The 144,179-nt window shown below is 37.6% G+C and overlaps 4 protein-coding genes across 12 annotated transcripts; 2 read left to right on the forward strand and 2 right to left on the reverse strand.

The window, feature by feature from the left end:
- The first annotated feature begins 5,578 nt into the window (after positions 1-5,578).
- On the forward strand, positions 5,579-61,373 carry LOC139118513 (E3 ubiquitin-protein ligase TRIP12-like). 6 transcript variants are annotated; one of them, XM_070681839.1, is made up of 42 exons: positions 5,579-5,716; positions 8,366-8,540; positions 15,031-15,132; positions 17,718-18,616; positions 18,912-19,005; positions 21,048-21,190; positions 24,088-24,177; positions 26,473-26,568; positions 28,649-28,833; positions 29,442-29,537; positions 29,847-29,939; positions 30,599-30,760; positions 31,406-31,528; positions 32,198-32,309; positions 32,678-32,742; positions 33,058-33,107; positions 33,528-33,684; positions 34,444-34,600; positions 35,351-35,472; positions 35,862-35,968; positions 38,970-39,088; positions 39,627-39,789; positions 43,391-43,608; positions 45,113-45,313; positions 45,828-45,937; positions 46,473-46,664; positions 47,564-47,764; positions 48,548-48,688; positions 49,360-49,703; positions 49,949-50,094; positions 50,991-51,142; positions 52,198-52,340; positions 52,677-52,830; positions 53,210-53,308; positions 53,434-53,548; positions 54,040-54,194; positions 55,014-55,178; positions 55,660-55,824; positions 56,421-56,534; positions 57,078-57,172; positions 57,732-57,835; positions 58,254-61,373. In XM_070681839.1, exons 2-42 carry the CDS (start codon positions 8,416-8,418, stop codon positions 58,448-58,450), a joined length of 6,471 nt encoding a protein of 2,156 aa, XP_070537940.1. In that variant the 5' UTR covers positions 5,579-5,716; positions 8,366-8,415; the 3' UTR covers positions 58,451-61,373. The 6 variants fall into 6 exon arrangements, with proteins under 6 accessions (XP_070537940.1, XP_070537944.1, XP_070537939.1 ...); XM_070681843.1 differs by having other exon boundaries at positions 17,721-18,616; positions 49,444-49,703; XM_070681838.1 differs by lacking the exon at positions 5,579-5,716 and adding an exon at positions 5,805-5,944.
- Positions 61,374-63,328: 1,955 nt separating this feature from the next.
- LOC139118515 (octanoyl-[acyl-carrier-protein]:protein N-octanoyltransferase LIPT2, mitochondrial-like) lies at positions 63,329-69,203 on the reverse strand. The gene is made up of 3 exons (XM_070681845.1): positions 69,116-69,203; positions 66,191-66,672; positions 63,329-63,722 (listed from the first exon to the last, which is right to left on the reverse strand). Exons 2-3 carry the CDS (start codon positions 66,657-66,659, stop codon positions 63,487-63,489), a joined length of 705 nt encoding a protein of 234 aa, XP_070537946.1. The 5' UTR covers positions 66,660-66,672; positions 69,116-69,203; the 3' UTR covers positions 63,329-63,486.
- A 2,611-nt stretch (positions 69,204-71,814) lies between these two features.
- Positions 71,815-107,901, reverse strand: LOC139118516 (transcriptional coactivator YAP1-A-like). 4 transcript variants are annotated; one of them, XM_070681846.1, is made up of 5 exons: positions 106,971-107,901; positions 91,390-91,670; positions 88,800-89,017; positions 81,314-81,560; positions 71,815-77,967 (listed from the first exon to the last, which is right to left on the reverse strand). In XM_070681846.1, the coding sequence occupies exons 1-5, from the start codon at positions 107,420-107,422 to the stop codon at positions 77,732-77,734; spliced, it is 1,434 nt and encodes a 477-aa protein (XP_070537947.1). In that variant the 5' UTR covers positions 107,423-107,901; the 3' UTR covers positions 71,815-77,731. The 4 variants fall into 4 exon arrangements, with proteins under 4 accessions (XP_070537947.1, XP_070537949.1, XP_070537948.1 ...); XM_070681848.1 differs by having other exon boundaries at positions 91,450-91,670; positions 106,971-107,860; XM_070681847.1 differs by having other exon boundaries at positions 81,314-81,557; positions 106,971-107,663.
- Positions 107,902-136,498: 28,597 nt separating this feature from the next.
- LOC139118233 (C-signal-like) lies at positions 136,499-143,724 on the forward strand. Its single transcript, XM_070681512.1, has 4 exons — positions 136,499-137,509; positions 140,906-141,096; positions 141,843-141,992; positions 142,848-143,724. The coding sequence occupies exons 1-4, from the start codon at positions 137,506-137,508 to the stop codon at positions 143,070-143,072; spliced, it is 570 nt and encodes a 189-aa protein (XP_070537613.1). The 5' UTR covers positions 136,499-137,505; the 3' UTR covers positions 143,073-143,724.
- Positions 143,725-144,179: the final 455 nt, after the last annotated feature.

Here is a 144,179-nt window from a genome sequence, read left to right on the forward strand (position 1 = left end):
ACACATCCATTTGTTACCACCCTAATCTAATCAAATACATTGATATCAATAATCGAGAGTACATAAATACATGGGTTTACCTATTTTTGTATTGGAAAAAAGCTATTCATACTTTCCTCATAGACTCCCATGTATAGTGGATGAATATTTTCAGTGAAATTCCATAATCAGATTTCTTGTACACATAATATACACCTTTAACCATCATATTCTAATCAAGTACAATTATGTTAATTATTGAACGTCTGTATATGCACAAGTATACCAAGTTTTTCATTGGAAAAAAAATTATTCACAATTTTATCATTGACTCCCATGTATAGTGGATGAACATTTTTGGTGAAATTCTAAGGTCAAACTTTTTGTCTACATGCCAGTTGTAACAACCCTATTTCATTTAAGTACATTTATGTAAATTATCAAATATCTATAAATGCATAGATATAGTTTTGCATTGAGAAAGTATTACATAGATTCCTCATACATGTATGAGAAAATATATTGCGATCCACCAGTAATTTCTGTCCAACCCCTTTGAGGGGTAATTTCAAAATTATAACAAGTCAGAATAGGAAATCTGAGCATTAACACCTTTTGAGTTTGTAAGGAAGGTCATTTGAAAAAATCTAAACTCTTTTTTGGGGGATTCTATCGCTCCATACCCCTGAGGTGTTTGTGTGTGCAGCTAATTTACTCAAGCATGGGGGGGGGGGGGTCATGAAATTTTTGTCATCTTGAAAGGGGGGTCATAAATTTTTGGTACAATGGGTAGGGGGGTTTCACTTATTTTGACTGATGCGCAGGAAGAATTTGCCGGCCCACCCCCGGCCATAATAACTGAACGCTCCATTATATTCAACAGAATTCAGAGTTGTCTTGTAAACTCGACTCGAACACCTCCTGAATCACTTTGTGTTTGAAAAGTATATCCTCTCTAAAATATCCCCTTTTCTAGCATTTCACCGTGACACTGTCTGTTGACCTAATACACGGTACTCTTCTGCTTGACTTGGCATATTTTGCTTTCTGCTATTACTCAATCATCTGGCATATGCCGCACAATGTTGCATACATCAAATATACGTAAAAAAACTTATCTCTGACTGTTCAGATAGTGATGCTCCTGTAAGGGGTGAATATTTGATATCCTGGGAGGGGGACTTGGAAGATTTCGGGGGAAAAGATTCCGAAAGGTCGCCTTTGATAAAAATCCAGCCTATAACGATGTGCCTAATCATGAATTATCAACAAACGTGTTTGTTGTACATAAAGTGGTTCCCGCACTGACTCCAATATTGAATGTTTCTAGACTACTTTCCCTTTCAATTTCTAACAAAATTAAGCACAGAATTTGCAACGTAAGGTGGCAAGGATTGGACAAGGGTGCAAGAAATCGCCATAATAGATGTAGTCATTAATGTCTTAATAATATCCTTACTTTATGATGTGTTTTGTCTTTCAAAGCATATTATAGGATACAACTGCGTTCCTAAACGAATAGCCATACCTTGAATTTGAACCAATGTATCACATCAACTTTTAAAACCTTAGAAATCCCAAGCACTTCTGTAGCATATACATAATGCAGAAGCTGCATTTTGATTTCTTTGTCATTAATTCGTGTTTCTTTGCAGTGAAAAAATGAAAAACTTTCCTATTGGGATATCACTTGACTCTGTCGACAAGGTAATATTGCAGTGTAATTTCATGTCTTAATGTATTTTGAGACGAAAATTCCGTTAAAAAACATTCAAAACGGCCATCAAACAAGCCCGTTTTAATATGTAATACATGTATTTAACATTTTCTGTATCAGAGAGGGTACCCATCCTGATCACCCCTACTAATGGATTAAATGTGTCATTTCGGTATTCAACTATTTCTATGCATTTATAGTCTTTCAAATCCTTGGTCGGTTTGTGGCAAATGCTTGTAGCCAACTAACCAGAACACACAGTAATATTGGTTTTCTTACAGATTGAGACCTCGATGACTTCTTTAATTTCCATCAGTAATTTGGCTGCAGCCTCATGCTTCTATTTTCTTTCCAACTTTCCAGCATTCTGAAGCAGACGCTGTTTGTCTGTAGTTCCATGTTAACTTTTCCATGTGTCTTGCTTTGTAACACAAAGAACATGGCATTTCAGTGCGCGTATGCGCGCGAAAAAAAATATTCCTCTGAGAGGGGAAGTGGGGGAAAAAAGATGCTAGAATTCTCACAGTTGAAAAAATAAGTTCAGGTGAAGCAGGGAGAAAAATGTAATGCTCCAGAGTCAATCTACAAAGCCCCAAATGGTCCACCCTATAGTCACTCCATCGTCAATATTGGTTTTATGAATCTTGACCAGTCCAGGCCCATAACCTTCGGGGAGGGGGCATGCACCTGCCCCCAGAATATTCAACACTGTCAATGTGTAAATGTGTGTAAATTACTAAATTCCTAGCTAAGCTCGGTTCTGCACCACCCCACCCCGGCAGTTCTACGGCCCAGCTGTCTGACGAAAACGTGTGAGGACATAGGATGGCTTCTCTGCAGGGGCTACGGTGTAAATATCTATGGTGTGCTCTTCCGTGTGTCATGATAGTTTACACAATTCATATTTTTATATATTAGACCTGCACATGATTGAAGGATTGGCGTGCTAACGAAAAAAAACAGGAAAACTTGCGAAGAACATTACTCTTGTGTTGAAGCGCAGGCAATGATATTAATTCTTGCACAATTACACAGTTACTAATAATGAAATGTGGCACAGGAAGCCCGTAGCGATATCGAGAATTATGTTAACGATGTTGATGATGATGATGATGATGATGATGATGATGATGATGATGACGACGACGACTGACAAATATTGATGATGATCCGTTATCATGCATGCATGGCTGAGGTAACTCCATTTGTTGAACAATACCCTTATCATAATATCACCGAAGTATTGAACTTTGAGCGATGTTGGAAAAAAAGTTCCCACCACTGCTTTAGGCTCGTTTTTGTTGAAATTCAATATGAAAAGCTATTTGCTGTCTATGTCTGAAATACATACGGGAATATAATAATCACATTCAATAAAAATTCCGCCAACGCCCCGAAAAAGGGAAACATGCAAGAGACCTCTCCCTTGTCATGACTTGCTGCGGTGTGCTGTATCATGATATTCATAATATCGTGTAAAAGGAATGCTTGTAAATAAAACTTTTGACAACGTAGGTTTTAAACAATGGCAGTGTACTTTTTAATCAGCAGAAAACGGGTACTCCATTGATGTAATCTTACAAAGAACGTGTTTTGGTGTATGTGTGTAAAATGTATACACAATCTTTATACGGTGTAAAAGTTAAAAAATTGGAACCAAAGATCAGAAAAGAAAATAACATTAAAGACAGACGACGTGAAAATTTATATAAGTCAAAGCGTAAACAAGAGTTTTACAGTAATTTATCCAGCAAATTCTCAGGATAGGGCTAGAACAACAAAGAAGAAACAGAAGTGGGGGTCTGAAAATAGCAAACACCTTTTGTTAGAACGTTCTGCAATATCGTGTCGTTGACTCATAAATATGGTGATCGGACTACGCATACCCTTGAAATGTGATCACACTATTTAAGAATACCAAATTAATTGAACATGTACAGCTGAAAATAATTTGTTCAGTGTACAAATAAAAAAAGAACTATCGAATATCAACGAATATAACGTCTTATTTTTATCACAGAAAGCTATTTTTATATGGCAAGAACTATATGTAAACAGAACAATTTCGTTTAATACTTATACATAAATGCATGAACTTCAAATTATGTAGTCCTAATCTCTCTCTCTCTCTCTCACACACACACACACACACACACACACACACACACACATTATATATATATTATATATATAATATATATATATATATATATATATATATACATGAACACAAATTACTTCAAAGTACTTCTTTAGCCATAATGCTCCCTGTAATATATATATATATATATATATATATATATATATATATATATATATATATATATATATTCCCTGTAATATATATATATATATATATATATATATATATATATATATATATATATATATACATACATACATACATACATACATACATATACATACATACATACATACACATAAATAAGACATGTAGAGCAGGGCCAGCATGTCGAAATCGTGAGATGCGCATTCATCATCACTTCAGGATACTCTACAAGTTCCTCTTTGTTATTCACATCTTATACACAAACTTTCTATACAGCTGCCACATGTATGTACAATGCCAACGACTTGACATCAATAGAGCAGAAACTGGTCACCTCCTCTTGGCCGATACACAAGCGTTTGAGGGCGCTCTAAAACTCACAACGGCCTGGAATATCCAATCCAGGCTGACGTCCATGGATTTCTGACATCATGTTGTAACATGTTCATTTGAACCGATGAACTTCATTAGCAACTTATTTTTGCTTAGAAGATGCACAGTGCAGACAAAAAGTGCTTGTTTACGATCTGTTTATCGGAATTATTCTCCTACAACAATTAATCTAGCTAATTGCTAACATTTTCCTTTATATAGGCCTATATATATATATATATATATATATATATATATATATATATATATATATATATATATATATATATATATATATACACGTATATATATATATATGAGTATTAGCTTTGTTGATGTATCAAAGATTCGAAATCGAAAATCAGACAAACTTTGTTTTGAATAGGCTTACTGCATTTTATAAACGTTTTTAGAGAAATAGGATTACATACCGGGGGACAACTCTGAATTGGCATGCATCTTTTCACGAAGAAGGGAGCTGCCACATCAGAAATATCATTTTACAAAACTCTTAATCTTGAAGAAAATTCCAAGCTTCTTTAAGAAGAACCATCTCTATGTCCCAGGACAAAAATGTGATGTACCACAGAAAGCCAGTTTATGACTTACGCTTAAGCACATTCGCATGGTTTGAATTTTTCTTGCGTTATTAAAAAGCGAAAGAAATTATTCAGCAAATAAAATTGTTGGTTATTTGTGCTTTTTTTTCAGATTTATTTGGTTTCTTTGCCCATGTTGCAAGTGTTATAGTTCCCTGTTTGCCTTTTCACCAGTTCTCTCCGTCTTGCTCCAGCATCAGTGTCTTTGCCACTTTGCATTTTTTTGCTGTTTTTTAATAGTCCAACTTTGCTCAGTATTTTCAATAATTGACCATCATTTGTCATTATGCATTTGTCTGATTTCATTTTTGCTTTTCGTGTCAAAATTTGAATTGTTTTGATATGTACTTTTCTGTACACGAGTTTAATTTTAGTAATAAACGTTCATTGAAAAATCAAGAAATCTTCTTCTTCCTCTCTCTCTCTCTCTCTCTCTCTCTCTCTCTCTCTCTCTCTCTCTCCTTATTATTTCATAATACAACATTGATTGCAAAGGGAATGGGATATAAATATTTGTTTAGTATTGTTTTCCTCCTAGCATGCCTAGGAAAGGTTGGTTAGATGCAAACAAAAAGTATACAGAACACAGCCCGTTCGAGGCGCTCAGCTCACATGTCTACTGTTGCTGGCCATCTGATACCGTGCATGCGATATACGTACATACATGTTGACCGGCTACAGTTTACGAAACGGCCATCTCGCGGAATGATATATAGTGTAAAATTGGGAAAAAAGAAGCAGCGTATTTTTAAAACCCGGGTGAGTATGTATGCATAACATAGTCGCATCGCCTTCCATCTGCCAGTCTGAAAATTGGAAAACTACTGGACGTAATTTTCACCCATTTCTGTGAATTTTCGTGCGAAAGGATACACTTCAGCTGTGTGCTGAATGCAGTGCAGCGGTTATTTGGCAAGAGGTACGATTTGGTATGATGCTCTAAAAGTCCTGAAAATTTCGACACTCCTACGAAAGATACACTTTAGCGTAAGTTTATCGAGTGTATAATTCTTAATCATCAGATTGATGTAGAAAGAAATGTTACAGGCGACAGAAAAGATGGAAATTCGTCGTTTCTTGTGGTACCCACTCGTGTCTGCTGGAACACGTATTTTGACGAACTCTCTTTTGTCTGCCCTGTCGTTTAGTCTGAAAATTACATGCAAGAAGTTCAGTTTTCATTCTGAGGGTCATAGAATGTTCGAGAATTCATCGTGTTTAGTCTTCTTGAGACATATTTGAAGGACAAACGCAGGAGTTTTCAAAATTTTCATTTTTGTGCAACTTCTTGGATGTGATTGTTGAGGTTATACAAAATTCAAGATGGCGGCTTCCACGACCGTCTACTCGGCCGCTGCTCTTGCCTCCATAACATTTTGTGAACGCCATTTATGCATATATTAAGGCTAAATTAATAGCGTTACAATACTTAGAATTATTAAACTGGATGGAATGGGTGTTTATGGAATATTTTGACATTCCTAATCGCGAATAGGATTTCTAATTAAACCATTGCAGAGATGTTAGTTCCCGTCGTCGATGATCGAGGATGTGACGTACAAATGTTTACATCCGCGAGCCGACAGCTGATCGCAATCATTGACAGGTTCACTGCCATTTATTTTCGAGAAAATCGTCAACATTGAAAGATCATGGTGAACTTGAGAATCTAGGGGCGGCTATGCGACCCAGAAAGATTTATATTGTTGATTCGTTTGTAAACACTGGAACACTCACAGTTGCATTTTATGAATAATTTATTTTGGTCAGTTGTAGAGAAATTCAGCCGTTGGCAAACGTAACAACTCAGATCTTTCCATTCTACTACTACTGCATATAATCAAAATACCAAAAGATTATTAATCTAAGCGTTATGATGTAGAGGCTGCATTCTTTTGCTCACATGCATATTCATGTAGCCTTTCACAGGAGCAAACATTTGGGTGTATTTATGATGTTACACAATACTTGTTATGTATTACTTTATTAAGATACATGATGTGTACACATTTATTCTGTGCTTTGTGCTTGATGTGTTTTCTTTTCTAGAAGAAAAAAAATATTGTTTATATCACTCAACATTTTACCTAAATAACAGAACGATGCAGGTAACCACAAAATACACTGATATTGTCTTTAAGTTTTGACCTATTGATTTTATCTCCCATAGCCATTTGTATTTTGTTGCACAACCTGGTGTTTTCGTGCTTTCAGGGATATAGAGATTCCTTCTACTGTTAGTGGTGTAGTATGAAATTCCCAAACTAGGAGACTCACAGTGATAGCAATGTTAATGTCACAAAATGGAAATCATATATTGTAACTGTGATATGAATGTAATCAGGGCTTTCAAGTAAGGTAGTTGCTGGCACAACAAATGGAGTCAGGTACATGTATCTCGACATTGGTTTTCTGTTTGATAAGATGTGTATCGGCACTGATAAGAATCAATGGTCATAAGTAAGTCAGAAATATTGTGTAAGGTTGCTTTGACCTTTTCACCTGACATATGTGTATACAGGTCGGCCTCATCATTGTAAAGAATGGGACCATGCTATATCATGAGTAGAGGTCACAGGTGTCAGTTTCAAAAAAGATTGAATAGGCCATTGATGTTATTTTAGTCTTAATCATATAGGGTGTTTGAGTTATGAATGCCAGTGTGATGACCTGATTATCTGTTTACAAACAACAGCAAAAAAAGTAATCCACATTTACCTACCTGAACTGGTGTGGTTGATATAAAAAGTAACGCTGCCGTTTTCTATCAGTGATATGAGCCATATTTTTGCCGATGTCTGTGAGGCAAATAAGTTGAGTCAGTAAAGATAAAAACATTTTCTTCCTTATGGTCAACATACATTGTGTTGTAGCCAATGCATAATTGTACAAACAATTATTGTGACCACAGGATCTACAATTGCCATGTGCCCTCCCTCACACAAGTAAAGCATACACTTTAAATCACACAGAGCTTCTAGAAATTTCTCTACGTCACAGATGAAGCTCAACCACACATAATACGAACATTAGTCTCATACTAGAGAAGCCCTGTGCTTTTATGATCGCTAAACATAGTTTAAAAGGCATCACGTGAAATGTGTTGATTTCACATATGGCACAAGATCGTCTTTCACGCCGGCTACAACAGTCTCAAAAATATGTATTGTGCTGACATAGCTGATTATTTTCAAAACATCTTTTCAATGAAAAAAGGTGGTTCTCTTCCATTTAATTGGTCGTGTGGTATATGTATCAGTGGACAGCAAAATGGTGTCATAGTTGTAAAATCATGTACTAAAATTCCACTATAGTACTTGCCTCATCTCATGCTATTACTGGTCTCATCAGCATATCGTAAAAGGATGTGTCATGTCAGTGATTGTATTTCCTTCTTTTTTTTGTCAGGATTGAAGCTGAAGTGGGCATGTACTCGTGTAAGACTGTCGTGACTTATTATGGCCGATCAAAGCCCTAACTTACAACAAGAAGGGGGGTCACAGCAGCGACGATCTACACGCGGAGCAACCAAACTCAAACCTACTAATAGTGACAGTTATCCTTTGAAGACTTACAGGAAAAGGTATGTGTAAAATATGAATATTAATGTTATAGTCTGTATAAAAGATTGTCATAAATTTGTTTTAGGAAGTTAAAATTATTTGTGATCATCGAATGCTGCTCTGCACGACATGAGTCTTTTTTGCTAACTTTGATCAATTTGTTTTCACATGAAGGTGGACAGTTTGGAACATGTGTCAGAGCAGTTTATAATCCTGCCAAAACACAGTCCTGTACAGGTATTTTTATCAAAGGAGCAAGACTTTCTATTTACAAAGATGGTGATTCTCTGCCTAGAACTATAGTATTGATAGATCTTAATAATTTTGACTGCTAACAAAATTCTTGCACATTCTCAGTCATGCAGCAGAAATGCAAATTGCTATCTGGAGGACAATAAACAAAAATAGCTGAAGGAGAAATTCTACCAGTTACATCTTTAGTTATATTGCTGAGTTTGGGAAATAAGTTCTTTTTAGTCCTTTAAAATTTACAATGACAAAAATAATTTACAAATATGTAAGCTCCACTTTTAATAAATTTGCCAATTTTACAGGTCATAAATTCAACATGCATTACTATTCTGAAAATTTAGATGTTCAGTTTTGAAACATCAAGATGTTGTTAGCACAACAGATGTGCAATACCTGTAGTATTGAACTTGATTAAAAAAAGGATTAAAGATATTAATTGTGAGGGAGGGCCCATCTCATCATGGATAAATACTGTATGAAAATGGAGTGAGAAGTAATGATGCCAAGTTTAATGCTATGCTTTCCAGATATATACTACAGTGTTGGAAGCAGTCATGTTAGTGCAAAATATTGCCCCTTTGAAGTCTTACAAAGGTCTACTTAAAATTCTCACTTCATAAAATTTTGAAAGACTGATTGATTGGCTATAAGGACACAGAATTTTGTTTGAAGGAACAGATTCACACCACAAGGAAAGGAAACTGTTACATAATTTCCCACTTTCTCCCCCCCCCCCCCCCCCCCCCATGTCTCAACAAACCATGGTTATAGGCACTTTAAGGTTCTTTCTCACCATGGATTTGAAGACTCTTGCTCTATTTTTTAGACAACACTTGTAATCCCTTCCTTCTTCAGATATTCAAAAGCATACTTCCTGGATACAGTGTGTCCTTTGAGTCCATAGAAAGCTTCCATATCAAATAAATTTGAATTCGCCAGACAGGAAAAAGATCAGAGAAATTGATTAGTGACTGCTGAGAAACCTCAGCTCAAACTTGACATCTGATGAGAGTACAAGAGTTTTTCAGTGCCAACAGTGGCTTGGTTGTAGGAAAAAACCTGTTAAAGACAGTGCTTAGTATAATTCTGAAAAAGGAATGTTTGTTTAATTCGTCATGGTACCCATCTTGATAGTGACTGCATAATTAATGTTCTATCACATCACTTTATAATTTGTCACCAAAGCAATGTGTTTGTTCCTGTTATACATGAAAGATTATTAAAATTTGCACCGTTTCACATGAACATTTCCTCTATCATCAAACAGGTGAGGGATGATTTGTAGCTGGAGACAGCTCATCAAAGAATGATTGTAAAATTATGTCATTTCCTTGTTTTTAAGTACAGATTTTAGCACATGCAGGACTCCAGGACCTTCTTTGTTTACAGTAATTGACAAAAATAACATAGATGTTCAGACCTAGCAACTGTTTGTAAGCAATATGTTATTCATATACCATATATTAATCATCATTGAGATAGTGAGGACATTGCCAGACTCTATGCAGTTGTTGTGTCTCACTGTACAGCCCGATTCGGGCTGTGCCAAGCAGTTCAAATTCAATAGAGAATGACAGAATTGTGATAGATAACAACTCTATATTGCTGCAGTATGTTGGTTGATATGAGCGTTCACAACATTCATTTATTTATTTGTAACAATCACATTTCACATAATCACAACAGAGAGATTCTGCAGAAATAACTTTCCAATTATCATAAGTGGAATTTTCAAAGAAATTTTATCATCGTACAAACACCTCAATAAACTTGTGTAGCCCCTGTGCCTAACAAATTAGTAGACAGACAATTTAAATTGTGCAAAAGAATAATCATGCATAGGCAATGATTGGATAGCTATCCACAATGTAGTAGCATTTGACCAGCCATCAATGAATACAGTATGGACTGATACTGTGACCTGCAAGCACTTGAACTGTCTGTTGAGTATAGACTGTATAGTATGATGGCTACCCACAATGTATTTGACCTGCCAACAATGAATACAGTATGGACTGATACTGTGATCTGCAAGTGAACTGTCTGTTGAATATAGACTGTCTATGATGACTATCCACAATGTATTGACCGACAATGAATACAGTATAGACTGATACTGTGAGTGTGATCTACAAGTGTGCTGTCTGTTGAGTATAGACTGTCTATGATGGCTATCTACAATGTATTTGACCAACAATAAATACACCATAGACAGATACTGATCTGCAAGTGTGCTGTCAGTTGTGCAAAGACTGCCTATGACTTGAAGTGAATTTGACCAGCCAACAATGAATACAGTGTAGACTGATACTATGGTTCTCAAGTGTGTCTGTTGAACATAGACGGTCTATGATTTTTGAGTGACATTTCTTGCTTGTCAAGGCTTTCTCTCCTAATGGTCAACATAATAATAAGCCATTGAAGTGACACCAGATACCAGGAAGTTTCACTCACTGCATTCATAGCAACATGTATACAGTCACTTATTAATTTTATCACATCTGTAATTTTGAGTGCATGTCTTGAATACAAATTGATACTGATGCAAGCAAATACCTATGAGTGCTAACAATTATAAATTGATAAACTGTCAACGGTCGATAATAACTGAAGTGAGGCTTTAGCACCAAAATGTTTTTCATGTTTTATACAAATGTGAATTACAAGGGTTTCATTGAATGATATTGTTGAACATCACTTGTAACCTTATCAGTTTAAGCTGGTAGTATATCACATCTGTCAAACTGATATGTGTAGGTCAACATTAGACATGACTATGCTGCGGAGGCACTAAATTGTACATAGAAAGTACTCTCTGCTATTTGTATAAACATGTATGGCATTTGAAGGTATTGGGATCAGCTGGCGTATGTCATCTCTGTATTCATATTGTTTGTATGCCATGAATATCTGCCATGAGAGATAAACATTGCTATCACACATGTATGCGTCTTTTAGTTCTTTAGCATTCCATATGTATCATTGGGGCTGATTGGATCGCAGTGAAGTTTATATAAATAATGTTGTCAAGGATGAATGTAAGTGGTGCGGTGACACTTGAAATAGAAAGTTGTAAGCTGAAGGTTCAAGGTCATTCAATCTCACAATTATGTCAGAAAGTGAGACTGATTGCCGTTCAGAGAGTTTTCCTTGTGTCTGTTTCAAGATTGGCATAATCGTTATGCTAATAGGCATCACAGAGGAAAGTCTGTTACTGTATCTCTCAGATGCAGGTCATCGTGTGTTTAGAGCTTGTATTACATGTAGTGTTCCAAAATTTTGATGTGATGGTTTCTGTATAAAGCACTGGTAATATATAAAGAGCCATGTGGCTAATGTCGTTTGTTATAAAACCTAAATGTTTATCATTGAATCTAGATACAGTTTGGTGACAGTGGGTCATACTACACCCTTGCAAAGCATCATCATATCATTTCCAAAACAAATGCAAAAGGTTTCATAACATGTCTTTTGTAACCAAAGTGTGTATCATTAAATCTACATACAGTTTTGTCACAATTTGTTACACATCCTCGCGAAACATCATCTTATCGTGTTCAAATCAAATACAGAAGATGGTTCCTTATCCAAGGACAAAGCATCAAATTATCATATGACCAGGTACAAGTTATGTTTATCATAAATCATTTTTCCTTCAACGGCAAATATACATGTGCATTTGTCAGTGAAACAAAAAGGAAGCATTTGAAATGCCCATTGCTATTGACTACAACTTAATATTACCAGAAATAGCAGATATGTACAGAATACATAATTAGCAAATTAAATTGAGGTCAGTAGCTATTTTTTCCAGGTTATTTACACTGGAAATAGACTTCAGACAATTTTTTATTCAATGATGGATAACCTTTGCCCCATTGAAAGCTATTGCGAAATACTGTTTTACTATCCCTAACGATAAACAAACATCAGTTGATGGGTTTGATATTTTTTAGACTTTACTAAAGAAAAGTTACCAGTCAATAGCTCAAAATTGAAACTGTACTCTAATAATTTGGAGTACCGGTAATAGGGGGTCATAGAGGACGATCTGTTCAACAACTTTGTTCTCATGAGATGAAAGATAAATTGATTTTACAGAGGTCTGGAATTCTTTGCATTTTCTTCATATGTCATGACACTAATAAATACACAGTGAAATTGTTTCCTTTGACTATTCTGTGTAGTTGCAGTCTGTTAGTAATGACTCCACTACATTATCACTGTACTTTCTGGCTGGTTTCTTGTGAACCAGATCTTTCTTTTCATTTTTGTTGTCAGCTAGCTCTGTGTGTGTTAGTTTGAATGCTGGAAAGCATGAAGAAAAAGAATCCTTGATTTCATTTCTCACACTTTATCACTGTTTACATAAGAAGTGGAAATTATTGAAAGTAGAATCAATGTAACAACGTTGGAAGTCACAGAAAACAGCCAAACATTCGGAATGTAACGCATTCTATATTGCAGTTTGTCTTCTGTGATACCAAGCTTTAAGCTTATTTATGGCTGTTGAGCAACTGTGTATTTGTCATTTTCTTTACTCCTGGATGACCTTACATTCTGGGGCATCTGTATGAATCCACCAGTTTGAACTTTTACTGATCTCTGTTTGTTACTAGTGGCTATCTTTACGAAATGTCCTTCTGAATGACCCTTGTAACTTGCTTTCAATGGAAAAAAGTTCTATTTTATTTCAATAAAATGTTAAACAGTGAGTACAGCATAACAATGATACCAATACCACCAAAGATACATAAAAAGGGAGGTCATTCACTGTAAACATCCTGAAATTGCCCAACTGTTAAAGCAGTTCCACTTCTCTGAACTCTATGCTGAAATGATCCTGTTATTTATTTCAATAAAAAATTTGCATTTTGCCCCCATCAAAATGTTGAACTTTGAATATTCATACCACCAAAACTAATAGAATGTAAGGTCTTGTACTTTAGGGTCATGAAAATGACCCGTTCAGAATTGAAATGGTCTTGATGTTATGGATATAAAGGTCACAGCCTTTGCCCTTTGTAGAATTCATCTGCATAGGTTAAAAGAGGCTTCCCATGAAGAATACGTGAACAAGTAATACCAACAGCACACTGCATAGCAAGAAAGTACATGACAATATGCCCCTGCTTTCAGTCAAGAAGTAAAATCCAATTTATCGTAAACCTTTTCCAGTTCATGAAATGGATACTCTCAATAAATGCCTTACTATAAGTATTAGTAGTTTAGTCAGACAATGATCTCAAAGTATAAGTCCATGTCTGCCCAACTGGTAAGCTATATAGCTGTTTCAAAAGACAACAACTGCGTAGCTGGGCATTTATCATTCAGAAATGCCACCCACTGGCTGCGACTAGGGTTTGGAATAGGGTTAGGGTTAATGTCCATGTGGATGATTTCCAAGAGCTAACTGTCCTGGAACCATTTAACCTTATGTTCTTGGTTTTGAAATTTGAGAAGAAATGGTAAATTTGCTGAAGAGGAAAACAGACTGTGACGCCATGCTGACACAAAGCGTTCCTCAGATCTTAACTTATAGTACTTCATTGTCAATTCATGTAGGATTTTGCCAGTTTTCACCCAATCCAGCTTGAGCTTAACCTGTCTCAAAATGTTCATTAGTGGTCAGGGTTCTCCACTAGGGGATTTTAAGGGGTGGCCACCCCTCTGTTTTTGGAACAATCTGTGAATATGCTGATAATACAAAAGAATACATTTTCACAACAAAAGAATATGCTAATTATGAGTGGTTATGAAAATTGGTCGCCCCGTTTTCCCAAGCTGTGGAGAACACTGGTGGTCAAGACTGATGCATGACCCTTGTACCTCAGCTTGAATTCTTCCTTTCGCAAATCTACATCCTATCCAAATTCAAATTTCAAGAGCAAAGTGCTTGATACTATTGTTGGCTTGTCAGAGCTCAAATAGACTTTACAGATATACCCTACCACCCAACCATCCACTTTATACATGTAGACATCAAAGTTTCATTCATTTTCGAAATGCAAATACCTTCAGGTCTCTAGCAAGCTTTTTTGCACACCTTGTTACTACAATTGCCAATGACATTGTACATGCAAACTTTATAAATAAGTCATATAACCTTTCATAAAAGTGGACATGCTCTCTCATGTGTTGTTGAAGCAGATTGGTTCATACTGTGTCTTCATACGATATCCATGTAATTTGTGTAGAAGTAATGGGCTAGTCAGGTAAGGAAAATCACCGATTATTCTCTTTCTTTTTCTTCTCAAGGTCTCGCTCTAATCAGTCTTCAGTATCAGAGAAAACCGATCAACAGTCAACCAGCACTGATAGCAAGGCCAGAAAAATACAGAAACAAGACAAAGCAGAAAGGTAAAGTTACGTTGTCTACATGTTTTTGTCTGATTCAGGATGTTTTTGTTGGGGATTGTATTATAAGAGAGGCTATTGAATGTTTTACTTGTTTCTTTTTGTTCGAATGTTGGTGGATCATATCTTCAAAACTAAAAAGCCATTGCAAAGGGTTAGTGATGAAATAATGAAAAACATACAAAGTGTGAATCTTATGCCAGTATTCACACTGATGAAATTTTAAAAGTTGTCATGGTGCTATGATCCATTTATGATTATCTGGCAGATCATCACATAGTTATTATGTGTTGAGTGGTACATCATCAGTCGTCAAATTAGTTTTGAGTAGGGTTAGAATACAAATATTCTTCATATTCTTCAAGTTATTCTTAAAATTCAGTAAGTTCATTTTGAATGCAAAACCGCATATAATGTAAGGTAGCCTGCTCGCCATTGTGGTTAATGCCATAATGGTAAATGCTAGTTAAATTACGTTATTGCAGAGATGTGCAGACAAAGGACCAGAATTTTGCGTAAATACCAAAGTGCATCATGAAATCCCCATCAAATAAGAAGAAAATTTGAAAAATAGACATTCGGGAAAATGAAGGACCTGGGTACACATGAGTGTACACAGCCCTTTCACTGCTTTAATTGATTTTGCAAAGGTTAAACTACATCAATTTATTCAGAACAGTGTTCAGTAGATGTCCGCTGGGTGATTCATATTTTCAATGGCCTTGGGGCAACATGTGAGAAGCACGTACATGTTGTTCTGTGACTGCATTTCAGCTGCAATGTGTGTACTTGGATGCATTATGAGTGCTACCAAATGGAAGAACGATGATTGTGTATTTTCAATACTTGTTCAGTGGGCAAGTAATGCTGACAATGTAAAGCCATGGCAGTAGAATTTTTCTCATGAACATCAATAAGACATTCCAGAAAAAAATTTTCTGTCAGTGTGTTCCACAAGGTGACTTTCTCATGAACATCTGTTCTTTTGTGTCATGATTCATGACTCAATGGCATGAATGTATAACTTTTATTTCAAGCAGTATTGTGGTGTAGGCTTCTAATATAAAGGGAACTAGGAGATTTTCAAAAGTAAGTGTTACAATTTAAATGTGGGAAGGAATATTTTGTCTCTGTATACAGTACAGAGGGCACAAAGTAACCATACAATTACTGCGTTCAAGCCTCCAAAAGTTACCTCTTAAATCTAGGCCCATCTCAAAAAGATCCCAACTTGTATATATTAAATTGTTAACACTAGCATATGAACCGTGTGCTGTGTGACTTGTGTATGTACACAAGTCAATGGTTTATACCGAAGCATTCGAAATAGGAACCAATACAAATTTTTCATGTCTCAAATGTTGTAATGTAAATGACTTTGGAATTTCAAGCACCTGTTGCCAAAACAATTCTGTTATGGATCTCACTTGAAGTGTTCCATTCATAGACAAGGCAGAAAAAAATCGCTGTTTGAATTTATCAAGTTATTTAAATAAGTGTATTATTGAAAATAATTCATGCTGCTCAGCACCTTAGCAAAATGTTTGTGTAGATAAGTTGATGAGGTACGTACTGGCCTTATAGCTGCCAAAAGTCTCTGTATCTTGTATGTCTCAAATTATTTCACCAGCATTTACTTGAGGGCAGTAGACTGAGTTGAATGAACAAATAAGGGTTTTGTCTTTTTCGTTGCAAGTAGGTACATAGAAATAGTGATGTATACATGTAGGAATAGTTTTATAATGTCCATCAAATGAGAAATTCAACCGCTAAAATTGCGGAATAAACAACCATGGCGTTTGGTTTACTTCTTACCAGTACTATACTTTTAAAAATAGCAACTCTTTTGTTCATCATCAAGTCATCTGAAAGCATACAGCTGTTCATTTGATTAATATGATTACTTTTCATCTGGTGTGACATTTTCCATAATTGTATGTTATTGAAATATGGAACTTTGGCCATGTCCTTATTAAAATTAACCAGAAATACAACATGTACTTTGGCATGGATATTTAAGATTTCAAAGCCTGAGTGGGCAATTACTTTTCTGACGTAGGAGAAACCAAGAAATAAATTTCACTGTGTTATTAGCAGCTACCTGTGCCTGAACAGAACACGCATCCAGATCGGTGTCCTTTAACTTTCAAAATTTTGTATCTCACTGAGATATTTCAGGGCTTCTAAATTTCGATTAGTTAACCCAATACAAATGCTGGTAATTTTAGTTTCTATGGTCAAGAGAACACTGGTTAGATACAATAGTGGTGTATTAAGTAGGCTTAGAGGGCATGCTGACCCAGATACTGAAATAGGTCAATACCGTTTCCAGCAGCCACTAAACACTCTATTTTTGTACTTTATTCTGCTTTTACTGAACATGTAGTGTAAATATTAGTATGAGTATGACTGTAAGAAGTAATTTGCCCCACCAGAGTAAACCTCTCTAAAATTGGTTCAGAGCAAACCAAGTTTTCCCTTTCTATATCTGTTCTGTAGATCATTGATGTAGCATGTATGCAAATATTTTGATCTGTCTGGCACAACAACTCTGCAAAAGATAACCATGTTCTGTATTTTAACACCAGCAGGACAAGCCAAGGTTCTTCAAAATCTCAGAAGCGAAAACCGCCATCAACATCTTCAACGAAGCAGCCTGAGTGCAAATTACAGAGACTCGAAGCAAGGGCCACCACAGCTCAAGAGTCCAATACCGCCAACAGTGACAACAAGTCAGCTGTAAAGAAAAAGAGAGGAAGGCCCAGGAAAGCCAGCAACGCCAGCCAGTCCTCTCAACCCAGCAAGCCCTTATCAAGGGCTACTCTAAAAGCACTGACACAGGATACTGGTGGTGAATCCAAGAGGAATAGAAGTCGGAGTCTAGGCAGCAACTCTTCTAAAGGATCTTCTGTGTGCACACAGGACAAGACTCCTGCCAGGCAGAGAAAGAGAAGTGCCAGCAGTGCATCGACAGCATCCCTTCAAAGTGCCCCGCTACTGAGAAGGAGCAGTCGAAACTCACTCAGATCAAGTGTGGATTCTCTCAGCAGTGTGGAGCAGCAGGGACAGTCCCAAGCAGCCACATCCAGTAATACAAATCAGCAGAACAAACGAACAAAGAAACAAAGTGCTCGGAGTTCTGTGAGTGACAGAAACAAACTGGAGGCGTCAGGATCAAGTTCATCCAACAAACAAAAGCGTAAAACAGGTCGACCACCTGCGCCATCAAGAGCAGGCGCGTCTGAATCAAATTCTAACAAAAGCAAAGGACAGAAGAAACAGTCTTCTAAAGCTAGAGGAAGACCTCCAAAAACTGTGGACTCTAGTGGCCAAACTGCTAACAACTTGTCTGGCAAAAGTAGTACCTGGACACACGCAAAAACGGGGAACAGCACATCAACGGATCCCTCTGAGCAACAGACTCCAGCTGCCTCTACCTCAAGAGGGGAAAGGAGATCTTTGAGAGGGAGACAAGCAACTGCCAGAGGTACGAACAAGTGTAGTTACAGATATCGCTATTTTCACTAACTTTTTCTCAGAGGTAGCTGTTTTGTATGCTGTCACATGTACGTGATTGGTATATTCTACCTTGTCAATATCAAGCTATTTTTATTATGCCAGTCTTCCATGTAAATGTCATGCTTATTTTATTATCTATAGTAACTTAAAAGAACAGTTTCAGTATTCATACAAATAATATTTATAATTGATCTGTAAGGAGAGTTCTGTTAAACAAAGATGTATGTAATCATTTGTGATTTTAAACTCTTTTGCAATTTCAGGAAGAACTAACAGGGGTGAAAGTCCTTCGCCGGAGCTTGGCGGCTTACGGCGAAGTCTACGCCAATTAACAACGGGATCCTGTGCTAGCAGCAGGTATTGTAATCCTTATTTCAGCCAGGTTCATTCATCACTATCAGGTCAAGTTGGTTAACTAGTGAAGCATAACGACCCTCAGATGATGTATTTCAAAAAGATCTTAGCAGTTGAAGACTCCATATAAATATACATTATCATGCATTTCTGTCTCTTTTGATATACATAGACAGAGTGAGTTTCACCAACTAGAGCCCAATAATGTTGGTGTGTGTTGTAGTGATGTATGTCAACATGATTGTCTAGGTACCATAAATTTTATGTTTAGTTTGAATGCCTTTTTGAAAAGAGTGAAAAACTGTGACTCATCGCTTGAAATTGACTGATTGATTGTCTGTCTGTCTGATGAGACATTCAATAAAAAAGTACTATCCTAATGCCATTTTCATGTCTTGTGTCATGGTGTTAACCAAAGAATCAGAATATTGCTGTCACGATGTAAATTGAGTTCTGAAATCCTCATAGTCAACTATATTGCCAACTGTCTTGCAATGCAAAGATATTTTTATGCCCAAAGTAGTAACAATGGCCTCAATGATGTTATCTTTCAGTTGTTAATCATTTTATGATTTATGTCAATGTACATACAGATACAGCTCTTGGTACCAAAACAATGCGTAAACGTCACCAAAATTACATAACTACTCATTGTATTATGTAATATCCTCAAATATCACAAAGAGATGGCAGTCTGCGATGTCGGTAACATTTGTGGAGGCTATGAAAAAGCAATTATATATTTCTCTGCTATGGCCAATGGTTGGTATTGTTAATCCCGGTTCAAATGGGTCTATGTCAGTATGTTTGGTCCAACTATACCAAAATGAGGCAATATATATGTATGAATTTGTTTATATATGCACCATCATGATACCATCACAAAATATGCAATTTTACTGTCGTATGCCAAATTTTTTGTTTACAGTCACCTGAATATTTATAGTTGTGTCTTGAATAGTACAACTTTACAGCATTAAGCCTATTTTCGCAATTATGTGAAACTTGAAATGATGCCCATACAGCGTTGTGCACTTTCTAGCCAGTAGCAAAATAGGAATCCTAGCTATGCCAATGTTCAATTTTAAAACTATTTCTTCAATCAGTCGTCAGTAAATATATGAATAGATTATCAGATAATATTTTCTAACTTCGAAGTCAGAGTCTAATAGTAGAAGGGGCAGATTATGGCATAGACTCACATCCCCTCACTGGCTGTGCACTATGGCTCATCAGTCACCTGTGTTGCCAGGTCAGCAAAGTGGTGTATTCAGTGTAAGCTACAGTAGTTTGCTAAGCTGTGCTACACCAGCTGCAATGAGCAGCCATTAAGGAGCTGGTTTTGGCAAGCCTAAAATATTGCTTTATCAGATGATAATTTAATATTAGATGAAACTGACAAGATCGTCTGACTTCCAATCCAGAGTGTAATATTATAACAGAGAGATGATTCGGATGCGTAACATGTTGCTTCATAAGAGAATATTAGAAAAAGTCGATAATATTGTCACACATGTAAGTTCAGGTCTAAATTTAGAAGGGGCAGGTTGTTGCTGGCCTGAAGTGCTAATTAATTGGATAAGATCTGACAAAATTGATAACACAGTCCAACCTCTGATTTAGAAGTGTAATGTTATAAATTGTTCTGATAAATGCCTGACATGCTGAAAATTGATAATATTGTCTAACTTCTTAGGTAGACTCAAATATCAAAAGGGATGGTGGTGACAGGTGGCTACTACCAAATAAAATCAGTAATATCATCAGTGTTAAAGTGCATGGATCTGATGCTCATGGCACACTCTGCCTCCAAAAACTCAGATGAAATTATCCGAAAATAAAGATAATGTCAATGACCTACCTTAACAGTTTGGAACAAATTTGTCAGCTATCTGAAGCCAGTAGGTGCCACTATGTTGGCCATGTCTTTAAATTTGGCAGTCATATTTTGCTAATCTGGGGACATATGTCCCTGTTATATTATATGTTATAGTATAAATTTTGATTTTGTAACTAAAGCAGTGATGTATATATCTCACTTGCAGTAGTCGGCGGGGCTCAGGACCAGGCAAGAGGACAATAGCTGGGACTCGCCGACCAGAAGGTGCCATGTCTAGCAATGATAATAATCAAGATGGTGCCAATGCTAACAACGGCAACACAGAAGACAATGTAGCCGGTGCAGCAGGTAGGAAACCTTTGATCACATTTTGACCTCTGACACTGATAACTGGCATTTGCCCTTTTCTGTAGAGTATGCAGTGCCCCGGATATGAATATTCACCACTGAAAGTGAATCATCATGATTGAATTGTATACTTAAACAATACTTACTCTTTTACTTATAAAATGAATACTACTTCATTATACTTCCAGGACCAAGTGATACTTTTCTTGTCAATTATTAATTTAACTCCTTTGAAATCCACGCTAAATACTCATGACCACCTCCCTGTCGATGTCAATCTGTTGTAATTCTCCTGAGTGTGAAAGAATGTAGGTCACACTTCACCTATGTTGTAGCCTTTTTTACTCAGAGAAAATGTGGGTCAGGGTTCACCGATATAGTAATCCTTTTCACCCAGAAAACATGCTGTTGACAAAGTCAGTGATATATTTGAATCATACACAGGTAATTGGGCCTGTATGGCTTCAACCAAAACTAGTGTATTAACAAACATTGTTACAATAGAACTTGAATATTTATGGCACAGCATTTATTGTCAGTCAAGGTGGCATTGATTATAACACAGTGTATTTTGTTTAATTATCACTGTTTTACAAAGATTTAGTTAATTTTGATGAATTTGTTAAGCCAAGATTAAAATATTGATTGGGTTCACCTGTTAGCATGAAAAGCAGTAGTAAGTTGGATGAGAAAGAAGTGCAAATTTATGCAAATTACTCAATTTCCTGGCTTCTTTTTAATATGTCCAGTGTTCAACATTTCAAAAAATTTATCTCCACTCTAGTTGGGTCAAATTTTTTGAAATTTTCAAATTATTTTGTGAAATACTGTATAACAAAACAACAATTTTGTTTGTCAATAAAGTTGTTACATTTTGAGTAAGAGTCATTTCAAATTTGCTTATCATGATTTTAATCTTATTTGAATATCAACCTTTCAACCTTTGCCATTTAAAAAATGAGAATAGATAATGTAAAACAAAATTGTCATTTTCTTCTACATATACTCATTTCAAGGATCAGTGTTCTCCCCAGGCCATTTTAGCGTAGCGGTCCCGCTACGCTTTCGCCTCTCCCCGCTACGCTTTAATTCTCCCCGCTACGCTTTGAAATATTCCCGCCATCCTTTAGTTCACACGCTAGCGCTCTGCGTAGCTATCAGCTGTGCATGCATTGTCTACACATTAGCGCTCACAGCAACTTTCAATCTGGTGAAAGAGTGGAAGGTGTGAAGTATGGTATGCGTCCGATAACTTGTCCGTAAGTGTTGAGAGGAACGTTAAAACAATAGAAGAATCGGCTGGGTTGTTCACAAGATTTCATTCTACAACAACTATTACGACAACAAAGACCTTCAGTCGGTATACATCGAGGACAAGTATTCACAGAGTTAGGCGGTGTAGCACTAGCGGGGCCTTTGATCACATTCCCATGCTTCGATCAACGAAATGGACCGCAAAAGAAACAAAAGAAGCAGTTGACTAGTGAGGTTGATTATGATTTTACAACGATGATCTTTTTTTTGTCCGAGTACGATCACGATCGCGATCGAGTTCACATTGCATAAATTCCAATATGGCGGCGGCCATGTTGGCCGACGTGTTTATAACGTGTTGACATTGATTGATCCTGGCGTCGCGTGTGGTTCCACTCTGACACGTTCTCTGAAAGATTTTACACCTGATTTTCGAGTGATTCTAGTCGTACTTAGTTCATGTCTTGTGATCATCTTTGTGGTATTTTTAAAATCAAGAATCGAACGACGATGTTCAGTGGCAGTGGTAGTTATGCGGGGGGGGGGGGGGGGGGGGGGGGGGTCGGCTGGCTGGTTGAAATTGATCCCCATGATGAAACATATTCGCGGTGTTTGTCGTTCAAAAATGATATAAAACTCAATTACATTTTAATTGTGTAAAGCTTAAACTTATGAATTTTCCTCTTTGTTGGCAATTTTTGACAATTTTACTAGCAATATATGTATTAATGAAACTCCAACCAGACGAACCATTTCTTGCTTTCAATCTGAAATTGCTGTTACTGTTTGAATCTTCTATTTTAATTGCAATTGTACTATACTGTGCAGTGTGATGATTTATTTAAGTGTAATAAAGAGTTTCCATGATGTTCAAATTGCATACTTGTGTGTTACCATTGCATTTTGTTGTGAGTGTACATGAATGCCTGGGTGCATGTGCAAGCTTATATCCATATGCAAATATAAATTAATGATATGCAAATGATTATGCAAATTAGCCGCTACGCTTTTGCTTGATCCTGGGGAGAACACTGAGGATATATTGAATTTTATAAAGTAGAATGAAGGTTTAACTTAAATCAATTTTAATCATGAAAACTAAAACTGTGGTTTTCTACCGAAATATGTACCCCTTTCATCCTCGGAATAAATTATTGCTACCATACTCAATTTTTAGATTCTCTGCTTTTAGAAAATAAATAGTATGATTGGGTTTTCATGTCATCTTTGATTAGAAATACATGTATTGCTTTGAAAAAAAGGGTGTCATATGGAACGCTACATGAAATAAATTTTTCATAGCAATAGTGAAGGGTTTTAGTATACACAGTGTTCAGGCTTGTTAGGTTTTCATGGTGAACTGATATTTCCTGCTCATTGTAATTCAGTCCATGCATCATAGGTCAGCATGTGCCATTATTTGAATCTTTCCGTACTTCCTCTTCAAAACTTATCCTGTTAATGTACAGTTAATGATACCAGTAGTCTCAGCTCAAAGAGAACGAACTATCTCCTCCTGTGTGATCAAATTTTCAATCCAAATTTCTCTGTCCATAGGGCGTTGTTGTTTCAAAGAATTGACAATCTTCTTCATAGTTCACCAATGATACACTAATGAGGCTTATCTCTTTGTTGCGTTACAGCCTCAGGTGGAACTGTGTCTGGCGGGGCCTCTGCCATGGCTGGCTTGGGTGATACAGACTCTGATGAATCTGAGATGGGAAGATTACAAGGTAAAGCTGCACCATTGATTCATCCTCAGGATGTTAGCTTTTGGAAGTGTGTGTCTTCTCACAAAGATTGTGCTAAAATTGGAATGTATGTAAAAAAGTTCCACTGGAGAAAAGATTTATTCCATGTCATTTGAAGTAAATTAGTTAATCTGTTGAAAGTTACTGCTGTCAGTAAAGCACTTTTCAGCTTTGGAATGTAAAAGTTTATTAGTCCCCACGGACACCGTCCGGGGGGACTTATAGGTTTGGTCATGTCCGTGCGTGCGTGCGTGCGTGCGTGCGTGCGTCCGTCCGTCCGTGCGTCCGTCCGTTCACGCAGATATCTCTGAGATGCCTGGAGCGATTTCATTCAAACTTGGTACAAGGATTACTTCATATGTCATACAGATGCACGTCAATTTGTTTTGTGATACGATCCAATATGGCCGCCAGGCGGCCATTTTATTACGATTTTTTCATGTACAGAGCCATAACTCAGGCATGTTCCAACCGATTTTATTCAAAGTTGGTACAAGGACATTGACCAATGTCATAGATATGCACGTCAATTTGTTTTGTGATACGATCCAATATGGCCGCCAGGCGGCCATTTTATTCTGATTTTTCATGTACAGAGCCATAACTCAGGCATGTTTCGACCGATTTTATTCAGAGTTGGTACAAGGACATTGACCAATGTCATAGATATGCACATCAATTTGTTTTGTGATACGATCCAATATGGCCGCCAGGCGGCCATTTTATTACGATTTTTTCATGTACAGAGCCATTACTCAGGCATGTTTTGACCGATTTTATTCAAAGTTGGTACAAGGACATTGACCAATGTCATAGATATGCACGTCAATTTGTTTTGTGATACGATCCAATATGGCCGTCAGGCGGCCATTTTATTAAGATTTTTTCATGTACAGAGCTATTACTCAGGCACGTTTCAACCGATTTTATTCAAAGTTGGTACAAGCTTATTGACAAATGTCATAGCTGTGCACGGCAATTTGTTTTGTGATACGATCCAAAATGGCCATTGTGCGGCCATTTTATTACGATTTTTTCATGTACAGAGCCATAACTCAGGCATATCTCAACTGATTTTATTCAAAGTTGGTACAAGGACATTGACCTATGTCATACATATGCACGTCAATCTGTTTTGTGATACGATCCAATATGGCCGCCAGGCGGCCATTTTATTACGATTTTTCATGTACAGAGCCATTTCTCAGGCATATCCGCATGTTTCGACCAATTTTATTCAACGTTGGTACAAGGACATCGACCAATGTCATAGCTATGCACATCAGTTTGTTTTGTGATGCGATCCAATATGGCCACTGTGCGACCATTTTGTTACAATTTTTTTCATGTCCTGAGCCATAACTCAGACAGGTCTCAAGCGAATTCATTCAAAAGTATTTTTTATCACAGACCTAATGAAGAGGACTCTATCCTCTCTGAGGACCTGTAATCAAAATACCCATTAACCCTTTTCCTGCCAGACAGTAATAACTGTACCACTTCCCCATCAGCCAAGTCAGTAAAAAGCAGTATTGAGCCAAAAAATGACGTATTTTCACCCACTTGGCTTGGTATGTTATGGCATCTTTTGTCCAAAAAAAATCAACTTTACAGTATTATGTTTTCAACAGCCTTCAAATGTACAGTATTATGTTAAAATACATCATATGGAATATGTTGTGTTTCATTAATTTTAACCATCTTGACCTGGTGGTGAAATATGGACTTGGCAGGAAAAGGGTTAACAAGTGGGGACTGTGTCATCAACGATGACTTGTTCTGAATCACTCATGTGTTAGATTGTAGTATTTTGGTATAATAGGTCCAAGGTAAACCAATAGTAGTGGGTCATATGGATAAACACGACTCACCTTGACACAAAACAATTGATTTCCTCATTCTACACAATGAGGTCAGAACTATGCATAACTTGCTGATTTCCTATTGATGTATATCATTGTTTGACCTTTGACCTCACGAGGAGGTAACAGGAAGGTGATTGACCGAGACAATGTGATGATTGGTGGGAGATTATCAGATGAGATATAGTGGATCATAGGTACAAAATTGCCCCATTTGGGTTGCTTACATGTTTTGACCACAGTATAATACCAACATGACGTCCAAGTTTCGTCTTTCTGTAAAGGTCCTTGAACATCGTCACATATAATAGAATTGAACAAAGTTGTTAGGAAGTAAGAGGTCAAAGTCAAACAAATTTCTAATGAAAGGTCAAACTGGACAAAATACTAAGATAACCACATTTGTTCATTTCAGCTCTGCTTGAAGCAAGAGGCCTGCCTCCGCACCTGTTTGGTGCACTTGGTCCCAGAATGCATCAGCTACTGAACAGAAGCATGAGTAGTGGAACAAGTAAGTAGGATATTCCTAATGAGATATCTTGAAGCAAAAATATGTGAAGGAAAAAAGCAGTTGACACAGCACTTAGAAATAAATTCATTGATGTTTTCGTTCCACTGCAAAGATTTGTTTTGATTGATCTATTTCTCTGTATCTGACAAATCTTGAGAAAAAGATGTCTTCTTTATTGCTTAGCTATTATAGACTATAGTCTATAGAAGCTATTGGGATGGGTATCCGTCCGGCGTCCGTCGTCAGTCTGTATGTATGTATGTATGTATGTATGTATGTATGTATGTATGTCCGTTTGTGAGGCGTCCGTCCACTCAAATATCTTGAGAACCGCAGTACTTACTGATTTGATATTTGTTGTGTAGATGAAAAATATGATTTTGAGAAACTTTTTTTTTTAATTTTTTGATATTGTTGAAAATAGGCAAATTAATGCCAAAAAAGGTGTTTGTGGTAAAAAATCTTCTTCTTCATAACCGCTGGTCAGACAGCTTTGTTATTTGGTATACAGGTCCCTAGGGATAACCCAACTTAGATTTGTTCAAATTGTGATGAAATATGCAAATGTGTATTTTTAAGGAATTTTTTTGTCATTTTTGGTCAAAGTTTGACTTACATTGTATGTAATTCTTGTACTGTATAAACCCTATCAATTCACCCAGAAAAAATAATTAATATGATTTAAATAATTGCATAATTAGGAAATCATCAAAGCCAAAATAATTTTAGTGTGGAATTATCAGAAAGTTCAACTTTTTTTGACAGTTCATAGTGAATTGAGGATTAAAACATGTAAAGGCAACTTTCCTGAATCCCAACTTTGACATATTCTGAACCACCACTTATGTTATCTAAAAGAAATTGCTCATAATAGTTTGTCATGATAGGGTGGTCAAATAAATAGAGATAGAGAAAGTTCTAATTTCCATTTATGGTTGACTTGGTAAGGATAAATAAGATTACTTTTTGAGGAAAAAAATAGAGTGGTCAATTAAAAGAGTGGTCAAAGTGATAGGGTTTTATGGTAAAGCTGGGCTGTAAGATTCCTCATGTGCTATTTATAGCAATTATGCAATCTGTGTAAACAGTGCAATGAAAGTGTAACATGATTCCTTATAATGCTTTTGATGACCTTGAACTTCTTAAGTTACAAACATTTGTCTCTTCAGTGTGCTTTCTCTGAGTACGTACAGTCTCAACTTATTCAACAGAACTTACTTACAATGTTAATTTGAAAGTTAAAATGTGCTTGGTTAATAGGATGAAAATACTGATATTAAAAGATAACCAGATCAAGATTCTTTATAACCTAACAGATATGCTGTTTTTTTATGACGTAAATTTCGATTTAAGCAAGTCTTGTTTACTTTAATTAGAATGTAATTAACTCTCGTTTATTTGCTATTATAGTCTGATGAAATATGCAAATCTGTATTTTTACGGAATTTTTTTCCATTTTTGGTCAGGCCATCCTGAAATGAGCTATCAAAGATATCCACCTTCTTCATCAATACATGTGTCACAAAAGGTTATTCTCTACATAACACAGCAGAGCTCTGTCAACTGTTGAGTCGCTTGTTTTTTCAAAACCGCTGGTCAGACAGCTTAAATATTTGGTTTACATGTCCCTAGGATGACCTCAGTGAGATAATTTCATACAGTCAGGAAATACTTAATTTTGTATCCATGTCTATAGTAGCTTCAGGGACTTTGGCCCTATGTTTGCTTAACTGGTCATCATGTCAAGCAGTGGCAGCAATAAAAGATGAGTTGTTTGTGCATGACAGTTTAACAGGAAGTGAAATTAGAATCAAACATTTATAAAATAATGTTATGCATCACAGTAATTTATTTCCAGTGGATTAGATAAAAAGCAGCAAAAAAAAGCAAAGTAAAAAAGAACGAGAAAAACACAATAGTATTAATTTGAAGTAACTGGCATTGAATACCAAATGTAGTACAGGTGCTGGTTTCTGTATCGTACTAGTCACATAGAGAGTCGACAATTTTCATTTGCAGTTACATGTACTCTCATGTCTCAAGAAGTGTATCTGTTAATTGTGTCTTGATTTTCTCACAGGTACAAAAGCCCAGCAGCTTCTCACTGGTTTACAGTCATCAGATGAGAGTCAGCAATTGCAGGCAGCCATTGAAATGTGTCAGCTGCTGGTGATGGGCAATGAAGAAACCCTGGGAGGATTTCCTGTCAAACAAGCAGTTCCAGCTCTGATTACGCTCTTACAGATGGAAGATAATTTTGACATGGTATGCTCTTTTTATATTCTATATACAAACCAAATGCCATCAATACCAATGTAGTAGATGAATGATTACTAACATAGACAAACACAGCAAAAAGACATTTTATTTTTCACCTTTCCAATATACAACATATGAAGTGTATAATATGACTACTGTGTAATGCTGTGTAATGCCCAGTAGCATACCATCTCTTGAAAGAGCTTGATTGTGGCAAGAATACATTACACCCAGGGTCTGGACTGTGTAGTGATCGCTAATGAGATGTCCCTGTGATGACGTTTGTAAGACAGGAACGTTGTGTTTATATAAGAGATGAGACCCCCACTTCATATAAATGTTGGAATCCCTTTCAATAAAACAAAGTCAAGGAAGCAAGATAGGGAGTTATCATGATCTGGGAAATGTTTTATCAACTAGAAAATATATTTAATCCCCCCCCCCCACCTCATCCATCCCCCCCAAATTTCTTTATATGGGAAATTGGATTGAAAAGAGCCAAAACTTCAAAACTTGATCCTTTGAAGAAATTATCTTTATTTTGTATACTGGTCATGTCAAGGTCTTCCAAACTTTCATACCAGATTGTAAAGTCTATGTTATGTTTTTCATAGATGAACCATGCATGCAGAGCTCTTACATACATGATGGAAGCACTCCCTAGGTCGTCTGCTGTAGTGGTAGAAGCTGTACCAGTCTTCCTAGAAAAGGTAAGCTCACAAACTGTTTCTCACTGCTTTCCAAATGTATGATGTAGCTTACAAAGACATCAACTGATGCCTGCAATGGCAGTGTAGAATGGCAACATATCTGTTTCCTAAAGCAGATCTTTGCCAAAGTTTGGTATACATCGGAAAAGTTCAGCTGATAATTTTGCATTGATATTGTCTAGTGGAATCCAAACAAGTAAGAACAGATTTACTTAAAGCCCAGTTCTTAGAATATTTAGTACACACACTGGTCTCTTGAGCAATCATGTTTCATTTGGGTGACAAGTCTTCTTTCTTATCATATTCTAGTTACAAGTTATCCAGTGCATGGATGTAGCAGAGCAGTCATTGACAGCCTTGGAAATGTTGTCTCGAAGACACAGCAAATCCATCTTACAAGCTGTGAGTATTGTTTGTATGATCACCCCTGTCGTTGATAAAATTGTATTTCTTAGTCTTCTATTGCTGTCCGTGTATCCTTGTTAACATACTGCATTTTGCCTTCGTTCTTTGATTCAACTTGTCACTTTAGTATGAAAACTAACTGCATAGTAATATTTCAGAAGTGCAATAGTTGCTCATAAAAAAAGAGTAAAAATATTGTTTGTAACACCAACTTACAGTGCAGGGTTGTTGTGAAGGCAACATATCCACAGCACTTTACAAGGAGTAAGTTATAAAGTGTGAAAAAACCAAACACATTTGTTTTCATGTGAGGAAATTGGTTGCAAAAATTCACATTTAGTGAATTCTGTTACACTGTAATTGTACCCATGGTGTAGCAAGTAATCTGTACAATACACAAACAGTGAAGTTACATCGAAGATGAACTTGGAAATAATCCTTACTATTGCACTTACCCTGTCAAATGATATTACCTACTTCATCCCAAGTGAACAATAAAAAAACCAGGATATTTGATTCGTTAGTTATATTTACTCTTGAAATTTATGTTCAATGTGAGTATTGATTATGCATTTGCAGTCTTTCCTCTGCAAAGCTCTGATACCTTCCATAATGTATGTTCAAATGCCAATTGTTGTATGTATTTCTTTGCTCAGGGAGGAGTGTCAGCATGTCTGCTGTATCTGGACTTCTTTTCCATCACAGCACAGAGGGCTGCTGTGACTGTAGCGGCAAATTGCTGTCAAAATATCAGTGTTGACGAGTTTCACTATGTGTCTGATTCTCTTCCTCTTCTGAGTGGGCGGCTCCAACATCAGGTTTGTAATGTGCATCACTCATACTCAGCAAAGATAAGCCCTTAACATACGATACCTTAAACTCTATGAATCCATGCATTCAGGTTCCACCGACTTTGTGAACAAACATGTGTGAAAGCTTTTAAATTACGAAGTCTTCCCACAATTAATACAATTTCATGAATTTATTGTACTGAAACTTCATGACTTTTGTAGCTGTTAAAATGATTTTGTGTTCATGGCACTTGTTTATCTGCGTGTGATACTTTCATCTTTTCCCAAACTGTAAATCTACTACAATACAATCTAAATGTCAGCAATTACAAAATGTGATCTCTGTAATCTCCTTCTTGTTTGTCTGTATACCTAGTGCTTTCTTGTCAGATGTCAATGTGATATGATATCAGTTCTCATATAGGTTGAAGCTCTGTCTAGATTTTTAGAACGCAAAACAGCAGATGTTTCTCATCACAGTATTTGACTTGTCCAACATAAAGTCTTAGCACTCAAGATGTAAAAATCCACTGGCTTGATTAGGTGACATCATGCTTGCTGCCATGCATATTCTTGTATTTATTAAATGTTTGACTGAAGAACCCCTGTGACTTTTCCCTATCCCACACACAAGCCATCCCAACAGTTGACAAAGTTTTTGTGTATTTTCAGGATAAGAAGTCAGTGGAAAGTTGTTGTCTGTGCTTTGCCAGGCTAGTTGATAACTACCAGAGTGATGCAAAGTTATTGCAAGATATCGCATCTCATGGAGTTTTGACAAACCTCCAACAACTGGTGAGTGCTGTAGACTAGCATCAAGTGTACAATATTGGAGAGCTTGATCATTCACCAAACCTTCCCTACAGATCAGAAGACAAGGTCGAAAAGCTGCTCCATACTAAACTGTACCATAATAGTGTTGACAAATTTAATCAGTTGCCAAACACAAGAATACAGTTACTCTGTCGTCAAAGAGTGTGTAGTTTATTGATATTTCAAGCTATTAAAATTTCACAGTATACATTATATCATGCTATGAGATAATTACAATGTGTTCACTGAACAAAAGCCTTTATTTGCATGAATGTTTGAGGGACTAGCATAAAAGAAATTTATTCCATAACCAGAAAAACCAACTGTCCAAATATCAAAGGAGAGAGAACAAATATCAAAGGGCAAAGAAGAGTGTAATGTCAAATCTTACCTGTGTAGTTTTGGTGATAAAAGTGTCAGTTAGTGGCTGAGATCTCCTGTTGATTTTACCCAAGGTATGTCAGACTCCACACCCTTTTTACCAGCGGTTATATTCATATCAGGAGAGAACAATAAATGTGAGTGGTTTCCAGATCGCGTAAATACAGGGGTATGTACCCTGATAGCACTTGTTGATGTCACATGCTGACCAGGTTTCTGATATAATGAATATCAGTAGTAAACTTTATGTGTCTGTTCTTGGTCTTTTAGCTTGTTGTGTCACCTCCAGTGATCAGTACTGGTACATTCATCATGGTGATCCGTATGCTTTCATTGATGTGCTCCAACTGTCCAGATCTGGCAGTCCAACTTCTCAAACAAAGTGAGTAATGCTTAGCACCAATACAGCCACTGTGTGACCAGATCACCATGATTGACAAGTGCAGCCTCACTTCTTCCCAAAGCAGAAACATGTTTCCAAGAATCAGTCCTTGCTCAATAAATTGATAGGTGCAGTAAGCTACAAGCAGAAAAATTGCACAAATAGGACCATAGAAGTTGCCGTGTTCTTGATACAACCATTTCAGCAAGTTGTTTTGAGATTCACTGTCATACAATACACAGATCTGCATTTCTTTAAAGCTGTATCTCTGAAAGCACATCATTTGTTGTGTGGAGAATGTCAAGAAAATCGAACTGTTTGCATCCGTAATGTGTGAACCTTCTATTAAATCTCTTTTATCATCACAGATATTGCTGAAACAGTTGGTTATTTGTTGATGGGTGCTCAAGACCAAGCCAGCCAAGAGATAGAGGTATGTGGTCTGCAAAGAGTCTACTGTGAAGAAATACCAACCACTTTGAAATTCAAAAATCTGACTATTAGCATGTTTGTGCTTTGTGCATCTTTTAGTCATGCTTATAAAAATCTTATAAAATGCATTTGTTGGTATGATATGTCAAAGGCTAGGGTGGTTACGTGTTACAATAAACCTTGTCTTACAGAAAGTGGCAGGGTAGATGGTAAAGTTTCTTTCGAAAAAAGTGAGTTTTGCCCTCTATGGTCTGGCAAGTGTTTGAAAAATGAGATCTGTCCGTAATAATAACACTCCAATTCTTTACTTTTACAGCTTGTTCCAAGAACTCCCCAGGAACTGTATGAAATTACTTCTCTGATTGGGTAAGTTCACATTAAGGTAGCATAGAATGCCACTTAAAATTATCTCCATTACATTTCAATATTCATATGCTTCTTTGGCCATCAGGTATCCCACGTCGCAAACTTCTTATTGATTTTGTCTGAGGAACTCTTGCGATTTAGATTGTGGCTTTAGATCAAATTCACCTAAAAGATGCCAACATCAGCCACAAAAACAGCTGCTAAAGTGATACTGCTTTGTCAACAATAACTCTCTGAGTGTAAAGAAATATTTTTGTATTGAAGCAAAGATACTAAACCACCATACAAATTTATGAAAGTCCATGATGTTGGTTTTAAAGAACCATACATGCACAATTATTGTAGAATTCCAGAATACAAATTTTTATCATCGATAAGACAAATGGTTTGTAAACTTTATTGTTTATGATTTACCATCAGTGAGCTGATGCCCAAACTGCCCAGTGCTGGTCTGTTTGCCGTGGATTCTATGCTGCGTAAAGGCACTGTACAGAATACAGATGCTGCCACCTGGCAGTGGAGAGATGACAGGGGACTGTGGCATCCCTACACCAGGATTGATAACAGAATCATTGAAGTAAGCACCAAGGTTTTGTAATAGTTTGCATAGAATCTTTCCAACAACATTGTTGATACAGACTGGATACTTGAAGGGAGGAAGCAGACCAGATGGTATAAGATAGCATGTGAGAGTGTGTTGTTTCCTGGTCAGTTAGGGTCATGCTTTTACATCAATCTGTCAGGATTGATACCACTGTTCTCCATGCTTCTGTTTCTCTCTTGGAAATTGAATTTATGTACCTCCACAGTAAAGTAATTATAAAATCAGTTTTCAATATATGATGGCATATTTCAAAGAACTTACCCTTTGATTACCACAGTGTATTAAAATTTCTGTACCGAGCATTATGTGAACAAGTACAAGAGCTTTACTCAAAGCATATAGTAATGGTGAATTTATGCAAGTTAAATGTTCATAGGGTGTAATGTCTTCTCAAAACACGTTCTGTGTAGGCCCACTAATCCTATTACAGTTATCCTACATGTGTGTGATTGAACAGTACTCAGTAGATTTTTCCACATACCAATGTTTTATACAAGCTGATACAATTATTCTAAAATATGGATATTTAACAAGTATATACTTTTTCTATGCATAGGTTTGGTATCACAGCTATTTCACTTTTCCTAAAAATAATCAAGCAATTGTCAAGACAGAATCAAATTGATAATAACTTAATTGATCAAACAAAAGATGATAAGTTGATATTTATGCTAGACAAGATATCGACTGGCATTAACTGAATTTCTTCTGTGTATTATTCTGAATTATCAGGCAGCACACAATGCAGGTGAAGATGAAGTGTGTTTATCAACTATGGGACGTGCTTACACCCTGGACTTCAATGCCATGCAGCAGATCAATGAAGACACAGGGACTGCCAGGGCAGTACAGAGAAGAGCTAATCCAATTGGTGTCACAGCCACTTCAGGTAAAGAAGTCTGAAAATTGTGTAAATATGTAAATTACCATGTTTTCATCTACAGATCAGTGATACGTGTATTTGTGGCCAAAACAGTAATGTAAGGGCAGAAAGAAGGGAGATCACCTTGTCCATCCATTACTTTAGAAATTGTATGCTGACAAGCCCTTTGCCATAACACCACCTCTACCATACAAATTTGAGATAAACCAGTAAAATCTCACCTTTTGATTTCCAGGTTAAAAAATATTTGGAAAATGGCTTTTGATATTCACATTTCAAAGTAATGGGAGCAAAGGAGTTGAGGCAAAATGTCCCTGTTTTTTGTGACCTAACGAATAATAGATGAGTCCTGGTTGATATTTTAACAGTATGTTGCATAACAACCTTGTACTGACACTAGTCCTCCGCCAGTGTAGAATGATTTCATAAAACCACAGTTGCAAGGTCACTGTAATTGAATTCAACTTAAAAAAAAAGAGATAATACAAAAACCTGGAAAAAAGAATTATCGTTATAACCTATTAGCTTCATTTGTTGTTAGAAAATCATAATATTAGAATGATAACTCAGAAAAAATTTTATACATTCTTGTCAAAATACAGAAATATATGGAATTAAGCAACATTTGACACAATGATATCACTTCCTCAGCTAGCCAAGGCTTGACACAGTCTCTGTCTAAACACTAGTACGTGATTGTGATGTGATGTTTTCGGCTGCCGTCTATAATTGTTTGCAATATATTTCCATCAACAGGTTCCAATGCAGCTTTGGAGAAAGAGGATGCTCGTGCCATGCTACTTAAGGACGATGTAGACCTGGCTTCATCATTTATCAAAACATTATTTGCTGTCCTGTATGAAGTCTACAGCTCATCTGTAAGTATTATTCTGTTTGAAAGAAGGACCCTGAACAAATTCTTTTCCTGTCTGTCAAAAATTTCTAATAAGCCTTATTAATCAGCCTCACTCTGCAGAATTTCAATTGTTGATGTCTGTTCTCATATCAAAGCCAAATATTTGCATTGCTCACATTGACTTTACGTATTTAACAGAATTAATAAATATTCTCTATCTGGCATTTTTCTCTTCTGCGAATTCTGCTTATTTCAGAATAGTTTACCACAAACATATACCTAGTATCAGAACATACCTAGACATTACCATATTTTCCTTGAAAACTGTAATATGAGGATGATATATTCATAGTTGGTTGTTAATGTCAGTGTATGATTGTATTTGACCATTGTTTTTTGATATCTTGACAGGCTGGCCCAGCAGTAAGACACAAGTGCCTCAGAGCAATTCTGAGGATGATCTATTTCTCAAGTCCAGATTTACTGAAAAAGGTCTTGAAAAGTCATGATGTTTCCAGGTAAGAGGACACACTGCTTAGTAGCTAGCCACGGTATGAACTCAAAAAAAGAAGTAAAGGGATATCCAAAGCAAGATATGACAACACACTCATCTGCTAACTAATTGTATATAATATTATATATGTCGTCTTCTCTGAGAAAGACCACTTTGTTAAATTTCACCGCAAAACGGGAGTGTTTAATACTTCATTTCACCAATATATTAAAGCAAATTGTAGTGGATATCTTGATGACCTTGCATGACTCTAATATTACATAAGGTTGTCTTTCCAATTATGAATGTATATAGATTGTAGTCTTGTGATCTCTGACCGTTAGTTCTAGTCATGATAGAAATAAGTGATTGTTGTAGAGTAAACAATTGTCTGTATTGGGTAACATTTCTTATATATAAATTTCGTATCACACATCATCAGGCCTTGTGATTAGATAATAATTCCCTAGCTTAACCTCTCACAAAATTTTTACTTTATTCAACGTCGTAAATTTATCCATTTTGTTTGCTCACGTGTTCACACACGTGAGCATATGGTTTAGCCATGTCTGTGTGTGTGTGTGTGTGTGTGTGTGTGTGTGTGTGTGTCTGTGTGTGTGTCCGTGTGTGTGTCCGTGTGTCTGTATCCCCATTATCTCAAAAACGGCTGAACGTATTTCAGTCAAATTTGGTAGACATCTTCAGAATTAAAATGGCTAGAACTGAAAAGGTTTTGGTGGGCGTGGCTTGCATACTTTTTGTTAATTTGCATAATTAATGATTTTAGAGAAAACAGATATACATTAAAACAACTGCACACAATTTGATGAGATTTGCTACAAATGTTGATCACACCTGTATATATCAGCAGTGGGAACCATTAAGGGGTGACGTGAAAGATAGTTGCTAATTTGCATATTTAATGAACTTTCCTAATTAGGGATATATATCTGATTTGACACGATCAAAATTGACCAAACTTGCCACATGTATTGAAGATACTATGATACAATATTATTGAAAGTCATTTAGCATTTTCTCTTCAGGTAATTCCTAATTTGCATATTTAATGAACTTTCCTAATTAGGGATATATATCTGATTTGACATGATCGAAATTGACCAAACTTTCTACATGTATTGAAGATACTATGATACAATATTATTGAAAGTCATTTAGCATTTTCTCTTCAGACAATTCCTAATTTGCATATTTAATGAACTTTGCTAATTAGGGATATATATCTATATTGACTTGATGAAACTTGCTATGTACATTAAAGACAGTCATTAAGCATTTTCTCTTCAGCCAATTCCTTGACTTGACCAAAGTTGACAAAACTTGCTACATGTATTGGAGATATTATAATACAACATTATTGAAAATCATAAAGCATTTTACTTCAGTTAATTCCTAATTTACATATTTGATGAACTTTGCTAATTAGGGATGTATATCTGAATTGACTGGACCAAAATTTATGAAACTTGCTATATACATTAAAGACACTATGATACAACATTATTGAAAGTCATTTAACACTTTTACTTCAGCCAATTCAGAATTTGCATATTTAATGAATTTTCATAATTTGGGATATTTATCTATATTGACTTGATGAAACTTGCTATGTACATTAAAGACAGTCATTAAGCATTTTCTCTTCAGCCAATTCCTAATTTGCATATTTAATGAACTTTCCTAATTAGGGATATATATCTGAATCGACTTGACCAAAGTTGACAAAACTTGCTACTTTTATTGCATATACCATGATACAACATTATTGAAAATCATTAAGCATTTTTACTTAAGCCAATTCCTAATTTACATATTTAATGAACTTTGCTTATTAGGGATATATACTGGGATTTACTTGATCAAAGTTGGCAAAACATGCTATGTACATTGATGATTATACCAGGCTAAAACAATATCAAAAGTCATTTCACATTTTCATGTCAGCTCATTTATTATTTAGCATTTTCTCTTCAGGTAATTCCCAATTTGCATATTTAATGAACTTTCCTAATTAGGGATATATATCTGATTTGACATGATCGAAATTGACCAAACTTGCTACATGTATTGAAGCCACTATGATACAATATTTTTGAAAGTCATTAAGCATTTTTACTTCAGCGAATTCCGAATTTGCATATTTGATGAACTTTCCCAAGTAGGGATATATATTTGAATTAACTTGATTGTAGTTGTTGAAACTTGAAAATCATTAAGCATTTTTACTTAAGCCAATTCCTAATTTACATATTTAATGAACTTTGCTTATTAGGGATATATACTGGGATTTACTTGATCAAAGTTGGCAAAACATGCTATGTACATTGATGATTATACCAGGTTAAAACAATATCAAAAGTCATTTCACATTTTCATGTCAGCTCATTTATAATTTGCATGTCTAATGAGCTTTCACAGCTCGGCATATATGGCTTGAAGGACTTTGCCAATGGTAATTACACTTGCTATATAAAGTGGAGATACAATGACAGCAGTCAAAGAACTTTAATATTTTTATTTCAGCTTATTACATATTTGTATACTTCATGACCTAATCGGCAGTGATTATTGTTCATTATGTTGATCATAATACTTTCAATGAAGTTGTAAACATGTGGCAAAGGTTCAATTTTACACAACTGCAATATATAATGAAACACGTGAGCATTTTCAGTTCATATCTGGTTGTTAATCTCTGTGGAGCTTGCAACAGCTTCAAAATAAGAACAAATTCAGTTCAATTGTGCGTGTAATTATGATATTTGAAACTAAACGTCCATATTCTTACTGTTGATAGGATGTGTAAAAGGAAGACAAGAAAATTTTTGTAACTTGTAGAAGAGTCATATCTGCAAGATATAAAAGTTTCAGCATACTTTCCATTCGCTTTGGTCATTGCAAACTAATCTGTTAGAAGAATTTAGGGATTAAAATTTGGACAGTTTTAGTGCAAATGTTTGCATAAAGTTATGGAAACTTATCCATGTTCCTTTGTTTTGTTGCAGTCATATAGCTTCCATGATGTCATCTCAAGACTTGAAGGTAGTTGTTGGTGCAATACAGATGGCTGAAATCCTTATGCAGAAACTGCCTGATATCTTTCATGTCTACTTCAGGAGAGAAGGTAATTGAACACAATTAGATCACTATTCAGGTCCTCCCACTTCTGTCATTTCAGCTGTCAGTGCTTTTACTGGTGATGCTGACATCATCCAGTGAATTCGTTATTTGGTTTGTGTTACTGAGCTTCATAGAAACATGATCAAAAGTAGGGAAGGCCAATTATGACAACTGTATGGTGTAACCTCGGTATTCCCCATAAGTCCCATACTCTATTCTGCTTTGTCTGCTGTCTATATCAATATATCCTCTTGGCCAATATTACATGCCACTAACTCTAAAATTTCCCCTCAATTTTAACATGTGTATTGACAAAAGGCTGGTTCAAAGAAATTTCCACTAATTGTGAAAGTGGGTAGACATCATGAGAGTTACATAGTACAGTGGTGCAGATGTGTGAGAGGCAGCATGACACATTAGTAACAGTGTGTTTGCCAAGATTTTTGAACATTGGCAACGTCTGTTGTATTCTGATACAGTAAAAGGTACATTCTGACCATAACAAAAAATGCTGACTGATCATTTCTCTGTTGTATTTGCAGGTGTTATGCATCAAGTGAAAAATCTGGCAGAATCTGATTGGGATCAGCCTTCCCCACAGAAAGACACTGATGTAGCTAAGACATCTGATGAATTCAGTACCAGTAAAGATCTATTGTCTCCTACTCTGGATGACTCCATAGAACAAGATCCTCTCGGCCAAGGGTGAGTTTTGTTGCATCTCATTTGCCAGAATATCATATCCGGACATGAATTAGAATGGATCAAGGCCAAATGTGTTCACAATGACTGTCCGACAGGGAATGTTCAGGGCTCCCCCTAAGCCACCAAAATCTTTAGCCAAGTCATTAGCCAAATCAAAAATCTCTTAGCCATTTTGAGCAACTTTTAGTCAGTTCATGATCTCAAGTGTGGCAACAGCTTTTTCAGCATTCAGGAGTTCCTAATTTACAAATCAAGATGTTTTGTATGATGTTCATGATAGTTTTTACATTAAATAAATATTTGTTCAGTTTTTATTGCATTAATAATCTATGCTTTGATATTTCAGGGATAGAAATAATTTTTCATTTCTGGTGGTAAACTTTTACCACAAGAAATACAATTAGATAGCAATTCAATTCTAAAAAATCTGGTAGCAATTTGAAGTGTATATTACAAAAGCTACAGAATACTTCTGCGGCATGATAGCTTGTCATAAGCTACAGGCATCTCATGTGGCAAATTTATGCAGTCTTCAATAATCAAAATGTTTGAGCCACACAAATAAATAATTTAGGTGCAGAAGAAAGCATTTAGTAGCATACTGGCAGACTGTAGATATGATTTGCCCCAGTGTTACTAGTATGTCATAGTTGTGATCAAGCAGGCTGAATAGCATCTTGAGTATAAGTATTTTTCTTGAGACAAAAAGGGTTGGGCCAAACACAACTCTTGTAAAACAAGACACAATCATATATGTTCATTTAAGGTGGTTGGAAAGGCTAGAGCGTCAGTTATAAATTTCAACAAAACTATTAAAATATAAAAGTAGTCAACATTCTCTGTGGAATAAAAAAACTAGACATTGGGCACAAAGGCATTGCAGAGTTATAGCCTGTTAAAACTTCTGAAAAACTGACCAAATAAGAAGAAAGTTGGGGAGTCCTTAGTGTATTAACTATGGTAGAAGTCCCCTAGCTTTTAATAAAATGTTTGAAAAGGAAAGTCATTATTTGCTGTTTTTCAGGAAAGTTTGACAAGGCGGTGCTGGCATTCAGAGTGAGTGACTGCTATCGTAAATGCATTTTTAGATTCTTTGAGTGTCAAAGAGGTGTAAAAAGTGAGATTAACCAAAAACAACTGCTCTATGACTTCAAAAGAGGGGTGCAAATATGGCTTGTTTTCAACATTTTGACAGAATAACAGTTTCCTACATAATTGTATACCAATTTAATCCAACTTTGAAATGAGATATGGACATGGAATTTTTACAGCCTATTAACAAGGTTACAGATAAGATTTGTACGGCACAATTTTCCTGTATTTGAAGTACTTTTTGAAAAATCACATTTTGAAATTTGAAAGAATTTTTAATAATTTTTTGATATATAAACCCATGTAAAATCATAAAAACAAATTTATTTACAAATCCTGCCGTACAAATCTTACAATAAATAGTGTCAACATATTTATAACTAATTTGGTAATATTAATACTATCCAATTATTATTAAATTCAAATATGTAAAAAAAATATGAAAAATTAAATTTTAATATTTACTGGTGTCATATTTCAAAATCATGGCTGCAAATATACAATTTTATATTCTTTGGAGAAAATATTAACTAAGGGAGATATCCTGAAAATTTGAACTAAATATCTTGATTCTAACACTTGAAACTTGACATTAACTCTGAGAAAAGAATTGGTGCAAAAATAGCCTTTCCAACCACCTTAAATTACTCAATGTTTGAGAGTATTCATTGTTTTAATGATTATGATAACATTTTAGCTCAGATATATTTTCATTTCATATTTTGATATGATCGAGAAATGTTTGATGTTCACTTCTACATCATTAAACTGGAGGTATCTGCAAAAAATATTAAAATAATTCAGAATCACATAATTTCTTGTATAAGTTATAGCAGTTTGAAATAGGCCGAATGGACAATTGTAATAGTTCTACTTTTGAATTGTTGCTTTGATGTTAACATGCAAAATTGCAATTCACAAACTTTATGATATGAAAATGGATATGCTTACTGCAATTACTGTTGACAATTTCCCTTTGCCATGACTCTTAATAAAATTTAATTTAAAACTGACAGTCAAGCTCAATGCCATTTCAGGCAACAGAAATTACCTTTCAGCTATTGGACCACCCTAGGTGGTTTCTTGTGAACCATAATTGTGTACTTAGGGGTCTTCATGCTACACATCACATGATGAGATGACCTAGACTTGACCTTTCAGAAAACCTCGGTTTTTCTCCTTTTCCTTTGTATTATGACTCCGTTTGTGAAAGTTTCCTTTGAAATTATGGTTTTTACTATCAAACTGAGTAGTTGCAGGCCAAATGTTGATTCAAGCTAAGTAGGTAAAACATTTGATAGACTCCAGGACGGATGGGGCTCACAGTACAGTGGCAAAGCAAGCCCAAAGCAAAGCCTCTGTGTACTGTACGGTAGTATCGAACAGCAACAATGTTTGCTTCACGTACCAGGGAATTTGTAACTTTGTAGAAAGGAGAGTACAGTATTTCAATACATTGCAACTTTGTAGGAAGGAGGGTAAACTGTTTCAACATCTTACAACTTTTGATTGTTTGCTGTAATTTCTGTTGAGGGGCACTGTCTAGAAAATCAATCGCCACTACATTCGCCAAACTGGAATTTTTGTAGCCATTTTTAATTTTTTGTAGCATTTGGTTAATTGGCGATCGGGTAGCGGGAGCCCTGAATGTTGAGAATCTGTGTTACTGCTACAAAAGCACAAATCTTGATAATTGTAACACAGCCCAGGATTCATAATCATCAAAATTAGATTATCTAGGAACAACTCAAACATGGACATGTCTTACACTGACAGTAAATTCATGATCTAGATCTTAATACTCATTTACTTCAGCTAAAATTCACTGACTTTCAAGGGGTTCCTTATATTTCTGACTAATAATTAGGTTGCACAAGCTCAGAGGAAGTCCACTATATAATACTAACCAAAACCAAATGCTATATTTAACCCTACCTCAAGTTTTCGTCTGTAAAGGACTAAATTTTCCATTGAAAACTACAGGGTTATACTAATATTCAGTGGGCAAGGGTTTATCTTTGCATTGAAAGTAGGAACAGCTGTACAAAAATCTCATTTATGCTCTGTCTTCAGTTTAGAATTACTGTGGATGGTTTGTCTTCACACAAGCCAGAATGCACCCTTAGGACAGATATTTGGACTCTAAACTTTTATAATACTTTTTTGGTGTAACACGTGTGGGGCTCATTATGAAGCTGAAGGAGTAAATTAAGTGTTCACAGGTTTACATTGTGAATATCAAAAAATTTATAGTTTTCCCCAAAGAGTTAACAAGAGATGACAGACACTTTGAATTTCAAGAATCAGTAAATATTGGGTAATTTGATTCTCCAGTACCAAATTTTGCACAGTAACCTATGAGTTTATTCTTGATTTCAAAGGGAACGATTTGAAGTGTATTTACAGAAAATTTTAGTCCCAAGTTTAAATCTTTAAATTTCAAGGTGCATACTACCATAAGCAAGCCAACAATAATTTGAGTTGATGTGTATAATTGCTTTCAATGTAGTCGACTGAGTGATGTTCTCAAGAGGAAAAGACCCCCAAAGAGAACCAGTGCAAGGAAGAGTAAATACTCTGCACCAGATGAACTGGCTACCCCAACTGGTGCCTATGATAGTCCAGACCCCTATGGGAAAACTTCACCACCTTTAGGATCAGCAAGATCCTTTGCTGTGTCTGCTACTGGGAGATCAACACCAACAATGAAAGGCAGAGCTGCTCCAGGTATGAGTCAAATGTAGACACTGCATCCCAGCATTATTGTACTTATTAGTCCCCACGGACACCGTCCGGGAGGACTTATAGGTTTGGTCATGTCCGTGCATCAGTGCGTCCGTCCGTGCGTCCGTCCGTTCACGCAGATATCTCAGAGATGCCTGGAGCGATTTCATTCAAACTTGGTACAAGGATTACTTCATATGTCATACAGATGCACATCGATTTGTTTCATGATACGATCCAATATGGCTGCCAGGCGGCCGTTTTATTACGATTTTTTCATGTACAGAGCAATAACTCAGGCATGTTTAAACTGATTTTATTCAAAGTTGGTACAAGGACATTGACCAATGTCATAGATATGCACTTTAATTTTTTTGGTGATACTATCCAATATGGCTGCCGTGCGGCCATTTTGTTACAATTTTTTCATGTACAGAGCCATGACTCAGATATATCTCAACCGATTTTATTCAAACTTGGTACAAGGACATTGACCTAAGTCATACATATGCATGTCAATTTGTTTTTGATATGATCCAATATGGCCGCCAGGCGGCCATTTTATTACAATTTTTTCATGTACAGAGCCATTACTCAGGCATGTTTCAACAGATTTTATTCAAAGTTGGTACAAGGACATTGACCAATGTCATAGCTTTGCACATCAATTTGTTTTGTGATACGATCCAATATGGTTGCTGTGCGGCCATTTTGTTACGATTTTTTCATGTACAGAGCCATAACTCAGGCATATCTCAACCAATTTTATTCAAACTTGGTACAAGGACATTGACCTATGTCATACACATGCACATTGATTTGTTTTGTAATACGATCCAATATGGCCGCCGTGTGGCCATTTTATTATGTTTTTTCATGTCCAGAACCATAACTCAGACATGTACCAAGCGAATTTATTCAAAAGTATTTTTATCACAGACCTAATGAAGAGGACTCTATCCTCTCTGAGGACCTGTAATCAAAGTACCCATTAACAAGTGGGGACTGTGTCATCAACGATGACTTGTTATTATTATTATACATGTTGTCATTACATGTATTTCATATTTACAGTAAGAGTGCATTATTGTGCTTTGCAGTGCAGCTGAAGGCATGAACTTCCTGAATATATTGCCTTCTTGACATTCAGATGATTTTGACATTTTATTCATATCATTTATGATAGCTTATCAACTGGAATATGCAAGCTGGATACTTAACATAGATTTTTCCTGTGGTTAAATAATTCCACTGTGATGGTATAGATATGTACAAGTAGTTATTTCAATGAACAGAGTGATAAAGACTTGGAATTTGACATCATTGTCTACTTATTGGTATTGTTCAACATGATAGCCTTCACTATCCCATTGTGTTTACAATCAGTACTCTAACCAACTCAGCTTTTCACAGTAAAATCAAACCCCCACAAGGCTTTATACACCCTATGGGCTGTCCAAGTCTTTGGCTTGTCAGACTAAATCCTAGTATATTTTTCTATACACAGCTAAGGCTACTGGGGCATCTCCAAAGGCTTCTTTCCTAGCCAGCCTAAACCCTTCAAGATGGGGACGTGGAAGTACAAACAGCGGTGCGGGTGTACTGGATAAGACACCCAAGGAGACACCGCTACCTAGCACGGCAAGTATGGCCAACCAAGCCATAGCTAATAGTAAGGAGAAGGTCAAAGCTTGGATCAAAGAACAAGGTAAGAATGTTTCCCTGCTTAATTTCACATGTGAATAACATACTGTATTTGAAACATCCAAGTTTATTGCCCGGAGTACAAACAAATAACCATAGATTAAAAAGAAGTAGTATTGTTTGATATTCATTACCAGTTTCTCTTGCAGTGAATTAGTAAAATTTTGAGCTGAACAACACAACAGGCTTATTCCTCTATTATACATTTCAAATTATCAGGGGTACAGTTACAATAATGTACATATGTACAACGCCTTAAAGTAGTAAGCCAAAATATTAGAGGATAAAAGGTCTCCATCATTTCACTTCATACCATTTACATGTTGATTTGCCAATACTGAAAACACACAGACATTTAGGATTGATTTTATTCTGGACAATGGAACATTAACTTAAGGAGTTATTGTTCACAGCCTCATGAAAGAAATAAAGGCATGTTTTAGAATAGACAATCATTGTTTTCAAGTTTCCATTGTAAGATTCTCACTCAGTGTTCATTTATTTTTTCCATCTTACAGCTAAGAACTTTGTGGCGCAGTATTTTGGTGCAGAACAAAGAGGCGACAGCCACCCAGCATTGAATATTTTACATCGTCTTTGCTCTGCAACTGAGAAACTAGCCCTTGATGTGAGTAAATGGAAAGCAGTATGTTGTTCTTATGCAAACCGTACAACTATTCCTTATTGACAATGCATGCAGTTCCTCCGTAAAGAACATGGCAATTCCACAAAAGATTACTCATTCTAACATTTATCACTCATGAAAAAAGTGCCTCAATTGCAGCAATTGCATATTCTTTGTTGTTGCATAGTGGTCCATCTCCTAAATGGTAATTTTTCTATCTCTGAAATGCCAATACAATTTGTACCACAGATCGTAAAATCTTAAGAAATACCAAGAGAATGAATTGATATTCATGTTGTGAAAACTTGTCACATATTTAAACAGGCTGAATAAATTATCAAAATATTCTTACAAATAGTTCTATGGGATCACTATGTAAATGATACCAATACTGTCTGTTTCACAAGTTTTCAGATAGCTATTGCCATGAATATGTTGACAAATCTGGTATTATTATGTTCATTAAAATCAAGTACATGACTTTTAAGTCTGACCAATAGTGCTTTTCACCAATCAGCAATGGTCTATTTGTCAACAGGAGGACCATGGTATCGAAGCTTTACAAGAAATCAGTACCATCATGGCAGAGTCTGATGTCTCACCATTTGAACTTTTGCACAGTGGAATGATTAAAAAGTTGTTGGAGTATCTGACCAAACAGAATGACTCCAATGTCATGTCCAGAGATGTCAGACTCAAGAGGTTCCTTCATGTCTTTCTTAATTGTCCGGTAAGAAAAATTGGATTTGCTTCATTACTTGATACTAACTTTAACATCCTGATTAGGAAAATATCCCTGGGGACAAGCTCTGATTTTTGCTTTAAAATTGCTGCATTGGAAAACAGTGTGAAAAGTCAATACTGGGCAATCATCAACTACGTCACATGGTATTGAACACCAATGGGTATACAGACAAGTCTCTCCTTGTTTGAAGATTTTAACAGTACCATGGAAAACCATTTTTTGCCGATACTTACTTATGCCATTCTTTCTCAGTTAAAGTGAAATTAATTAACGCAAGAAAGGAATTATTGTTGAGGAAGTATTAGTGAAATTGCAGCTTCCTCTCTCGTTTGGTCTTCATGACAAAAAAATCTTTTCATGTGTTTTCTGTCATCAGCAATCTATCTGTGTCTCTTTTGAAAGGTAAAATAGGTGGTTGAATGTTGATTTGACATCCTACTCCTTGCTTCTGAATTGTTTTCAAGTACTGATATTTCACTTTTGCCGCCTCTGAAATCACTCCTGCTTTTAGAATGTTGTACTGCAATTTAAAAGCTACAAGTACTAGTTTCATGTAGCTGAAGGTACTTGCATTGTGACCGCATTACAGAAACCAAGCACTTCAATCACCTGAAAGACTCAACAAGTTACAGTCATCCTGACGACTGTTGCTCATAAATCTTATCACTAAATACTTTACCACAGCTGTGTGTAGTTGTTCTTGTCTTACACTATTGCCGTTAGATCAGAGAAATTGCATCTTAATCCGGAAGGTATTCCCATTCTAAGAAGGGATGGGTTTGAAATTCTCCCAGAAGAGGACTTTCACATTTGGGTTGCATAGTTTATTTAGAACATGTAAGAAACCATCATCAAAATACATGTTCACTGCTTTTTAATTTCAGGCCCCAGATAACACCGCCACGTTCAAGTCACTTGACCTTACTACACCTCCACCATTCCAACAACTTGTGCAGAAACTGCAAGGATGTGTCAGTCACCTGGAACAGTTCCCTGTTAAGGTTCATGACCTTCCAGGTGGTGGCGGCACCCCTGGTACTAGGGGCTCACAAGCAATGAGATTCTTCAATACACATCAGCTGAAGGTTAGTGACAGTATTACAGAATAGACTTAAACCCATTCACTGTAATTCCAAAGGTGTTGGTCCCTCTGCCGTATTGACGATAATTATGATGTACCAATGTCTGGCAGCGAAATTGATATATAACCTTTTAATGACCGTGGTGTGGCCCAACCTTTTTTCAACGATGAGTGTTGTCCTGTATGATGGGAAGGGTTACACTCCTTCCATCAATAGCGCTGATCGCAAATGACGTCATGTTTTTCTCTCATTAATATACATAAATAAATATTTGTCCGCATTTTCCGCATAAACGACGAGAATAAAACCTGCTAGTGTTACAATGGCAACTAAAAGTCACACTTATTAGTATGAATTTATGGCTCAGACTACAAGCTGCAACAACAGCCGTGCATGCAACAACAAAATTTGTCCGAATTTCAGGCAGCGTTGTCCGAAAGTCGCGCGCGTGCAGCTATATTTAGTAACAAACCTGAAATCGCGATCAACGCTGTAGGCATGGGCAAACATGGACAATACAGATCTTTTTTACGACCCACCTTGTTACAACCAAAACTAGAAATGAATATGTAGAAAATAGCCATTACAATAAACGTTCATGTCAGTACATCTCTTTGTGCTTGTTCACTGAACAAAACAGTTGTCAACTCTGTTGTTCAATAACATGATTTGACCAACACATGTGTACATGTTAATGACATTGTAATGGGTTATGCCCTAACAAGCAAAAGACAAGTGACTTGTTATGAAGTGCCTTTTACATAACACAGTAATATTTCCCTGCAGTGTCAGTTACAAAGACACCCTGAGTGTACCAATTTACGTCAATGGAAAGGTGGACCTGTGAAGATAGACCCACTGGCCTTGGTGCAAGCAATTGAAAGGTATCTTGTCATCCGTGGATATGGAAGAGTCAGACAGAGTCATGTGAGTACTGAGGCAACTTCAGTATCCTAATTGTTAATCAGTCTGTTTGTTGGTCCTAGGAATTAGACATGAAACATGTTTGATAGTGACTGTGAAATTGATGATGATTTTTGATCATGTTTATAATAAAGTAGCACAAATCAAAATGTTTGCTTCAGATGTAGCACTGTTCTATAGCTTTAGAGATGCAATTTGAAGACAAGTAATGAGAAGTCTGTATAAACTAAATCTTCTTTTGTGAAAACACTTTCTAATGTAGCTCTCATTAAAATGTAAGGTTATATGGTTTATTTTGAGTGCAAAATGGGACATTTTAGTATTGAATGTGATGTAGTGGAAAGAAATTACTGACCTGACATGTCCAACTTTGTAATGCCAGAAATAGATCAGAAACATTTCAACGTAAACCTCATATCTGTGAGTAGCTTTGGTTTTTATCGTGGAACTTCAAAGAATAGAAAAGCAAAGCAGTGTTGGGTTGAACAGCGAGACAAGAATTTAGTCCTCCTATGCAGTATACATGAGGTTTTTGACGTTGGGAAAGGAATGTGTGATCTGTGTCATCTATGTCATCGTTCTGATGATAGATGACTGCTGTTATGAAAATGAAGAAAGATTCCCGGTGTTGAGATTATAATCTCATGCATTACAGTGTAGTCATTTATTTGCAGGATGATGATGACGACAACAGTGACAGTGACAGTGATGACGATTTTGATCATATTTACGATAAAGTACTGTGGATCAATTCACAGGATGATGATGATGACAACAGTGATGACGATGGCTCTGATGATGACATCGATGAGAGCCTAGCTGCAGCATTTTCAGGGACGGGGCTGAACATCAGACATCGTCTGCAATTCTTGATAGGAGACAGAATCTTGCCTTACAACTGGACAGTGTACCAGGCCATCAAACAGTATGGCATCCAGACAGAGGAGGATAGAGATACAGACGATGAGAATAACCCTCTGGGAAGAGCCAGCATATGGAAGAAAACGCATACAATATGGTAAGTCACATCAGTCTACCATCAAGACCGTGTCAGTCAACAACTTGATGCAAATTGAAGCCCTGTAATGTGTCAGCAATTTACAAAGTGAAAACTCACAATGCTGTTATGACGTTTGGAACTACACAAGTGAAAATCTTGCTGTTTGGGATGTTAAATCTTGTGGGATATGATTTCAAAAGAATACGAATACTTGATGCCTTGGCACAACTCAAAATCTGTGTTAAACTTCCTATTGTTTTCAGGTACAGACCTGTTCCAGAGGATGACAAAAAAGATGGTGTCCCAAGCTCAGATGGCGTTGTCTCTTCTGATAAGGCTAAGAAGACAAAAGATACATCACTGACGAAGAGTTCACAAAAATCCAAGAAAACAGAGGAAATTTGTACTGGTGAGTTTTCCTTAGAGATAACATATGGAAGTGCTAACATTGCCTGCTTTTTGGCTCTATTAAAAAAACTGTTGACATTCTTATTCAACCCATAACTTTTGCCAGACTTCTGATTATTCGTTGAGATTTGTAACAAATATGGTTGGCCTCATCATTATTTTCACTGTAAAGTGCCATTCTGCAAATAGCTTATGTACAGTTTTCATCATTGTTTCTGAATAACGTTTCGTATAGCATTACATGTGAGTGGATGTGGACTATGTTTTTCAAAGTGGAATGATATAAATCAGAGACAGTTATTGATGATAATGGTGTTTTCTACAATAAAACGATAACTTCAGTTAGAAACGTGAGAAAAATAATCCAACACCCCTATTGACTGAAATGGAATGTCTCACATGAGTTAGGGAATTTCTGTCTGGCTTGTGTGAGACAGAAATTCCTAACTCAAGTGAGATATTCCATCTCAGTCTATTGGAGTGTGGGATTTTATTAAATTAATCCATATCTATATGAAGGGTACGCCAATCCAGATCCATCAGAAAATCTTGAATGAGTTCCAAAACTTTATGTAACAGTGTATATCAGCTACGTATGGTGAGAGTTGTACCCTGAACTTGATTTTTTGGTAGAGACTATAAAATGTGTTACTGAATGTTTAATCTTATCTTGCTGCAAGATGAGTAGTGGTTGTGTGCATTTGACCAGAATTTCAACATGTTTCAAGAAGTATAACAACTTTTCAAATCAAACAAAATACAAGAAAAAATCTGAAAAACTGCTTTGTCACATAGGACATTCTTGGGACATTTTACACACATGTCATGGTGATAAAAATATTTTTGTCAATCCATGCATGAAGCCCTATAACATGGTAGTTGTCCCTTTTTTTTCAGATTCTTCCAAAGTGTCGCCATTGCAAGCCTTAGATGAGTATCTGCAGGCTAGTTTGCCTTCCACATTTGAAACAAAGGATCCATCTCTGTGTGTCATTACGCTACTTAGGGTGCTACATGGAATAAATAGAAATTGGCACTGTTTTTACGAGGTAAACCTATCCTTCCCAATTCTTAAATTATACCAATTGTCACCATTATAATTCTTGTCATTTCTCTGTCATTTTAAGAAAGTTTCTTGACAGTGAACTCAGTCGCCATTTGAATATTCTGTCTGCAGCAGAACAGTAGCACAACCATCATAAAATATTATAAGTTACCCCCACATTGCCATGTTCACAACGTACAATCTGGAGAGTCATTCAAATCTATGTAATTCAGTTGCATGATATTTATGAAGCAACAAGCAGCCACCCCTTTACTGACTTACTCAAACCCAGATAAGCTTTATGGCAACATACCCCTATATGCACAAAGTGTCTGCAGCTGACCGAAATGTAAAAGTGTCTGCAGCTGACCGAAATGTAAAACGATATCGCTAAACAAGTTAACAAAGTCGCTCGCTAATTACCAAGTGAGTTCACTATATGGCCAGCAATACAGCTGGGTAATTGCTAATTAGGTGTCCCATTTCCAGTCACCTCCGCAGTAGAATTTTTTCCACAGTCATTACTTGAAGAAAATTTTCCATCATTCGAACACAGAGCTGTACTCAGTCATACACATCTTGTTTATTGTTAGTATTTTCAGTCTTGGAAAATAGAGTTTTGATTTCCGTCACATTGATATGCAGTCCTTTGACTTTAGTGGAATTTGTTGTAACATAAATACTCATTCCGTATCAAAGTTCTGTCGTACAATGTCATCGGTACCTACTGTCAAGATGCAAGATTGCTGCGTCTTGTAGTGTATGACATGTAGATAGATATGCATTATATTCATTGAGGTACAAACTGTGTGTCAAAATTAAGCAGTAATCAGACTTCCTGGTGTATGAGTAATAAATAAACAAGTTGAACAGTCAATGCTTTACAGTAACAAGTTGTTAATCAAGCACTCCTCTATTGTGAAAATTATGGGGATAAAGTTTCAGAAATGATCTCATTTACTTTGGAGATCTAATATTGCAGTGTGCTAGTGTTGGAAAGCTTGTATCATCTGATAAAAAACTTAGGTACTATGAATGTTTGACTTTGTTCCTTTGCAGGGTGCCCAGCCGCATAATATATTATCTACCCATGAATTTACAAATAGTAAGCTTACAGCCAAGGCCAACAGGCAACTTCAGGATCCACTAGTCATTATGACTGGCAATCTGCCATCCTGGTTAGGGGATATAGCAAAACACTGGTAAGTCAGTTAGTATTGGTGCAAAAAAAACTCTGACAAGGCTTTAGGTGGGTCTGGTATGGTTGTAACAGCACTCCCTTGCTCATTTTCTCCATATGTCAAAATTTTAAGTTGCAAAGACTTGAACTACCAGTAAAATTTTTGTATACCAAACACAACATAATGAGCACTGTATCTTTCTAGTTACTTCTGATAAGATACCATTCAGTTTTATGTCCATACTGACCTGTGTTACATGTAATCTCTTGTGGTTTTTTCAGTCTATTGCTTTAAATTCACAAATTGAATTTCAAATTCCTCTCCATTCTAACTTCTGTTATTATCCTTGCTTTGCAGTCCATTCCTTTTACCTTTTGACGCACGTCAGCTGCTGTTCTATGTCACTGCCTTTGATAGAGACCGTGCTATGCAGAGATTACAGGACAACAATCCAGATTTGAACTCCTCAGACAATACAGAACGGGTAGCTCCAAGACTGGACAGAAGAAAGGTCAGTTTTCAACTGAACACTACAGAGAAAGACACTTTCAATTGTTCTGTTATTTTCATTCTTGGGTCATTTACAGTTTCCTATTCTTGGTCGGTATGTTTGTTAAAATACCCAGTTCTATGGACGTCTATGCAGTGCCTTTTGTGCAATATATGCACTATAATCGGATGAATTTCAGTGCATACAAGAACCGTAATAACTTTAAACCTGGTGCGGACTTAATCCAAAAATCTAGCAACATATTTATGTAACGATTGTAATTTCAACACCGTAGTTTAACTTGATCCCAGGCCTTTTCGACCTGGGGTTTAATGTACGATGTATTGAAATTGACAAAAACACACTTCAACTGTAACTGTGTTCCTTGTTCATGTTACAGCGTACAGTGTCAAGAGATGATATCTTGAAACAAGCAGAGACTGTTATGGAAGAACTTGCCAGCTCTAAGGCCATCTTAGAAATACAATATGAAAATGAGGTAAGCTTGGAACTATGAATGATACCTATCTATTTGAATTTAGGTGAGCAAAATTCATGTGCACAAGTTGTACCTGGAGATTTGCAGTGTAAAACAAACAGGTGTATCATTGTTTGGTGTTTCAGGTTGGAACAGGTCTCGGTCCAACTCTTGAATTCTATGCCTTAGTGTCACAGGAGATCCAGAGAGCAGACTTAGACATCTGGAGAGGTGAAGCCGTCCCTCTGCCTGACCCTAAAGGTAGTTAAGTCCTCTTCTTATAGCTTTCCTCTTGTCAAATCTAGAGCAGAAATGTCATTAAACTAATTGATAATGTTGACAAAGAACACTTTTGTCATTCAGAACTTCACATCTTAGAATATTTGCTCATACAGATCGTGTGTATTTCTGGCTACCCATTTAAACTCTTTCATTTTCCTCCACAAATAAGCACTGACTGTTAAAAAAGCATACTTTATTTATGTAATCGGAAGTTTTCCTAAGAAGATTCATACATCTCAATGTAATGAAATTTTCTGTCAGTTCAATGCACAGGGAGTTTTCATGTAAAAGTGGTTGCATGCCAGAATAATCACCATGATAGATATAGATATAAGTGATTTTTTTGACTCAATTTCTCTCATAAGATACAACCATATGACATACAAGCACCATTTCTATCTCTATAGAATGTAACTTCCTAATTTATGTTAGATCACATAACATCTGTTTTCATCATATTTTCTACCTAGGCAACCAGGAGGGAGTACTTTATATCCACTCACAAACTGGCCTGTTTGTTTCACCATTGGCTAAAAATTGTAAACCGGGTACCATTGCAAAAGTCAAGAACAAGTTTAAATTTATCGGAAAATTTGTTGCCAAAGCTCTCATGGACTCTAGAATGGTAAGTGAACTTTTGTGAATAGGTTAAACCAGGAATTTGAAAGCCGACAGTACAAGCAAAGCCACATGCACAAACGGGCATAGAAATATGTGTATTTCCGTACGCATTTGAACATGTGGGTTTGTTTGTTCCATCATCACATAATCTTTTGGCATACAGAGTCTGAAGAACATGTGTCCTTTTTATGCCAGAGTAGAACCATTTATCAGTACAGTCATAGTTTACTGTTTGTGTATGAGTCATCAAATTAATTATCCTACTAATGTTGGAGAAAACATTGATTACTTTATCCAAAATATACCTTCAAATATTTAGACTTTATGAAACCTTTGAACGTGAAATGGTATAGTCACTTATTTCTGAAATTCAAACTCAGGATATTTGAAATAAATTTAATGTTTTATCACTAATCAATAGTACCAGTTTATATCTGTCAGGCAAATACAATGTGGTTTCAGTGCTGTTACTTGGTCATGTACACTGTTCAGTCTGGCAACATCTCATGCATAGGTTGGCTTACCATGTAACCTGTTGGATTAGTTTCAGTCATACTGAATTTCAGTGGCAATTGTTTGTACTGGCTGTGTTCAGTTGCCTACATGTTGACATTCCATGTTACCAGTCGATCTGTTTCAGTTGTAATGCATTGTAGCAGTTGTAATACATTTTAGTGACAATTGGTGGTATTGGCTATGTTCAGTTGGCAATATCTTGCCCACACATTGACATTCCCCATCGCCAGTCAATCTATTTCAGTTGTAATGCATTGTAGTGACAATTGTTGGCAGTGTGTTCAATTTGTGACATTGTTACCCACAGGTTGACATTCCATGGAGCCTGCCTTTCTACAAGTGGATGATAGGTGAAGAGTCCACCCTCAGTGCCTTGGATTTACAATACGTAGACCCTGTCATTGCAAATTCATATAACCAGTTACAGGATATTCTAAGACAGAAGAAAAGGCTTGAACAAGACCAATCACATGTAAGTTCATGCATCCATGATATTGTGTTTCAATATATAGGCATTTAAACAGAAGGTCACACTATGAATATATGGAAATGGTATGTTTCAGCTATATCTAGAATCATACTCTCAGTATGGCTTCATCTTTCTGAACAGTGATTCATTCAGTATATCTATTTCATAAACATCTATAGTACTCTCAAACCTATCTATATTAGAAAGATCTGTAAAGTAAAATATATTACAGAAAACTGTGCACACCAGATCATAGCTTTGACAAATCATGCATGTACATCGCTAATGTTATGAAATACCCCAATTTTTGAAACAGACCTTTCATTTATCGTAAAGTTTATAAATTTACTGTAGCAAGGCAGGTCAAAGCAATGTGGAAGTATTTTGTCTTCATTCTGCAAATGTTTCATCAATCTTGTAATGTTGATGACATACAAACTTGATAGTTGTTGATGCACTCACTAATTATACTCTGTCGTTACAGACTCCGGCCAGCCTCCAGTTAGCTCTGGACAGCCTGACAATGGATGGCTGTACTGTGGAGGATTTGGGACTAGACTTTGTCTTGCCGGGCCATCCAGATGTGGAACTCAAGAAGGGCGGCAAAGATGTGCCAGTCACAATACACAATCTTGAAGAGTACTTGGAGGTAATGTCTTCCAGTGTGTGATAAATTGTTTCACTATGTTCTTTACTTGTTAGCTATGAAGTACAATGGTCCTGAGGAAGCTGTTTAGACAGAGTCTACTTCTATCCTTCAAACTACTTCTATAAAACTTTCTTGATGTATTTTGCTGTCATGAATGACAAGTAGAAAAGAAAGATTAAAAGAACAACTTTTTTAATTATGCTTCATTCTCCACTTTCTGGATTACAGTAGCACAAGCTACCTCAAAATATGTTGTATTCCAAGTGTGGGAAGACTGTTCATATTTCTCTTCTTCATGTTATAAATCTGATGTGTCATCACACACTGATATGCTACTGTGTACTGATGTAACCAAATCGTGGCTGTTGTCAATTTTAGAGAAAAATAAAGTTCATTGTTGTTGTTGTTTAAGCTTTGGGTGATATTTGTAATACATGCTTGCAAGTGCTCAAAAAGACCTTATCTTTATGGTTGTGGTTCCCATTGATACCACTTTGAATTAACAATGCCAGGATTTGTCTGTGAAGTTGGTTATCTGTCCCTTCGATAAAATGAAAGGTGTCTGTTTCTCATTTACTGTGTTGATGTCGTTGCAGGCTATTGTTAACTGGACTTTGGTTGAGGGTGCATCAAGACAGTGTGAGGCATTCCGAGAAGGGTTTGAGTCTGTGTTTCCAATCTCAAGTCTCAAGTGTTTTTATGCTGAAGAGGTGAGTATTGATAAGGAACAGGATTATGGTGTGGTATTTGATGTAATAAATGTTTTGAAATAATATGATATGACATGATATCATATCAATTATGATGTTTTCATCCAGAGGGTCTCCCTAGCTTTTTCAGACAGCCATGTTGCTATCCAAACCCTCAACTGTACTAGCTTTGAAAAGTGGTCATAATTAATTACCTTTAGTCGCTGTCTTTTACAGCTGTCTGTGTATGTTTAAAATCTCAAACTTGCCAGCATGTCTGTATCACGTGTTATAGGGATTGTGGTTTGCAATTTAACCATGATGGGCATCTTGATGGAGCTGCAAAACTTCTGGTATATGTTTTGCCCAATACTTTATGAATTCACGATGACCAAATCATCAAAAATGTATTTTCTGTACCGTTTAAGGAGATGACATATTCAAAGAAAGCTTGTTTAGCTGTTTACATCGTTGTGTTCATTACTCAAGTAAGATTACCAGGGCTATTCCAATGATTAGGGGTTCAGTAATGAACAAAATATTTCCATTTGCATCTCAAAATAGATGGATCAGCTGTTGTGTGGTAACCGCAGTGAACCATGGGATATGAAGACTCTTATGGAATGTTGCCGACCAGACCATGGTTACAACCATGACAGGTAAGGGACAACAATGGCAGTTTCTATGAGGATTTGTAGCGTTATTCTCTAGTACGAGATAAACTTCTACCTTTGAAACCAATTTACAAGTCCGTTACAGAAATAATATCCAGGACAGCTGGAGCAAATAAAAATATTGAATTTGGACAGCAATCTCAAAGGTGTTCTTTCAATGCAGTAGTGAAAATAGAAAAGATGATCATGTACGGTCTCTACAGCCAACATGGTGGTTGTATTTCGCAATCAATTTGCACTGTCTGTCCCATTTCAACCTTCAGATGTTTCCTGTTATGTTATTATACACTTTTAGTCATAAATGCAAATTTGCTGACAGCATTGTCAACAAATTGTTGACAAATGTAAACATCAAATAATTCATATTTGTAGCCTATTTGTCAATTGGCAAAGCCTGTGAAGTATGTTTATTACAAGTCTCACAGTTACATCTTTTATAGTGTACTTTGTAAACAAATTTAATATTCGTTATGAAATCTAATGCATTATCAATGTCAGTGATATTCTTCTCACTCTGCACGTCTTTCCTGTCCTTTTCTTCCAGCCGTGTTGTAAAATACTTGTTTGAGATCCTGACTTCATACACGGCAGATCAACAAAGGCAGTTCCTACAGTTTGTGACAGGCAGTCCAAGGCTTCCTGTTGGAGGTAAGTCAGCTCCATGTTCTCCTCATGATGACAAAAGTTTTTAATCAAAGATTCTTCACGCATTTTGAGAAGTCATCCCATAATTTCAAAGTTTTAAGATTAAAATTAATGGTTACAAGTTACATGGCTCTAATTGTTTTTTGGAAGCTGATTTTACAAATTGAGAAATCACATAAGAGAAATTGACTTTTTTTGTGTTATGTACATGCTTTGATCAGTTGTATTTGATAACTTTGATATTTGATATATATGTGTGGATTTCATCACATGCAATATAGATACATTGTACATTGCAGGTACAAAGTGACTAGTTTTTATATAAATATACATTCAATATATAAAAATATTGTAGCCTTCGTATAAATTTCTGGTTTGGTACTGACAAACCTGCATATATCTTTTCTTTCTCTGTTTGAAGGTTACCGAGCTTTAAGTCCACCCCTAACAATTGTGAGAAAGACATTTGAATCGTCAGAAAACCCGGACAATTTCCTACCATCAGTGATGACTTGTGTGAACTACCTGAAACTACCAGAGTATTCCAGCAAGGACATAATGCGGAAAAAGCTGGAAATTGCGGCAATGGAAGGACAGCAGTCATTTCACCTGTCGTAGTGAACGGAGAAAACGACAAACGGTCACCATAAGGACACTCCACATTTGTGCCACAACAACTGGTGTCTGCAAATTTCCTAGGTGGTGTCGACTTAGCTTGTGCAATTTTCTGTGTATGATATAAACCACCAGAGCATCCGTGACTCGTGGAGAATTTATGCAGCTTTGAATAAGGCGGGTTCAAGCTGGCAAGCGCTCTGATGGAATACTAAATACTTTCCTGTTGACTTGAATTCAAAGTGGATTCAACAGAATATATTTAAAAGTTTTATTTTTGTCAATTGACTTGCTATGTGTTATTTCCAAAGGGTGACATCATACCGGACGTCAGATCACATTTACTGTTACTGCAGATCTATCACCCTGGTTCATTAGTGTGGTTCTGCTGCTATCGACCAGAAGTACTCAGGGGGCTCTGACGCAATTTCTTCAGAAAGCCCTGTCACCAGAAACCACTGACAACGAGATATAGATCATCAGTGACCAGTTGAGAGAGATATAATTTGCTGATAGGCTTTTCCATGGAGAAGTTGAAGATCATCTGAAGACCGATAGATGTACAATGACCATGTAGGATACTTTGTACAGAAAAAGAAAAAATAGCTATTTTGGTGTCCCAAATCATCTTATAAGTCGTGTACTTGATGTCTGTATCATTAAAAATCTGAGAACCCATTGTAATATCTCTGAAATATTGTTAAAAACATAATTGTTTTCTTTTGGATAATTCACTGTATAATTCCTTTGATATTAACAATCATCATGTGCGAATTTCTTGATCATATTTTTGGAATTATATTGCTGTATGTTGGATAATTTCTTCAACTGATTTTCAACTGACATGTGTTTAAGGGGATTTGGAGTGGATGATGACAAATAACCACCCCAAGCCAACTAATGATCTCAACAGAATGTGTTATAGTGCCTCCGTGTTTTCACCAGCATCACAAAAAATATTTTTAAAGCTAAAGATATATTTGTTATCCAGTGTTCAGTCTGTATGAAAAATTGTGTTCCATTAATAGCAAAGAGAAACAAAAAATATTGAAAATTTGTCATAAAATGATTCAAATGTACGAAAGGTACTGCAAATATCAAATTGATATTACTTAGAGATATTAAAAGGGCTGAGAGATTTGTCACATGTACAAACCTTGCAGGGGCTATTTAGCTGACAAACATTGACAGTATTTCCCCCAGTTGCCCCAAGATTGCTGCATTTCAGGGGTCACTGTCCCATAGGAAACCATTGAGATTTCTTTTCGCAACAAGTAAAAAGGCTGTATAATAACTGGCTTTTGCAAAGTGGAATTATACAACAAGAACATTGCCTGGCCATATTACAATATTGGAGCTCTGCACAACTTTATTATTATGGAAGTCATGCCAGACTCTATTACAACTGTGGTGATGGTTTAAGTAATACAACTACTTTAGGGCTGTATGACAAAAAAAATGGTGCTGGGATTGTGTTACAGCTTGGATTATGTAAGGCTTTACTACAACTTGAGTTACAACTCAGGACAGAATTACAATTAGGGTTATCATGGGCTGTATATGACAAAAAGTGTGGTGCTGGGCTTGGTTACAGCTGGATTTATGTTTGGTTACATCAAATCTTGCCAGGATGTATTACAACCGAGGGCAGTGTTACAACCAGGGCTAGGCTGGTGCTGCAGGGATTTTTACAACTATGGTTATACCAGCTTGTATTTTAAATGGTGGCATGTTGGGCACTGTTACAAATGAGGTTTTACAAGAGAGGTTTTTGCTGGGCTATATCACCATGGGGTTACACCACACCATACTACAGCGGGGGTTGCACCAAGCTGTGTATGATAACTAAGGGTATACAGGGCTTATTTCAAGTTGTTATGTGAGTATTACAACTGGGATTATACTGTGTTACTGTGGGGTTGTGCAGGGCTGTATTTAACATTATTATCATGGGCCGCATGTTTCTAGTCATGAATTCAATCTTTATTAAATCTGTCCAGTCAAGAAGTTTAATAGCAAGAAAGAAGCAAGCTATCCTGCATGGTAACAGAAAGTGAAACATGTGGAATCATTTGTGTGTGAGCAAAAATGCAGCAAGATTGTTTTGCACACATTTATTTGTTAGTAGGGCCTGTGCATGTGACATGTAATAGACTCTGATCAAACAGAATAAGATCCATGAGGGGTTCGATATCTTTTACTCAGACGATTGAAAAGATGTCCAGGTCAGTTTTTGCCCTGACTTGCAAAAAGGAAAAGAGATGACAGTTGTGATGCCCCTGGGCAATGGTTAAAACAAAGAGATGAAAATATTGCTCAACTGAGCACAAAAATGCTTTCCACAACATTGGTAGAATTATTTTGATACCAGGACAAGTCCTTTGCATTTCATACTAGAGAATTAGTCAGCTTATAGACCCTAGAGAAGGGTCTATGGTCTGCTGTATTGCTTACTGATTAGAATGTAGTACTCATACACACTAAACATGGCAAAGAAAGTGTGTACATGAACAGATTGAATGCAGCCTTTTATTTGAGATGATCAGCTTTGATCCAGTGACACTAATTAAACCCTGTTACCTTCCAACATTGATATTCCTTAATGTAACGAGGGACGACCTTACAAGATACCCAAGGTCACCAAGATATTATTTTGCACTATCTTTATGCAGCTTTTCCTTAGCGTGACCAATTGTGTTTGTAACACTTCTGACAAATACACTTTTTGTTGCATTTTCAGTTAATTCTAAAGTTGGCCTGATGGACAATTTTCCAATACACAGATTGTTTGATTAAGGTTCTTTGTTACTGGAGTTTGTGCAGAGAAAGAAAAGCATTATGGTTAATTTTTGTCTTCATTAGTTTGCCTTGTGGATGTAACTTATACAGTGGTTAAAGCTGAATAGAAATGAAAAATTTTGTTCAAGACAGAGTGTAGTGTTCTTATTTACTTGATTACTTGCCCTTTTGATACAAATTGTGGTCATTTGTGTGTCAAATGAAAAGTCCTAATTGCGAAAGTATGCACCTCAAACCCTTTGAGAGCCAAAGTCAATTTTTGTTGCCTTTATAGAATGTAACACCAACAACTTTTTTCAATTCTAGACAATTTTTTTTCAGATTTTTCCCAAACTTTTGATCAAAAACTGTAGCCAATGAAAGTCACGGCCATTTGGTCCAAAACTATAAAAAAAATACAGTAAATTCATCAAAATTGGTAAATTGTTACACTTAAATTTTGGTGGGAAAAATTACAGCACTCAAAAGGTTAAACTGTTGCTCAGCGAATCCTTCAACCATTCTTGTAAGGAATCAATCATAAAAATCAAGGGTCACTGCACAACCTAACATTTATCAATATTTGAAATTCAAAATGGCCACCATCCGGCGCTATCCTTGGGTTAACTCTTTGGGGGAAATTAAATTTTCGATTTTCGAAAAACTAAGATGGTGAAAATGTTTCTATTTCCAAGAGCGTCAAATGAGCCCCATGAGTGGTAGATCAGAAAAGAACTGTAAGAATTTGAGAGTCCAAATATCTGTCTCTGAGGTGCATTCTACCTTAAGTGGGCTGCATTGTAAGTCACAAGGAAATCACCAATAATTGATATCTACAGAATGAACTACAGCAATTAAATTGTTTCGTATGATGAATTTGGATCACACTGTATCAGAAAATTTGTGCTCTGTTTCATAGAGAACCATACAAGAATTTACAATGATGGCAAAGAGACACAAGTTGATTGTACTTCAATAATGGCTTTAATGTTCTTGTACTATTGCTTAACATACAATGAATCCATCAGAAGTGACTGTTTTCACAACTCTTTCAATTTTCTTATGTCATCAGTGTTCATTCCAAAATATCTCAAACAGTTTTACTTGATTTTCCAATTCGATTATCACAAATATTTCCTGAAAATGATTACTGACACTGTGAGACTTAACGTTCCTTGGTCTTCCCGAGTTTTCAGAACTTCCCTAGACTTCGTTCAAGTCGGTGAATTTTTAAAAACTAAAATCATTTATAATAGTTTCTCTTGTGTCTCCCCTATTTCGTACAAATCTATTCGGAATTTGTAGTGCAGGTTTTCTGAGCGATTGAATGCGTTACCTTTGAGTCTGCGCAGTATAGTGAGTGAGTTTTTGCCGGATTCCGGGTGAAACTCCCTGTATAGCGTTCACCCGACTCATCGCGTCCACTCCACTCACACGCGCGTTTCACATGAAAGCAAAATACAAATCATTGCGTTCACTTCACTCAAACATTCACAAATCACAGACTTGAACCAAGTCTAGAACTTCCCTGAAGGAGAGAACAATTTAAATCTTTCCAGTGCGCCCTCAACGACTAAACAGTAGTTTTCTTTCTCTCTATTTGCAGAGGGACCTCAGATAGCAACCCTTTCATATTTACATAATACTGGACAGTCCACTTTCAATTTTTTCCCTCTCTTTGGCATAATCCCTCAACCGAAATTATTCTTAGTCAGCTATTTCAAACACACAGACATGAAGTAAAAACCCTGAGTGATTCTGAGGATGAAGTAAAGAAGGTTGTTTGCTAGCCAGACTACTAAGTTACATAATAATGCTTCTGATTGGCAGAATTCCTGAACATATGCTTTGATATTACATATTATGTCATACCAGTTTATTGATGGTGCAAATACAGCAATCTGATTGGTCGAGACGCGAAAAGAACCATGGTATATTCACAATATACCATGGCTGGCACACGCGCGAACTCTCGGCAAGAGCATAAGTCCTTTTTTGACGTTTCATGTCAGAATTTCAATATACTGTTATGATATAATAGCACGAGATCACACTCAGCGACAGTATACCACTGGATTTTGACGAATTCACTTCATATATGCACTCACTATCGCTCGTGCATATATGTCATGAACTGGTCAAAATCTTGTGGTATACCATTGCTGGGTGTGCTTTATTGCTTAAATATTTCTTGTAACTGATTACCTCAAGTTGTAAATGTTGAGATAATAATATTTTCATCACATATTTTCCTCATATCATCATCCCTCTATACAATCATCTTTTTTCTTAACCTTGCAATCAAACTGCGCTTCAAAAGCCTCTATAAATTTCCCTAAAGCATCATTGATATTGATTTCTCTGTCAAGTTCATTGGTGAGAGATGTGACTCCTTTGTCCTTGATGCCACATGGTACGATGTGGTCGAACCACGTCAGGTCAGTGTTGCAGTTCAATGCCAGGCCATGGGACGTGATGTAGCGGCTGCAGTGAATACCTGAATAAAGAATAAAAAATACCTTGTTTTAAATTCTCTTTTATCATGTAATTTAAACAACTGAAAACATTAAATATTTAAACATTGTTGTTTATTATTCACAACAACTCTGACTTTTTCTTGTGCAGATCTCGTTTAGTTAATGCTGTACAGAGATGAGAAAATCAAATAGTTATCCCAAGACCAATTCAAGTTGCGTTTACTAGTCCTGCTGTCCAGTGTAGTCCTGCAGTCTAGTTTGCCAGTCCTACAGTCTAGTTTGCTTGTCTAGTTTGCTAGTCTAGTTTGCTTGTCTTCAGTCTTAGTTTGCTAGTTCTACTGTTGAGTTTACTGATCCCACATATAATCTTTATCATACCTGTTTGTAAGATCAGTAGAATGGCAGATTCACTGATCTGGGCAAAGACTTAGGCGACTTTTCTCCTTGGACTACTTGATTTGCTTTACTTTTCAATACTCTTTTTCAAAATTTAAAATATTTGAGTAACCCTTTGAACCTGGCTCTGTCTGCATGATGTCATAGGGTACCAGGGGGGTCAGGGTGCAAAGGGTTAAAAGGATCCAACAACTATCTCAACCTAAAAATAGTTACCCCTTCAGTATTGTCATTTAAGAGAGATTTTCCACATGTGAGAAACCACTCGCTGATTTAACAGAATGAGTCATACAGTTCATTAGAAGTTGTATTTTGATATCTCCGGATTGAATTTGTTAAAGCATCTTAATCCTGTTTCCTATGTATCCAGGCGTAACCAGAGACAACAAGATAATACTTGTGGATGGCCAGATGCTGATCAGAGTGACGTGTCCCTCAACAGCAAACTTTCACCGCCCGCAATGAATAACAGAATTCGGTCCATCAGTTATCTCTTATCTCTATGCCCATGGCGTCATCAGTGATAAATCATACTTACACTACGTGACAGTTCTGATGTCCTATCTACTTACTATAAATAATGAAGGGAAATGATATAGCATAAACTAGGGCGACATTACATTGCCGTCGTTGAGGGCGCTGTTGAAAAATAACTCCCAGCATCAGGGCATCACTTCTTTCTCATGAATTCAGTTCTTTGTTTTCTGTAAACCAGGGACACCCACTGAGTGTTTCTTTTTATACTGATGACTGTTGTAAGTCTCTTTATCATTTCATGTTGACTTCATAGAGTGACTTCTTAATCACTGTAACTCACTGAAAGACAGGGGTGTAGAGCTGAAGAATTTGATCCTTATGTTACCATGTGATGCTTGGTCTTATTACTAAAACGACAGTGTCTCATATCAGGAAGGCTCTCTTAGTCATGTTTTTATTCACTGACTGTCATATTTAAAGGGCTGATGACTTCAGCCTGCTTTGTGAGTCAGTGTACTTCACCCAATAAAAATGAATGCTGTGAAGTGTGAACAACAGCAGTTTTATTTGGAATACAGACATGATATATGTACTGGTAAACTGGACGAACACATGGTGCATGCATTGGTATTAGTATTGCTGGTGTAAACTTCCAGAGAGGCCAAAGAACTTAAAGGAGGGACAACAACCTGCAACTTTAACTAATATTTGTTATCTTGGTTCTGTAAAATAAGTACGTTTTCTTATTTGTCTCTTGACGTGTCTTGAAATATAAAGTATCAGCCATACCAACTCATGGTATTATGTAGAATTCTAGTCCAGTTGTAGCAATAACATTGGGCTTTACATATATACAGGTGATGTTGGCAAGTTGTACACTACACACTACCCATTTTGACATGATTTTCAGGGTAGAAGAAAAAAGCATAAAGAGGACAAAAAACCTAGAAAATGCATCATTGGAGCTACAAATGTAAAAACATAACAATTATAGTACAACTTAGGCAACACAACTGTTGTGTTGCCCTAATAGTTAAGAACAGTAGGAGAGACCAATGAATAAAATCAACCTTAGGGACCATGGATAATTAAAATACATGCACACTAAACCCAATTTTTGTGTTTAGGGAGAGGGGTTGGCTGTATTTTGACTGCCATGCACAAAATCACACTACATGTTTGTATATAGCAACATCTCTCTGTACATTTTATGCATCGCAAAATACCACTATATTTTTTTGGGTGTACCAGGCCAGTGTGGCACCGGCGCTACACCAGCACTCTTTTGACATATATGTGGTTCAGTGCATGTATAAATAACGACACAGTCATTTCGGACATACTGTTTCAATTCATGGTTGTGTTATTGTTGAGTTGGTGCTGAACAAAGATTGATTTTAGAGGGAGAGGTGGAAGTGTATGCGTGATTTTATAGCAACGTACCAGTAATTACCGAGTGCAGGTATGCTGATACAGAATGAGGCTTGGTATGATTTTCGCACTTCAAAACTTTCATTTAGAGGAAGGAGGAGGGGGTTGAGGTGGAATGCAATTAGTTGCGTATACAGTGTACATGATTTAATTATCCACGGCCCCTTACATTCGGAATGCTCACCTATAGCGGCAATTTTCTTTTTGTGAACCCAGACTCCGGTGTCCGGCATGGTCTGTGCCTCAATGCCATAGGCATTGCATGTCCTGATCACACACTTTTCCAATTGACACACATACCACCTGACACTCTTCTTAAAATCTGCCAAGTTTAGTATCGGATAAGCAACCAGCTGACCTGGTCCATGGAATGTGATCAAACCACCTCGGTCTGTCCGCTGAAAATCAGCACCTAATGTCTTCAAACTTTCTTCGTCCTTTTCTGTGTATCCTTTCGTTCGTATTCCGATGGTGTAAACTGGAGTGTGCTCACAGATTAACAAAGTGTTCATGGGTTTCTCAGTTGACTCAGTTTTAGATTTCTGGGCCAGAAAGTCCTTGTGCTTGCGCACTTCTTGTTGTTGTACTTTCACAGCATCGCTGAATTTAATCCGTCCCAAATTCCGTACAAGAACTTCCCTCATAGGCTGCATGGTTCTCCTGGAACTTTAAAAAAATTTTAACACAATAAACATCAATACTTTCACCATGAGTTGTTAATTAAACAATTGAAACCACCTTGTGGAGTATTTTTTCCCAACAATTTTTAATATTGTCAGTTAAAATAAATGTTATAACTTGCACATCACTCAAGAAATATACGTAGAGTGAAAGACCAGGGATGTTTGTTTATTACACTTTAATTATTGTCTGTTGTCATACTATCGTGACTTGCAGTAACATATTTTGGTTATGCAAATTAAACCATTCACATTTAAATCATACTCTATCCGTAGATAAAACATTACCAGATCTATGCATTTTTGCTTCCGTAGAAAGTTGCACTTTTTTCATGAGGAATTTCGTTGATTTTTTTCAGAAATCATAATTGGAGTGAGAAATAAGTGCATTATACAAAAGTGAATAAATCAGCCTATCGCTAACATAGATTTATGAATGTAGCAAAAATTACAATTCTGCCCAAATGTTTCCATTAATATCTTTGTACCCATAGAAAGAGAGCTTTATAAAGTACAGCAAAGCTGATAGACTGTATCAAGTCCCTGGTGTGCCTTATTTTACAATGTAGATGTAGTGAGTGCCATAGAGAGAGTTTGAATTGAATGCTGTTATGAAAACCTGAGATCTGAAGGTTGTGCCTTGTAATAGCCCTAAATGTCGCACTGCTGTAAAGCAAAATTTAAATTTAAAACAGCAAAAGTAGCTGTCAACAGTCAAGGCCAAGAGTATACACTGAAGTAATTTGTTTTGCATCCCACTGAAATCAGTTTGAAAGGTGTAGAGAGCCCCACTGATGCTACAGACAGTCTATGTCAATACAAACTAACAACATAAATACAGAAATGGTGCTGATGTTGTCATTCAATTTCCAAGAAGATAAACATTTTAAATCCTGATGATGCAAGATTTGCATCTCTGGAGTGAAATACATAGCCCCATATGTGAATGTCAGGAGTGCTCGGCTATTGGCAATGCTGCATCCCTACCAGTAGAATGGTAGAGTAGCCAATAATATAGCCCAGCACTCTCAACATAACCACTGGACTGTTTATCACATGAAATAAACCAAATGCTTCCTGACTTGCAAACATATAAACTAATTATTAAAATTTTGAAAAATTCTGACTTGTTTGTTTTCATTTTCTTGGAGATACTAGGGGAGAGAAGTGTTGTTTTATACATCCATCTCTCTCTCTCTCTCTCTCTCTCTCTCTCTCTCTCTCTCTCTCTCTCTCTCTCTCTCTCTCTCAATGCTAGTCTCTATCGAAATACCTGTCTGAACTACAAGTAAGTCTAAACACAATTTCAATAGGGATGCAACCTTGGCACAGGTTTTTAAACATTGCTGCACTATTTTACAATTACCGGTACTTTACAATATTACTTTTTTCAAAATAGCCAGGTACAGGTGGATTTATAAAATACAAAGGATGAATCAGAAAATGCATGGACTGTGGACGTGTGTTCAAAACCTGTGCTGCACAAGTTCTGGCCTTGATTTAAATTCAATATTTCACAGCTGACTGATTGCAGAACACTTTGTAGGAAATTCAGAAAGGCGGATATGCAGTTGGTTAGACAGCCTTGGTGATCATATTTCTACTATGTCCGCCACAATCTATCATTTTACAGTTACACAGCTTTCATTAATCACAGTCTACCACCACCGGTCCACCTACTGCAGTCATGGAGGTTAAAAAAAGATTACCTCCACAACCGTCCCTCTAGACAGTGCATCCACGCTGCAGCAAACTGTTGAAAACGTAAACAGAGCTAAGGGACCGATCACTTTCTTCAGCCTGGGGGTGGATTCATTGAGGTGTCACCCTGTTTTTGACTTTGGTGATTGGGGTCACCATGTTTTTGAAATACTCAATAGAGGGGGGTCAGTGTGTTTTTGATTAACAAAACAGGCTAACACTTGCTAAATTACATCGTACCAGCCACGAATTGCATCATTCTGTTGCATTTTGCACTGATTGCACGTAGGTGTAGGTCTGTAAACTGATTGAAGAGCAAGGAGAGGTTTCCGTAGTGTATGTGTGCAAATTCACGATAGAAAGTTGTACTAGGGGCCTTGTATTGATGTCAGGAACGCATACTAGCAAAGGCCTGTACGCAAGACTGGCCTAAAAGTATACTTTGTAGCAATCTGAAGCTCTATCACATCCACGATTTGTTGGGAGATGGGGGACAGAATGGAACCGAGGGATGGGAGTAGGGCCAACGCCGCCTACGGCTATCAACAAACCGCACTGATGACGGTAAATCCCACTACATAGCACACAGAGCAAGTTGTGCAGTGAATCAAATGAGATAACGACATACTCTACAAGATGGAACATGACACGAAATCATCTTTGTATGGTCAGATCAGAACAAGTAATAGAGTAGCTGGGTTCATATATCATTTTGGCGTTTACATTACCTTTGGGCACAGCTAGCACCAAGGAAGCCATTCCATCAGCTGATTCATAATGACATGGGTCACATGACATGGGTCACGCCGAACCGGTCACGTTCCAGTAAATTGGTCGTTGGTGGCGCATCAGCAGCTGTCACAGCACAGTGATGACATTGTGCGGCCTACAGTCTGTGGCAATCTCCGGGTCCCAGGCCATCGCGTAGCGACTGATATAATAGTAATTTGAGTTAATAATTTTATTTTAATTCCCTTAATCGTGCTTTTATTTGACTTCCAGGCAAAATTTACTTTTTATGCACAGCTGTCCATTAGATATTATATTTTTGAAAAGTTAATTTTCTTTAATACATTGTCCTATTTTGAGCCTCATTAAAAGATGATCGCCATAATCTATTTGTCATCATCACAGACAACAGAAAGCATGTTCCTAACATCGGTTTTAGCCTGACACCTGTATGCAAATACTCAGGTATGTTAATGCATGGGCATAGGCTTACTTACATGTAAAATCAGTTTAAACATACTTTTTAATCAGACCTGGTCAGAAAATTGTGAAAATTGCCAAAAATATGTTTCGCATTTGATTAAGTTGAAATTTATCATAATATATTACCTAAGTCGGGTCACGTGACCAAAATCTCTTCTTTTCCCGCCAAAATTGTATATTGCAAATAACTGAACATTCCAACCGCTAAACATCAAAATATTTAAAATATTATTACCAATTAATGTAAAATGGGATAGAAACTTGTGTTAAAACTACTGGCAGATGCAAAATTATTGAATTTTGAATAACATTTCTTCACAAAAATCAACAAATACAATATTTTTGACGTTTTACATGAATGTTTTGAATGTCAGAAAGAAGTATAGATAGAGTTTCATGAGTGCCATGTATTTTTGAAAGAATATGATAGATGTTGTTTCCAAAAGTGCAGAGAAAATCAAAAAAATTTAACGGGTTACGGTTGGAATATTAAAATTAATAAAGACGTAAATTTTGGCGGGAAAATATCAGATTTGGTCACGTGACTCAACTCGTCAAGATTTAGGCAGACATTTTTTTAAAGAATTTAATAATTTCAATAATTAGGCCAAATATCAATCTAATCTGGTGGTTTTTAAAGATAATTGATCATTTTCTTACTTTTTGGCTTGATGGGTACAAACACCCATGCATTAACTTACTTGAGAATGCACAAGGCGACAATTCGACACGACCAGAACACGGTGCCTTTATAGGCACGCATAGATATGCACGTCCGTCATCAACAGACAGTTTAGAATAATATATTTTTCCTGTTTTCTGTTGATATTGTGTTTCTAGTAAAACTGTCTTGGTTTTCGAAAAGATAAAAAGGTGAGCTTGAGGCCACGTTAAAAAGAGTTACAGAAACTGCAGATGTAAATATTATCATCTATAAGCATATTTGGGGATGGACCTTTAGAAATGTCTTTGAAGAGGATGGTGACGACATAATTCACAAAAACTCCGAGTTTATGGTAATGAAATTGTTAACACTGTTTCAGTCCTACTACTTTTGACGAAAAACAATGACTGAGGAATGAAGAAGAGTGTGGAAGCTCTTCATCCTTTGAAAATAAGTCGGGTCTTCGACTTTGAAAAAGGTTTTGATATCCTCAACCTCGCGATCACAGTCCATTCAGTTTTATGTGCATCCTTTATAGCTTAAGTAATCGGGGGATGTATATGCCTACGTATGTATTGTGTCTTTACGACAAACTCGCAAAAGGTCGAAGAAACCTGCAAAGACTGCTTTATTACAAGGACTTATTTATCATTTATATTGCCAATCTGAACTGAGCTAGAAGATATACTGTGGTTATTTTTTTGTGAAATTTGGCACCATTTCAAGTACGTGGCTTCGCACCATTCAACGGTTTAAAGACAACGAAGGAGTTGTTAAAACGATGCTAAGTTTGGCCGGTTTCGGTGTTGTAAGACTTTCAGCGACAGCTTGCGCAGTCGCATGGGGTACTGGACCTTATCCAACCATTGTGATTTGTTCAGTCGGGAAGTCGTGCTCATGGAGCTAAACGTGATTAACGTATACAAAAAAAATCGACATATTCCAGACGATAGCATGGACTCATACACCAAGAGGTCGACCGAGGAAATTCCGAGCGACTGACCTGGTTTGTGCTGTCAGAAAACTGAGCATATTATGAGCGACCGTTTTTTAGATGTGAACAATTTTCAACTTCTTTATTAACGTTATCGCGTTAACCTGTTGTATGGAAAATTAGCAAACTTCCTTTTTTTCCATGGAAAACGACGTTGGGGCTCCAATATTACCGTTGTACGCACTATCCCTTGGCCAAGAAACAAATCGTGTAATTTTAATACCTTTCAAGTTGCTGTCATGCATTATTCAACTATAACCGATCAGCAAGCCCGTCAGAAGAATCGACACGAATCTGATCCTGAAGCCAAGCAGAGCTCAACACATGCAGTTGCTTCGTCGATGAAGCCCTACCCTAGGCCCTGCCTCCCCAGCCTGTCATGCAATATATTCTGGTCGTACCATACTCTGTGATAAGTTCAAGGTCATCGGGCGCGCGCGATGCGACCACGTCATCTTCATGGCCTGAGCTGATATATGACGCGATGACGCAAGTCATCAGCGATGATTTGAGATGGCCTAATAATATCAAGAAATGATGACACAGACACAGCCAGCTTACACGAGAATGCTGTTTCATTTTATTTACAAACCTTGTTTCTTGCGGAGAAACTCCACGACATTACATTGACTGTCGACATCAAATCAGAAACATACGTGAACCAGAATTTAAAAAAAAAACATAACAGAAACAACATAAAAAATTTTAAAACAGAAATATATATAAAGTCCACTGAACTATTCCAACTAAAAACAATAAAAAATGTCCATGCTTAGTTTTATTATTATTAATTATTATTATTACAATTGAGTCAAATAGAGTAAAAAGTATTTAAATGTCTTTGGCAACTTGCTGTCAGAGATTAGAAATCTACAAAGGCTAATACAAGGGTATATTTAGCTTTGGTAATATATTATAGGTCCATTGCAAAAAAAACCCAGACATCTCTGATGACAGAAAGAATAAAACTTCCATGCATAAACAAATCAAATGCTGCAAATCATGAAACGTGATGTATTGAACTGTGACGGGGGAACACACAGCGGTTAATATCTTCTCATTGTTGTTGGGGTCATTGGTGAAAGGGCCCTACCCTATGTACATAGTGGACCACTGACAAGAAACTCTAGTTGCCAAACCAAAGACTTGAAATACCTTTTCCCATTTTTTGTTACAAACCAGGAAATTGGTGGGCTGGGTGGGGGGTGATGAAAAAGTGTTTACAGATTCAGATCAAATCTCTGATTCAAAAATACAAAAAAAATGATGGAATGAAGCTAAAATTGGTTAGTTAGAAGTTTTATTACAAAAGCTGTAAAAGGGATGAAAAAACATCTGTAAACATAACTGACAGTGTAATTGCAATAGATGGCAAGGTATTTAAACAGAGGCTGTAACTTTTGACAGCTTTTCTCATTACTGCTGTTTTGTGTGGCAAATACGTCTTCTTATTTTTCTCCCTAACGTATGGTCAAAACAAAGTATTAGATTTGCTGTAATGTTATTGCTGACAAAAGAATTCTGTTTGTGACTAAAATTCAGCCATCAATAATAACTGGGCATTACACACATACAGACGCCATTGACAAATCGACAAGGCATTTTGACGCATCGGGAGTAGAATAAGAAACTGTATTTGACAGGCAGAACAAAGTAATAGAAAATAAATCAAAAGTTATTGCTAATGGAGACTAATAATAGAAACTGAACCTGATCATAGCTTTACACTGTAGTTGGTCACATTGGCTGATAACTTACTGTATTGCAGTTGATTACAGATGCTACTCTCATTTTCAACCGTTGACAACAATTTACTTGAACAAATTATCAACTATCCATCACTTCCAGGGCAGCAATAATTTAAATTACACATTAATTTATGACCTTTTTCCCCCTCTATCTGAATTAATGAGCCCTTGTTTCATTTGTAAATTCAATTTTCCCACTGCTCCCTGGCAACTCTTGCTGCTGTACATCAACTCCTTGTATTTCTGATCTCACAAGGTTATTTTTCTTTTGTAAATACTTACATGAGTGAGAGAGAGGCATGCGTGTGCACAATTTGTGGACTTCAACTCGGGTGGAACCCTTCACCCATTGTTCATTTACATATCAAAGAGTGGCAAGGAAACACTGCACACCTGCTAAAGAAAGAAATTCTAGTTGCTATGGCAACAAGACTTGAAGAAAGAGGTGGACAACACGGCAGTCAGTACTTATACGCCATAATTAAAATTCTCAGAATAGAGTTTTCCAGCATCTCTATGGCAGGCAGGCTAACAAACTACTCCCAACAAAATTGAACATCAACACTAAGATTATCATTACAAAAAAATTTTCTCTCTTTTGTGTAATTTTCGAAATTGAATGCCACACGAAAGTTAGCGACACATTTGTGGTAACAAGAGCCATTTCAAACAGACTTCTTTGCGACAACCGATTTTCAACAAGTCTTTGCAAAGTCCATTTCATTTCTTGTTGTTTCTGCTCTCTGTCAAATTTTGAGACGAGTAATCCCGAGCCATATGACTTTTCAACAATTATAGTGATAAACCATCCACTACAGAGGGACCCGATAAGTTGATTATAAAATATGCATGTGAAATCTTTCATCCTGTTTCCAAATCAAGTCCATTCTGACCAGTTGGACAGCTTGCATTTCACAGAGACCATTCTGCTTCAACTCAAAACCTCTTTCAACAGAACTAAAACTTCTGGTCTATATAGGACAATGATAGTCTCTCTGCTCAGCTTGGTATCCACACACAATTCTATACAAACTATTTACAACACATTTTGATAATTTACAAGTTTGTGCACGCAGGTCTTCCAAGCTCTCTGCTTCATTACACACTTGTGCTGCCCTAGCAACAGTGGGAGCTACCCTAGCAACCAACAACTTTTTTTCCATGGAGTGACTCAAATTTATTCTTGAGAACATTTCCATTTGATTTAGGCGTTTACGACAAATGCAGTGTTGGTATGTCAAAGTCAGTCATGGAGGCGTAATCCATTCTTTAATCTACTCAAAATGTTCATCCTTTCATGGGACCAATCTGTTTCCTCTATCATTAGACCTTTAACATCCTACCAAAGGGCAAACTAACTGTCTTTCCATCTGAAAAAGCTATTTCAAATAACATGCACAGATGGAAAGCATAGGACCACTAGAAAATTTGAGACATCACCTTCAAAATTTGGCCAACCTAACTTGCACCAACTAGCGACACCAGGAGAAATTTTGTAATTTACAAATTAGTGGCCATGTGTCAAGTTTTTTTCAGCATCAAGTCATCCTTCACAAGAACTTGAACATAATGCAGTCTTCTCTCCTTAAGAAGCACTTTCAGCTGATGAAGGTCACAACAGCTGTTCTCTACGATAAAGAACTAGGGGTTCTTGCATACCGATATAGCAGTCATATTGTTTTATAAGCCCTGCGGGTGCACGGAGCTGACCCCAAGAGGTCAGACCGGAGCGGTCTTTTTTCCTCCTTGGCTGTCTGTACTTGCTTAATACACCCAGACACATCAAAGAACTGGAAAAGGTCCAACTCCATGGAAAAGAACCAATATGTTTTTTCCTTGTGACGTCAAAACCACGGCGGCTACTTTTCAGGAGAGGGAAAAACCTTGGATTTTTGAGTGGCCGTAGAGCATTTGCCCGAGATAGCTATAATAACAGTGAGATAGGTTAGCTAGCCTGCCTGCCAACTGAGCTGATACCAGCGCAGATCAAATATCACCAGCGCTGTTAGCTGAGAACACTGACCTTCCTACCACAGACCAACTCGGAGATTTAATTTGACTCATCCAATTATAGATTAACAGTCCGCCCACAGATCTGCCCTCTGTTAACTGTTCAAGTACACAAGGCAGAACTGTAGGTGACCGGTCACAATACTGATGAAGTCCCTTTTCCCCTCCGATTTTCGATTCTTTTTACATTTTAAAAAAAGAAAACAGAACTACTAAATACAGACACACGGCAAGTGGCAAAATTTGATAAGTTAATTCAGTTAATTGCACACATTCACAGCTATAAGGTGGCTCTGTAGCCATTATCTTGGCTCATAACAATGAAAAACACCAAATGGCAGATTGGGAAGTTTGTTGTCAATAATCTCCTGAAAAATATAAATTGAAGGCTGTGAATATGGTAATTGGTTTTATAACTCTGGGAGAAAGGATTAAAAAGAGAAAAAATAACATAGTTTGGGTCAAAACCAGTGAAATTTTACTGGACAAACTGAACTAATGTGTTAGTTCTCCTATGAATAACTTTGTGCTTTTTCAAATTACCACGGATTTTACAACATTTCATCCTTCATTTGATGTGTTTTGGCAGGTCACATCCGTGCTGCTTATTAAAGCAATATCTTAGAGATTGTCCCCTGCATTTGAAGTGCATTAAACTAGTTTGTAGCAGTTTGCACTGAACTTTACTGCCATTAGGTTTAACACTATCAATTTTCTTTCACCCAAACTCAATTACGTGAAATCTTACAGTCCCAGAACTTAAAAATTTTTGTCCATATATGTACTTTTGTCTCATTGGCTATTCTGTCAAAATATGACTGTCCATTCACAAAACTGAAAGTATTTTTTGCAATCCATTAACCTGTGACCTTTACAACATATTCACTGTACAAAAAATCTACTGATATAACGTTTGTAATCGGTCTAGCATGCCCCGTTGATACATCGCTGTACGGTTGCCCTAATTGGACTGCGAAACTGGATTTACATACATTTTACAAAAATAGTCATCTGGTTTTGCTGCGAGCAAGTCCAAGTTCAACTTGGCACTCTGCCTTGTCTACACTGTTGACCTGGAAGGCACGCTGTCCTCTCTTCAAAGTGGACTAAAAATTACATGAAATGCTATAATACTATCATAAACTTCACAGGAGAATGTCAATAGGTTAATTCTCTAAACTGTGAATAATTTCTTGGGGACGGGGAAAACAGGAATTTGGGGGCAGGAGGGAACATTACAAATTGAGTATTGACATTAAAGTACTATTTTTTCAGAAGTTGTTTTCAATATTTTCTGGCAGTGGAGAAAATAAATTTAAGGCACAATATGGATTGATTTGCATATCATATGGGGGTTAGGGGGTTTTCTCCACTTTTATCATGCGACTAGGGAGACCGTGAATGGGAATGTTTGGTCCTTCGTACAACAATCATTAATATTGCTTTGTATTTGGCTAAAATTCAAAAAAACATCAGTGAAGAATATTTGTATCTACAGTCACATTAATACATTATACAGTGTGACATATTGCATCTTTTTTAACTAAAAATACTTTTCAGTTCATCTGACCAGCTCTCTCGCCCTTCGATGGTGACATCAAAACTATTCCATGATTCAGATTCTATCATTCAGATTGCGTGCACTTCATGTATTGATGTTGTGAATGACCACAATCTGAATCCAAGGCCTTTCTTTCATTGTGTGGAATTTGCATAATCCATAAATGCTATGACAGGGATGATTAATTTGCATGCTACAAAATACAATACAGCTATAGCACGGTAACTTGATCGTCCTAGGAAAAAGTGGCAGAATCAATTAGTGTAAAGATCAAATTTCCCGACAGATCGATCAAACCAAGCAAATCATGATCACCATTTACAGTGGGATCATTTTCTTTTTTCTCATTTCATTTGAAAAGTGATTTTTTGCATAGTTTAATGAATCAGCTTTGCATATCATTATATCTAGTGTCCGTAAAAAACGCCTCTTTGCAGGTCCTGGGCAGAACCCAGATACAGGGTTGGAATTTCCGGCTAATTTACGCTGACGGCAGAGACAGCTGGACAGATAAAGTAAGGCAGATGCGACGCCCTATCCCATAATTCATGTGACCCCCTCTGACCTTGTCCAGGCCTGACAACAGACCACTATGAAATATTCTGACTACAAAATAAAAAAAATGTTCGTACATTAGCTGAAAAGAAAGGAAAAAATTCTGTTAAACACTGTGATAATAATATTCATTGAGAGGTAAAACTGTGATCTGGAGTAAATTTTGGAAGACACAAACATCACTTGTGTGATCGGCCATGTTTGCTTTACAGCACTGATTCTGAAGGGGGTTGGCAAAATTTGCTCTGTTACGTCTTGTGTCCAATAATGTTGAGTCATTTTCGGACAAGGAAATTTGGAGAAATACAAAAAACTTGCAGTGGATATTAACTAATGTTGCTGTACTCTGAACAAACATGATTTCTCAGGGAAAGAAAATTCTTCAAAAAAAAGGAAAATCCACATCAAAAGTTGCAGAGCAAAAAAAATAACAATTCGAATCTGACAGTTAAAACTGCCCCCGTTTTCAAGATACAGATTTGCCAACCCTCTCTAATCATGGCGGTGGTGGGATTCTTTTCTTAATGCGTTGAAAATCTGTCGGCAAATTTTTTTTTAAAAATAAAAAGAATTTCAATGCTTTCTTTTGAAGCTTTCCTTCTACAGCCACGTGAGGAAGCTGTCGATTTTGTGTGGTGAAAGGACTGCCTCCACATCATTCAGGATGTCAGAGCTCAGCGCCTCGTGCAGACTTGGCACCAAGTCTTCACTCTCTGCAGTCGTCGTGTCCAGATTACTGAGGTCCACATTACCGCTGGGCATCGATTCTAAGTATTCACTCATCGGCGCATCATGACCATGACTGCCACTTCCTGTGCTCACTTCTGTCTTCCTCTCTGAAGCGAAAAAAAAAGAAAGAAAGAAAATGTAAGGTCATAAATTTTATTCTCATTGTTTCATTTACTACTAGCAATCTAGAAACTATAAAAGTCGGCTTTTACAGTAACCTAGGTACTGCTTGCTTACTCTTTCCTTGTAATTACCACAGCAATTATTGAAAGTGTGACTGCAAGTACTGAGCAAATTAATTTTGTTTGGAAATTATTCTCTGCTGCTGATGGGAGCAGATGATCTTGAGGGTAATCAGTCGAATCATGATTGGCAACTGTTGACTGCCTCCCTGCTGGGACCATGACAACCAGAGGACCTTTGAATGGGCTGTGACCTATATACGACACTGGGTTAATAAACTCACCCAAGGATGCACTTTGGACTCTGGTTGCAAGATGTTAATGATCAATGAGGTCCCTCTCGACAAACTGTTTGCACAGAGTAAAAGTTCTCCTTGTGTTTCAACACGGCTGAAATTCATAGCACTGTGGAAATTAAGACATGGCCTTCAATGTGAATGCCATGACAAAACTGTAACACTCATTTCTAACTCCAATGAGATGATGAAAATTATTTCAACAGCTTTAAACTAGAAATATCCAAATTCACTCAAAATTACTTGACTACGGTAGACAGAAGACAGCTCTGTAATGAGCACGGACTTGTATGACCCTGATGTGTCAGTATAGGTGTCAAAACCTGTCAGATTTGGCAGTCTGCGGCCCACTTTGACATACACACTACAACCGAACAGTCTGCGATATCACTGTCAACTGTGTAACAGCTGTCAGCCATTCACTAAGTCAATTTTTTTTAAGCACGCATCACTTGACTCTCTGAATGGTTTCTGGAGTGACAGCACTGCGGTGGCAGAGAAATAAACGCACTGAAGAGCACATGGCTGGATAAACCACTTATTATTGACCCATTGGAGTCTCTACATTGGCCAATGAAAATCAAAGAACCGACATAACAATTTGTAAGGCAGAGAATTATGTAAACAAAAAGCAATGAAATTAAAATTAAAATTATAAACAGTAATTATCAACCTGTGATGAATACATACGGCATTAAAAATTAATAGACACTTCAGGACATCCAATTTAGGTCAAAATTCCAGTTTTGTTAGGTTCTTAAAAAGACAGCCTGGTTTACAGAAGTACACAATTCTGTTAATACAAGTGCCTACATTCGCTTACAGACTTGTACATGAGAATTAATTGTACATGAGAATTAAAAGTATGATGTATTTAAAACTATAGCTCTTCTGTGTGCTCCATCAAGATACTATCTGAATAATCGCTTATGATTGATAATATTCAAATGTCAACATACACATGACCCATCCTCTGTTACTTTATTCCTGACTGAAATCTGTAGTGATCAGCTCACTTGAAATTGGGACTGATCTTTTTAATAAGTCATTGAATGTACTTTTACACCAAATTTATTGTCCCAAGCCACAGCAGTTTTCACACTACAGTGATCTTCTGGTAATGATTACAGGTAATGTGAATTAGGCCGGTGGTTTATGACAATGACCAAAATTTGGGATGCGCAGTAAGTGGATTTTCAAAATTGGTGAGTATCAAGTGCCAGAAATGATCAAGTTAAAAAAAATATTTGTTTTTGAGTTAAAATTACTGAAGGCTTCCTCCAACAACAAAAATTATCCCAAAAGAACCTGACATTCCTCCAACTAGAATGGACAGTCAGTATTCACAACTTTCACAAATTTCTTTTGGTATAAAAATATTTCCACTTGCATCCATGTTTTATATACAGTCACAAAGGACAGTGCAACTGCTATCCTGAAGAAACTGAAATGAAACTGATATGAGGGTCATCTCCTCAGCAGCTAAACCAGATTACAAAGTTGGAATGGACAGATGAAGGCATGGATTTAAAGCCTGGAGTACTGCCCACACATAGATTGGAACAGCTGAAGGCCTCTGCTCAACTACTTGGAACAATGGTGTGAAACATCCCTGAATTATCTGTCACTGAGTTTTGGAATCAAGACTGAAATTAGAGATAGCTGACGGGAAGCTGCTAGTGTTTGTGGTTTAGAACCCTGCGTGAAATTGATGCTACCAATCAGTTTCGGAGATGTCATGACGAGATGGAAAGATGCCACTGTTCAACTGTGCAACAAATAAACCATACAAGGAAAGGCAACCGGTAATTGTACATCTTGCACGTTTCAAGTAAATTTGATACTCTGCAGAGACAATGCAGTTTAACAGCGGTGTCAAAACACTCTATTTTTGTGATAAGCTGTGAGTGTGTATCTGTGTGTGTGTGTGTAAATTTCAGGGATCCAGGGTTTGGAAAAAGAACATGGCACTGGTTGGACAGTGATACAGTTATTGTTCGGAAAGCATGATTCCACAGCTGTTCATGTGAAATGCAGTCAATGCCCTCTCTTTTTTGATGAGATTCACAAATTTTATTATGATTGTAGTGACATCAAGCAAGATTTTTTCTGTCAGCATAAAATTTTCCTGAAACCAATAATCTCAACATTTGAAGGTACAAGATTTACAGTGTGGTCTTGCGACAGGTAATCCCAATATCCCACTTTATGTGTGATGCTACAACTCGGCCACCCCTGTTTCACAGTTCATAGGTCCAACATTGCTATAGAGAACAATGGAGCAATACCAAGATATTGTGGTGAAAAGGTTAGAACTCAAATAGCTGTAAATTTTCATGCAGTCTCCATTATTTCTACTACGTTTCTGAACAACACTTTCTTCTGCAACTGCTAAAATCATGTCAATATGTCTCGTGTTCACCTTGTCACCACAGACTGCATGTGTGTAGTATCCTATGTTATTGTTGACGATGAATTTTAGTGCCGACTGTAATTCACTTGTCAATAATAACAGAGCAAATCATACACCATGTGTAGTCTTTGCAATGCAAATACTTAGTATTTCAATAATGGGAACAGACGAAGGAAATATACTTGTTTTATAATAGCAAACATTCTGAAAATATTGTGAAAAGTTACAGTTATCATGATCCCATCAAAGAGGTGCTGATAAACAACAATCAGTCATCAGAAAAACGTGAGAAATTTCCTGTGAGAGAACTGAGACAATAATACAACTGTGCTGGATTTTAACAAAACTTCCGCTTCAACACTTTCCATTGAAGTCAACGCTGTGATCACGTCACTGTGTAATGACCTCCAAGCAGGAAAAAGAACTTGTACATGTCATTGATATGTAGTTCAAAAATGTATTTAACGCTACTGTACTTTATCACAGGAAATAGCTCCTTGGCTGCAAACACTGCAGAAGATGCTACTTCCCTGTTTTAATTGAGAAAAATAAAATAACCCACCTCCATCGCTGGTGTCCATCTCATCCACGTTACTTAACATATCATCGGGCGTTCTTGGTAGGCTGTAATTAGAACTCATACCCAGGCCGCTGTCCGCGCTTTCGTCTCTACTGTGATAGGTTCCTCCGCCGCTGAGGAACGGATCCACGCCGGTCGTGGAGACTGACGTTACTTCGCTGCTCTGTTGTGATTGGTTCGTGTTGATAGGATTGCCGTCGTCTCCAATCTCTTTACGGAGTTGTACCTCCTGAAACAAAGGCAGATGGACTTAGCAACTGCAGATGGACTTGGCGACCAAATCAAAACACCACAACCTTGATAATCAATTTAAACCCTGATATCCAATAATCCAGTTAATCCAACTCTTTCTGATAATCAGAGTTTTATCTGATGAAACAATTAATCTGGCTTTCATTAGATTGAAAGGGCCACCCCTGATGAATACCCCCTTCAATTTTTCTCAACCCAAGCATCTTTTTTTGTGTCAACTTTCCTTTCCAACCAGGGCAGTATCTGTATGTTTATACTGATGGCAAAACCGCACGTAATATATGGTCAATTTGGAAACAGTTTGGCCATAGGATAACAAAAACATGATTAATTTGCAAAGGAAGCATTCACTGAAGACACATGGCACAGCTGGAAACCTAAACGATGTCACAGAGGATTCAGATATCTTACTGTTCAAATTGCAAGCACATGCAGATGAAAAGAACCATACCACATTTAGAAATAGGCTGATATATTCCATATTGACTACGACGTTTTATATGCTTGCTTACTTCGATTCTAAACTCTCTGACCCCAACTTTTTCCTTCTGGAGGTCCCAATTTGCTGTAGAAAACAATGTGGTTGTCACAAAATTTGAATGTGAAAGGGGTCAAAAGCAACAATCTGTTTGAAGGACTCTCGCCTAATATGAGCGACTGAGCTTGTATGAACTCTTTAATTAAAGACAATGTGAGTTCTAAATGCAATAATTGATATTCCATCAGCTTAAAGTGTACTACAACGGTGCCTGTGCAAGTCATAATCACAGGTAATATTGCTGAAATGTGGTTCTGAACTTCAGCCACTTTCTAACTCTAACCAATTTATAGAAAAAAAAAATTCTAATTGTTTTGTAGCACTGTGCATGTGTCAGTAAGCATAACCTAAGAGCAACGTTTTTCACATTCTGAAAGTGTCTTCATTAGATGAACTTGACCTTTAATTTCAAATTCACCAATGTACATAATTTCACTGTATGTATATTGTACAAGGGTTACACAGACCAAACACACATCTTCATTACATTGAACTAAAACTGTCTAAAAGGTACATTTTATTTTCAATTTTTGCTAACAAAAACCAGCTTATCCTCTGTATTGACATCTACATGGACACTACTGAGACACATTATAAGCCTAGGATAAACCGTTCTGACGAGAGATAACATTAACTGTTAAACCATTACTACATGATATCTCAATGAAAATGACACTGTTTTAAGAGTACAGTTGAGCAAAATGTAAAGATTTCAAGACTGCATGTCCTGACCCACACAAGCCTCTGTGAATTTACACCCATTGCAGGTCAAAGTTCACACGTAGAAAGGCACGCCCAACACAAAGCCATCAAACCAGTAATCCCCGGAATTAAATGGTCTTCATGTACGACAAGGAATGCCATTATCATGGAATAACCTTACAAAACTTTTAATCTCTGTGGGACCTATCACATAACCTTCAGAATCAAGAAGACTCCATTATCTGTATAAGCGTGCAATTTACTTGCAAGGTTCATTGTTCAAAATGCTTCGAGATCAGTGTTAGAAGCCATTTCCCTTCACAGAGATGATACTGCAAGAACTCAACGCTGGCAATAACACCAATATCCCTAAAGATAACCCCTTACACTTCCTGTATCACATGGCAATAATTACATTATACCTAAATGACCTTGATCTCCTCTATCATGAACTTCACTGACTTCTGTTCCATACCTATTTATTTCATCAGCTGGGAGGCACTGTTCTGCATTCAAGAACCCCTGCGGTATGATAACCCTGTCGCCTTTTACACCACGATTTAAAATTAGCCCAGATATAAACATCTTATGATGCCATGCAAAGCTCTGTGGACGTAATGGCTTAAATAAGTCTCCATGATTCAGTGCAAACCTATAAAGTTTCCTCATGAGGTTGCCGAGTTCATGTCCTGCACAATCACTTTTCTCAAAGTTCACGGGGTTCAATGATGGCTATACTGTAACCTCAGTCCAGTATCGACTCATATATTTCACCCGTGTGTCTGTTTGTTTGTGTGTCATCTTGCTTACCTCCCAAGATGGCCATATCGTCTTACTTACTGATGTTCTTTGTCTGGTGGACTATGGGTAATATTTAGAATACGAAGACATTCAAAATTCTTCGTTCTTTTTGTTTCATTTCAGAAACGGAGTTTCAACTTCATACACTATTAAAATATTCTGTTTCAAAAATGATAAGCTTGTCTGGACAGTCATGACTTTGTAAATTGTACAACACTGTACTGTGAAAGTTTCATAGTACACGTATAACACACAACTGCTGTAAAACATAGAAATATTCAATCGTCTAATGATACTGTAAACCACAAAATAAATTGTAATTTTAATTATCTTCTACCGTTGTGTTGAATTGTACGAAAACTTAGTTTAAATCTTGTATTCTTTACCATTTGAGCTCTCCATTGGCACTCTTCAAAAAATCAATGCCAAAACTGCATCAATCTTGACAAGAATTTGTTGTTGTTGTTGTTGTGTTATTTCCTATGTTGAACCTTTGCACTTACATCACTGTGTGTTGGTCCCATGATGCCATTCAAAGTAATCGGCATGCACGGCAGCATTAAGGTAAATGGGGAAATAGGTAATCAGTTTATCCCTGGGGGAATCTCTGTGTTATGGAAAAAAGCATGATCTAGTGCTGTCTTTGCAAAGGGTGTATGATATTAGGTAAATGATTTGAAAATTGCTGGTTTTCCTAAACCCAACCTACTTGATGTACGAAAAGGAAAGCCCACTGCATTTTTAATACTTGGAACAAAACAATGCAAAGGGAACCCAGGAACAATTACCTGGTTCGTAGACCGTAACATAACCCCGTGGCAACAGAGACTTACCCTTAACCAGCTATGAATATTAATAAGTATGGACCCTGAACATAAATACAACAGCTAGTAAACAGACTTTTGCCATTAACACTGAGCAAAAACCCCCAATACTCTACAATAATTTAAATGTACAACTCAAATCTATGCACTGCTCTGGTCTAGATGCTACCCTGTCATTTTGCAACATTTTTGGGTTCTACTAGGCAGAAAACAACTGACTAGACTCTGGACTTACACAGCTTGGATAATGAGCAGAAAAACTTTGCAATAACACAATGCAAAACTATCAACATAAAACACAAAAGCCTACACTTCCTGCTCAACCATGGACGTTGGCAACCAGCAGACTTCCTGTAAAGCGCTGACTTTTCCAGGAACACTTAGTCATTGCTACAATTACTCAACCTTGCTTTAAAACAAACAAAAGTCTGCCGTGATGAAAACACTCCGTCTCAGATTTTCTCATCAAGACTTGAATATCCTATCAGGCCATCAAAGGAGGAAAGGTTAATGCCTAATTTCCTATTTTCTCAACCTCCTCAGAGTCAGCTATGTATATTGGTGTATGAAGCCATGCAATGGTGGGTTGACTCATGATCCATTTTTAATACTGGCCTTTCACGATTTCATTTGCTCCAAAAAAAGCACCAGCTGACAGGCGATGACATCATTTGCAAGAAATACTGCACTGTCAGTTGTGTGTGTGATACAGACATTTCTCAGTGTCTGTCATCTTCATCAAACAGTCACCAGATTCACAAATGCACATTAACAAACGTCCCATTTTTTCCACAAACACGAACACAAAAACTTGTCTTTGTTTTTCAAACAAGTCAATAAAAAATATTGTCTTTTTCATGTTGCACCCGACATTCAACTGCAACTCTCATCAGGTAACTTGAAGTGATTCCAAACTAAGTCTGCGTCCGTCGAATAACAAACTCCAGGAAATAATAATGGTCTCATCATTGCTGTGAACAATTTCTCTGTTTGTTTAGGTCAAGAAATATTCTGCGGTCGATATTACCAGACACCAACTAACAAAGCAGCAGACAGCGGCAGACTTCTGCCAGGAAAACAGTTTAAAAATAGTAACATGCCAGATACTCCATCCAGCAGCAATCCCATCTTTGTACAACTGTGGATTGGACTTAGGCCTGGCTGATATTTCAACAGCTGCAAGATGTCTTGACAGGACAATATCCATCTCATCTTTCATGACTTTCCAACCAAGGCACAGATTTTAGATTTGGTTTTATGGATAACAGTAATGGATATAAAAACAAATTAACTACGGCTCACACACCAGGGAAGAGCTGCTGAGGTTTACAAAGTAAGCTGTTTCACTACCCTAAGACCAAAACAGCTCACGGTCCCTCCTTAAAAGGAAAACCATACTGCTGGCATGATGACAGTTAAAACATTCGATTTGGATCAATACATTTGTTTACTGTGCTATGTGTATATTTAAAAAAATAAAATCTCTGGCCCATTTCCTCTAGCCCGCTGACACCGCACAAATTTTCTTACACACTGAGGGGTACATCTCTGCAGTCTGGTAGAACCAACCCTGGACTAGTGTCAGCTACCTAGATCAATATGATGCACGCTCGGCTCAGATGTTTTTCAGTTTTTGCACAGACATGCTGAAAAAGCATTTGACTGTATTGTTGGGGGCTGGCCAAAAGTTATTACAGTAGACTGTGGGGTGGAGGCCGAAGGGTTTAAGTGGTGGGTACAGACAGCCAGACAGAAGACATGAGAAAAAAAGTTTTAAGTGGCTGTTTTTGTAGACAGTCAGTCCCAAGGAGATATGATTAACAGTTGTTTGGTGGGGCTCAGTTAATGTTGGAGGGAGACCTTTTAAGACCTCTGGCACATGTTTTTATCTGCATGACACAGACAGCCCCGGGGAGATACGGTTGATGACAATAGCGAGGGCTTAGAAAGCAAGCTAAGTCATCAATAACCAAGGATACAATAAGTAACTCACAGCGGGCAGTAGAAAGGATCGCAAAGGATTCCACCGTGTTTATAGTTATTGGGCCTTCGGGGTCACTGGACAAGAAAACAACAACAACAAACACAGCAAAAAGGAAAATTTGTCCATGAAAATTTCATTTCCAGAGAACTTACCATAAGACTGAACTTTTCAAGCTATATTTGGCGTAGATTTTTAAAAAAATCAATTTTTTTCTGGTACACAGATGGCCTTGGAAGTGGCTTCGGGAAAACCTAACCAGCAGACTCCATGTAATCAGTATTGCCGGAGATCCACTGCTCAGGAAAGTTGACCTCTGAGATATTATCTGGTACCAACCAACTCATATTTTGCCTTTTAAAGAAGCTTAATAAGATAGCCTCTGACAGTTAAGGCATTAAGACATCTGTAGTCAAGTGTCTTGCCAAGTCATTCTGTGCTGTATAAACTCTACAGTTTCAAACAATTGGCTAGAATCTTGCCTTTACGCATCTCATAACACAGCTCAATGGTCTAAATTTTCATTATGACAGAGCGGAACAGCGTCTGTTCCAATAGGGCATGCTGTAACATCAATATTACAATTTCTAGTAAAGCACACTATGGATTATATCTTCCCAGCTACTTATACCATTTTTGGATTGTCATTCTTAAAATTCAATTTACTGTGTATCATATGTTGAGACGAATATCTTAGTTATCTCATCACAATATGTATGCATGGCCATATTATTTTATCTTCATCACGTTGTTTTTACCTTTTTCAAACTATTTCCAGATGATGAATTCAATTAGTTTCAAGGTTAAACTGTCAATATTTTACACAAACTATCCATGATCTTGAGAAAGTTGGTTTGAAATGCAGGGACCATGTCTCCTTTTTCCTCATAGACTTTGGTATGACCCTACGTTCCCGATTGATATTCTAGAACTGGGAAAACAGGGGTGAAAAGGGGTTTTCTACGGATGATATGCTTGCAATTAAGACACAATAACCTTTCTGTTGGATCATTTGTTAAATTTTGGGGCAACACAAAATTACACTAACCACGCCTGACAACAGTGTGTGTTTAGTTTTCTGGGCTTTCCACTCACTCCATCCTCTGAGCTGGCTCTGTATATAATTATACCAAAGAAACCCAACTTTTGTATCTACCTGGCAACCAAGCTCATAACTATCAACAAAGAATCATATTGTTGTCGCAAAAAGTGAATGATTGCATTGGACCTGGGAGAGTGTACTCACTGAAAACAACTAGGGTGATAAATGTACAACATCACACTAACACAGCCAAACCCACTCATTTCCCACCCAGGTGCTCAAAACAGGTTTCATTTTTTTTACTTCTATTCCAAGTCACACCTGACTTATCAACAATTAACTGATGTGTTTTTCTCTTTCTCCGAACATAAAAGATTCAGCTCCCCCCACCTCCCACGTCTGAATTGTGACGTTGATGTGCTGGCATGCACTAATAACTATTACTGTTGGGAGGCCTTTCCCAACCCCTTCCCTCCCTACACGCATTACAAACCCTCACCTCACAAGACAACAACTTAACAACTCGTTCCCAAACGACTATCAATTACCGCGACAAATTATCACTTAAAAAAAATTTTCATTTTCGCATACGATTTGTCCTTTCAAAGTCATTTCAACTTAATAACGTGTTAAGGGGAAAAAAATTGGTTATCAAGCAGACAAATACGACTTTAATTTTGGCTGGACATCAGCTTTTAATGATTCAATATAACAGAGTTGATGGGATTTACTCTGAGGTCATCTAACCTTCATTACGTTCACCTGCCATTCAAATCATTCAAGACTAGGCTTTTTTTACAACTTTACCGGTTTTATTTTACTACATGTATGCAAGTGTCACTTCAAACAGCCTTATTGATTTAAGACACAAATGTACGCCCCACACTCCTATTTCTGTTCCATTTTGTTGTTTTGTTTTCTCTTTGCTGAACTATCTGACAGTGTCTGTCTGCCAGTATCTACCTGACTGTCTCTATATCTCCTTTCAACAAGCCTATTCACGTCTTGTTCTACGTCCCTGTAAGTATATTTCACTTCTTAACTCACAGCATGTGTTCCTTTCATTAGTTTGTGAACTGAAAATGTTGCACAAAAATTCTAACATTTTCTCTGAACGCAGAAAAAAAATTGCCAAAATAACTGCTTGTTGTCAAAAATATCAGAAACAAGATGAATAAATTTGCCGGGAAAAGTCTGAGCAGGAATTATTTCAAGGAATATGGACCTCTTTGGTAGCTGTGCAAATCTGGTGATAATCTGTGGTGACCCACCAGCGTCTGAGTGAATATCTGTTTGTCTGGGCATAGCCCTGACCTGATCAGCCTCACCTGTTGCTGTATTTCAAGCTGCCTCCGCCGCAACTGTTCCCGTTCCAGCTGTAATTTTTGAAGTCGTAATTTTTGTTGTAGCTGCTGAGGCGACAGCGGTCCCTGCTGCTGGGCCAGCAATGCCTGGGCCTGGGCCTGGACCTGTGCTTGCTGCTGTTGCGGTGTCTGTCCCCTGGATTGTGCCGAGAGAGCCACGTTCTGATTGGCTGTTCTCATGGCTAGGCAGAAGACGATACAGAGAGAAAAGAAAGAGCGAGAGGGAGAGAGACAGAGTTAGCCAGCTGTTTGTGAACACTATGCACTTGATGTGAAGACCAAGTGTAAAATCTCAAGCAGACAGAACTTTGAACTTAAAGTCTTGCCTCTAGGATCACATTTGTCTTCTACAAAAGCATAAATTACCCCCAATAGCACTGACCATGTTCATAGGTCACACTGCTTGCACCTCTTTCGCGAGATTATCCACGATTGGTCGATTTTTTTACCTCATCAAACCATTCTGTGATTTCGTTTAACAGGTGCATACATTCTGCAACCAATAATATTACATCAAGCCCTAACACTTATTGTCAATACAGCAAAATATGCATTTTGTGCGGTACAAAACATCCCTACCAATACCTGTCTTCATTTCTGTAGCTTACATTAAGATACCTTGATATGCAATTTTCATCATTTTCATTACGGCATCATTAGTAAACACATACCACTTTCATACATATTGCATGGGACATTTCTGAAAATTTTGCAAAAACTGTTGGATGAATATTTACTTTTGCACATCAACAACACAGTTTGATATTAATCGTTTAAAGTTATTAGAATTTCACTCTGTGCATAACTCCTATGAATATGCTTGATGCCAAATTCACCATTCCCATAAATGAATGTCTGTTTTGTGCCTGTCGTTATCATTGCAATAATCTTAACTTTCTAGCGCATGATTGAGATTCATAATACTTTCAATAATTTGGTTGATTGTCCAATGTCACGGACTTCCTCAAGTGTTTACCGACTCGACTGTCGGTAAAACACGTACAAACACCAACGCTACGATCTTTTCCCTCGCATGAACTGATCGATTCATTGAACCACTCTAAAAGAGTGATTAATTTTATGATTTGAGCGATACAACCAATCTTGCGTGGCAATTTTCCTTTCCAGCTGAGTAATGAGTTTCACGGTAATTACAAAATACCCCGCTCCATGCTTGCAGATCACAAATATTACTGCTAGCTATTAATGTTTGCAACATTTGACAATGAAAGCCCTTTATTTTAACGTGACCTTTGCAAAAAAAACATATTTGGAGGTTTAGTCTTTACTTTGTAATTTGACTAGCCGAGTTGGCATATACCTTTGATTAATGGTGCCTGCCTAATAAAGTTTACTCGTTGTTTCCAATGGAGCAATTTAGGAATGTGATGATTTTGGTGTAAAATGCAAAATAATTGTTCACACAAACCGTGTACAGCTAATTGTCTCTCGAAAAATATGAAAGTACATGTACTGCCATAGTGACCTACACTGCAGTTACTCGGTACGAAGAAAAACACAAAACTGCGCAAGATTGGAGTTAACAAAGCATGAAATTGTCCTTGTTGTGCTTTGAGGTTCGTAATTGAAGAAAGTTCAATATGCTTTTTATCTGCAGGCAACAAATTAAATTCTGAACTACATCATACCAAATTGTACCTTTACTTTGTTACTCCCAATACCAAACACTTTACAGATTCTTGTTTTTGTAATCTAAGTTTAACCTGTTTTTACTTGGAGTAAAAGGACACGTTTCAAAAAAGTTGGATAGCCTGACCAAATCCTGTTGAAACATTGGCTAAATTTCAATCTAGTTAGACTTGTGAATTTTTACAGCTCTGGTCGTGGTCAGAGAAACACCGTTGCTGCATGGATACACACAAATCTTGCATCTTGGGATGCAAAACTAAACAGCGCTGTCGCACTTTCTGGGATGAAAACAATTGCATTAATTGTTCTTCTGCGGTGACAAAGTACACAAATGACCATGATCACACTGAAGATCAGACACACGAAGCAAATGACTTGAACAAAAGTGTTACAACCGTCACCTAGAGTTGGTTTTATCAAAACTGTGACTTCAAACACAAGTGAGAAATACAATCAGGGACACGACGTTTTTGGAAGATTATGCATGATAGGCAAAAGTGGAAAGGGCACAGAGAGGAAAGCAGAAGAAACAAACTCAAGAACCGTGCAAATATAAAGATAGATTGACCGCCACAAGCCAATTTTGCAAAAAGATGTTTCCTGAGTTGCATTGTTGTGTTGCATGATGGGTACAAACAGAAAATTTGAAAATCTTAAAAGGGTGCTTTGGAGATTTATGATTACTTGTGGGTAATTAAAAAAGATGTTTTTTAATGCAACGTAGATATTATAGAAAATTCCTGTAAAGTGGAATTTCCTAGCAAAAGGGTAACTGAGTTACTCATGGAATGATGCATTGTGGGTGTCAATTGTTTAGGAGACACGGAATTCAAGATGGGCCATGTTTTTGACATGAGGTGCACAGATGAAAGATAAAATCACTGTTTGATTTGTACTTTCTTACCAATCCTAGGATCAAGCCAGCTGGTTGATCTGTCAATATGGTTTATGAAGTAACTTTCACCTTCGGGTGTAGCGGCTTGTTCCCAGCCATGAGGCAGAGGCCCAAGATCTTGTCCCGATGCCTGCACCTGCTGCTGCTGCTGTTGTTGCTGTTGCTGCTGCTGCTGTTGTTGTTGTTGTTGCTGCTGTTGTATAATGGCGTGGGCCTGCGTGAGCTGTGCAAGCTGTGCCGGCGTCAGGCTCTTCCTTGGATCATTCCATGTTGTGGACTGGTCGACGTGGCTGGAGTAGAAAACAATAAAAGTGCATATTAGGGAGAAGAAAGTCTAAAACAGCTTTTGCTCAGTGGCCATTCAAGATTTCTGTGCAGGAAAAACACACTTGCACCATTGTTTAACATGAGAACTTGCTATACATAGACATGGATAGGGTCCAAGCAAAGACAGGATAGTTCTGAGGTCCTTCAAACTTCAGCTCAGGGTCAAGGGGTTAGAGGTCAACAAGTCATCTCTGAAGACCCATTGTTTGGGTGGTTACCGATGTCATCTTTACAAAGTGCAGGGAAACAAACAAGACATGCACACACACTCTTCTCAGAGCTAAAATGTCTACAGACAAACACTGTTCTTTTAATGCTGCTTTACTGTTGTACTGAAAAAAGCTTATAACAGTGGAAAATTGTGAAGGGGAAAGTCTAAATCCCCCTTTTGTCACTGACATCTAATTGTCATGTATATGGTACAGCATAATCATCAAAACCTATGGACTCCACTAAAACATGGCCATGGCAGTTGGTACAATTTATTTTTTCTTCCGGGATGTAGGTTTATACCTGAAATCTTTACACTGCTTCTGAAACAGTTGCCAACAGCAAACAAAATGTAACCTCACCGGTCTCTGCAAAGCTCAGAAGAATTTCAAATTACTATACTTATACTCAGCTTCACTACATAAAGATCGCTGGCACCAGTACCAACAAGCTATTTCAACAACCATACTGTGAGACGCACTCTACGAAAACGATGGTACCCTCATTATATTCCATTCTTTGTTTCTTCACACTACTTTTTTTTCAACAAGCCAATCAAGAAATAAAACACATGATGTTGACTCAAGCACAAGCAAGTATGATGAATGGGTGACCATACCATCATGAACACAAAACGTGACAAATATAAGAACAACACATTAGCACCACATCATTTGGTATTATATAATTGTCAGGTTATAACCGCGGAACTCCATACAAAACAGTCAATCAGCAATTACTAGGCGCTATTGAGTTTCTTTGAAATATCCTGTATCAATAAATTCAATGGGTTGCCAATGATTTATTCAAAATCATACAATATATCAAATTGTCTACACAACAGCAAAGATGCAGGTACGAGCTTGCTGGTACAAACTCTATTTGGACTTATACTCTATTCATGTACAAATCTTTGGTGTCGCATAAGACAAGTAGGCTCTGCTGATGTCAATATTTGGTTGGCTTAAACACACTGGTAGCCTGGAAGGCAGTGAGCCAACAGCTCCATGCAAGCAGCCTTTATCTGTAAAAGTGTGTGTTAACACACTTGTACCTGTGTGTATAGGCACGGTGCAATGCCTATCAAACTTCAAAGTATATAATCCATTTGGACACCAAATGTTTGCATTTTGCTTCAAATTATTTTCTTCATACAAAAACTCAAAAGCATTAAAAAGTCGTTTTAGACCGCAGAAGTCAGAGCATTTTTGATTTTTTTACGAGAAAACATCCATGTTCATACTGTTCATGGGTTTGAAAGTTAAAGCAAATTTGCAACACCATTGATTGTACTGCAAGTGTGTTCAAAATTAGGCATATGTTCTTTCACAAAATTCAAACCAGTAATTTAGCACTGAAACCCTTGGGTGAAAAAGCGGATGAAATATCTCATGTTGTTTTTAGCAATTAATGGTTTTCTGGAAGTCAGAGTCAGAGGGCTCTGTCTACAACTCTGACAAGACAGATGATAGGTCACTAACACACCAGTGTACCTCCACAAAGTTGAACAGCTGAATGCAAAAGAAGACGTTTCCTGTGTATACAAACATTTTAATATCTTTATCAGTGCAGCCCAAGTGGTCAATTAATTAAACAGCTTATTCAGCCAAAGGCTGCTTGCACATGCTGCTAATATTTATACAAATGATTAGCACGTGGTTGTCAAAGCAAACCCTAGTCTCACTTTTATTTTCACAAAAAACAGTTATAGTATAGACATTATTTTCACTGTGTGTTGCTGTACATGTACCTAATTTCAATGCATTGTAGTGGACAACACCCCTCTTCCATTCTTCTAGAAGCCACCCAAAATGATCTTTGACCAAACATGAATCAGAGTGTCACACTATCAGTGTTAGGCCATTCTGAAGTATCAATGAAACTCCCTACTTGGCCAAAGACCCTGTGTACAGTGTGGTGCACAATACTAGGAGTTCACACAGTATAAGAACAAATTGTCCCTGCCCACCGGAAAACAAAGAGCCATGTTTCTGCATGTCAGCATAAAATGACAGTGTGTTATTTTTCTTCAAAATGACTTATTAAGACCAGCCTGGCACAACAACAATATTCAGTAAACTTTAGAAACACTTGGCTCTGAAGGTTATACTGAGACAAACATCCTGACTATTGTATCTCATAAAGTGCATGAAATACTAATGCACCTATAAGTATGGCCGTCTTAACAAATGCTTGGCTACTATTCAGAGTTGGAAAATTTGATTTTGATGTCAAGAACAACGGACACACAGACAAAAACAAAGTCAATAGGAAGAGAACCTTTGATTCCAAATGTCTTGTTAAATAGTATGTTCACTCCTGCACATGGTTAGGCGCATTTGCTTCTGCCTCAAAGCTTTGGACCCCTCCATCACCAATAGTTTTTGCCAAAACCCATTGTTAATAATGGTGAAAGTGGAGGGAACGGGGGTATGCAAGTTTGATCCTTTCATCAATTGAAATAGTACATCTCTCTTGCTTTCAACAGCTTAGATATTCCCTATTCCTGTGTAATTGTAAAGATTTAGGTTTCTATATACAGTGGGCATATGGATTAGAAGACAAAACCAACCACTGGTACCTGTCCGGTTTGCATGTACCTCAGAACAATGCCTCCCCTTCAAGAAAGCAGCCCATCATCCATCCATGAAATAACAACAAACTTCAATTTCATCTTGTCCTTGTCTGCTTTCAGGGCCAGGGTTTGTGTGCTTTCTGCTGTGACCTGGTACCCATTAAGACTTTATTGGGGAGTTCCACTCCATCGAACACACTTTGTAAACAAACCCTTCCAGCACTGATAAGTTCAGCTGGGAGCGAGTCAAGGTCATAGCTCAACCAAATCAAACACCTTTTTTTATGCTGTATCAATTACTGTTTAAGCCCATCATCCATTATCACTCACTTTGTCACATGGCGCAAAACAACAGCAAGTCTCTTCTGAAGAGAACATGAACCATTTTGATGGAGAAAGGCATGCTGGGAAGCCAGTCTTTGACAGAATTCATTTTCAAACAGCACACTCTACAGTCAAAACCACTAGTATTATGGTATGATGCAGCACAAATTTTCAAAAGAAACACTGGTTTTCAACATTTCACCATTTTTTTTGTCAGCCATATTCCAGTTTTTGCAAGTTCAGTTAGAAAACTGAAACAAAAGCGTTTTGTTTTTTACACAAATCAACAACCATTAGTTTTCTGTCTTAGACCTCCATACTCTGTGAATAGCAAACACTCTGAACTGCAAATACACATACTAAAATGTTCTCCTATTTCACACTCTATGAAAGCCCATGTTTGCCTATCGAAAACATTTATTTTTCTTCATTTTAGACGGATACGGTTCAAAGTCTGTCTGTGTACACACTCAATGGAACAATGATAGTTTCTTTTGGGGGAAATGATCACCCAAACACTCCTGCCAAGCTATTCTTAAACTGTGTGACATTGGCCTACATGACCCGTCACTTCCATTGAATGCCTATACATCGCTTTTGAGTTCTCACACCCCAGTGTCAATGGCTAGCACCTAAAACTGGTCTATAAATAGCCACTGGGTTTCCATTGACCCATATCGAAACACTGTGAACTTCCAACTTGTGTAGGGTTTCCTAGCACTCCAGGAAAAGATTCTAATGTCACGGACACAAGTTGCTTCTGTAGTAGCGGCAGCAAAAGATTGGATTGCACTGTATCTCACTTCAATGCTAACCTGGGGGTGGAGTTTCTTTATGCAGACGCCATGAAAGAGTCCAAAATACATAGAATGTTTATTCAGCATATGATTGATAGAATAGTTACATATATTGGCAGAAAATGGCGGATTACATCTCATTTACTGTAAATTTTATATCTGTGCTTTACTGTTGAACTGCAACCTGAGAAATGTTAAGCACACTACACCCCCCCCCCCACCAATTTTTCCCTCAAGTATCCCACAATGCAATTCACCCACACAATTGAAAGAGACTGGAAATATTGTAGTTTGGTTGGTAAGACCACAGGCTTAGTAACGGTAGAGAAAGCCCTGTACCTCCTCCACAGATATTAACCTTTTGCCTGTATCACTTTAATGGGGCGGTGCTCATAAAGCACTGTCAGGCTGAATTATGTCACACACAGGTCACCTGTCAGTTCTGCTTGAAAGAAGACCAGGGCAGGTATGAATAGGCCACACTCTGACGGTATCAACTCTCAAATTCGACCGAGTCAAGTCGCAGATGACTGACTTTTAGATCCAAGACGTTTGTCTGTCACTACTTCATGCTTTGCTGACACTGCAGGAGACAAACATCTAGCTTTGTAAATCACGGTCCGCACACGTGACGTCTTTAGTGCCTTTTTTACCCTCCTCTCCACAAAGACTTGTTGACTCTAGACACCTCAGTCAGGGTAAGTGACAGTAGAGTCTAGACAGACATGTCTCCTGGCACTAAAATAATACATGAAGTGAGAGAGAACAAAACATATTGGTGTGAGGAAAGGACACAATCTTGCCTCACTTAACAGATTTTCTATCTTTTCTCATTCAACTTCAGGTGGATTTTATGAAACACACTGGTCCTCTAACTTGTTCTATTCTTCGCAATGTTCAAAAGATGATGTTTCTCTTTGACACAAACTCTTAAAACATATCAACAAGCCTGTGCACCCCTACTCACAAAATGAATAAACTATAAATTTTCCAATGATATGGAAGCATACATTTGTAACATGATTACCAATATGAATATGAATCAGCGAGAAATTTTATGCAACTTAATTCTCTTTCCTAAAATTTGTACCTGAATTTGTTTTCAATACTTATTTTGCATTTGTGTGATACACAGGACCGAGCCAATGAAAGTTTACAATAAATTACAATTTGTAAATTGTTGATCTCTTCATCAACACAACTTTGTCCCTTCAGACCCTTAAGTTTGAACGCAATGAAAGTGTATCAAAGCCATGGTTCCTTTCGAAGAATACAAAAGATATATGGTTCTGTTGTACTTGCACCGTGTTCTACTAGACACCAGTGGACAATATTCAGAAAATATCAGTTGTTTACAGTGACGGCAACTTCAAAAGTACATCGGCTCTCTTAAATTATAGTTACTGTGCCGACTCACTTCATAAACTTTATTGAAAAGGTTTATTTTTGGAAAATTAAGACACTCTGTTTTCATTCCTACGGTGGGATCAAAGCGTATGAGATGTTTACTTGTTAAATGTATGATCACACTCTAGCTGCTTCCATGAAGGTCACTTTTCATGTAGCTATCATCCAAGTGTCAATTTTATGAAAAATCAGCTCATAAATATGATTGCTAGCTATTCAACCGCATCTAAAACTCTCTCTCTCAAACTCTCTCTCTCTCAAACTCTCTCTTTCTCTCTCAAACTCTCTCTCTCAGCTTACTTTTCCTACTTTAGCGTGTTCTTGAGAGCAGATTGTAGCAGCAATGGGTAGCAACAAAATGGTTTACTCCCCGACTCGTTGGTGTCAAACTTTCAAAGCCTCCCTACCTTATCTAATCAAAAGCTTGTACTGTCATTGTTGGTTCTCCAAATACAATGTCATCTTAGCGAGATAGCCATGTTTTTAGTGAAGCTATGACACATGACACACACAAAAGTATATATACATCCAAATAAATGTACCCATATACACACACTCATACAATATATATATATATATATATATATATATATATATATATATATATATATATATACATATGTCCATGCATGCTTGCTTATATACATAAATACATATACAAGCACTCACACACACACATATACATACACCATACATATATACATACATACACATACATACATACATACATACATACATACATACATACATACACATACAAAATGTTTGACACTTGGCAACTGGTTCAGCACACAAAATATACATATAAATGAATATAAAAGCACCTAAATGTACAGATGAAAGAAGAAAAAATCAAATAATAGTATACATAAAAGAGGATGCAATCGTAAAGGAAAACAGTTGCAAAATGGGGGCTGAACTAACAATATGGAATTACGACGCTTCCGTTATTTACAAATTCTTTCTCCATTTTAAAAGTATTACTTCCTCGCTGACATCCTATTGCTGGTTTCATTTCTGCTCATCTTGTTCCTACAGCGTAAATCAGCCGCTGGCAGTGGTCAAGGACAGCTACTGCAGATTGGCCTTAAAATTTACAGCATATGGGGGCATCAATTTCTCACTTAAGTTGGCCGATGATTTGCAACCCCCAGAGGGCTTGCACATCTGCCATTTCATAAACCTACAGAAAACCATCCACAGATGATGGTTTTGACAGCTTGCCAGGCATTGTTCAGGCCTTTAACGACTTTCCATCACACATTCCCAGCAGGTTCTACATCCAAACAAGATGGAATCAGGTGATAATATCAGTTTCAAACGGACAGTTAATTTGAACAGTACAGCAACAAAATAAAAAGATGAACCAGCCATCTGATGACCTAAAGACTGATGTTTGGACTGTGACAAATGAGGTGAGACAGGATTAAGTTAAACAACGACAAAACAATGTCAACAGTGTTCATTCCAACGGGATGACGGAAGCGGAACTACCACTACAACTTCTTCAATCCTCTTGTTTCATTTCAAGCCATCAAATCACAGCTACCTCATGTGAAACAGAGAAGAAACAGTTGCTACTGAACAGAAGTTTAGAGAACTTCACATTTTAAATATCACGTTCCAGAAACCCACGTTATCTGTACTTCCCAGTTTACACAGTTTTGAAGATGTACATCATGGTAGGTTTGTGTTCGTAACTTCTCCTCCACGCCTGGTTGTACACATGAAGCCAAAGTGAAAATGGCACGAAGTGTCTTTCTTTTAACACCTGTTGTTTTCATCCCACACATTTATCACCTTGTTGTTCAACAACTAATTCCAAAGCTGGCAAGCCAAACCTATGACAACTACCACCCAATACCACAGCCACTATCATTTACATATATTTTTTCACATTTGCATACTTAATTATACATATTCATCAGATAGCTATTCATATGCAAATTATGCTCATTAATATTTAACCACAAACCTGCATATATGAATCACTTAAGGATACTTACATTGAAGTACATTTGCTCCCAAGGGAAAGCAACCAGTTCACAGATGTGGAATTGCATTTGGTTGTGAGCGAGACAACATTCTATGGGCTTGACCTTAGATTTGGTTGTGTCTCCAAAGAGGTCTACCTGATTTCATTTTAGTCGATTCCGTACGTTGAATAAAGACGTTTCGAGCTTGATATTCAAAAATTGAATTTTTAAATCTTGGATGTGTCTAAGGAAAAAAACAGATGTGTGGCCCTTGGTGAGAAGAATAAACAATTACTGAAAATTTTTGTCCGCAAATTTTGTTAGTCTGTAATTTATAAACCAAGAAATCCTGCATATTTGAAGAACCCACTGGTCACTGGGACTGGAGGGAAAGTTGAAGCGGCCTGAGATGTACATAAAAGGTACTCTTTGTGCGTACGAAGCACACTTTTTTCTGCATTGTCATAGACTCATACAATACAACACCATTAAATGTTACAGGCTGACCCACTTTGATATTTATAATTCCTGTGTACCACGACCCACCTTGTTTACACTCTTTGACCGAATAAAATGGCAGGTACCAGATTTTCACATGACTCAGCTTCACGATGCAAAACACCAAAACAGTCGGGAATGAAAATCACCAAACTTACATGTCACAGTGTTCACTTTTATGCTGACAAAAATTGTCTTACACATGACATACTAAGAAACTAGACTTTCCTCTCAAATCGCAATGAAATGGCCACAGTAAGCTTTGCAACAGGTTTGGTGTATGGATGTGGATGGACTTTGTCTGACCACGAAATATTGCCAAAAGTAGTCTATCCCTCACCATAGTGACTACTAATGTGTGGGAAAATAACATCGTCCATGACTGGTCTTTATTTCAGATGTTACAAATGTTTACATTCAGTATGTCTGCAGAGTCTCACCAGAAATTTCTGTCACTTGGCAGGGCGGCATATTTTTTTCCGCTTGAAAAGGGGGTGACAATTGGAAGACTAATTGTTTACTGGTGAGATTTACATGTTTAAAGTATACATGTACTTGAGCTGATTATAGAACTAATTAGCATATTACAACAATTGTTTACTCTGTCAGCAGTTACATACACAACACTGTCGTTGCAAAGCCTGGAGACAGAACGCAGACCAACGATCCATACATCTAATTTTTGTTGAATCTCTGCGTCCTGAAATTATTTTCAAGCCACAATATCTTTAACAACAGCTGAGACATTACATCACCAAATTACCATATTTGGGGCAGAGTACTATGGGATGGTATCACTCCACTGATTGCCCTGCAAAGCTAATGGCTTTGACATCTGTGCGGAAAATAATGGACAACCCCAAAAAATCTACAGATTGATGACTGTCAAACAGACTATAAACTTTTTATTGCATATAAATTTCATGAAGGAAACCATGAGAGATGGTCTTTTTCCCTTGACATCTCCCAGATCTGAGCTCTATGTCTGCCGTTATGACCATTTTTGATATGGTCTCCATTTACACTAATACTGACTCACTCTTGTTAATAATCCGATTCCTGATCGGCTGGTTCGGAACCGAACCATTTGAAACTTCTCACAACTCAATCCCTGGCGTCTTGTCTGACAAGCATGCTGGCTTTATTTAAGCGACTGGAAAGTTCTCCTACGGACAGTGTAAACACTCTTTATGATGTCGGTACACCATGGCACCAAAACTGGAATATCACAGGGTGATACTGTGTATTTTAAGTACACATATCAATGTGTTTTAAAAATATGAAACTAACACAAAATAAACCCTGCCATTGAGGTAAATATATGATTGATGACTGGCTTTTCTGTGGGAATCCAAAATGTCTGTGACTTTCGGAAACGAGTGTGACTGTTTTGCTGCATTTTCCCTTTAATTGCTTAAAAACAATTGTTACATGCATGCAGGACATGGCCATTTCAACTTTGAAAGCCACACAGTTCAAAAACTTTGCCATGCAATTGTACGTCAGCCTAAGGTACCCTAGGTCAGGTTTAATTCAGCAATGTGAGTGAGCATTTTTGGCCATTGGTAGTAAGATGAAACTTTAAATATTCCAACTGCTAGGTAAGTACCGAACATTCTCACACTGGGTCAGATAAAGTGTTATGAAAGCTGTCAAACTTTAAACACAATGAACTCAAGGGCCTTTTTCTCTCTTTTGCTTTGTTTATATTCATTGTTGTAAATTGACCCTTTGCATAATGAGTTGAAGAGCCAGACAAAACGTGAGCAGTTGAAATGAAGGCCAAGTGCAGAGTGTACTAGCACTCTCAAGTATAAACACTTCACAATTGCTTCTTGTATGGTTTGTGTATATTGGTGTGTGTGTGATTTACCACCTGGGGAATGCAACCCTGTATACTAAACGCCACCATATCTCAGTACATAGTTATTTATCAATGCACCAAAGTGCAGAGCGTCCTGACCATTGCACTATATGACGTGCCTGCCTGCCTGTCTTCACCAACCTCCATGCATATCCATGCATTGACAGGCAACAGAGAGATTCAACAAATACTCTTATACCCACATATAGAATATCAAACAACAAACCTTGTATACAAAATGAAGTAATTTTACAGCAATGTATCTTTCACCCCTTTCGCTATCCAGTTTTGGTTTGACCCTTTTTCCTTTCATTGTTCTTCTTCAGCTCATCACTATTGTACTTTGAAGGTTTTATGGCTATGAATATGTTATCCACACAATTTGGTCAAAAAACACACTGCCCTAGACACAGACAGGTCCTACTGCATCTTTGTAATGATACGACTGACCCCAATACGAAGAAGGGGCGAGTTTAACCCTTTCCTGCCAAGTCGGTGAAAATCCGCTTGAAATTCGGTGTAGCTAGAAGCTGAGCAGCCACGGCCGTTATCCTCCTAAGGCGGTGGAAATCGGGCTCCTTTTTGGTACCCCCTTTCCTGCCTAGTCGACGGAACTACGTGTAGCAAACCTTGCTCACGCTAGGGGTCGTTCGAGGACAGGTTTTGGGCGAGGAACGGCGTTTGCTCTCGAAATGGGTTCACAGGGAGTCCAAGGACAGGGAAAGGTGCAGAAAACTGTCCGCCAGTCCCCCACACCCGAGGGGGGCTGGTTTTTTTTTACCGCTTTTTAGCGGACTTGGCAGGATAGCATGGTGACGTTTTCTGGCAGAGTTGGACATACTTGGCTGCCTGGCACTATACAGATTGCTGCCGAACTTGACCAACTCGGCAATGCTAATCTAGAAGGCTACCTCTTGCAAACGACTTGGCAGATATGCCGATGGTGCGAGACGAAAGTCACTTATTCAGTTGTGCGTGACTGAAAATGAGAACGTATTTTTGACGGGACGGCTTGACTTGTTCCTCCCATGGAACGGATATGAACGACTCGGAAATACCATTACAAACTGGTGTCCGACGTACTAAGCTGGGCTTCAGCTCTGCAAGTTCAAGCCAGGCAACGTCCTTCACTGCCTTGGCCGTGCCATTCAATGGACGTAGCTTTGGATTTTTATTTATTCCACCGTCCGAAGTACTGGCTCTGGTTTGCAGGCAAACGTATCCTCTTGCCGATGCATTGGTAACTACGTACGCTGTTTGCGTACAGAGAATTCAAAAGGGCACATGAGGTCAATATGCTACATGTACGGGGATAACGTCTGCATTTAGCAGGGACTGCTTTTGTTATGCAAACCAGCTAGCAGTACAATATGGCTGCCAGCATGTGGACACGTCGATGGCTAGAACAATGGAAGCATATTGCGTTGCACCCGTGCATCGCAAAAGTGAACTGAAGACTTGGGGGTAGTGACTGGTTATCACTGGTTAGCTGCAGCCCAAGCCATGTCGGTACAAACCCGTACCTGACTGAGGACCACTCGATTAAGTCAGTAATGAACGGTAACACTCGTAAGCCAACTCCCAACTGAGCTGGCAAAAACTACGTAAAGCTGTGCTTCAATGGCTCAGCCATGTCGTTAATACAACGGCAAAAACGTAGTTTTTGTGCTACACTGCCAAGTCGTTGGAGGTACGTATTCAATTGCCCCTACCCTGGGGAAACAGGACAGGTTTGACGGTGCTTCTGCACCCCTAGCACGACCCTCAGGGCCTCTGACTAACAGACGAGTGAGGTGATGTTTGTGCCTAGCGGACGTGCGTAATACTGAAGGAGTTTATTTCCGAAAAAATAAACATGAAACGGCAATAAAATGACGCACTCCCAGGGGGCAAACAAAGCCGGTGACCTCAATTTTTTTCTGCAGCAACCCTTGAGCTCCTTCCCCTGTCTACGGGCATGTAGAAATTATCGAAGTCTAACACGTATAAGTACGGCTAAAACTACCCTGAAAATGGGCGATTTCTGCCAAAATGGCTGGCAGGATAACATGCAGGAGAGCCAATCTTTTGCAGGCACATATTATGGGGCGGTTTTCTACTGACTTGGGAGAATAACGGACAAGGGCGCTCGGCAGGAAAAGGGTTAAAGGGACAGTTCTGAAGCCCTGGTTCCGCTTGCTGTTTATATTAATGATAATAACTTATTTACATCAAACCTGTCTCTTCAGTCAGCAGCATTAATCAAATTTTGTATATACTTGGAAATTGCAGGACTATATAACTTTTGCTCAAACTTTCTGTAAGGAAATTTTAAGTCATTCTTTTCAAAACCGAGAATGAAAATCAGTGGGTCACAGAGTAAATTTTGGTACAAGGGAGACCAATTGCTTACTCTTGAAATACAAAATGGCTGCCATCTCTGTTACCCATACTGTGAAAAATTGAATTTTCAAATTTCAAAAAATTAAGCCAGTGGAAACTTGGTTTCATCACAGTCCATCCAAAAGGAGGGACTTTGGTTTTTTACTCCATGAGCTTCAAAATGAGAACCCACAAGTGGTCAACCAAAACAGTCTTGTGGAAGTTTGAGATCTCCATTCGTCTATTTCTCAGATGCCTTCTACCTTAATCTAATACTATAGGTTAAATCTTAAAATGATCTTACTTGTCAGTTTTTAGGACAGCGTAAAAAAGCAGCATAGAGAGCAACACAGCCGCTGTTAACACAAGTTCTCTGTGCTGAGATGACTAAGCCTTAGCATCTGAGACTAATCATAGCAAACACCTGTGGCTGTCGGTCACAACTAAGGATAAGGGAGAGAGTGAGAGAGGAGGCAAAGCAAGGACAGCTTACACACATAATCCCTGACCCCTGCTGTGAGGCGTCTAGGGTTGCACTGCATAGAGGTTAGAAGGCCTTGAGTACAGTCCCTGGTGTCTTTAGTTACTCTGTAGCTACAGCTGGTTCTCTTACACTAACAGGGACAAGTTTGCCGTCTTTGGGCATTGAAAGTCTATTTCGTGTTATCTTAAAGGTCACTTGTATTGGCGAGAAGCCTGTAAGATACTGAGTGTGTGGTCATAAACAACCATCTCTTTCAGCTTGCTTAATATGGGGATAAAAGCAGTTGAAGAAAAGGATGATATTATTTTTTTGCTGCTTTTTTAGTATTAACTAAATAAAATTTATTTGGGGCCCTGTCAATCCACAAACACCCAGTACATATTTGATTTTGAAGAGGTAGAGATACCAGGCACATCATCAAATCCACAGTTGTACACAACAAGACATTCCTACGACTACTCCAGAAACTTCCTTGTCCTAAAAATGGCTATTATTTCCTCTTTTCACTTCCACCCACTCAGACCAAGAACATTCTGGATGCAGCACTTGCCAAACATGACATATAAACAGTCTTACGAGACAGCGCTCTACTCAATAATTGAAGTCGTGGTCAGACATTTCCTGTGTTATCATATATAATCATAAATTTTGAGAACTGGCCTGACATATGATGCAACATCATTATTCCAGAGTTTTCTACCATCCCACATCACACTGAGCTGAATACAAAGATGAGTCACATTTACCACTCAATCAATATTTCATCACTTGCCCTCTTCCGATGACCATCTTAAAAGGCTGTGTTGGGTGGTCCTCCCCAAGTTCTCATTGAACTGAACCCCCTATTTTGCATAATGAATCACCCAGCTGGGCAACTCAGCCCTCTATTGGACCAGTTCTCAACAGAGAGTATCAATATCTATTTGGCTATGCTAATGCCCTTACACTTGTCTGTTAACTGTTAAATAAATTGATACATCAACTTTTATTGGATCAAGATTTGAATTTCAAAGAGATTTAATCTCCTTATCTGAGTTGCTGATTACTCATCCTTATATTACAATCTTTTGGACAAATATCTCTTCAAGAAAACTCCTAATAGTTTGCTTTCTCATGACCTTTAACCCACATCTTTCAAAACAAAAACATACGTGCAGGTAGTAAATTGAAGAATTGTAACTTGGAAAACAGAATTATGAGCCTCTGGCTCTGCTTTCAATATCACATGGAAGTTAATACTCAAATAAAAAACTATTAGATTCAATACAAATTTTGTTACAGTACTAAGGCCGTTTATGGAATAATAAAATACACAATGCAATACTAAAATTCTTATAAACTCATTAATCCACAAAAGAATAAAGCATTCGAGATAGAAATGTTTCAACAGCAAAAAACACCTTTCCTATATATGTAAATTGCACATAGAAATTTCTGTCAAGTCATAGTAAACTAGGTTGTTGTGCAATCACCACTGTCATTTCTTTTCAGCTGACAGGAAGTATCATTGATGTATACAAATACATTAAAAGTTACACAGGAAACTTTATCTGAAGTAGGACTTCCTTATATAATGGCAATGTGTTGCCTATACTATCATCTATGAATGATTTGGTCTTCACCCTTGACCAATGGACCAAGGCTAATCTATTAAACTATCTTGCCACAGAATACACCCGGTCACTTTGATCAACTGGCTGCCAGTACACTTATTTTGTAACTGTCTTTGTCATGACACATTAAACTTGGGATGGGCTCTGTCGCCAGCTACAGTGAATCCTCGGTGAAGATTTTGTTACGTCAGATATACACCTGAAGGGTCAAAGGTCGTGTTCATTTGCCAAACTCCCGAGTCAATCAAGTGTTTGGCCGTGAAAACGTCAGCGTAAGTTTTTTCTCTCTGCCCCAGATTCCAATTTTGGGCAGCCAAGTTTTACTGGCTCGAGCAGAATCGCTTACGAATCCAGCTAGCGTCGGTTTAGTCGCTTATGTTTAAAAATAATACCGTATGGAGTCCGGGTTATCGACATAAATGGCAAGACAGACCTGCCTTTAGACGGGGTGTAATGTGATACGCTGTTATACGTCATCTCGCGAAGACAACATCGACCCATAACAGACTTACTCAGGAAAAGTTGGTGTATAGTTTCTATGGACACAAAAAGGCAGAAATAGTAGAAAAACTGACACACAAATTATCACCACAAGCTTTCTCGTCACCACATGCGATGTCCAGAAGACATCTGAATACAAAAGCTTCACCGAGTTTCAAAGTACTAGAATTATACCATGCCAGTGGAACCTTTCAGGTGGCCCCTGTTGATTGTGGTGTCGCTGAGTGACACCGAACTTCTTGGCTTACAGTCATATGGCATAAGGAACGAACTAGTGACAACACTCCTGGGCGATATAAACCATAAACAGCCATATCACATATGGTTCACGTCACTCAAACCAAAGAAAGGTTAGAAGTTCTGTTTACAACTTTTACAAACACTATTAAGTCAAGCGTAATACACTTCAGACGCCATCTTGTTCTACCAAAGTTCGTGACTGTTAAGAGTTAGATCATGGGACACCCAAATAAGACTCCAGTCTCACTATCGAAGTTTTGAACAAAATAAAAATAAATGATACCGGTATACTAATAATTTCTCCCGATCACAAACTATGTTTGAAAAGTTGTGAACACCGACTTCTACTGGCGACAGGAAAAATTTGCGTATAACGTTAGCGTATTAGTTACTTGTAATATAGTTATACTTACTTAAGAAAATAGCGTTGACCTGATGGTGTCCTGGCCACTTCCCAACCTGGAGGAAAGGGCAAATCTTCGATTGACACATCGAAACTCTGGTGTCGTGCATGTTGTGAACTTACAGTCTGTTGTGAAGCAGCGGCGTGCATTTGTTGTAAACTTGCTGGGCTAGAATGTGCCCTGGGATGGCTTATTGGTAGCCCTAAATTCTGTCCTCCAAATGGCCCGGTTGGGGTACTGGAATCAGCACTCGATTCTCTCGAATGGCTGGCAGACGGTGGTTTCATGGGTTTGTCTGGTTCTTTGAAGAACGAAGGAGGTAACTTTCTCATCCGCAGAGGCACTTGGCTCGGAGACGGTAGGGTTTCTTTCTGGGGATTCATCACAGCCCTGAAAAGTTCCTCTAAATCTGTGTCGGAATCGCCCCTGACATGAATGACTTGGTGTCCATTAGGATCCATTTTGGCCGATTGTCCCACCACTTCGAAAGAGACGTCTGTCCACGGTATAAATTTGTCGTCACGACAAAGTCAACCCTCGGCGAGGAAACTGTTGTTATGATATCGGCTACGTGTGTGTCATTCGCGATTTTCGATGCGTCGTAAGATATTGCTCAATGTAAACTCTTTGCTATACACCACCATGCATACATACGGACTGGTTCAACAGTGTACACATTAGGGAGATTATGAAAATGATTCCAGTCAAAACGTAACCCATTCACAACAAACCTGATGACCGATAACACTACGCAGTATAAAAAGAAGTTCCCCTCATTTGACGTGCAAGTGCAAACTTTTATATGCACACTGTCAATGACCTAGCTGTCATCTAAGATCCACAAATTGATTCCAATTGTGTCTTTGACTTCATCTAATCTCCTAAATTTTGGCGCTCTTGTTTTGTGCGTAATGATATGAAACAATCTTCGGCGTACTTTCCCAGGGATTGGGATCTACGCTGGGGGTCGTCGAACTGACGTCAGTCAGGATTACAAGGGTGTGACAGTTACTATAGCAACAATCACATTTTCGTCCAATCAACGCTAGCAAGATGGAGTGTATATTACCCGCGGTACCCTGTGTGATTGAGCGTGTTGTGTGTTAAACAAGCATAGGTGTCGTTTCCTGTCTCTGAAAATAGAAACAGGTCACTATGAGCGCGCAGGTTTCTAAAACCTCTGGAACATGGAGCTTATTCTCTCGGCTAAATGGAAAGATATACTTTTGTTGTATGCTTCGACATTCTCGACTACTGGACAACAACGTCAGCTAGGGAATGTTTTAGACTGTAGTTCAACGTACGGGGATCTTGAAACCGCCCCTCGAACACAATACCATTTATGGTTCCATTCGAGACTATAACAATAGTTAAACAGGTTTGAAGTTTCGGCGCCACTTTTATGACATAAAGTTGTCAACAGGTGTCACAAAAGTGACAATTGCACGGTGTCGTGAATTTTGATACTGTAAAAACCCCATAGATTGCAGCGAAGCTGTGTAGTGCGGGCGGTGTGGTTGTATTCAACTTTTCATTCGACGCTGACTTCGTAAAGGGTGTCGTAAATAGGGAGTCGGGAATATGATATCGCAATTGACAGGAAATATCATCGCAGTAAAGAGACCGCCTGCCGGCCGCTTCGGTGATTGATCGTCTGTTTGATGTCGACGATCGATCGATCGATGGTTACAGGCTCTCGCTGAAAAGGGAAACGGCAGAGGACGGAGATTCTCGGCGTGACCGCGCGCAGGATTCACGCTCTAGCGGGCATGGCGCGGAAGGGACCGGAAGATGACAAGCATGCAACATTGTAGCACTAGGACAGCCTTGCCCGACCGTCCGTTACCTAAGACCGACAGGGTACATCCTTCAAAGTCGTAAAGCTCTGAAAAAATGCATTGTGCAACAAAATAGAAGAGAAAGCCGGTTTTTTTTTTAAACGCTGAGTTTCTAAGCTCCTTAAAAGTTTATTCACAGGGGGACAAAACCTCTCATTAAGAAAACGGAAGTCTTCTATAATCGAAAAGAAAGGGAAAGAAATGCAACAATGAACGACAGCGCAATTTGACTTTCGTTTTTCAAACCGCCAGTCTGACCCAGTTCTTTCTTCGAGTTGGTCTAAGTAACGGATCATGGGGATGTTTACATCTTCTGCCCTGTCATGTATTGACCAGCAACAGAGAATAACCGCCAGCGTTTACTTTGAATCTCCCAAATAAATAACAATTCCACCAGAAATATAAAGACCACCCAAGAAATCTTAATTTATGGCAGTGCAAATTATAGAAAGCAAAAATTAGACATGAGCACTTATTTTTAACATTTATGATAGTCGTTTCGCATAGTACAATGTCCTACCGCGCAGTCTCTATGAAAATCACCTTAGTTTATTTAGAGGGGAGCTACTTCTATAAAAACCCTAAAACAGGAATTGAGGCGTTTGCTTCAATAAAGGCCAATGGCCGAAACGGCCTTCCCATCTGAGAAAGACTCTCTTCCAGGATATCTATTTGTAACGAACACATCAACAATATTTTCAGACCCTGATTGGGTAAATTTTTATGCGCTTGGGTTTAAATGCAGTGAACTCTGGAATTCGAAGAGGAATCTATTATTAAATTTTTGGCCATTCATGGTCACTGATGAGGTACGATCTCGTACAGCTTCTACATCTTAACGTTAAGTAGCATTTTATCTGTTTTGTTTTTGGAATATATAACAAACTTTAAAACCTCTAGTAGCTGTGGGCAAAACTTATTGGAGACCAGACGGATGCACGGACAACGAATTGATAACATACAGCATGCAGTCACTGCTGTGTTGAATAGACTATTGATGGATGTCTATTGACAGCTGCAAAATCTGTCGTACCTCATCAGCTTGCCTTGCAGTTTGTGATTCATCTCCGGTGAAGTGGGAGGGGAAGAAAATAATGCCGTTGATCTCAGTGTGCGCTTTACATAGAATGATATCAAACTGCAAATCAAATTATTTTGAGTACTCGTCGGAACAGTCAAATATCCACTGCTAAAAAAATTATAGATGGTCAGTGAAAGTACCGAGCCGAAACGTGTACTCATGAGTCACATTCATGAGACACGGTGTTATCCTTGTTTTGTGTTGACACAAAGCGGTCTTTCAAAATTCAAAGATACGGGACACTTGTATTAAATACAGCCCCTCCCTGACTGGTATACTTCTGCCTACACATGAAATATCATTGGAAGAGAAAACTAGAACAACTACCATCTTGCATCACAACTATGTTCAGCTAAGGCACTCTGATAAACCTATGCAAATACAAACAACATACGCTTTTACACAAGTTTGCAAATTCCTTAATTTTGGGACAAAATCTAAGAAGCCCCACTACATACACGGACACACACACACTCCTCCTCTCTATTCTCTCTCTCTCTCTCTCTCTCTCTCTCTCTCTCTCTCTCTCTCTCTCTCTCTCTCTCTCTCTCTCTCTCTCTCTCTCTATATATATATATATATATATATATATATATATATATATAATATGGGTACAAGGAGTATGAGTGACATGGGTGTTGGTGGGTGTGGGTGTGAAGGGCCTTTTCACGCAACGGGAGTCGTTTCTGCCGTGTAACAGTGCTATAGTATTAATCACCAATCCTAGGAGAATATAAACAGTGTTTGCGTGATTGATGTTCGGAAACAGTGTTTGTGTTTACAACTGCGTTTTAATGATTAATATTGTACTGTTTATTCTGTGAGTTTAGCGGTGCAGCATATGTGTGCGTGGATTATTGGTCTGTGCAATACATGAGTATTGTTTATGAAAGATTGCGTATTCCAACGAGCAATGTTCTGCGATACGTATATGTCGATACTCATGCATATGTTTGACCTAGAGACGGGTATATTCGTCACGCTGTGATGTCCTAGGTATCAGTTCATTTATCGGTTTAACTATGGGATAAGGGATTGGTCATTTTCTTCGGCCTCGGGGCGGTGGATAACTTTTGCGGATGTCAAAAATGATATATAATATTATATATATATATATATATATATTATATATATATATATATATATATATATATATATATATATATATATTATATATAATATATTATATATATATATATATATATATATATATATATATATATATATATATATATATATATATATATATATAAAGTTATATTTTAAACATTCAGTCACTGTAGGTGAATTGTTGACAGGTCGAGAAACTTTATTCCCCTATCACTGCCAGTATAGTATTAACAAAGTACAATTAAGCCCTTACCAAAACAAAGGCCAGGAGAAAATAAAAATAGGCTTTTTGCCTTGGTTCCAATTACACCCCTTCAAAAGCCCTGAAGAGAAAGTTCTATATGTATTAGCCGAATCTGTTGGGCATAGTGTCTTGGAGAACCTTTTCTTTTATCGTTGAAACCATTAAAGCACAGTTAATAATGACAAAACCTGCCCTTTGTTAACTATCATTTTAACCATGACAAAAATGCCACTCATTTGAAAACCTATATAGCTGTCACAGGAAGGAAAATAGTCGCATCATTGAGAATGAAAAATATCTTGTCGTTTTTCTCTTTCTAAAATACGTCACTGTATCAATGTATTATGAAATATTAAAGGATGTTGCTTTCTCATACAGAGTTCTCATAGGGAATACAGTAAAGGATCGTGATTTTGTCATGCTTTGTATATGAATTGCATATTCCATAGTGATTTAGTACGCTTTGCAAAACAGACTTTTGATTTGCAAACATCCAGATATCTCCGATATATATAGTGTCTATGATTATTTTAAAATTACGGGCTCCAATTAAGGTCGCGCTGAAACTGTAACTGAATGATGCAATTCCTGGCTGGTATGCTGCTTTGCAAAACAGACTTTCAGTTTGCAAACATCGAGATATCTCTGTTATATATCTCTGCCATGTAAAGTTACGCACCCGAAGGGCGCGCCAAAAATGCAAGTGAATGATGCAATTCATGACTCTTACGATGTATTTTAAGCAAGTATGAGCCCGTGTCTTAATTCAAAAACACACTCACACCCCCTGCCCCAATCGAGCATTTCAAAAACATGGTGACCTCCCTATCACTAAAGTCAAAAACAGGGTGACCCCCATGGATCTACCGCCCCCTCCAACTGAAGAAATTGACCAGTCCCTAAAGAGGATGTATACTGTATCATGTCACAGGCGTTATGTGAACTGGGTAGTTTTAATAATGTAGAGTTTATGCTGTGAGTTTATTGTTCCGACTTTCTGAGGATAGCCTACGTAACAGAGCGTCGGAACGTAGCATTCACTCATGTAACGCCTTTGCACAGTCCCTGTAACCACGCGATCGTGTAAGCTTATGTTAATATACACAATTGTCGACCGGCGGCCTGTGAAACCTTGGCGTTTTTCATACATTAGCATCGGCGGCTATGAGGACCGAGTGCAGCAGGCAGTATAGTTCATATGTGTTAGTATGCTGGTATGAATATATTTATTTGTCCAGGTACGCGCGTACTGAACGATTGAATCCCACAGCGCAAAAAACATAGCAACTACTGACAACGGTCTTACCGGGAGACAGTAAGCAGCTTTTGTCGCGCGCAATTAAAAAATACATAAGATATATCAGAAACGCGATTTCACAGGAAAGGTCACAGAATAGCATCAGATGTGAATTCGGGTTCGGACTTTAAGTGAGAGTAATGACTTTTTCAAGAGTTTCCCCATGTCACTTCACACAATGCAATCGTATTAGGTGACTGGTGACATATCACCGTATTTGGGTAGCTCACACGTAGAAAGTCCGGCAACCTCTGGAGAAACAAGGAGCCCTGGTCAAAACACATATTTGGTCAATGCATACCAAAACACTCTAAAATTATAATCTCAAAGCTGCAGTAACTGTTAATGTATTGTCCAGTGCATTTATTCTGTTTCTTCCGCTACTCCCAAAGTTATGTTTAAGTGCCGATGTACAGTTTGTCTACACAGTCCTTATGTACGTGATGAACTATGTCATTGCAGTACATGTCATTGCATTGTCATTGTCATTGCAGTACATTGTTGAAAATTGAATTATAGTTGCGACTAAAATACATGGTACTGTAAACAATGAATTTTTGTACTTCACTATACATTACGGAGAAGAATTGTGAAAACTGTGATTTTTGTTTTGTAGCTAGATGAAAACGGTAAAAAGTTACAGCTTTGTCTAAATACCAGAGTCTAATCTATACAGTCATGGGGAAGTAATACACTGAACGCAAAGCGTAGACTCCAATGAATGGTTTATTTTCCATCGAAAAGGGATGAAACACTCAAATAAAGCACAACATTATTTTTGTCCTAGTAAATAGTTCCTAATTGTTATACTAGCAATATGCGTTCAAAGCCGCTTTCCAAATGGCTTAGATGATATTACTAGTCCTGGCGTAACTTCCCTGGGTGGTCACAAAAATTTAGGCTCATTTTTATTCTGAAAGTCATGAAGTTCATTTCCAATTGAAGGCCATAAAGGTTACTAGTATATTTGTAAAGAAATAATTGGCTAATCTGTGGCAGTTTCCCTGGAGTGGTCGCCCGGTCCTTTAAAAGTTCAGAGGTATTTCCTCTACATTGCCAGCCAATCAGACACCCAGCATGCATGCAAAAACAAATATGCATATAGGTAAACATACAGCCTCTTTATAAACAGGGTTTTTCTAGGAGTTATTTTGCTAAGCTATTGCCAGCAGCAAGGTACAGGTGTTATACTGTACCAGAAGAAAAAGCAGCCCTGCCCATATTCCCTCTCTCCCGTTGTTTTTAAATATATACTTGTTTTTTTTTTGTAATTAACGGAGGTTTTCGACCCTAAAATTGGGGTATTTTTCAGCAGATTTCATTTTTCTGGATATTTGTAGGTTAATACATTTTCGACATTTTGAGATTGTACTTGAAGTTTTCGCTAATTGCGTTCACTGTAATTTCTAGGTTTTTTTTTCTTCTGTAGATTGAAACTTTTGTAGAACACGATTGTAAAATTAAATATTCAGATTTTTCAGATTTCTCAAAAGTGCTAGGTGCTAGCGCTCTATAGCTGAATGTTGCAATATTGCAAATTACTCATAAAAACAAAGTGTTTATAAAAAGAAAAGCAGATGAGCTTATATTTGCATATTAAACCGACATTATTTAACCATCCAATTATCCCAAATTAGTTCAAATCGTGTTGCGGTTGGTTTTAGTTAGGTTACTGTCAAGGCTTTACCCCGTACCCAGCCGTCATTTTCTTATCTTCAGAAAGCATTTGCATTCAACGGGGTACCTTTGACTTCTGTAGTGTCATCTTTTATGAGTAATAAATACTATACCCCAACTGATCCAAGACACCCTTCTATCTTCGTGTATCTTTGCGCTGTGCAGGCTGTGGACCTCTCCCCCCAAGTTTGCTCTCACTATGCTAATTTGACCAGTGTAATCAGGATTTGAACCATAGACTACCTATCTCTAAATGCCCATGACAAAGGACAGAACGAACTGTTCTGTACACGTAAAATATTTTACAGAGTTGTACTGTATATGTTTTCCACGAAATGAACACCGTGAATCTGTTTCGTTTTCAGTGACAGAAAACTAGGCTGGACTTTAGAGACCAACCCGATTAGGCGTTCCGGATGTACGTTAAAGTTTGATAACCTGTGGTTGTACCAAGCAGTACTAACAACTCGTCAGAATATGTTGAAATTACATGAATAATGTCAGTTTAACATTACGGTAACTATTATGCCACCTCAATCCAGGTATTGCGAACGTTTAGTCGCCGTTGTCCTATCTCAACTGAATTTCCCATTCTAATGATCCATAGTCCGTCACCAAGCTCATCGGAAAACAGAAAGTTTGTTTTTATTGGTAAGCTCGGTCAAATACTCAGACAGTTTAACTGGGATTATCTTTTGTAAGGGTGAACAGTCCGTGCTCAAAATAGCCTCATTCAAATCACGACTGGTTTAGCTCCCTGTTCAAAGTGACAGAATGTTACCCAAGACAAAATTACATTCGCATGTTGGTTTGAACAAACACGACATTTCTTGAAATGAATCATCAGGAAATGTGCAGAGTCTCTTCACCAAGGGATACTGTGATATAAGCGCAAGACAATAATTAATTTGACTACAATAAGTTATATATTTATTGATAAGTGTGACGCAGTCTCTCTATTCTTTCCATAACGTGCGTTGTTTATATTGCGCCTGGTTCATATTTGTTTTCAACAGTTGCACATGCAGGAGAATAAACAATACAGTGTGACGCTCATGGATTATGTATGCACCGCCTTTGTTTCAGGGCAATAAAAGGAAGCATATGTGATGGACTTGCTATTGTGTTACTCATAAAAGGATGAGCAGAGATGTCGGTGGGTGGTCTGCGAAACAGGATGTTTGGGAAGTTTAAAAACAAGTAAGAAAACCGCGTATATCTATACAATGAGTGCTTATTCATCTCACAGTACGCTTTATCTTGGTGTAGACTGGAGAAAATCAAAATATGCATGTGTAGTGAGTAATAACAAGATAACATCCACGACGTCATTCATTGCTGTGCAGAATAACGATACACGTTAGCAAGACTTGCTGACGATTTTTCAATAGTTGTCGCTTTTGATAACATTTTCATTATTTTTGTTCGAGAAGGCAACTACTTTTTCTTTTTATCAAAAAATAGTTCAATATACAAAGAATCAGGTTTGTGATCACGACGAACTACAATGTACAATATGCTGTTGTTGTTAAAAAGACAATTCTGGTACGGACTGAAATTTCGTTGTCAGCAATGACATTGACCGCACTTCACGCACGTATAGGCTTTATTGGACAGCGGTAGTACACATGGGATTTCGACTCGATTTTAGGAATACAGCGAGACACTGTACTATATGAACGGAACAAAATCAATGCATTGAAAAGTTACAGCAAGTGCAGCTTCAATGATGTTCCCAGACTCTTGTTTTAATCATAGCCATCAAGTGAAAATAATTTTATATGCAAAGCGCCATCCTATGAGCACAAGTGACCGTGATAAGGAAAATTCGCATAGGTTATATCATTCATAACCTGACGTACACCTGTTTTAGCATCGACCAATCAGGTCACGATCACAATACCATTGGCAAATCAGGTGCATGCTATTTTGCAAAATCGCAATGAGTCAGCCGTCCTAGGAATTGAGCCCTGAGCTTTTTATTTCGTCCATAGTTGCTAATCTGAACATTGACCCAGTCCTCCTGCGACCTCCTTGACAAATAGTCTTGCATCAATACTTTAGAGAATATCTTGGATTGTTTGGAAGAAACGTGGAGTTTTTCAAATGCATGAATGATAAATGAGACAAAAACTGACCCTGGAAATTATTCAATATAATTAAATTCTTAGCTTGATTTATTATCTTTCAACGCTTTTGTCACGCCTGGTTTCCTCACTTCTGGAGCAATATGACACCCACACTTCGATCATTTAACCTAACCGTTAAAATGATGAGAAAGTAAGCACAAGCGAGAGCATAGCGGCGATGCGTTTTTATGTTAACAAGGCTAGATCGTTGACAGGTGTATGTGACCAATTGGACCGCCAACCAGAGACGTGTAACTATTATCCTCCGTGATCTCTGCCCTCCGAAGACACATTCCATAGTTGTTTTTAAACAAAATTCTCTTGGTCCACGAATTATTGTGATAGCCCATATCAAAAAACTCATTTCGGATATACATAATGCTGTCCATCGATTACGCGTGCTTTAACATACCCCACGCACGAATCGCTTCTAAACTGATTTTTTTTCTCCTTCGATGACATGATGGCTAAACAGATTGCCCTTCAGAAAATATGTGTTTTTCTCATTACCTTTATCTTTCTGTTTTTGAAAAATGTCCTACTGAAGAAAAGTTTCATCAAGGACATAATTTCTGCTTGTCAGCAATTCTCTCGCGTAAACAAGATGGCTCGCACGTTCAATTTCACTATGCAATAGGGTTGATTGTTAACGTTAATATGTACAGAGCAGGAGATAAATAATAATTATGAAATTATTATTACTTGCTAAAAAGTTAACTTTATCATGATTTCGTGACGTAGGCTGCACTATGCAAACGATTTGTAGAGTTTAATGAGGGGTGTGTGTTATGGAAGGCGGTTGACCTTATGTGGGATATCTTACGCTAGAAAAAAAGAACCCGAAAAGACGACGTAGATGTGTCACTTGTTTGCTAAGGATATTATAACATCGTCATTCTCTTCAATACAGTGACTCTACGCACCCAATTTACATATTCATCGCCGTTAAACAGAATTATCTGTCTAGGTAAATAACTTTTGCTAATATCAATTTTAGAAAATAAATTGCATTTATTGTGACAATCAGTTTCAAATTACAGATAATTCGTTTTACGTCCAAGAATTAAAGTTACTTTGTAACATTATATGCCATTATGTTGACAGTGATGTTGCCTATTAATCGACTTTACCCGTCCGTCTTGACTTCATAATTTTAACGAGTTTTGACATGTGTGCTACAGCATAGCGACATAGCCCCCTCTACGTCAGATGAAGGCTAGGCGTCTTTTCCATCATTTCCCTTTGCGTGGACATGTGCAGTTTTGTCATGAAATCTGAAATTCTGTTTGGGATATGAATGAGTATGGATATGTCAAATGGCAAACTAACTCTTGTATACACTTTATTTGCTGAAATTGGAAAATTTCTTTGACGCAACAAAATGATATGTGTAAGGGACGATTCAGAATTTACTTCCAGGGGGGGGGGTGGAGGATTTTCAGGGGGGGGCCACCCATTTTCCCAAGAAAATTTAGGGGGGGGCCAGACAAAAATACCACAATCTTTTAGGGGGGGGCCAAGGAAAAAAAATCATCAATTCAATATTTGCCCAGAATTTCTGATCTCTACAAAAGAGAACCATAGATGCTACCTGGGTGACAGATAAACTCAACGTGTTTAGTTAAACTCCTTTAGCTGCCAAATTCGGTAATATTCACAGTGGTTTGTTTTATGCATCTACTGCAGTATCTTGTTCTCCTCCCTGAAGCGTCATGAAATGTCCAGTATTTAGCATGTCAACACAAACCATACAGTAAACAGTCGGGGTTGTTTTTGTTGAAAAGAGATCTCGAATCAAGTCCAGGCTAGAATTCATTTATCAACAATAACAATGGTCATTTATGTTCACACTGGTATGTTGCTAAATACAGCATTGGGTGTTCTATGTAGTGATAGAATAACAAACAAATGCTGATACACAGAGATGAACATTGAACAAATGCTAAAAATTACAGCAAATATCTAGCATCATCAGGTTGGGTTTACCTTGTAGCTTGTAAAGCAGTGTAAAGTTGCATGATAAAGAAGTGTTAATTTGTGCAAATGTATGCAAATCACCCGATTTCTTGGCTTCTTTTGCCTCCCATTTCAAAATTTCCGAAGAATACAACTCCACTCCGACTGGGTCAAATTTTCTGAAATTTCACATTATGTTTTTTAAATGCTATATAACAAACGATTATCAATTGGTTTTGTTTGGCAATAAAGCTCTTACATTTTTAAAATGAGGCATTTTGAATAAGAGGCATTTTAATTTTGCTGATCATGATTTTAATCAATTATTAGAGTGTCAGTCTTTAAACCCCTACAATTTTAAAATGAGGATGGATAATGCCAAATAAAATAGTCATTTTATTCTACATATACTCTCCTTTCAAGTGAAATATTACATTTCAGAAAATACTGTCTATATATAGTTTTTGACTTAAATTAATTTTTATCATTAATACCAAAATTGAGGTTTTTTACCCCAAATATACCCACTTCATCCTTTGAGTAACTACTGCTACCATACTAAACTTTAGAGTCTCTGCTTTTTGAAAATATATAGTATGAGGGGGTTTCCTTGTCATCTTTGATGAGAAATATTGCTTTGAAAAAAACTGTGTTGGCAACATGCAGCTCCACCTTAATTCAAAACAAAACGACTTGCTACTCTGCCACTTCTTAAAGTAACATGGTCACGTTGGTTCTCTGGGATTTCGTCAGTTCAGTGTCTGTGTCACTATTATATTCAGAACCAACACCATCATCATCACTCTCAATGACTCCATTGACAGAGATTTCCAATTCAGAGTCACTGCTATCTGACTCTGACTCATCTGTGACATAAGTTGTTACATCTTTCCCTGACAGTTTTCTTAAATTGAATGAAGGTTGTGCATGTATATGTGCGGTTATTATTTGAACTTTTTCAGCTTTCAATTTTTTTTGTTTTGGTAATTTATGTTTATCAAGGTATTTATCTAATTCTTTTACGTTTAAATTTAGTGAAGGTTCCCACTCAAGAGCAACTTTAACCAGTCATAGTCCTCGTATTTTTTATCCTCTCTTCTTTTCTGCTCCTTTTTCTATGTTTCATTCTCATCAATTTACCCTTTCTAAATTTTTTAAATGTTCTACATAACTTTTTACAGTGCTTACATTTACTATAAACTTTTTTGAAAATAAATTTATGGCCATCTCATCTTCAAGTTGCTTTCAACGAATAGTTTTTTAATGTTGAAAATAAAAATATTATGTATTACTGTCAAAAATATATGGTGAAAAATTTACAAAAGGGTTGATTTTCCAATAATCCTGTATGTGCATGCAGAAGATCATGTGGCTCTGCATCAATGCTATGGTGTCGGATTGTTGAAATATTGTATACACAAGAAATTTGCTGTAGTCCAAGAAGTGATCTCAGTGTGTATGAGGCTAGGAGAAATATGGATAGGCTTACACATTGTGTATTGATGCTAATACTTTTGTGTCCCATTCATTCTGATATGTATAATCAAAGATTTCTCAGTGGCGGCTGGCAGAAAAGGCAAAAAAACAAATTAACATGTATTGTTTCATGTCATCTGAAAACATGCGCATCATGACTATTTTAAGATTAAAGTTTGTTAAAAAAATTTGAAATATGAATGCTCTGTCAATTTTGAAAAATACTGCTGACAAAATGTGAACTTTGACTTACACAGGGTTATCTGCATTTTAATATGAACATTGGATTGTTGATGGAATGAGCAGAATAACATGTGAATTCATGTTTTTGATAAGGTGTTTTGTTCAAGAAATGATCTAAAATATTCCTCAGCATTGTTGCTTTCCGTGGCAGCTACGTGGTTTTATGACAACCAAATTAGAAAAAAAGAGAAAATTAAAAACAAGTTGGCTTTCACCAATTTTAATTACTAATGTTTAAAACTTTCACTGTGAGTCTGCATTCAGCATCATCAAATGAAAATGTATGCTGAACTTGTGCATGTACCGGTACATGTACATCTTACTTTCCAGAAATATCTGGATATCTGCAAATGATGTACAATTAAACTTCTAGATATATATCACTTTGCCAATTATCTGCTCCTCTAATTTCCTGTTCACCATTTCTAACTGACATCTTTGCTTGTCTTTGTGTGCATCATATGTATCAGTCAGACATAACGAAAAACGTATTCATATTTAGTAATTAACTTTTCTTCAGAAATTTACAACCAGATATGTTTATTGCTACCCTTTCCAAAAGTGTGCCACTTGCAGTCCCTGCAAATCATTCTTTTTATAGTCACATAACCCTGAAATGATTTGTTATATCATCGATTAAATGTCCACTACAGTTCCTGCAACTTGTTAGACTGGATATGTCTATAGTGTATAAGCATGCATGTATATATTAGGGGGGGCCATGGAAAAAAACACGAAAGATGAGGGGGGGCCATAGATTTTTTCTATAATTTACTAGGGGGGGGGCCGTGGAAAAAAATCACCCAGAAAATAGAAAATCCTCCACCCTCCCCCTGGAAGTAAATTCTGAATCGTCCCTAAGTGTGGCTCAGATCATGTGATCATGTGTTCAGAGAGGCTATCGATACCGCGCCCTCAACGACTGCTACCACTAATTTAGGCCTCTCTTCCTCGGGCTGAAAATTGCATCGGCGGGTTTTTATCGTGTGTTTGCGTGATTTGAAATCTGACCATCTTTCGTCGACGACATAAGAAGCTAGCCAGCTGTTAGTCTACCTGACACATTGACATTTTACAGTTACATTGTACAGGTAGTACTAAAAGAAAGCAATAAAATCATTGAAAAACCCAAAAACTTATTTTCACCAGCGAATGTATGCTCAGATACAGAAGCTTTAAAACAAGCAGTGGGTGTGTCGGCATTTATATTACATTTAAGCTGCCCTGTTGATGGGATACACGCAAGACCCCTGAACATAATTAAGTTGATTAAGCTGCAATAGAATTTATCAATCTCATTTCACTGAAATTGACACAAAACTCACCATGATGTGTAAGCACTTTTACTCTTGGAGCACCTTAGGCCTACGTGATCAATTTTTATTATATCCAGCACGATCAGCAAGTGAAGTTTACCTGTCATCATGAATATCACGGAGTAACAAAAATTATGGCGACAAAACAATCGTTAAATGAAATCAAACATAGCAAACGATCGTGATGTGAGAAAGGGATTACTGCAATGGAGCAATCATGGTGAAGTGTCACAGAGCTTGAAAATTCTAGCTCCTCCTTATACCCTTGTTACGCGAGAAATCCTTAATGTTGTCTCTCATGCCATGGCAGGTGCAAGCCAAAGATTACGATTGTGTTCGCGCGGTATCGATGTACTGTAAGTTTATCCATTACTTTCACTCCCTTCACTAAAAAGCAGCAGAGTATGAAAAAGTTGGTAAAGCATATTTCCCACCACAGGTCTTGTTAGCGACGCTCCCCTCTTTCAATGTGCTTACAGCTCTCACGGACCAGTGTGTGCCATTCATGCATCGCTTCAAAAGGCGACAGTTCGGATTCCCTACCATGGCGGCTTTACACTCAAAATCATCATTTTTTCCAACGTTTTCACAAAGCAAAATCACGCAATGCATTCCAAAGAAACTCTTTGTAACATGTAGGTATGAAGTGACCTCACCGAAGTCCAATTGTCTCATAGATGCTTCTTTCAATTCCTGTGTTGACCCGTGTTGACCAAGCCTAGACTGTAAACGGAGTGCCAAGGCAAAAAGAACTCCGAGGCCAAAACACTCCGTTCAGAGTCAGGGCTAGTGTTGACCAATCAATCATGAGTGCACATGATTTACTCGATGAACCACGAATTTGGAAACGTTGTTCTATTTTTCGTCCTACAATAACGTTCGGCTTTCCTCATAATTTTCCAATATCTGATAGTTTGAATATAAATCGTTGGCGCAAAAACATGAATAGAACAAGTCATACTATTATGGTAAAGTTTAAATAAAAACCAGTATGAGTGTGTCATTTACATATTTATGAGCTGCACGTCGTCTTGCATCCAGGTGCTACGCAAAACATCGCACCAGAAACATACAATGTACCGGTAAACAAAGTTGTCCTGTGGTCAAATGACTGCTGTATATGAAGTGGGCTTTGTCTTTGAGTGTTAACTTTAAGTTCAGAGCGTGAATAAAACATAATAAAAGTTTCAATCAGTTCTGAAATATATTGTGGAGCAAGCCTGCTGATGGCTCTGTATGTGTACAGTAGTAACTGGGAAGTCTGTGAAGTTGTGATGTGATCGAACATCTTCGTAATAGCAAGAATTCATGGAATAGTATACACTTTAAACCGATTTATTGCGATGAAGAAGCAAATACTTCGTGACATGTCAAAAATTGTGCCAGACATAGACACCTGTGTCAAAATTTAACTCGAATTGACCGTTGTACAGCAGCTTCTTCAGCCTGGTTTACACATTGAAAAGTTGCAGAAGTATGCATGCGTTCGCTAAGTATTTGAAATACTATCAAGGTTAATATCAAGTACAGTTTACTAAAATAGCTTGTTTGCTAGAGATGCAGTACTAGTAGCTATTGAGACCACAATGCAGGTATGCGACACAAATTTACGCGTGCAATCCGCGACAATACCTAATACCTGTAGGAATCGTAAGTGTTGGGGCGCGATAAAGCAAAGATATCTTAAAGAACTATGGAAAGTTTGCATATAACTTGTTACTGATAAGACACTTCTATGCAATTCTAAAAGGTGTACTCATGCGAAACCAAATAGAGTGAATGCAGCAAGAACCACGTCGGCTACAAAGACACTGTAACTTGGAGATGCGGTGATCTGGCTTCCGGATTCTTCTCTTCCCTTCTCTGAAATGCAAAAAAAAAACCCGGACGCTTATGTCAATTTTGTATTTCGTCAGACGGGGAAGCGGTAAACAGTCGACATATTTCGCTTAGGAGACGAGCGCAAAGATAGTATCCCTAACCGGTATGTGTCAGTTTGTCTGGTGTGATATTTAGAGTATTAAATTACAAAATATTGTGTGAATTGGGTGCCGTTCAATACTTATTGCAAAACTTACTTGCTTGTAAATTGCATTTCAAATATAACCAAACTTGCTATAACATTATTGGAAGCTGTAAGCTTATCATTTGACTCTCTGTGTAGGTTAGGTTATGCGTCCTAGTCTGTGTAAGGACTTCAAGCTATCCCTGTCTTGTCAAGGATACCGAAACGATGGACATGTATATACCCATCACTGTCAGCAGTCCGGGTCAGCTCCAAAATTGGAGACGTCGCTAGACGCTATACCATAATATTTTCCCCCTCTCATTAGCCAATCAGCGGCCAGCGCGCCATCAGTAAAAATTGTATTTCCTGGCAACCTCCACATGCGTCCTTCGTTACGTACGCCATACTGTGTCGAACTCCCGCGCCGTATTCTGTCATAATGTCGAACAGTTGTGTGGCCACTCTGTCAAAACACAATTTCAAAATCGCGTACCACTTTTATTCTGGCTAAAAGAACCAAACCCCATACATCGCTGTGATTCCTAGACTCTGGCTTGAAGTCCTGAGAAATATAATCGTGTACCTACATAGATCGTTCAGAATACTGTTATGTAGGTCATTTCCCCCCACACTCATCATGACCTGAGTTCAATTAGTCTAGAACATTCCAAGGTCACTGCCCTTGATGACCTCACAACCTTGAATTCAATTAGTCATGTTTGGAATGTTCTGGAAAGTTGATTAGTTGTGTAAGGGAGATAATTTTAGAACAGTAATTAGCATGTCAATAAAAGTTCTAGATTGTTCTTACATGCCTTTATAAAAGGACGTGCACAGCTTCCAGTCAGACTTTTGGGATCGTGTCTCTTGTGTGTTACTAAACTCCAGCAGTAGTCATTCTCAAGACTTTTCAAGACCTTCACTGCCAACGCTGGATTTATACTGTGGACTTTGTGCAAATTCAAGCCTGCAAGCCAAAGGACTGTTCATTCATCCGACCGACTGTTACAACTCTGAGACTGGAGCTTTGCCGTCCCAGCTGAGATAAGTAGTCTGTACACTTTAAAGCTTGTATTCTATCCCTAACTTAGCAATTAGTTTTATTTTCGTAATAAATTTTGTTTAAACGTTAACTGCTGAGTTCACCCTTTTGTTCGTTTTCTCTGCACGTAACAAATTGGGGGCTCGTCCGGGATGCCGAATATTTTGAGCGTTGACTTTTGACAACATTTTGCCTGCCTTTTCAAAACTACTGTATACTGTGAACTCAGCGAAATTTAATCATGGCGGAATTTAAACCAGACGAAATGGATGACCTTGATCAGGACACATTTGATTCCCTCAGAAAAGACGACCTCATAACACTGGCCAATTTCCTTAAGGTAGAAGTTAAACGATCTATGCGCAAGCGAGAAATACAGTTCAAGATTGCAAAACATTTAGTTAAATCAGGCCATTTTGAGGAGTCTGCCTTAAAAGATTATGAGCCCGAGTCTACGTCTGAACTCAGAAAATTAGAATTAGAAATGCAGACAAATTTGGAGATCAAGAAACTAGAATTACAAATGAGAGAGAAAGAATTAGAAATGGAAGAAAGACAAAGAGAGAAAGAAAGAGAGGAAAAGAAAAGGAAAGAGAATTAGCAGAACACCGACTGCAATTAGAAATGAGACGTTTAGAGCTTGGACAGTCAGGAAAATTCTTCCCTTCAGACAAGTTTGACATCACTAAGCATTTCAGGTTAGTTCCCCCTTTCCAAGAGAAGGATGTTGATAAATATTTCCTCCATTTTGAGAAAATTGCTCAGAGCCTGAATTGGCCTAAGGAGTCCTGGTCTATGCTCTTGCAGAGTGCTTTGGTGGGTAAAGCCAGAGAAATTTACATTCAGTTGTCATAGAGCAGGCTTCAATTATGATTCTGTGAAGGAATTAATTCTCAAGGGCTATGAGTTGGTGCCTGAAGCTTACCGTCAGAAATTTAGGGATTGTGAGAAGGTGAAGGATCAAACTTATGTTGAATTTGCTCGAACAAAAGAACAACTGTTTGACCGTTGGTGCTCTTCTGAAAAGGTCAGTCAGAATTATGACAAATTACGACAACTTGTTTTGATTGAGGAATTTAAAAGGTGCATCCGGAGTGACATCAAAACATTTATCAATGAACAAAAGGCAGATACATTGGAGGTTGCTGCACGTTTGGCCGATGATTATTCATTGACCCACAAATCTTCATTTCTCAGCAAACCATCCCAGTCCTTTTCATACAGAAACAATGCAGGTAAATTTAACTCGTCCTTTTCATCCAAGAATTTTTCAAAGGAGAGTAGGAAATCAAATGACAACAGTTCACAAAATTCAAGTAACACTTCCACATCATCAAATCCCAAGTCTCAATCTCCTTCTGACAAACAGTTCGGTACACTTTCTTGTAATTATTGTAAGAAAGACGGCCATTTAATGTCAGAGTGTTTCAAATTGAAAAGAAAACGTGAAGGTCAAAGTGGTCAAAGTGGATCTAAGCCAACCGGCTTTATTTCTTCATCAACTCAATTAGAGTCTAATAATGTGTGCAACACATTTTCTGAGGTTAAACCCCTCTTATCCCCAATTAATGAGGTCAAGGTCAATTCTTCTCAAGATAGCATTATGGGTATTTTCGAACCATTTATTCATGATGGTTTTATATCACTTTCTAGTGATTTTTCTTCCGCTACCCCTGTCAAAATTTTAAGAGATACCGGGGCTTCCCAGTCTCTTTTGTTGGCAGATACCCTGCCGTTTTCTGAAAATCATTTTCAGGTTCTCAAGTTCTTATTAATAGGGTAGATTGTAATGACTACATTCCTGTTCCTCTCCATAATGTCAATTTGTCTTCGGACTTTGTTTCTGGACCTGTAACTTTAGGTATAAGGCCATTTTTGCCTTTTGAAGGGATTCACCTTCTTCTTGGAAACGACCTTGCTGTTGTAATCCACTTGTGACCAATAAGCCTGGTTTAGATCAGTATCCAGAACGAATAGAACAATAGATTCCTGGTTTGTACCTTTCATGTGCCGTTATTCGAATCATGTCAAAGAAAACTTCTAAGAATCAAAATATTCTCAAAAATAATGTCACAGATGTTGACTTAAATGACACCTTTCTCAGTCAGGTGTTTGATACGGATCATTCCGTTATCCCTAGGGGATTTGAAACTTCCAGTAAAACTTCAGCTGAACAAGGTCAGACCTTTTCTAGATCAAATCTCATTTAAGAACAACACAAAGACCCAGATATTTTGTCTTTGTTTGACAGGGTAGATGATGAAGGTAAAACTTCAGATAGCTCTGTTTCCTATTATACAAAATCTGGTATTCTCATGCGTAAATGGAGACCTCCAGATGTTTTGGTTGATGACGATTGGGCTATAAAACATCAAATTGTGGTTCCAAAGCCCTACCGTGCTGAAATATTGCGCCTGGCCCATGAAACGCCCTGGGCTGGTCACTTAGGAGTCAGGAAAACTTATCATAAAATTCTCAGTCACTTTTATTGGCCTAATCTCAGGCAGGATGTAGCACATTTCTGTAAAACTTGTCACACATGTCAAATGGTAGGAAAGCCAAATCAGACCATTCCAAGGCCCCTTTACAGCCAATTCCTGCATTTCAAGAACCATTTAGTAGGATACTAATAGACTGTGTTGGGCCCCTACCAAAAACAAGATCAGGAAATGAGTACATGCTGACAATAATGTGTACATCAACTCGGTTCCCAGAAGCCATACCACTGAGAAATATAAAGACAAAGACTATAGTGAAAGCTTTAGTCAAATTTTTCACTTTATTTGGCCTCCCTAAATGTGTCCAGTCCGATCAAGGCTCCAACTTTATGTCTGGAATTTTTCAACAAGTAATGGATCAGCTAGGCATTAAACAGTATAGGTCATCCGCCTATCATCCAGAAAGTCAGGGTGCTCTTGAGAGATTTCATCAAACTTTGAAAAACATGATTAGGACCTACTGTTTGACACAGAGAAGCAGTGGGATGAAGGAATTCATTTTTTGATCTTTGCTGTTAGAGAGTCAATTCAGGAGTCTCTTGGTTTTAGCCCATTTGAGCTTGTATTTGGACATACAGTCCGTGGCCCACTTAAGCTCGTTAAAGAGAAATTCCTATCAGACGATGATGATTGTCTGAATATTTTGCAATATGTGTCAGATTTTCGTACAAAAATCTCTAAAGCATGTGAATTAGCCAGAGAAAATCTTGAGTCATCTCAGCAGTCAATGAAAACCAAATATGATAAAAGCACCTCAAAACGGAAGTTTGAACCGGGTCAAAAGGTTCTTGTTCTACTTCCGATTCCTGGCAAACCACTCCATGCTCGTTACTTTGGGCCATATCTAATTGATAAGAAATTGAGTGATTTAAATTACATCATAATAACACCTGACAGGCGAAAACAAAAACAGCTATGTCACATAAATATGCTTAAGCCATATTTGGATAGGGATAATCCTACTATAACTCAGCCTGTCAGTACAGTCAGTTCTGGCCATTATGAAGATAGTGATACTGAAACTGACTTGAGTGAAAATACTCTAAACTCAAAGCTGGGCTCGGTCAAGCTTCAGAACTCAGAAATCCTGGAGAAGCTGGAGTCTACAAAGTTGGCACACCTCCAGCCAGAACAACAACAACAGGTGAAAGAACTGCTCCACGAATATAAACACCTGTTTCAAGATGTTCCAACGAGGACAAACGTCATCTATCACGACGTTGATGTTGGGGACAGTAAGCCTGTAAAAACAACATCCATACAGACTGAATCCAACAAAAGCGAAATATCTCCAGGAAGAAGTCAAATACCTGCTGGACAATGACTTTATTGAACCCAGTAAAAGTAACTGGAGTTCGCCGTGCATACTTGTTCCCAAATCAGATCACAGTTATCGTATGTGCACGGACTTTAGGAAGGTCAACACTTTAACAAAGACAGACACTTTCCCAATCCGAGGATCTTTCCCAATCCCGAGGATTGATGACTGCATCGACCGAGTGGAAAAGCCAAGTATGTGACGAAATTTGACCTACTGAAGGGATTTTGGCAAGTCCCTCTGACGGATCGTGCTCGTGAAATATCCGCCTTTGTTACACCAGACGGATTGTTCCAGTACAAGGTGATGCCATTCGGAATGAAGAACTCTCCGGCAACGTTCCAACGGATGATCAACGACGTCATATCCGGGCTAGACGGGTGTGCAGCCTACGTTGACGACGTCGTCCTGTATAGTGACACCTGGGAGGAACACATCAAGCTCATGCGGAAGTTCTTTGAGAGACTGAGCAAAGCAATGTTGACTGTCAACCTTGCCAAATCTGAGTTTGGTTGGGCAAGGGTAACTTACCTCGGACATATTGTAGGACAGGGTGAGGTAAAACCTGTTGATGCCAAAATCAGTGCCATTTCAAGTTTTCCCATACCAAACTGCAAACGACAACTGATGCGCTTTCTCGGTATGGCTGGTTACTACAGAAAATTCTGTCCAAATTTCTCCACAATTACTGAGCCTTTGACTAACTTACTTAAAAAGAAAGTAAAGTTTGTTTGGTCAGAGCAATGCCAACAGGCATTTGATACACTTAAAGCCATACTGCAAAGTGCTCCAGTGTTGTCTGCACCAGATTTCACTTTGCCATTCAAATTAGCTGTGGATGCTAGTGATACGGCTGCTGGTGCTGTTTTATTGCAAGAGGATAGTCATGGGTAGATCATCCTGTTTGCTATTTTTCACGCAAATTTAACAAATCCCAGAGAAACTACTCTACAATTGAAAAAGAGTGTTTATCTTTGATATTAGCTTTACAGCATTTTGAAGTTTATGTTACTTCTTCAAATCAGCCAATAGTGGTTTATATTGATCACAACCCTCTTGTTTTTCTGCAGAAATTAAAGGCAAAAATCAGAGATTGCTAAGATGGAGTTTAATGTTACAGGAGTTTAATCTTGACATTAGACATATCAAAGGCAGAGACAATTTAATTGCAGACTGTCTCTCTCGTATTTAGAAATTATTGTTGTTCACTTTCAAGAAATTTTATTGTTGTTCACTTTCAAGAAATTTTACTTTAGAGTAAAACAAAATTTGAGTACTTAAATCCTTTTCAAGATTACATTTGTAAAAGAAAGATTTTTCTTTGAAAAATTTTCTTTTTTGAAGAGGGGGTGTGTTATGTAGGTCATTTCCCCCCACACTCATCATGACCTGAGTTCAATTAGTCTAGAACATTCCCAAGGTCACTGCCCTTGATGACCTCACAACCTTGAATTCAATTAGTCATGTTTGGAATGTTCTGGAAAGTTGATTAGTTGTGTAAGGGAGATAATTTTAGAACAGTAATTAGCATGTCAATAAAAGTTCTAGATTGTTCTTACATGCCTTTATAAAAGGGACGTGCACAGCTTGCAGTCAGACTTTTGGGATCGTGTCTCTTGTGTGTTACTAAACTCCAGCAGTAGTCATTCTCAAGACTTTTCAAGACCTTCACTGCCAACGCTGGATTTATACTGTGGACTTTGTGCAAATTCAAGCCTGCAAGCCAAAGGACTGTTCATTCATCCGACCGACTGTTACAACTCTGAGACTGGAGCTTTGCCGTCCCAGCTGAGATAAGTAGTCTGTACACTTTAAAGCTTGTATCTATCCCTAACTTAGCAATTAGTTTTATTTTCGTAATAAATTTGTTTAAACGTTAACTGCTGAGTTCACCCTTTTGTTCGTTTTCTCTGCACGTAACAATACCCCATTTGTATCGGAGATGGCAGCGATACAAATTCTACCGTATGGGGAACAGTTGTGTGGCCACTCTGTCAACACATTTTCAAAATCGCGTACCATTTTAGTCTGCGTTTGACAACTACAAAACAGGTATCGTTTTAAAGCTCTGACATTGCTCTTCTTTCTTGCAAGATGTTATACGCGTACCTACACAAATAACCTTTATAACAGTATTTCTAATAGAGATGACGAACATCCACAAAATGATTCTCGGTACTTGAGCGAAATCGATAAACTGGGGTAGAAATGAATCGTCAATATTTCGAATATTTGTTCACTAATCGGACTCCTTGTTGGACATGACCTTCTGCAGAACACGTGGATTATGTTGACTGTCGAACTTCGTCGAAATTCACAAGACAGGGGCTTAATAAGCGGCCCAAAACTGCCGATCACACTTGGTGGGTAATTTGTGACCGAGCGTGACCTGTACTTTATTAATGATGTAATCTGGTCGATGATTGGCTGAATGCCGGAATATATTATCATAATGATCTCCAATTTTGGAGCTGACCCGGACTGGTCAGTATGGCCTTTTGTGCTTGTGGTATTGCTTGCACTTGATAGCATTTCCATACACCTTCTTCTTCAGATGTAACATTTTTGATCAGCATGTTGTACTCTCCACGCGAAAAATCACCAGTTATTTCGAAGCGTGCGTAGAATGACTCGTATCCGTTAGAAATCATTCGATATTTGCCATTCCTCTGGTGGCCCCATCTCGGGAGAGGTTCACCTTCATCCAAACCCACTAACGAGCAGTTAAGACTAACATCATCGCCGACAGTAGCGTTCAGGTTTTCTGGACGTGTCTTCCACTGTGGGAGAGCTAAAATAAATGATAAATCAATAAGTATGCCGAAGCGAAATGATTGGCCTCAGACATAAAAGACATGTTTGTCCCAATTAACTATAGTCTCAGAGTCTTTTTAGATCTCTTCAACTTGATAAGTAATCTGACACATCTATCCAAACAGTCGAAAGACTGAGTTTTATTATCCACTATGTTATCTACATTGTATGCGTGCTGCATAAAAAAGTAAACACAATATCCAAATCGGCAACTTTCCAGGTTGGATGATCTTCCTTGTAGTAAGTTTCGCCAACTTTGATCAAGTAAATCTAGATATATGACCCTAATAAGAAAGTCATTAAATTTGCAACTTAATATTTAGCTGATCTGAAAATGCTGAATGACTTTCAATCATAGTGTATTCAATGTACATAGCGGGTTTCGTCAATTTTGATCAAGTCAGTCCACATATATATCCCTTATTAGGAAAGTTCGTTGAATATAAAAATTAGCAATTGGCTAATCTTAAAATGTAGATCATGGTATCACCAATATACACAGCCATTTTTTTCAATATTGATCAATTAAATTCAGGAATTTGACTATTATATGTATTGCCTAAATCAGGAAAGTTTGTCAAACATGCAAATTCGTAATTAGCTAAAGTAAAAAAAACTGAGAAATAACTTTCAATAATGTAATATCATATTATTTTTAATGTACATAACAAGTTTCTTCAAGTTTGAGTGAATTCAGATATATATCCCTGATTATGAACGTTCTTTTAATATGCAAATTAGTAATTAGCTGAAAGAAAAATGCTAAATGACTTTCAATAACATGATATCACAGATATCACTCCGATGTACATAGCAAGTTTCGTCAACTTTGATGAAGTCAATCCAGATATATAACCCTAATTAGGCGTGGGCGGTCAAAACTGGGAAGACGCGGTCGTCGGTTTTGTCTATGGCAGCCAGCAGGGCTGTGGTGGGAGCAAAGGGGTAGTACAAATGTCCGTCCCCAGGGGTTGGGCGGGGGTAGGGATGTCTTGGTCTTAGGACAGGTTTCTCCTTTCTATGGGTTATTTTATTTTAATAGATTTGACTATTATATGTATTGCCAATAAAGATTTATACTGCCACATTAGTTGTCTTTGTCGTATGTTAGAACTAGTTTTGTAACGATCTCTTTTTCTCCGTCCGCATCGCTGTGTCACGTATTTGCCTTTGACAATCGTATAAAAACTTTTATCATTGTGTTGCGTCTATTATCTAATGCGTTTGATTGGCTAATTCTCCAAAGCAAGCAAGGGTAAATTACTAATCTGTGGACGCTGTCACCAGATTATCACAGGATTAACTTTGGTGCATTCGTTGTTGACTTTGTCAAAGTTAATCCAAAAACTCGTATGTGCGAGAATTAAAACTCGTAATTGCGAGAATACAAAACTCGTAATTACGAGAATTATCTTGTCAATAGAATCTAAAGCCTGTCAACGTCATTTCGAATGAATGAATATTTATAGTCAAAAACGTTAGTCAAGTAATCGCAAATTTCTAAAATCTCAAAACTGTGCCAGACATGAACAGAACAAAACGCCAGAACGTTTGCATAATGATGATTTCGTAATGTCAATATTTATGGAACCATGTGAAAATTTAATTAATACTGTGTTATTACAACTGATCGCCTCTTTTGACTCACGCCTTTTCACTTTTTCTCAGTAACACCTGTGATAAATAATAATCTTTTCTCTTTCATTTGCCCTTTTCAATCATTGCTCGGGTTCTTGAAAGGAGTTATACTTCAATTCGGTCATTCATCTAAATAATAAAAATTGTGTACTGTTCTTTTACGTTGGCGGGAAAAAATCCAAGGACACTCTTTGTGAAACATTCTTCTCTTTATCTTTCTCAATAAAAACTTTAATTCTTTATATCTTTATGCGGAAATAAACTGTAGTAATAATTTGGAAGACTAGTTTGGAAATCTGACCGACTTCATAATTTACTACTGTTTTGGACACGAAGGGGGCGATACATCAGCACAAATTTGTGGTGACAGTGAGTGTTGCTGATAGAATATATTTGATGTAACAAACCTTTGCGCTCTGCGTCAAAATATAGGCACGTAACTGTGCTTTATGTCTAGCTGCTCTGACTCAAGGATGGACAAAAACGTATTAACCATGGCAATATCAATGTCCAGAGAATTTCAGAATAACAATTTTTTACAAATCTCAATTAACCAATGCTCATGTTATTTAAGGCAAATTGCATTTGTTCGTCTAGGGTAAGAGGTCTACTTAGAAACCGAACCATACTGACATGTGTACGACACGGATTCCAAACAATATCACCCGGGCCTGCCATACGTGAGTTGGCGTATTAAATCTTAATTTTCAATTCTGATCTACATCACATGTATCGTCTTTCCCAGTATACCCTAAAAAGACCATTTTAAGGGCCTATGATATTCAACCCCAAAAACGCAGAATAGTGGCCTAGTTTTGGGGCCACACTTTCGCTGTGTAATTTTGTACAAGACTCAAACCAAAAAATTGCGTAAACTGCGCACGTTCTTATGTTGGCAACTTGAGACCAAACTTCAGAAGTCAAAGACGAATCTAAAATTTGTATAATACAGCCACAATATATTTATACGTATGAATATAATCGACTGAATTTCCACAATGTGGAAATCAAATACCTTTCTTAGAGTGATTTATTCGATCGTAGTGGTATTGGAAGGCAAACCAACATCAACGCTGCCCCCCTAAAATGTCAAGTCTGCCCCCCTTAATTTTGATGAATGGGGCGCAAAGTGCCCCTTTCAATGAAGATGCAGAGAAATACTTTTCGTAATTACGAGAACTAAAATCTCGTAATTACGAGAATCAAAGTTCGTAATTATGAGAATTAAAATACCGGCCGTAATTACGAGATTATTTTTTTTCTTATCAAACTGAATGAATACGCTTCCGTAGAAAGCATTACACAGTATTTGAAAATGTTCAAAAAATATGTAAAGGAAAATAGTTATGAAGCTGAACAAGAAGGAATCTAAAGGTTTATGGGCAGGGAGTTTTATAAACCGCGCTGAGTCAGTGGAAGGGGTCGATTTTTTCGGACAAGGTTTTGCAGATCATGGGGGGTCGGGTTTGGAAACAGTAACACAACTACAGAAAAATGGGAAATAGTGATAGAAAAATTTACAAATTGTCTTAAAATCTGGAATTTTAGAAACCTGTCCTTTATGGGCAGGGCAATAATAGCTAATATGTTGGCTGCATCGAAATTATGGCACCTGACATCATTTGACCATTTACCTAAAACGCAATTAAGGAAGCAAATAGAAAAATTATGGAATCTATTTGGAGAGGCAAACGGAAAGTTATGAAAAGGTGTATTTTCATTGAACGATATTTTTGCAAAAAAGTTGTCAACATTGATGAAAAGATTAATGCACTCATATTTAAGTGGCTGACGAAATTATTTGAGAAAAATCCAGAACGCAGACCCCTCAAAGAGCCAGCTTATCAAAATATTTCATCGCGAATTTTGACAATAAACTGAACAGTGATTATCACTATCTCCATCTCAATTTCAAAGTCAACAACAACCGAATCCCAATGGTGTATGGAGATATGTTGAACAACTGGAAGTCACTAAAACTTACAAGAGTGAATTTACCAGCATCAAAACATAATCTACTGAAGTTCTGTGGTACAGTGAAAACACAAAGAATGAAGGAAGGAAGTGTCCTCCTTTATAAAATGGCCAAAGAGTAGAATCTTAAAGCTTAAAGATATGTGGGATGATTACGGAAATGACTGGCTTGAATAATTGGAAATAATTGCAAAAAATAGAGGAGATACAAATAGACATGTGCAAGAGGAAATTAAGACAGTATGAAACACTCCTCAATTCAATTTCAGATTCCTGGAAACAAATAACCACTTCAAATGAAGAAAGCTGTGATATTCCAGACTTAGAGAACTATGATCTGACGAAGAGTGATGTCAAAACCAAGTTACTTTATAGTAATGAGTTGATGAGAAACGGCATGAAGTCAAAGGTCAAATTGGTCATAAATGGGCTGAGAATCTTACTGTTGCCAAGGATTACAAAGCTTCTTTATTCAATCGTCTTAATTCAACAGAAATTGTTAGCAACTCAGTGAATGATTTAAATTGGAAGATATTCCACAGAGGCCTAATTACAGGAAGCATGGTCAAAACTTTTAATTGAAGTGATGGGAAATGAGGTATTTGTGGCCAAGAAGAAACACTGGAATTTGAGTGTAAATATGTAAAAGAAATCTGGCAGAAATGTATTTCTTTCTTTGTCAGAAAACACAATTTTGATAACTATACCAATACAAAAGATTAGCAATTGCAGGAATTGAAAATGATAATAAGGCAACGTGAGACATTATATACTGTATCACTTCGTTTTTACGATACAGAGTTTGGAATATTAGAAATTCAGCTACTCTTGATGGGATTAAAGTTACCCTCCAATCCTATGTCTGCAAGTAAAATACTTTCTTCATGAATACATTATATTTCATTTATAAGATGATGAATAAAGCTGAGGATTTCATCAAAAAGTTTTCAAGCCTGTATGGCTTGAAGGAGAAGAGTGCATCCCTCACGCATTCATGCAATGATATGATTTCTTTTTATATTTTCCTTTCTCTTCGCTTTAGTAAAATGACTGATTTTTTCAGACAAGTCCGTTCGCTCGACACATTCACATGTATGTAGAGTTGTTTCATTTGCCACATTGTCGGAATAAATTTCTCTTTTCAAAAAACCTAAATACATACACTATCTTGTAAAAGACACAAAATTACCAGATTCTGCAGCCCTCGCTGCATGTGTATCGAGGTACTAGCCTCTAGCTGTACTGGCTATTCGGTGTTTTCAGGTAATAATTGAAATATTTGAGATATATTCTCTTTTGACTGAAGTCACTCTCTTTCTGCCAAAGCGCTAGATTTTATGTACATCTGGCTTTCAGTTTGTAAAAAATAGGTAAGCTTATTTGTGCTTTTAAACATGTATGACAGAATCGATGCACACGTCTACAGTTTTAAACGAACTTCCTAGAAGGCTGATGGTAGTTGCAAGTATTCAAATTTCACATTACACATAACATTATAGATTAATTAAAGTAAAACTACGGAAATTGTATTTATATTTCGTTACATTCTACGGGTGGTTTTGAACATGGTGACCATGACCATGGAGACCTTGAGCATCGAGCTGAAGTCGGACAATATCTTGTCCGTATCGTGCATCCAGGATCACCGCAAGAAAGCGTTTCAAGGATTAATCAGTGTTGAATGAAGTTTGGCTACAATTGGATGGAATTTGATGAGAGTTGAATGAAGTTTGCGACAGTTGAATGGAATTTGGCGAGAGTTGAATGAAGTTGGCGACAGTTGGATTGAATTTGGCGAGAGTTGAATGAAGGTTGGCTCAAAATGTAAGGTGTTAATTTTGGCATGGATTACGCGCCATAGTATACCACTCTCACTGACTCGATTTGACTGGTTCATTTCATATATGCACTCGCTATCGTGCATACAAGTATATGTCATGAACTGGTCAAAATCTCGTGGTATAGCATCGCTGAGGGTGTACATACGTATGTGCGTGTGTGTGTGTGTGTGTGTGTGTGTAACGGGGTGTGTGCCCACCAACTAGAGCCCAAATTTTCAAGCGATGTTGTGTTGTCCCAAATTTAAGCAGATTCCATGATCGTATCACCGATAATATGCCTCACAGCCTCATCCACGACATGACACCGCATGGCGGAAAATGAAACAGTTAAAAATCGTAACAGCGATTCAAGTGTTACTCTTTGACTACTTTGTGAAATACTTTGCACAACTACAGGACACTTTTTTACACCGTTTAACTTGAACATTGGACCTCGAATTACTGCCGCCCTTGCACAAATCGTGATCTCTAAACCTAAAGCTACAGTGACTGTAATATTTACAAACTTTATTCAAACTATCGGTTATATGTTGCAAAATGTTTTCGTTGCACTCGATTTGAAATCATCAGTTTTCCATGAAATCTTTGGCATCAATTCTGTCGCCACTCACTCTGTTGACTCTGGTAGAAAATGAAAGTGAAAGTTTTCACGAAACTATACTGATGTTGAAAATGTAAGTCTTTTTGAGGTTCCAAGATAAGTTTATACAAGCTCTACCACCGAAACCTGTTGTAAGACGTGAGAGTTTAAAATTCTGTCTTCTGTCCTTGGAATGCATTATAAACGCAACTTTTTTCTCGCCGCACGGGAAGTCGAACTTTAACCGGGAAGAAAGGCTGAATGAGTGGTGATATCCGCATGCGCAAAAGAAATATTGCACATAGAGAGACGCAAATTTCTGGACAATATTGTTTTAGCGATAGTCGATAGCCCGCCCATAGAATTTGCAAGGAGTTGTCACAGATAGTGATAGTCTTAAGTTTCTTTGTTTCAAGGACCTGCGTCGAGTTGCCCAGGAAAATCCTTCAGTGGCATTGTTAAAAATGGGTAAGTGCTACCAGAGACTGTCAGAGAGAGAGAGAGAGAGAGAGAGAGAGAGAGAGAGAGAGAGAGAGAGAGAGAGAGAGAGAGAGAGAGAGAGAGAGAGAGAGAGAGAGAGATGTTCATTTAGAAAGCGATAAATGATCAAGGCAAAAACAAAAAATGTTTCTGGTAACCCAACATTTCTTGTTATATTCCTACACTGTTCCCTTTCCCATTTTGTCTTTTATATTTTTCATTACAATTTTTAAAAGTAAAGGGAGAGAAGAGAAGTTTCTCACAACTTGACCAAACTTCGGAGCTATTTGCCTTATTTTTTGCTACAAAATTTACAGACAGAGACAGACAGACAGACAGACAGACAGACAGACGACAAACACACACACACACACATACACACACATATATATATATATATATAGTATATATATATATATATATATATATATATATATATATATATATATATATATATATATATATATATATATATATATATGATTTAATTAAATACAAAGAGTAATTCCAGCAACATACCGTTCAAAATAGAGTGAGTGTGTATTGGGTCTTCAAGGTTGAATCCTATATCACATCGAAAACATCTTTCGGTAGACATCTGTACTGTATTTTTAGCAGCGAAAGTTGTTGTTCATGGCGATAACATTCTCACTTTATCCAAGACGCGCTCAAGTTGATATGGGAAGGTGCGCATACTGTCATTTAAATCACGCTCAATTAAACATTTTTCCTCAAAGTTCGCAGGATTAGCTAGTAATTGTAGAGAAACTGTTAACAGTTTGTAGACTGACTTACAGCAAACACGATTTCAATACACCATCCAGGCGCACTTCTATCATACGTCAATTTTTTTTCTCTCCCTTTTCATTTTTCGGCCTTATTGTAAAGCCAGTAAACAGTGAATGAATTGAATGAATGAATTGTTTATTTACCAGATAAAGGTACAGTTACAAGAAAAATAATATTATATAGGGCTCAGCCCTTGGTGTCGCGCCAGGGGTTAAGATTGGCAATGTTATTGGTATTGATTCATGATAAACTGTAATTGTTACTTCATAAACTTTTATATGAAAACTATGCCCAGTTTCTCTCTGACGAAAGCAGTTCACGTACTTACACGACGTCAAACCCTGCAGCAGGGCAGGTATAGATTTTCTGTAGCGTGTAAAATTTTGGACAAAAATTGGCAATTTTTACAATGATAACAGCCTATTGCGTTAAACAAGGGACGTATTATGCAATAATTATCATTGCAGTGGTAACCGCACTGCCCACCTTCCACTTGCAAGCTGAAAACTATAGCGTTCCGTCTAAAAACTTGCAATTTTTGAATCTGATTATTGACACAGGGGGCGCTCTTCTATAATTCAATCCCAGCATTCTTTGCGTATGCCCCCGTTCATATGCACGACAGTTTTCTCCGTTTATCTATATCAACGATACTTTGTATCAGCGACAAGGTGTATAATAACATTTACTGGCTAATAAAAGAGGTATATTTTATAAAAGGCATGTTATATCATAGTAATTTGTTTCGTATTTGTTTATTTACGAGTACTCAAAAAAAACAACATGGCGGCGCCCATGAAAGAAGGGTACACTTCCGGTTACTCGCATAGTATATTATGAATAAGCGCATGCGTAGTCAGTAAGCCGCTGGCGCGACTATTACAGTGACGGTATGACTTTATCCGGTTTGGACCATAGAAATAGTCCATAAGGACTAGTAGAGTCCATGGCCCACTATCAGCTCATAACTGTAAACAATGATGCCATAAAGGGCTTAAGTAAGGACAAAAAATACATATCGGAGATAAAGTGAAAATAAAATACATTAGATACATAAACAACTCATGAAAAAAAAGATACATATTGTTATATGTTTATTTAGAAGTTTCTTAATTCTACTTTAAACCTTTGTCGACACGTTATTTGCTTAAATGAAGAAGGTAGAGAATTCCAATGTTTGATTGCTGCATACTTAATGTTGTGTTGTGTGACTGTAAGCCTTGTTTTAGGAATACAATAATTGCTATGCTCAACTGAACGTGTAGAGTACCCATGGTGAGGAAGTTCAAAACAATTATTAATAGTGATTGGAAAACCGTTATTTTTGAAATCAAAAACAAAAAGGCAAGAACAGTAATTACTTAGTTTAAAAATATGAAGGATGTTTAGTTGACGAAAGAGGGGATTTAAGTGGGCATGAAAATCAGAAAAAGTAATCAAACGGACAATTTTCTTTTGTAGGCGGTAAATAGGTTCAAGGAAAGTAGTGTAAGTATTTCCCCATATTTCTAAGCAGTAAGTTACGTGTGGTAGAATGAAGGCATTGTAGAGTTGAAGTAGGATAAACTTGGAACGAAATGTCGAAGACGTGAGATAATTCCAACTTTGGGGGGTTATTTTATTTATCACATTCTTAATGTGTGATTTCCAGGAAAGGGAACTGTCAATTCTTACACCAAGATAAGTGATGAAACTTTCTTAATCTGTTGATTTCCATGGTATAAGTTACCGTGTAAAGTAATACGTTTTTGACGTGTTTTAACTACCATGTAATTAGTTTTTTCTGCATTAACAATTAATTTGTTCGCCATGCACCAATCGTTGATTTTATGAAATTCACTATTTATGTGGCTGAGATGTACTGTTTGAGAGTCTAAATATTTAAAAACATTAGTGTCATCAGCAAAAAGTCTGAAATTAAAGTAGCTAGTAGAGTTATGATGTCATTGATATATATCAAAAACAGAGGTGGCCCTAGAGTGGAACCATAATTTGACGTGGTTCTGACGCTTTTCTATCTATTACAACTGAATGCTTGCGATTTTCAAAGTAATTTCGAAACCAAAGTAGTGGGTGACCTCTTATTCCATAAAATTCAAGTTTTTGGAAAAGTATATCATGGTTGATAGTGTCAAATGCTTTTTTAAGATCGACAAATATACCAACAGTTGTGCAACCATTATCCATTTGATCTGTTAATTCTGCAATAATATCTGCCAGGGCAATTTTAGTGCTATATTTCTTTCTAAAGCCATATTGAGTTTGTGAGAGAATGTTATGTTTTTCGAGGAAGGAGATAACTGCTAAATTTGCAGTACGTACATCAATGTGATCTACCCCAGCCAAACTGTAGTTCTCTCTCTTTGTGCCAATTTCTTCAGATTTTTTCGCCATGCTTTGAATTAAACTAAATGCCCTAAAGTGACTCGAAATTTCAGAAAAGTCGGTGCTAGTGAGAGTGACATCAAGAGAAGACATTCTGGCAAACTGTATCGTTAGACCCACGGAAGAACCAAAAGTAGTTGCAGGATTTGATCTCCACAATATCCCCAGACCATTTGAATGTTCCGAAAGTTGTACTATCTTACTTTGCAGATATCAGAGACACTTCAAGCATAGACAGCGCCGCCAAACAGGTAGAAGCGCGCCTGGGTGAGAGTGGACTCAACCTGCTGATAAACAACGCGGGAATTCTAACCCTGGAACAGAAGCTCGAGGATGTTACGGCCGAAGGGATGAGAAGGCAGTTCGAGACAAATTGCATTGGCCCAACCATGGTAATCAAGGTACATGAACCTTCCTTTCTCTGCCTTTCAGTAGAACGTTGGGATGGGAGGTATAGGTAGCACAGGCGCCCGTGGGTTGGGTAGTCTGCTAGATCAATCAATTTTGTGCTCGATCTGTTGATACCGTGCTCTCTCTGCCCACAACTGTTACCTAAATACTCCCAGTGGCGGACAGACCGAGCACGAGATCGATATATCGAGCAGAAAATCGATCGAGCTAGCAGACTACCCAACCCAGGGGCGCCTGTGATAGGTAGGTGTGGTACAGTGTAGGGTATGTATGAAGGTCAGTCAGTCTACACCTAGCTACTTACGGATATGTATGTATCTATGTTTGTTTGTTTGTTTGTTTGTTTGTTTGTACGTACGTTCGTTTGTTTGTTTGTTTGTTTGTTCAAGGCCGATGTTTACTTGCATATATGGATCTGGGTATAACAATCTATTTAAAAAGTCCGTCCTATCACAAGACTTCTTAGTTTTCTGTATTCGTGTTTTCTGTAGGTTCTCACTGTATTGCCAAGAATGTCTGCAGGTATTATGACAAACAGACTGATAGATATACATGCTAGGGCGGGTTTCTAGGTCGCACACGACTGGTAGTCAGAGAGAGAGAGAGAGAGAGAGAGAGAGAGAGAGAGAGAGAGAGAGAGAGAGAGAGAGTGTGTGTGTGTGTTGGTGTGTGTGACTATGTATTACATCGGGATGCTACAAAACCAGTGTTTCACTCCCCCTACCTGTCATTGCAGAGGTTTGTTCCATTACTGAGAAGAGCAAGCCAATCATTTTCTGATGACAGAATGTCTACATCCAGAGCTGCCATTGTCAATATATCGAGCGGACTTGGGTCTCTGGAAGATAACAGACCTCGAGTAGATCTTGGTTACAGATGCTCCAAGGTAAACTTGTATTTGCTTAAGTAACATCACGATTTTTCCAGTGTAACAGTCGAGTTCACAGAAATCTGAGATCGACAATACTGATAGCTAGCACTTTAAAAGGCACATACGATCGAGATGACCTTTAGCAGACGTTGTATCTGCTGTAAAAATAATTTTCCGCATTAATATTCATCAAATTTAGCTATGCTTGATGTTTGGTGCAGTTGTCGTTCGTTTCATTTTGTAGCCGCCAAGTTCCTCGTCCATTCTTACTACATACTTTAAGGGCGCTGACCCGAGAAAACGACTTTTTCGCCCCTGTACCCTGTAATGCAAGATTCAAAGTCTGCTGTGTTTCCTGATGAAGATGCGTTGTTTTGCGCCCATGGAGTTGCCACTGCAGTGCGAGATGATAATACACACCAGCATATTAAGAATCTGTGTGTCTTTATTTACAAAAAGCGTGGTTGAATGCACTGATCGATTCGGTATTAGCTTGCCTGGGAACTTAACGACACCTTGTCGGAAGTAAATTTAAAATATCAACCTCGGGCTGTTTACCCGTTTCTCTGTACATATTCGCCCAACGGTCTGTCTGACCGCCTTCCTACCTGATAGTTTGTAGGTCTGTTAGGTATTCAAACATGAAAGCGATCGGCGTGTACGAACAACATTAGGCGTATACAGTGGAGTATTCGTCAAATGTTGCTAATATGAATATCTTCACAATCTTAACCCTCTAAACCCGTCAGTTGTTCCTAAAGGGTCCTAAAAGGGACCTTTTAGTGAACGGTATTTGGCAATCAGTTACTGAAGAGTCGACAGTTATTAGAGCTTGCTGAATGACAGAAATATATGCTTTGCTTTTGCCAGGTCGCTTTGAACATGGTAACCAAGAACATGAGCGTAATGCTGAAAGCAGACCACATCTTATCAGTGGCAATCAACCCGGGATGGGTAAGGACGGACATGGGAGGACCTGGAGCAGACTTGTCGCCGGAAGAAAGCGTTGAAGGCATGATAAATGTCATGGCAACGAGAACCAACGAACACAGTGGATACTGTTACACTCATAAGGGAGACTTAATTCCTCGGTGAGACGGAATCTGTCACGTGACATTACCGATGGTATTAATCCAAGAACAAGCAGGGGAGGAACGTCAATTTTAAAATTTCGTCACCGCCTTATCACTGAAGGGCAAGTATGTATACTATACGCGATGTCAAGAAACGTTTTACCACTTGTAACCATAACGAGAGGGTTTAAGTGATCGTGTTTCCTCGTTACTACCGTGGATATTACAAATCCGAATCTTCGCCCAATAAACTTTTCCAAAAGCCCATGGCATTTATCTTGGCATAAATTTAAAAAAGTTTGTGTTTCTTGTAACTCGGCTACAAGGCATGGGATACGTCCACTTTAAAAATATAGTAATTTCGCTTTTTTGCTAGTTGTGACCGACAGAGAAATAGCCAAAAACTGAAATCACGCGTTGATTTTGAAAGTGCGATCCTTCAGACGTTTGGTTAGAAGATTTCAAGGACGCGTGACTGGAAACGGTATCTTTTAGACCATATTACTATATAGGTAACCTGAAATGTTACCTTTTACCTTGCTGGTAATGATTGAGTCTTCCAAGCCATTGGAATCTGTGTTACGGCTTCTCAGTAACACTTTCTTTCATTTCGGTCATTTTTCGTAACATTGTAGATGATACAAAATTTGAAATACAGAAGTGAAGTGTAAGTCTCTACATTGTTTTTTTATTCTCTTTGGAGATCTCCAAATTTGAAATTCGTTCATATAAAGGGCCATTATTTGTAACTTTTGACCATTTTTTACCTCGGAAAATTCCATGTTGGAGGCTCATATTTGTTGCAAAATGTTGTTTTACGAAGAGACAAACATGATTAGTGATGTTATAGCCACATAAATCTGCTAATTTTGTTCAAACGTGTTGCCCTTCCGAGCTCGTTTGTTGATGTCTGGCATGCTCAGCGTGCTTGGGAGAACCACAGAGTAACATGGACAGAGTGGCAACGCTTGCATGCCTTTTGTTCCATGGTCGTCTCGGTAGACTATTGGCTTTTCATATTAAAATGAGCTTCAAAGGTGTTAAACTTTTTGGAGGCTTTGTTTGTGGTTGGTAATTACACGAGATGGCATCGTACTGCCAGTCGCGTAGCAACCATAGTTACTTTGTG

Source organism: Ptychodera flava, chromosome 19 (genome assembly GCF_041260155.1).
Source record: "Ptychodera flava strain L36383 chromosome 19, AS_Pfla_20210202, whole genome shotgun sequence".
Taxonomy (NCBI): domain Eukaryota; kingdom Metazoa; phylum Hemichordata; class Enteropneusta; family Ptychoderidae; genus Ptychodera; species Ptychodera flava.

Excerpts from the sequence above, each read along its gene's own strand:
- LOC139118513 (XM_070681839.1), top strand. The coding sequence starts at position 8,416 with ATGGCCGATCAAAGCCCTAACTTACAACAAGAAGGGGGGTCACAGCAG. Across the intron at positions 29,538-29,846 it reads TACCAGTCTTCCTAGAAAAG|TTACAAGTTATCCAGTGCAT; the intron begins GTAAGCTCACAA and ends ATCATATTCTAG. Across the intron at positions 33,685-34,443 it reads TTGATAACAGAATCATTGAA|GCAGCACACAATGCAGGTGA; the intron begins GTAAGCACCAAG and ends CTGAATTATCAG.
- LOC139118516 (XM_070681846.1), bottom strand. The coding sequence starts at position 107,422 with ATGGATCCTAATGGACACCAAGTCATTCATGTCAGGGGCGATTCCGAC. Across the intron at positions 89,018-91,389 it reads CTGGCTTGATCCTAGGATTG|CCATGAGAACAGCCAATCAG; the intron begins GTAAGAAAGTAC and ends TCTTCTGCCTAG. Across the intron at positions 77,968-81,313 it reads GATGGACACCAGCGATGGAG|AGAGGAAGACAGAAGTGAGC; the intron begins GTGGGTTATTTT and ends TTTTCGCTTCAG.
- LOC139118233 (XM_070681512.1), top strand. Across the intron at positions 141,097-141,842 it reads GCCCAACCATGGTAATCAAG|AGGTTTGTTCCATTACTGAG; the intron begins GTACATGAACCT and ends CTGTCATTGCAG. Across the intron at positions 141,993-142,847 it reads TTGGTTACAGATGCTCCAAG|GTCGCTTTGAACATGGTAAC; the intron begins GTAAACTTGTAT and ends TGCTTTTGCCAG.
- LOC139118515 (XM_070681845.1), bottom strand. The coding sequence starts at position 66,659 with ATGCAGCCTATGAGGGAAGTTCTTGTACGGAATTTGGGACGGATTAAA. Across the intron at positions 63,723-66,190 it reads AAAGAAAATTGCCGCTATAG|GTATTCACTGCAGCCGCTAC; the intron begins GTGAGCATTCCG and ends TTCTTTATTCAG.